This window comes from Carassius auratus, chromosome 13 (assembly GCF_003368295.1).
Source record: "Carassius auratus strain Wakin chromosome 13, ASM336829v1, whole genome shotgun sequence".
Lineage (NCBI taxonomy): Eukaryota > Metazoa > Chordata > Actinopteri > Cypriniformes > Cyprinidae > Carassius > Carassius auratus.
The window spans coordinates 21,866,458-22,010,636 of NC_039255.1; the positions used below are offsets into that span (position 1 = coordinate 21,866,458).

Here is a 144,179-nt window from a genome sequence, read left to right on the forward strand (position 1 = left end):
ATCTTTACACTATTGTTTATTAATCATTTCAGATAATAATAATAATAAGTAGTCATATATAATATAATATTTTCGACAGAATTCTATTGCATTTTAAAAAGCACACCACAGTACTATATTTATTTCTGAAAAAATAATAATAAAATAAAATAATATTTCATGACTCTCACTTTCTTCCAAATGATTATTACTACGAATACTTGAACCTATGTTTTCGAATTTAAAGTAACGTGGTCTACATAATATTAACAAGAAACAAGATCTTCAGACTTAACATTTAAAAAAAAATAACTAACTGTGCGCAGTGAAGTAAGCAGCGAGTCTCCAGCTTTGAGCTCCACACAGAGAGAGAGAGAGAGTCACTTGTTGCAGCAGCTCCACACACCCGACCCGCGCGCAACAATCACAAACACCCGCTGAACTCACCTCTTCTTCTCTTTCTCGGCGGTCATCTCTCTGTCCCCTCGCGGTTCCCGCAGCCTGATCTCTGTGCAAACAGGACGCGCTCTAAACCACCGCAAACGCTCGCGTTTAATAACAGAAAAGGGCGCGCGACTGGTTCTGAATTGCAGTAGTCCACCCGCAGGTCAGAAGTGACTGTACAGTCTCCCACTTTTGTTAAATCCGAGCGCGGTGAGGGAGTTTCTCGCTTGTTTTGTGGTCAGAGAAGTTCACAGACCGCGGCGCCGCACTGTAGCGCGCTGACAGCTGAGCAATCAATTACAGCTCTCTGATTGGCTGAAGCTGCCATTAGGACCCGCCCACCGTCAGGGTGACAGGACATTCTGCATGATGTGCTTTACTCCTGCAGCTCTACCTTTCCCAAAATCTAGCATCCAACTTTAATCAAACTCATTTAATCAGTTAAGTATCTTCATTTAGTTGACAATAACAACAGCAGGACTGAGTAAACGGCTAAATAAAAATATTCAGGGATGAGGGGCACATTTAATAATTTAAGAACCATTGGTAGCCTACTTTAGTTATATATGACGATGTATGGCTTTCCCGAGAAGCAAAATTGTTTTATTGTATTTTTCTGTATGTTGACCCTTAATATAACATCATCGCTATTTTAGAAAACTTTGTCATATTTTTGACAAAACTTGACACAACATCCTACAGCACATGTAGCTTCCAAAACATGTTTCCACTGTGTCAGAGGAACATAATAAAATAATTAGAATATAAAGTAATAATAGGTTCATTATTATTATTATTATTATTTTATTATTGTCTTTGGGATCGCAAACATAAAGACAGTAACATATCTGCAGATTTCAGTTTACAGACTGGCGTCTTGTCAACTCGTCGACCCAGACTGTAATTTAGGGCGAAAATCTGTAAAATATGTTTCTTCAGCCCTGAAAGTGAATCTGGGCAGAGCAAGATTATAGATAGTATATGCATATGAATAAATAACAATACCGTCTTGGAACATTTAGAATTACGAATTTTATTTATTTATTTATTTATTTATTTTTATATTTTAAACGAAGTCTAGGCTACTATGCTCTCGCTCATATCAATAATAAAAAAAGAATTTGCGAAATGTTATTACAGTTTTAAATAACTGTTTGAATATATTGTAAAATAGAATTTTCAGCATAATCGCTTCAGTCTTCAGTGTCACATGATCCTTCAGAAATCATTCTAACATGCTGATTTGGTGTTCAGTAATTAATAGTTCTTCTTATTATTATTACTATTATTGTTGAAACGTTTTTCATGATTAATAATGTGGAAATCATGACACTTTTTTAGTATTTTTTGATGACAGTTTGAAAGAATAGTATTTATTGGAAATGGAAAGATTTTAAAAAAATATATAAATGTTTTTACTGTCACTTTTGATAAATTTAATGCCTCTTTGTTCAATTAAAGTATTCTTTTCTTTTCTATTTTTTTTATTCTTTATTATTTTAAATCTACCATCTATATCTATATGAGAGTTAGAGCTATTGCACTCAGATTATTCAACTTACAGAAGGTTTTGAGCATTCCCAGTATGACAAGTTTAAGCATTTCCTCATGTCCTTGGACATCTACAGCCTCCATCTAGATTAGAAGGTCACATGTGACAAGACAAATCCTTCACTCTCTGTTTTGGTCATGATGACCCTTATTTTGGACCAAAGTTCCCCCTCTAATTTCTCTCATGCTTAACTATTTGCTTTTCCCTTTATTTGCTTTACAGTCCTTTTTTTATTTACTTATTATTATTATTATTTTTTTTTTTAATCAGAGAATCAACCATTACTGTCTTCTCCAGCATTCTGTAAAAACACAAAGAATGCACTTCGATTCTTAAAACACTTTGTCTCAGCTACAATACTGGGAATCTGGAGACTAATTTAGACTTCAAACAGTTTGGTTCATTTCTGACATCTTATTTAATAGGTTACAAACCAAACAATGCACATTCACATCCTTTGAGAATGGTACATTTGGCACACAGTAAAATATGAATAATGACGTGATAGTGACTAATAGCAAAGACGTCAAAAAAAGAAAAAATAAAAAGAAAAGAAAAAAAAAACGTCATGACATACTGTACATATGAGGCTGCACAATAAAATAAATAAATACATACACATTTATGATACTTACAGTGACATAAATCACGTATATAACTATTAATATTCACTGTACCTCTGTATGTACAAATATGTATTCCTTTGTGAGACACAGATTCACATTTAACCAAAGAGGTGCTTTCATCTTATGCTCGAGTGATTTCAAACACAACAACAACAACAATAATAATAATTATAAAAAGATTTACTCATTAAGTCCGATATAGCTTTGCAAATTTGGCATCAGGGCACAGGTGACTGGCAGGTGTAGCTCCATCCAAGCCAACATTTGCCAGTTCAGAATGGCACAAATAAAGCCAGACAAGACAAGCATTGAGAAAAATGGCCAAACAAATGAAAGGTAAACTATGCAAAAAAAAAATCTAACTCAAAATAAATCATGAAGCAACAGATCTGTAAAATGTGCATGAAATGAGTCTATGTCTCAATGTCAGCATGAGACGCTGTTCACAACTCACTTTTCACTTTGGGATCTGATACGTAGAGAAAACATGGGACGGAAAAATCTATATTTTGCAACAGGAATTGATTGGATGGTGAAAAGTGAGTGTTGACAGTAAAATAAATGTGTTTGGATGCAAAGGGGGATATCAGCAGAAAAATAAAGTTGTTTAAAATGCTTTTTTATTACAGAGAAATCTGGCAACAATTTCATGTTGACGTTTAAACCCAGTGTTGGCAAGAGTCTGAAAAACATATAAATGAATAAAAAAACTTGCAATGAAATGTTTAAGATGTTGAATTTATTACAAATGTGTTTATTATTTCTTATGTTCATAATGAAATGAACTGTCAAATAATTTTTTTTTGACAAATAAAACTAGTTTTGCTTCCATCACTGTTACACTGTTTCATATTAGGAGAAATTCTAGGGTACTTGTGCTATATTTAGAATGGAAGATCATTTCCATGTATTTGACTTTTTTGCAACAGAAGCCTAATATTCTTGTTTTGTCTAACTAGAGTATATGAAATACAGGGGCTGTAGCAGCTGAAATAAAGGACCTGTGCTGGATATCACATGACCTGGCAACCTACCGATTACCAACCAAAATGGACAGTCTGCAAAAAACGGTGGAAATCAGAGACATTAAAGGTGAAATGGAGAGGGAAAACAATTGCTAAACTAACACACACACATATGCAAGCACACACACACCGAATATTGCACATAACAGTTTCTCATTGTCTAATAATACGCAAGAATATCATAGGCATAACCATGCAGTAGATGATTAGTCTATTTTCAAAGTTCACAGGCTAATGATCAGGGTAATCAGGACTTGCACTTCCTGTAGAGACAGGATTGGCTACTGTCCTGACCCATTCATAATGAAAGGTCTTGTTGCATTCTAGAGAAACCAACAATTTCCACATCCTAGCAACAAAACAATCCAGTGATATAATGAGAAAAATGACACACACACAATGTAACAATAAAGAGAGGGTACTTTTGTAACCTTAACCTCCAACATAAACGTGAACACACACACACACACCACTTGTTTTGGTGACTTGCATCTATGTCACACTACTGTTTATTTTTTTTATGGAAATGGTGCGATGGTCTCATGAAAGGCAATTCTGAGTCCTCTGGCCATAAGACCATCATGTGATCAGATCCCAATGCTGAGTGCTTAAAACTCCCAATGCACGCGTTCATAAGCATCACATCTGTAAAACTTGTTCTTTGCATTTGTTTTTTGAATTTCAAAAGGGTGTTAGTGTAAATGGATTGACTCCAGGTGTACCATTACCCTGATTCACTGCATGATGGGAGGAGAAATTAAACATGAAATGGACTTCTAACGAACTCTATCTAGCTGCTTTAGTGATGTCACATGAGCTCCCTTAAGTGTTTATATACATTAAATAAAGATGACTCAGTTTCATTTGGTGAAATTGTGTGAGTATCTGTGCACACACGTATGGTTTTTGGGGTTCAGCAGGAAAGATTATAACGCCTAACTCTCTACTTTTAAATTGAAGCATCAACTTCTTGGTAAATGATGCTCGTGGGCATTCACAGCTGTGCACAGCGCAGGAAATGGAGGTTTTAGTATTAGGACAAGGTCTCTTCTCCGAAGTAAGAGAAGTCCTTGAACTCGTCCTGGTTGATCTGCTTGATAATGGCGTCTTCCACAGGGGTGAGCACCGGCTCCTCGCGCGTGAAGTCCTGATCAAAATTGTTGACGTCCCTTTTGGTTTTCTGTGGATGGAGAAGAAAAAATTGTGATGAATGAGCAATTTCAGAACAAGAGCGCACAAAAACATTCTTGTATATATACACGTAGAAACACAGTGCATCTCATAAATGCTCTGACTGACCTGATAAACGCTTTTTCTGCAAATATTTAAGCAGTTATTATGTGTGTCACTTATTTCTGTCGACTGAAACAGCCATGCCAATCATTTGTGAATTAATCATTCTTTTGAGTCAGTTCTTTATATTCAGAAAAATTGGCCAAATGGGCTTCAAAAAATGGTCACACTCTCTCATTGAATCATCTGAAGCAGGCTGTCAGTTAGTAAAATATAGAGTATCAAGTTTCTCTGTGAAAAAAAGCATTGTTTTTTTGTTTGTTTGTTCTTCTATGTGAACACTATGTGAAAGACATGCACTTGACGAACGTCTTTAACAATTAAGTTGCTATTTGCCATTTTTGTTTTAAAACACGTCTCAAGTATGGAGTGAAAACAGTATCAAATTGTGATGGGTGGGGCGGGGCCGAGGGACGCGGGAACGAGGAGTGAGGCCAGGTGTAGTGATTGGAGATGAGCTACACCTGCGACCCACCACCGGTCTCGAGTCCCACGTAGGAGATGGAAGGATATAAAACTAGAGCGATGACAGTGAAAGACGAGAGAGGACCAGGCCTGGGTTTTAGTTTATGTTTTGCTTTTTATTTATGCGCACCAGTCGTCTGTGTGGGGCTAGGGCGCTGTTTTGTTTATTTTGTGATTGTTAAAATGATGTTTGATTGTGCGCCCGTTCCCGCCTCCTTCTTCCCATAGTTATGGAGATTTTATCATTACAGTGGTGCCGAAACCCGGGAGAAGGAGGGACGCACTGCTGAAGATCCCTTGCTGCTGTGGTGAATCCGCGGTGCCATCGAGCAGGCGAGGAGTGTGCCGTCATGGACGCTCGAGGCGGTGGGCTGGAGAGAGTTGCCGGGGACGGGCGAGCCTTCTGCCGGCCGCACGCGATGTGGAGGGGCGACTGCCATCCGTGAGGGAGGGGGCCGGAGCCTGCTGCCTCCGTGAAGGAATCCGGAGGAGCAGGGAACGGGGGGACTCCTGCCGGCTGCCCAAAACCGGAGGAGCCGTCGCCATCCACCGGGCGGCGGAGGGGTGTCGGGCCGTCCAGTGCCACCGCCAGGCACCGCGGAGGTGATCGCCCAGCTGGTGGAGGGCCGAGCAGCAGTGCGTCTGGGAACAGGAATTTTTTTTCTTCCCCTCTCTCGTCTCTGTCGCTCCTCCTTCCATCTCCTTTTCTCTCACCTCGTCTTTCCTACCCCCAGGTTCCCGCAGGTCCCTGTGAGCGGTCACCCCCGGAGGGAGGGGGGATGCAAAGGCAAATTAATTAATTGTTTCTTTGCTCACAGAATGAACCTTAAATATTGTATATTTACCCATTATTTGCACAACAAATTGCGAGTCCTTTGCATTAGTGTTCTACCATAAGAATGTCTATAAATACGCGTTTTTGTATTTGTGTATTCTTTTGAGACTTTGAGATTCTTTTGAGACTCTTGTGGATTGTGTGTGTGAATGTGGCTCTCTAATGTGCATTTGTGAATTGTGTGCAAGAGTGTGGATTTCTCGCATGCATTTATGGATCGCCCTGTGGAACTCTTCAGTGCTTTTGTGGATTGTGAATCAGAATGAATCAGAATCAGAACGAGCTTTATTGCCAGGTATGTTTACACATACAAGGAATTTGTTTTCATGACAGAAGCTCTGGAATGCAACAGAATGACGGCGACAGAAAAAAAAAACACATAATAAAAGACAAAAAAAATACAAATAAGTAAGGAATGACAATATACAAATTGACAATTGTATGTGCAGGTATATTGCAATAGGCAGTTTTGTATGTACTGGTATATTATGTGCAGAAGTGCATGAAGTATACACTATGTATGTGTGTTAGATAAATACGTGTATGTGTATATAAATATAAAAAGTGTTGTGTGTTCCACAGTTATTATCAAGCGTTCATCAGATGGATTCCCTGAGGGAAGAAACTGTTCCTGTGTCTGGTCATTCTGTTGTTCAGAGCTCTGTAGCTCAGTTTAAAGAGAGAGTGTACTGGATGTGAGGGGTCCAGAGTGATTTTGCCAGCCCTTTTTCTCACTCTAGATAAGTACAGCTCTTGAATAGAAGGGAGGGTTGTACTGATGATTCGCTCAGCAGTCCGGACTACCCTCTGTAGTCTTCTGAGGTCAGATTTAGAAGCTGAGCTGAACCAGACAGTTACTGAAGTGCAGAGGATGGATTCGATGATGGTGGAGTAGAACTGTTTCAGCAGCTCCTGTGGCAGGTTAAACTTCCTCAGCTGGCGAAGGAAGTACAACCTCTGCTGGGCCTTTTTCACAATGGAGTCAATGTGAATGTCCCACTTCAGGTCCTGAGAGATGGTGGTTCCCAGGAACATGAATGACTCCACTGCAGTCACAGCGCTGTTCATGATGGTGAGTGGGGGGAGAGCAGAGGGGTTTCTCCTGAAGTCCACGATCATCTCCACTGTTTTGAGGGTGTTAAGCTCCAGGTTGTTGAGAGTGCACCAGACAGACCTCCTGTCTGTAAGCAGACTCATCACCATCCTGATTGAGGCTGATGAGTGTGGTGTCATCTGCAAACTTCAGGAGCTTGACAGAAGGGTCCTTAGACGTGTAATATTTGGTGTATAGAGATAAGAGCAGTGGGGAGAGAACGCAGCCCTGGGGAGCTCCGGTGCTGATTGTACGGGTGCTGGATGTGTATTTTCCCAGCCTCACTAGCTGCTGCCTGTCTGTTAGGAAGCTGTTCATCCACTGACAGACAGAGGTGGGCACGGAGAGCTGAGTTTGGGCAGGAGAAGGTTTGGAATGATAGTGTTAAAGGCCGAGCTGAAGTACATAAAACAGGATCCTCACGAGTGCGCAAGTGTGAATCTCTTGCGTTTATTTGTGGGAGGATTTGATACCGTTTTCACTTCATACTTAATTACCATTGATCATCTGATTTCTCAAATCTTAGTTTGTTGTTGTTAGCTTGGTTTGTTTTACATATTATTGGTGACTGGTGTTCTAGTGATTTCAAAACAACATGCACACATCTGTTTTGTTTGCCTCATGTTGGTGCATTTTTTTTAACTCTCCCAAACTCTTCTTTCCCTCTCACCCTCTGGGTCTCATCAGTTTGTGAGCAGGCGTGAGATTGGGGTGGACAGGCGGGCCCCTTCTCACACTCTCTGAGAGACATTCCACACACACTTGCAGCAGCAAGCATGCCTCTCTGTATCAAAGTACAGCGTCCGATGTGTGCGAAGAGTCCAAGAGCATCTCAGATATCCCTCTGTTCACACTACCAGAAACAGAACTGTGACAGGAACACTTCAAAGAACCACGAGGGCTGAAGTACTTTAATGTTCTAGATAATTGCATTTGGAGAGGCCAGTGATTATGTATTTGCAGAGACAGCCAATATACAGAGCTGAACTATGTGCTAACCAGACGCGACTTAATAAAGTGTCAAACAGTATATCCTATTTCTTCAAAAAACTAGTTAGCCAGTGCAACAAAAAATGGGAAACAAGACATTTGATTGGTTTGTACAATTGCATGAATGCGACTGGAGTTGATGGTCAAATATCAAAAGGAATATAAAACTATTGATTTAAAGATGTTGATTATATATAGAATATTTTAAGCTTATCACAAAATATGCATATTATGCATACAAATATTTTAGTAGTCCAATATGTTCTTTTGCCATGATTCTGCAGAATCATGGGTAATGTAGTTTTTCACCCGGAATTCCCCTGTTGAACATGGTGGTTAAAAAAAGGGGGGAAAAAAGAAAAGAAAGAAAGACAAAGGTTGAAATAATGCACACTGGTGGCTTCAACACAAGCATCTACCATCAATTAACAACCTCACAGCTCAAAGTAGGTCTGTCTTTAAAGATTAATAGATTATCATTTAAAATCAATTTCCTATGGAGAAAATGAATGTGATTTTTACTTTGGGAATCTGACTGCTGCACTCTGTTAAACTTCAAATACATTGAAACTGTGTGTTATTATTTTGTGTTGCAGAATTTTGAGAAATGTATTATGTCATGCTTGGTTAGTGTTATTCATAAACAATGGCTTTATTGCCTTTAGCTGCCTTTTTTCTCGCAGTAATTTCAATAAGAATCCAAGCAGTTGTGAATTTCACAAGAAGTTGGTCAACAATGACCAACAAAACGCCACTTGAATTTGAAGTGAACTTTTAATAAAACCACTATTTTTAGTGACATTCATAGATACTGAATCACTCAACATATATCTTGCAATGCATTATGGGATTGACCTCTGTAGAAATTATAAATGCACATAATGCTGCCTTAGAAGGCAGCACTAGATGTGTAACAGAGTGAATATCCATAGTATCTCACACATCATGATACTCACAATACGTGGTTTGAAAGGCGGCTTGATCTTCTTCTGTTCCAGAAGTACCCAATCAATATCTCTGAAGAACGGATGCACTTTAATAGCTTCTTCTTCTCTTTGGGACACTACGCAACCCAACCGCTTACTGGGGCTCTTTGTCATGAACTAAAAAAATGAAGTGAAGAAAACATTAGAGAAGCATAATGTTGACAGCGTGTATTGTTGAGTTGGGATGATCAGTGAAGATGTACAGTATGCATGATATAAGACTGCATCCTGTGGAAGAATGACCTGAGGTCATGTGACCACAGTGCCATTGAGTCAGATCGCAGAGTGACACGACGCCGTCCAAGACAAACAGACTGCTTTTCCCACAAAGCTTCGCAAACGGGCAAAGGACAGCCAAAGTAAATCTTGTACACGTAAAGGAAAAAACGCAACACACAAAACAAACTTCAAGCCTTAGTGCTCAATTCTGATTTTCTGGTCAGATCCCCCATTTTTTTTACATAGCCATTATCAGATTTGAATGTGAACTGGTCACGTTCCTGAACTGACCCGCTTACTCAAATAAATAATAACAAAAACGGCACGTATCACACTGTCATACGGAAGGCCACTGAAGTCAGCATCTATGTGTAGATTTATAAAAGGGGTGTCAAGTCCAACGTCCTACAGAGTTTAGCTCCAAACACACTTTATCTGGAAGTTTCTATTGAGTCTGAAGACCTTGATTCGCTGGTTTCAGACTGTTTAATTAACTACTGGACACATTTCAGAGCTCTATACTTTTATATCAACAATTTGTGTCCACTTTAGATACTTCAAAAGTACTATAGGAGAAGCTCTGGAGACAAAGCAGATCTAGAAATGAACCATGACCTAAAACATATGCTTCCAAGAAATAATAGTTCATTAGCTCTTTGTCATATGCACTTAACCAATTTGAACAGTTAAAAGAGGAGGAACCCTGTAAATGCTGAAATGAGACCTCTGAGATTACGCAACCCAAAACTCCAGCAGGGAACACAAACAATCTGTTCTTTTCCCACAAGGAGTGTCGCTTTTCCGAGCTGTCGCCTTCTCTTGCTGTTACTGTTATTTAACTGTTCTTTCACGGACAAACAGACGGTAGTAAAACGAAAGGTTAAGAAGTGGCAAGAGGCATAATTCGCAGACCGATGTCTTTAATAATAATCAGTTGGCAAAATGTACTCTTAGGAATTCCCAGAGTGATCCCAGAGTAAATCCGGACACGTACCGCTTTAAGAATACTGACGGCCTCTTTGCTGAGCCACACGGGATATAAGACGTCATCATGGAGAATAGACTCGAAAAGGTCGTCCTCATTATCAGCTTCAAAAGGAGGCTGGCCAGCCATCATCTCATACAACAGCACACCTAGAGCCCACCAGTCCACTGACGGGCCGTACTCCAGCTCCTGCAGGATCTGCAAAAGATCAGTCACAGCTGAAGCTGAATATATACTGAAGATACACCATCAGGTCCAGCTCAGACCCAGAACAGATATGTTGAGCTGGTTTTGGGAGGAAAACCTGCAGATTCATATAGAAATAATGAACATATGGTGTAAAGTGATAAATGGAGATGGAGGGTACTAAACTCTTATTAGCAGTTGAAAGAATGTGTGTAGAAATGTCCACCTTCAGGTTATGGTTCATGTGTCTGTAAGAATAACTTTATCTTGTTAGTAATATTTCCAGATGAGTACTTACTGGACTTATTATTGAGAGATATAAGATAATAACTGATGTTTTATGCATTTTATCCAAGAAGTCTGCAATGAATAAAACTTTCCCTCCTTCCATATGAGCTCCATATTCTCTCTTATATCATGCTATATGAGCCATAAAAAGCACCTGATGTCAAAAAGCATGTTTTCTCTCTCTCTCTCTCTTTTTTTTTTTTTTTTTTACTATTATTTCATATGCAAGTCTTTATAATATGGTTGATTTAAAACAAATGCAGGTGACATCGGATATGAATTGAATTGGAATTTGAATGAAAATTATGAATGAAGGGCATTCCCAATTCCAATTTGCAGAGTTTTTTTCTCCTGTAGTTTTCTGTGAAGTTCTGCAGCCACCGATAGTTATTAATGTAAGAAAAACATGTAAACATACATCTGAATATCAGGGATTTCAAAAAAGACAAAAGGTGGAAAACACTTAAAACTAAACATTAAATCGGGCCACATTCAAGAAACATACAAAACATTAGTCTATGTTCATAACAAGTATTCATAAAACCATTCTTAAAGCATTTAAATGTGTCAATTACATAAAAATTATTTTCTTAATTTACTGAGTATCTTTGCTATTGCTTTACGAATGAGGAACACAATATGAAAACTAGCAAAAGAATATATGGCCATTTAAAAATTATATGGATCATAGCAGTAGAAAAGAGACTGTCAGTGTCTGTCTGTGTGTGTGTGTGTGTGTGTGTTTGTGTGTGTGTGTGTGTGTGTGTGCGTGTGTGTGTGTGTGTGTGTGTGCGTGTGTGTGTGTGTGTGTGCATGTGTGAAATACTGTACCTCCGGGGCAATGTAATCTGGTGTGCCACAGAATGTTGTGGTCGTGATGCCACCCAGGATTCCCTCCTTACACATGCCAAAGTCTGCCAGCTTACAGTGACCCTCTGCGTCCAGCAGAATGTTGTCTAGCTTCAAATCCCTGCCAAGAAATTCAATCAAATGTATTAAACAGCAATATTAACCTTCATGTAGAATGTACTAAGGAGTTCTCATTAAAGTTGTTGTAATGTCACATACACATAAAGTATATAGTTCTTTTTTTCATCTTCACTTTATATCATTTGTTTGGATCCTGTAACTTTAAAATGCAATTGAATTAGAGATAAATCATCTTAAGCATTCTAAAATGACTGACGCATGACCTAGATTCTGGAAGTCTCTATTTAAACATTAAGCAACACTCAACACTGCAACACAGCAGGTGAATCATTTACTGACGCTCAAATATCTGTTATTTGTTTGATCAAGCGGACGCTAATATCCAGAAGCCAGCCTTTGCAACAGAACAATCTATGACCAAACAGACACACTAGAAAGACCAGTGACACCAAACATTCTAAAAGAATATGCAATTCTTTTCAGAAGTTTTAGTCAATTAAGTATCATGACATACATTTTGTGAAAGTAAAAATAAAAAATAAAATAAATAAATAAAATAAAATAAATAAAAAATTCCATCTTTATTTTATTAAAGATCCTAAAATAAAATTTTCTTAAATAGTGAAATAGTAAAAACACATTCTGTATCAGCCTGAAATATTCTTTCAATGTTCTGACAGGACTCATAACACTCCTGCACCTGAAATCATTAAACCTTCATAGTTATGTGACATTTGAAAACAGCTGTTGATAGTTTGAATGTCAACCAATCACATTTCAGTCATGTTTTCCGAATCAAATAGATAGAATCAGTATAAAATAAAAATTGTAGTGGAATTTGATTATTGACAGTTAGGTCAATAAAATAATATTAAATATTTAAATAATTCAAAATATGAAAAATGTACTAATTGAAAAGTAAGTACTTTTAAAATATTTTTTATACGTTTTAAATATGGTTTGATTGTCATAATGGTATTTATTATGTATTTGAATATATCTGTGCCATATCCGTTTAAATATTTATAAATACTTTTTTTAACATTACTTTCTAACTTAAGTAAAATATAAATTGTCTACAGTATTACTTACATACATACAGTATTAAAGTTGCAGGTTTTAGTTGTAATAATGCAAAGAAAAAAAAAAAACAATTCAGTGTAAAAACACATATTTCAGGCCAGACTTGTCAATGCAGCAGTATTTGTTCATCCTTATGGGAAAACATGAGAAACACATTTCTGTACAAGTTGCTCTGCATGTACCCCTGCAGTGAATTTCACCAGCACAAGAAGAAGGAGAAGAGAGAGAGAGTGAACGAAAAAAGAAAAGGAAAGTGCGAGATGATAAGGTGCAACTGATGAAAGACAACACAGAGTTGGATGAAGCCAGTTGGATTGGGGTTTGATGGTTGATTGCAGCAAGAATGTCAACATCACTTCGCAGGATGTCATTCAGTCAATGGTGTTTTCAGAAAACCATCTTCACTGGAAAGGGAGGGGAGCATCGGATCCTTACGCAACTGTTCCTTTCAGAAAGGCACCCTGGTGCTCGGCACATTCCCGTTGGCGCGAGGGGCTTCATTCCTCTCTGTCTTTCCCCACCAAGAGGTCTTTACATGAACAAGTGCGGAAAAGCGTTAGTAATGAATGTTGGACAGATGAGAGACCCGCTTCCCAAATGTATGATCGACTTCTTGATTGAGGAGTCAAAATGATGAAAAAATATATCAAATAAATTAGTTTTAAATTTCCACTTGAGTCATCAACTATTATCAAAATGTGAAAAAGTCAGTTGAAGAAAGAGTAGGTGTGTTTGACCTTTAGTGTAGGTTCAAAGAAAGACAGAGGTGAAAAGTTCACGAGACGGGAACGGCTGCTCTGTATTCTCCTCTATACCCACATACGCTTCTACATCACAAGATGTATCCATCTCTCCATCTGTCTCTTATTTCTGTCTAAGGCCTAAGGTACTCCACACACCTTCCAACCTGTCCCGGTCACGTCGCCCTTCCTCTCTTTCCCAAGAAAGAGAGCTTAATTCATCCTGCGAGCTACACTTGTTGATTTAGATTATGTGACTTTGCTACATTGGCCACTCTTATCTTTACTCTTTGAAGTGCAGAAATGGTGACTGCTGCTCTAACATTTGCTTTCATTTTAAGAAGTGGCAAGAGGGATCATTAGCAGACCTATGTCTTTAATAAAAAAATCCCACTTATCTTTCATTAATTAATTAATAAAGATGAAATGCTAGATGTAAAAATGCTAAATGCTCAAATATGTAAACCTAAAAGCAATAAGACATTTGCAAAGGTGCTTTTAAAAAAAATCAATGAAAGGCAGTTTAAATAAAGATAACAGAAAAAAACATATAAACAACAGGAAAAGTTTTGGAGTTCAGAATGAGCTGTAAAACACAAAAGGGCTATAAAGGATAAGATTAACTATTGTATTAAATTTCACTAGAGCTCCTTTCATTTGAAGGAAAGTATTGACATGTTAAGAACACAAGGCAGAGCCAGAGAAAGACAGAGAGAAACAGAGGGAGAGAGAGAGTGAGAGAGAGAGAGAGAGAGAGAGAGAGAGTGAAATGGCAATAGACTCAATTTAGAATATTTCCTGTGTTTTCAAGTGAATCTGGAGGAGTGATTTTTCCATTACGTAAACAGCAACCCCCTATTGCTAAAAAAATGCGCTAGATAGCTGAAAAATATGATTTTTTTTTCTCTCCAAAGGACAAGAAACTATTCCATTACATCAAACCAAGGAATGACATGACTTACACTTCATTATAATGTTAGAAAATTAGAATGAACAGAAATTATTTTTGCTAATATTAATTAATAATTGTACACTTAATGTTAATATCTATTAAATACCATATATTTTATATTACCATTGTGTGCAAATATTTAGAATGATAAATCACTGTATGTGTGTGTGCTCTTGTTTTTGTGACATATCAGGACACAGCTCTGTATAATGACATGGGTATGACACAGATATTACAAGGAGAGGGTGACTTATGAGAACACAACCCATATCCCCATTTTTCAAAACGCTTATAAATCATACAGAATGAGATTTTTTGAGAAAGTAAAAATGTACAAAGTTTCCAGTGAGGGTTAGGGTTAGGTGTAGGGTTGGTGTAGGGCGATAGAATATATAGTTTGTACAGTATAAAAACCATTACGCCTATGTGTGTATGTGTTATATATATATATATATATATATATATATATATATATATATATATATATATATATATAGCAGCACAACTGTTTTTAACATTGGTAATAATAAGACATGTCTCTTTAAAATGACTATACTAGAGTATTGATGCTAAAAACTTTGACAAAAGTAATTTTAAACTGTTATAATTGTATTTATTTTAAAATAAAGATAGATTAAAATCGAATAAATAAAATAAAAAAACAGTCTATAACTATTTCTAATATTTTTATTTTATACAGTATTATCTAATGTAATAATATACTGTATATCTATGTTAAAACATTAGTTTTTAAATACTTTAACATTGGCTAGATTTACACAAATGCATGCACACAAATGTTACACAAGCATGCAGTGAGAAATCTCATCACTTTCATTACTGTGTGTATGTATTTTAACCAATGATCTATTAGGCATTATGTAATGCAAGTCGATGGACTATTGCCGCATTTCCACCGAAATTACCCGGAACATTTGTACCATCAACTTTTTTCAACCCCAGACCAAATTTTACCTGTTAGATTTACCCAAAACTAATTATATTTTATGTTTAACCACTAAAGAGACATCAGAGCCATCAGCACACATCAGAAGGTGGATGACGGATGAGGACTGAGCTCCCGCTGATCGCGCGGAGCTGACCGAGAAACATATTTTTAAATAGGTGTTGTCTTTACAGATAAACTACAGATTTGAGTTTTAACAACTACATTCTCACCTGAAATACTTTTAAAATTACATTTCATGACATAATAACAGTAATATTTTGAAATTGATCCGAATAAATGGTGGTTGAAATCACAATGCTGCGTAAACTCAACCAATCAGCATGTTTAGCCCCCAGTTCCCGCCCCCGAAAGTTCCGGAACTTTGAAAAAGTACCACCTCGCCAGCAGGGACTTTCTGAGGGGCATTTTTTATCCGGAACTTTATTTAGTTCCTGGTTCCTGCGGTGGAAATACACAGAGTACTGACCCAAAGTCCCTAGTTCCTGGATAAAGTTCCTGCGGTAAACGCGCTCGTTTATAACTAAATTACACAATTAAACTAGTTGCCCAGGTCACCTGCAGAGCGGCACCACAGAAACAAGACTGCTGTTTCTCTGTTGATATAAATGAACGGATGGAACATGCTTTTTAAGTGAAAGGTTACAAAGAACACACCCATCTGAAAAAAAGATCTTGCAAGAACAAGGTGTGGAATTACAACAACAATGACCAGCACACACTGTTCCTTCACAAACCCTTTTGAGTCCCAGTGCTTCTGTGTCCTCCATACCCCTAACACTCAAAATGCAGTGATATTTTGCATCTCGCTAAAAGGTGCACCAGGTAGCCTATGTTACACCATTACAAAATCTCTCAAGAGCCTCAGGTCAACAAAAGATGAGTTATCAAGCATAGGAGCTCCTCTATGCTACCTGCTCTAACTATCTATTTTTAGAGCGCTGAATCTGAACAAACAACCAAAGCTGCAATCTACAGGAGGAAGGTCAAGCTCAAACATGTTCTCTTTAACCAGATCAAACTTCTGTGGTTTTAGTCAAAACTGCCACCATGCCCTTCCCTGATAGGGAGAAGAAAACTGCCCCTGCACATTTTGTTCTAGAATGTTCTGCATTTAGTTTTTTTTTGGTAAGTGTGGAGGGTCACAGTGAGGTGAAATTTGTTCTCATGGGGAAAAAAATGCTGTTCTGCCATGTGCTTGCATGCAGAAGCGTTGACACGCAGACTGCCTTCCGACATGCTGGTCTCCTGCAATGTAGGGCTTTCCCAAAATCCAAGGATGCCAATCAGAATGACACCAAAGTCAAAACGGGGAACAATCTGGGATCTTTATTTAAAACCGTTAAATGCCAGGCTCAAAGCTATGATGAAGATGCGACTTCAATTTTTTTCTTTCTCTTTGGAGTTTTACAAGCTCTTGGTGCATGAAGAAGATCTGTAAAGTTGCAAAGACTTAAGTCTCAAATCCAAAGAAATAGTCTTTATTAAAGCTAAGACATTGCCACGCCCCCCTAAAACACCTCGTTTAAACATGCCCCCACATGTCTACGTCACTATGTGGAAATATTTGTGTATTGCCGCCCAAATGTTCACGCAAAGAAAGCAGTTTCAGTAACCAGTTAGTGTTGAAGCAGTCATGTCAGGGAGATGCTCTGTGTATCTAGGAGAAAACAAAAGCACTTTATTTGGCCTTCTGAAAGTAGATGTATTTAGGAATCTTAAAGATTTCTTACAACAGAACAGAAACACATTTTATGTCGACGACCGTTTCATTAACCTAGGAGAGGAGGTCATTCTGACTTTGCTAGGACAATCTGGCGCTTCTGCATCAGCTACTGTAAGTACTAGAGTTGGGGTACTCGAACTTGGACTCGGACTCGAGTCCAATTTTGAATGAACTCGGACTTGTCACGCACTCGGGTGAATTTGTACTCGGACTTGACACGGACTTGAACATTTTGGACTCGGAAAATATTCCGAGTGCAGTCGAGTCCGCGTCAAGTCAAGTCTACCAAACATTCAAATATATAAAGTCACTAATAATAACTTCAGTCAGTTAAAAACCTCATAATCATGATAAGTTTACAATTAAGTTTTGCAACAACGCACCCAAATACAATAACAGCAATAATGTGCATATGAGGATTTAAGTCTTGAAGATACAAAGTAAATAAATTAGGTGTCATCAGCGCAGAAACCATGATCCACTTACTATACATAATCCATTGCGAAGTATTTGTTATTACATGAACTTATGTTTCGCCAGATTGCCCTTCATTCAAGCCCTCGGTTTACCCGCGCTCATATTAGGACAGACTCAGTTCAGAATTAATCACCAAAAGAATCAGTTCGGTTCAGACGCGCTGTGAGTCAGTCAGCTTTACGCTGAATCACACATGCGCAGTATCATCAGCTCCTCGGTTCTCGAATCGGACGCATCCGAAAGAAACTGTTTTCGGTTCAGTTTACTGATGATCCGAAAACCGATGCAACCGGTTCTTGACTCGAAAACGAGAATCGCTCTAACCGGCACGTGTGTGAATGTGTCATCATTAACTATAAATACAGTACTGATATTTCATAAATCATCCCTTATTCCTATTAAACATAAGAGTCTTTAGAGTCTTAATTATTGTCCAACTTCCCTGAAAACCCCTTTGGCCTATACATAATCTCCAACATACATATTAGAAACATGCATAAAAAAATAAAATAATTTTTTTTATATATATATATATATATATATATATATATATATATATATATATATATATATATATATATAGTTATTTTATCACACTTTTCCACTGATAATAACTGTGGAACACACAACACTTTATATTTATATACACATACACTTATTTATCTAACCCACATACTTAGTATACACTTAAATTTTGCACATAATATACATGTACATACATAACTGCATTTTGTAATATACCTGCCTAGAATTGTCAATTTGTATATTGTCATTCACTATCTACTTATTTGTATTTTTTTATATTTTTTATTCTTTTATTACGTGTTTTATGTTTTTATGTGTTTTATGTTCTGTTGTACTGCGGAGCTTCTATCACGAAAACAAATTCCTCGTATGTGTAAACATACCTGGCAATAAAGCTCATTCTGATTCTGATTCTGATGTTTAACAAAATACTTGAAAAATGACATGCATGCACAGTATCATCAGTTCATCGGTTCTCAAATCGGACGTGTCCGAAAGAAACGTTTTTCGGTTCAGTGTACTGGTGATACGAAAACCGATGCAACCGAGTACCAAAGACCGCAGCAGCAACCAACAGATGCTGCACAGCTCAGCATTGCAGGATTTGCAAGACCAGAACTGACCAAACAAGCAATGCAACTTTATGATGCAAGTTCTCCAAGACAACAAGAAATTCATAATGCCATCATTAAGGATCTCCTCATTGGCTGCACTTTACCTCTGTCAAATGTGGGTGAGAGGCAGTGAATAATTGAAATGTCAGCTTTAACTGGAGGACAATATAGTGTGATACAATAATAAAACAGGTTCATTTGTATTTTCATGCACTTGTAATACAATAAAACCTTTGAAACCTTTTTTGATAGGAAACTAGTTCTGTTGACATAAAATAAAAATGTTCAATGGCAATGACTAGATGTAACAGTGGTATTTTTTATTACATTTTTATATTGCCATTGGTTTAATGGGTTGAAAGGTTAAAATATTAATAGAATGTAAAAATGTACAATACCAATTTATAATCTTTTTTAATTTAATTACTTTCTGGTCTCGGGCGGACTCGACTCGGACTCAGCCTTTAAGGACTCGGACTTGAGTCCAGTTCGGCCCCTTTTGGACTCGGACTCGGACTTGGACTTGATGTTTGAGAACTTGGTCTTGACTCGTACTCGACAAAGCTGGACTTGGACCCAACTCTAGTAAGTACATTTTGTTATTAGGATCATGTGACACTGAAGACTTGTAATGATACTGAGAATTTATCACAGGAATAAACTGCATTTTAAAATATATTCAAATAGGATACATTAATCTGAGAAGAAGAAATATTCAAAACATTTAAAAATAAAAATCTTACCAACACCTACATTTTCAACAGTCCTGTACATAAATAAATCATGAGTAACATGCAAAATTTCAAACCATTACTTTGGCCAATTTAAATAAGAAATATACTTAAATCACTTTAATAATTGTCCAAAAAAAGTGACCATTTGCCCAAACATTCCTTATAAAATAAGATGTATTAAAAGTTTCCAAAAGCGACAACTAACTCCAGTCTGCCCTATACACAATATCGAACAATTTCCCTTATAACATTTATTCATACAGACAGACAGATGAGTGAAATGTTTTATGTCCCTAGTGGGAAATTGGTCTCCAGGACACCATATTATTTTGTAAAACCCATCTCTTGTATGGAATACCTGCACAATTTATGCTTCCTTTGTTTTTTCCTGTGCTGGGCCAGAGCAGAGCCAGATTAGTTGGGCCTTCTGATCAATCAATCTCCCAGCACGCTTTGCATGAAGTGACCTTCAGTGATGGCAGAGCACTAGTTCAGTGTGTCATAGTCGGGTCCTCGCTATCATGTAATCGACAGAACTGGCGCCAGAGCTAAATTTGAGGTGTGTAACTGGAAGTCCATGTATGTGTGTGTGCTGTTATTCTTATAACACACAATAAGCCATTCATTTTGACCAAATCACATCCTGTCCACTTTCTTACTAAAGAAACGTCATGTCAGCAGTCGCAACCATAAACAAGGGGTCAGACGACTGTGAGGTGGGTAAGAGACATGAATGGATGTCATGGCAGTCGTCCAACACACTGTGTTCTTAAATAGATCCTGCACATGCAGTTTATTTTTTAAGGACACACTCAAAATGAGATAATAAAATAAAAAATAAAAAACTTTTGGCAGTTTTGACAAGTTCTATGTTACAATACACATTTTGGTTTCTAGTGCCTTACAAAATACCAATAACTTGATGAAGGAGTCTCTATAGTAGCTAAAAGCAGAGATTATCTTTTCTTTTTTAGGGGGAAAAATAATAAACTCCATGTAATTAGAACCAGTGTCTCTGCTTGATCTCTTCGCCTTAAGTGTCCGACTTTCATAAGAACCCCCATTTCCCTTCAGTCTCTGAAAATCTGGGTTCAGGAAGGCCGGTTTGGGGAGGAAGTGGTTTTAATTCAATACAACATTAAACTCCAAATGAGATTCTTCCTGTCTGAGACCAGAAAGAGCTCAGGACCAGGCCGCGAATGGGTGGGTGAGGAAACTCACAGGTCGCTGGGTTCAATGAGGCCCAGAAGGACAACAGGAAGAAGAGGTCAAGATGACTTTGCGGCATTATTCTGTTGAACCCAATGAAAAGTGACAAGCTGAACTTGTTTAATGACAAATAAATCTGTATTTCATGTGTCATTTACATGACAGATTTATCTTGTTACATTGTGGTCATCATTCCATCCAAAAATATCATAGGCTAGTTTACAGGGAACTTTTCTTTTGGAGTGCTGACATAAAACATGTGATTTTACAGCAGAATGACAAATGAGTCTGTATTTCTGATTCATTTGTCATTTTACAGATTCAGCTTGTAATTTTCTTGTCACAATGTCCAAAAACATAGCGGGTTTGCATGTTGTTTATATGGAGATTAATATTTTTAGTGATGGAGTCATACATATGATTTTGCTGCGAAATGGCAAATGAATCTGTTTTACAGGTTCATTCGTCATTACAGTTTCAGCTTGCAATTTTTTTTGTCATTCTATCCAAAAACATTATGGGTTTGCATGTTGTTTACGTGCAGATATATTTTGTAGTTCTAAAGTCATGTATGCAGTTTTATCGCAAAATGACAAATGAATCTGTATAACAGATTTATTTGTCATTTTACAGATTCAGCTTGTAATTTTCTTGTCATACTGTCCAAAAAACATAACAGGTTTTTTTTTTTGAAGTTCTGGCCTCATACAAACAATTTCATACTGGAATGACAAATTAATCTGTATTCCAAATTCCAAAAGCATCATAGGATTGCATGTTATTTCTGTGCAGCTTTATGTTGTAGTGTTGAGATGAAATCTGTATTACAATATGTATGACAGATTCAGTTCTCATGTGCAAGTTATGTTTTGGTGTTGATGTCATTCATGCAGTTTCAATGTAAAATGTCATGTGTATGACACCAGCACTACAGAATAATGCTGCATAAACAACATGCAAACTTGTGATATTTTTGGACAGTCAAGATGGATTCCACATAAAAAAACAAAAAAAACATTGACAGATAAAAATGATCCCAAGGAAAGCCTGGCCGTCCAGCCCCAGAAGCACTGCCCGTTGTGTGTGGTTAATGACACACAATTGAGAAGGTAAACAAACTGTCTGGGAACGAATAAATCATTGCACATAGCTCATCAAAGTAAACAACCTGAGGTAAACATGCAGACAAGGGCTTCTGTCTCCAGGCAAAATAGCTCCTAAAGATTCAACGTACCATGCCAGAGCCAATTCATGTGATACAGACTCCATTTGATTAGCTCCAGACCTAATCTGTTCAGGATTGCGTGACAGTCCTCTGAGAAAATAAATGGTCTGGATTCCGGATTAAACTTGAGCAAACACTTGGAACGGATTGCTAATCTTCCATCCAAAAATGATCAGGCTAAAATTTCACTAAATTTGGAATGTATCTTTTGTGTGTTACAATGGTATTTTGGCTTAGTTGCATTCTTTTGGCTACTTAACAATGATGCTATGTCTATCAGAGAGACAAACAGAAGAAGTTTGTGGATTGGAACCAAACACCGCCTGAATCTTGTTTGACCTTTGTCCTTTTCCACTGGTCAGTTGCCTAGCACTGAATTTACCTGTAAATGACCCCATGTTGGTGCAGGAACATGAGGGCTGAAGTCACCTCGGCAGCGTAAAACCGGGAACGAGCTTCATCGAATTTGCGTGAACGTTGGATCTGGAACATCAGGTCTCCGCCGTTCACGTAGTCCATGACGAAAAACAAACGGTCCTAAAAAGAAAAAACAGAGGAAACAGGTTCATTGCTGAACTCAATAACTTAACAACTCTGCTAGCAGTTTAATTCGAACAATGTCTTATTGTCTTCTTTAAGCAAACATCACCGCACCCTAAAATCAAGGACTTAATTTTTTGTCTACATAGGAATTGGAATTGGAAGGAATTTAATGGGGAGTATATTTTTTGAAGGACTATCCCTTTATAAGTCATTTGTTCCATTTACATATTAATACAGTGATCCATTTGCAACTTTCAAGAACCTTTAACAGGACCATAAAAAGTCATAAAAATCATTAGTTTTTTTCAGTTAAGTTAAACTTATCTAAAATCGGTTTCTTATTTTTCATCCCTAAAGGGTTCAGACATAGGGGAATGCACTTTAAAACGAAAATAATTTTTGAGAAGATTATGAAATCCAACTATTAACTGCAACTGGGGTTAAAAGACAAGGCCGTAGAATAGATTATAAATGTTGGAAAGTTCAGAGTCGATGAGTGAAGACAGGCCGAGAAGCATCCAGCAGCCGTTTTCTGAAATCATGAACCCGTTGCCCTGTACGGCTGAATAGAATATATCTCATTATCTTCAGTGGGTCATGCACATCATTTCAAAGAATCAAGATGTTTATCAAACCCACACAAACTGCTACTCCAGCTATGTGACTCATGTACAGCAGACGTAAATATCAGTTCAGTAAATATGCTGAATGTAAAAGCACATACACAAACATGTTCATTTTGGCTGTAAGGAGAACTCGATTTGCAGCTTTCTGCAAAAACGCACTTAAAAGTAGAAAAGGATACTTCAAAGAATTGCCATCTGAACAATTACAAAAGAAGCCTGTGAAAACAAGAGAACCCCCCCCCCACCCCCCGAATAAACAATGGAGGATATTTCAGATGCAATGTGAGGGAGTTCGTTGAGTTCATAGTGCGTTTTTTATTTGCATATTTTGCATGTTGCAGGTCAGAAAATTCAGACATGAAAAAAAGGCTTTGGGTTGTTGAAAATATTTCCTTTAATATTCCGTCAGTTCCATTCAATATCATTGCTACCTGTTTCTTCCCTCAGAATTTAGACAAGAATGATCAGGAGTGATGTGCAGGTGACATTTTCAGCCATTACAGGCCTCATACACCTCCCTCACTTTAGTGATATGAATAATATCATATGATAAAAGGTGTTTCTGTGGTTCATTGGTAGAGCATTATATTAGCAGCACAAAAGGTTGTAGGTTCAATTCCCAGGGAACACACATACTGGTAAACAAATGGATAGACTGAATGCACTGCAAATCGCTTTTGATAAAAGCGTCTGGTAAATGTAATAATATGCTGATGCTTTTTAATTGAAATCATGATTTCATTGTAATCTTATGTCTCGTGTAATTGTTGGGCCTGTCTGCCCTGCTTGTCTTTTTGCTATGAAAGCGAGTTTAAACAGGATGCTGAAATAGTTTGTTTAAAATGTGCCCAGAGTCACAGCAAAGGCCCACCCAATCAAATGCCAATAAACATTTCCTGCCTCTAATTAGAAATGTACATATACTGGCGTCCCCGCGCTGTGCAAGAGAAAAGGCCCGATCGACAGATAACTACCAAGACCCAACAAGCAGGTCTAACAGAGTGTATCAGCTGGCCTTCATCTGCGCTACATATGAATGAGTGTTAAAGTACGACTTAAGGCTGGAATACACTGCACTTTACTCAGATTTTTGCCCTGATTTACAGTCTGGACAAGTTGACGCTAGTTGCCGAGTCAGTCTCGAGATTTGAGTTGACAGATTTCATAGAAAATCACATAGTGTACGTATAATGGACACAGACTTTAATTTTTAGCTTCAGATTTTGATTCCATCCAGTCTGAGGATATCAGAAAGGTGTAATATTTTGAAAAGATTTTAGAAACACAGATTGTTTTAATTTTTCACGCGTCTCATAGCAACAACGCACGTGTTTCTGCTTGAAGTTCTTGTGCTTGGAAAAACTTGAAAGTATTTCAGCCAGGGATAGTTCCCCTAAAAATTAAAATTACCCCACGATTTATTCTCCCTCAAGCCATCCTTTAGAAAGCTTTCACTATGCCTATGTCCTACATCATCTGCTGAAAAGGCACTCTTTTGTGAACCATATATCATTATAAAAAGGAGAACTTGAAGTTTAAGTCTAGCTAATTGGTTGGAGGATTTGGGGGGGGGGGGGATAAAGCATCAACAATGGTTTCTGTTTGGCTCGGAGGAAAGAAATGCATTAGTTTCTTCTGATAAATCAATGTTATCAAAATGTGTTGATGTAATCACGTAAACTACGGAGCCTCTGAATATCTAAATGAGATATAAGTATCTCTGAAATGAAGAGAATCTTTTTAAAGCATTCAGTTATTAGCGGTTCCAAATTTATTAAACATTTAAGAAGTGGCTGTCTCAGTCTTTGAGAGTTAACTAAATCCATCGCTTCATTTTAGAAGGCCAATTTAGAAACCCCAGGAGAGTGCAAAGTACTTTTTATGTTGGATAGATGAGCTTTTCTGAGCATCAAAATCTCAAGAGCCATTCACTGCCATTATAAAGCTTGGAAGAGCCAGGACATGTTTTAAATATAATTCCGATTGTATTCGTCTGAAAGAAGAAAGTCATATACACCTAGCATGGCTTGATGTTGTGTAAATCACAAGGTAATTTTCATTTTTGGGTGAATTATCCCTTTAACAAAACACACACACACACACACACACACAATGTTTAAGAAACAAAAAACAGCGAGATCTCTTCTGTTAACTGCTGTTGGCTGACGTTGTGCCCCACTTTTCTTCATGGTAATTGTTCCCCACATTGAGATTACCACACTACACACTAGCTTAACAAATGACCAGCTTTGTTAGGCTGATAGCAAGAGGAAATAATTATAATTTCAGTACAGAGTGTATTTTGTGTGTGGCCCTGGACATTAATCAAGAATGTTTATCCTAGTCCTAGCTCATAAGAACCATGCACAGTGGGTCCAGACGTCTACGACTACTAATGGAATGGTTTCTGTTTTGCTTGCTTTTCTAATTTGATAAAACATTTTTCAACATAAAACTCAACCTAAAATGTCAATTATTTCATTCTAATTATTGTTTTAAATTGATCGAAATCTTAAATCCAGAACATCCTCGCTTGATTCCAGTTTAATTCATTCACTACAGACAGAGATACAGTTGTATCATATACGCTACACTACCAAATAATTATTGTTTACAGTAAAAACAATTCTATTGTGAAATATTAACACTATCTGAAACAATGGTGTACATAAAAAAAATAAAAAAAAAATTCAGCATCATTACTCTAGTCCCCAGGCTCATTCTAATATGCTGATTTTCTCTCTCTTTGATGCTTATTATGTTTGTGGAAATGGTGATTGATTTTTCAGGATTCTTTTTATGAATTGAAAAATAAAAAGAACAGCATTAATTTGAAATATCTATTATTTGTAACATACTGAATAAAAGTTTTAATTTCCTTAAAAAAATACAAATAAAATAGAAAATCAATCAATCAATCAAATGTCTGAATGTTGTTTGAATGTGTCACTAAAATAAAAAATTTTCTTGAATAAAACTAAAACACGCCAAAATAACTCTGAAACCTAAAATAGTGATTGTATTCAAATCTGGGACAGTACGTGATCTAACGTAGAAGCTGATGATGATTTAAAACGCATTATTTAGAATTACTTTAGCATTTGATCTTGATTTTAGTCAATTAGGCAATAATTTCACAATTATCTCCCAAAAATACACTAGTCTTCAGTCTACTGTAGACCATGCCGAATAGACTCCAGTGAGCTGGTGTGAAGTATTAAAGGCTCTTAACACACACTCCTCTGGCCAAGAAGCTGTCGCTCTTCATTTCATGATGCTTGTCAATGCAACAGGAATGTCTCTCTCAGAACAACACCCTCTTTACACAGCTTATTTGCAGAAGCCATGTTGCTCTCTCTCTCGGTGTCCATCATATTGTTTTTAATTGGCCCATTCGGATGCTTTTTCAGGTTTGAGCATGTCACTATGTTTCACATAAAACACTATGTTTTAGAACACTCAGTTCTGTGAGGAATGTTTATACAGAGAAAAGCTTATTAAGCTCAGTGTAGCGGACGGGGCATTAAAAAAACACCGCTGAGTTAACAGAGGTATTCTGGTGCCTTTACATTCATGAAATGCATGCTACAAAAATATGATAACAACAGGATATTTGGTAACACTTTATAATAACTGCATGCTATTAATCAGTAGTTAAGCATTAGGAAACAGTTAATTCATCATTTATAAAGCATTAATAGACATTTATAAGTAGTTTATAAATACAGATATAAATGCTTTATACTTGATTTAAAAGGATATCTATAATGTATTTTATAATTGTTTTTTCATACTTTATTAATGATCAATTCATCATTTCTAAATTAAGTATAGCATTATTTACACACCAGTTATTAAGGAGTTGTCAGTGGTTCATAAGATCACTTAGAAATTGTAAGTAAATGATTAATAAACTATTTAAATGTGCATTCATACATCTTTTTATTCAGAAATATAGTAATAGTTACTTATAGTGTTAATAAATGGTTTATTAACGTATTTCTACTGTAATTCAGGGTTATTTTCAGGTAGTTATAAAACATATGTAGTTGTTAGTTAACTATTTTTGTGAGCTCATCTAAAGTGAGGACTATTTATGCCTTGTAAAGCTTTTACAAATGAGATTTAAAGGCTGTTAATATTTCTATGTTCTGTATCACTGTGTGGTGTTTGTTTCTGTTTTTTTTTTTTTTTTTTTTTTTTTTAGAAGATAACTGAGCCTTTAAATATCCTCTACTGTCTATTAATGCTCTATAAATTCTGAATTATCCGTTTACTAATGCTTAATTAATGATTAATAGTGTGCAGTTATTATAAAGTGTTACCGGATATTTATACACCAGCTTAACATGAGCTGGGCATGTTTTATGATAGGAACTTATAAAATAAACACTATAATTTATTGAAAGTTCAGCCATCCATCTGCCTTTGCGTTACACTGCAGAACGCAAATAAAGATGTAAACCGATGCACATAAACATTACAAACTTAAACCCAAAGAAGGAGGTCAGATTCAGCCTTTTCTTAACACACATGCTTGAGGAAATGTCTTTTTCCTGTTGTGGTGCCCGGCTTTGTGTCTGACAGGATTAAAGTGAGGCACCTTCCTGTAATAGCCGATAAGAACAATTTACAATAATCCAAAGAGGGGAAAATGTCTATAGATTTCTTTGAGGTATATATAAAAGCAGTATATTTTAAAACCTTTTTCATTTAATCCCAAGATCGTTTAAAACATGCTTTTCTGAAAACATTTATGTTCTTATATTTGTGCAGTAAAAATATTAGCTATACTATTACTATTACTACTATTTTTAATGTATACATTTACATATAATTTACATACAATATACATTTAAATTTATTTGACTGGGATTCTGCTTTGTCTGTCATCAGTTATTCAACTACTCCGAACTAAACTAAACAGAATAGTTGAATCGATTGGTTGAATTATACACGATTTCTAGGAGATGTGCGTGTTACATTCTTTAACTTTCTGCCTGGAAATAAATATGACGTGACACCAAACCCCTTCATGTTAGAAGAAAGCCTTCATGTTTACAACTGTGATAATGAGCGCTAATCAGGACCAACTAAACGCTGGATTTTTAAAAGTATTTTACATTTTTTAAGTTTCCGACAATCTTTAAAATACGTCCAAGGGTTTTACACACAGTCTGTTATTGTGTGGACATTTCGACGCACCTAAACATGATGCGGCACAAACCGAAACATGATTGGTTGCTTTATCTGTCAGTCATATGGCCTATTGGGCGGTCCTTGTCAGTCAAAGCTGCCAAGGTTCCCAGGGAATCTGCAGTCAGTCTGAAGGTCTGGCTATGCGAGACTACATACTATGTACTCTTTATAGTAATTACAATAACTGGGTTATAACTAGGTACTAACACTGAACCTACCTATAAACCTAACCTTAAAGGGATTGTTCACCCAAAATAAAAAATGTGATGTTCATCTTCTTACCCCCACGGCATCTAAGATGTACTGTAGGTGAAATGAAACACTGCAGCTCGTGATGATACATTGATATGTAAAGACACAAAACGAACTGAACAGTATTTACTGTATATAGTTTTTACCTCTGATTTTCACCACAATGTCCGAACTGTCTCTTCTGAGCGCGTCCTGAGCGAGTTCTTCTCAACTGCAGGCACCTGTTGTGTCTTCTTCTTCTTACCGCCACCTATTTCTCAAATGGACCATTGACACTCGATCTACAATCTCAATTAGGAGTGTTAATAGTACATTAGAGAGATAGGTGGTGGTAAGAAAAAGAAAAAGAAGACGTGTATTATAAGACTAATAGAGTGCTACGGTTTGAGTTAAAATCTTGGTTTGTGTTCTACTAAAGAAACAAAGTCACCTACAGTACATCTTGGATGCCCTGTGGGTAAATAGATAAACATTACATTTTCATTTTTGGATGAACTATCCCTGGAACCTACTTAAGGTTATCATTTATTATCAAGTACTTTCTTTGGTAAGTACACTGTGCACTTAAGTGCACGTATTGTAAAATAAAGTGCAACCACTGATCTCTAATAACTGTTCAGAAGACGGGAAATAAAGTGGGAGCATCTGTAATAAAACGTACCCCACATGGTTCTGGGAGGTGAATAAGACCCCCAGTAATGAATCATTGCGTTTTTGTAAGATAAATATCCAGATTTCAATCGTAATAAACACTTTTTTTCTAAAATTTGCTGACTGTTGGTAACTGGAAGACCTATGCGTCGCGCGTGCCTCTGGGAAATGTAGGAGCAAAGGAAACAATGTTTCTTTACTTTAGCAAAGAAAAACCAGTCTCCTCTAGGCGTATTTCGAAATCCTCTAGTGATAACTCAGATTGGATTATTCTGAAAGAAGAAAGTCACACACACCTAGAATCTTTCAAGGGTGGGTGGAAGATGGACGAATTTTTATTCTCAGGTGAATTAACCCTTTAACTCTTAGTTAATAGTGAATATGAAGTTTTGCAGAATTTTCATTTTTGGGTGAACTGTCCCTTTAAGGACTGTAACTCAAAGCATGCATCTGTGATATGTGTGGAGCGTGTGTATTCGGTGTCTTCTTCAGCTGAAGTCCAGACAGGTACGGCTGCCTAGATGTCACGGCTCAATCTGACTGCAATTAATGGAGCGACTACAAAACATAAATGTGAGGGATCCTGGCCAAGACATCTGGGAATGCTTTAACCTCAAAGCCCTTGGTTAAGATGTTAAGTGTGGGAGTATAAACTAACCAGATTGGAACAAGTGTTCAAAAGAACTTTGAGAACATCATCCAAAAAAGCGGGAAAAATAATTTCACTATAAACAATCTTAGAACTTATTTTTCTCCCTCTCTCACTGCCTGAAGTTCTTCAGCTCCATAAGTTTCCATATGTGCTTTGGCTGCTTGTATAATGTTATTTACATTGCTTAGCTGTATAATTAGGTGGATAAGAGCTGTACTGTGATCCTTAGGCTGATTGCGGTCTGAAAATCATGATAAAACTCTGGTTCATTAGCACTGGACATTTTAGGAACAACCTTTCTGCTCATGTCATGCCTTCACTTTATACATAAGGCACCTCCTCTGAAACATTAACATTTATGCTTTTGGCTACCAATTTTATCTAAAAGGACAGCTTGCATTCATGGCATGCATTTATTATTGAGTGTTCCAATTTTTAGATTTTTAGACATTTTCAACATTCATACATTATGTGTTTTGAAAGGGAAAGATACATACTTCTACAAAAAAATGGAGTATAAGTACTGTATATAAGTACAAGAAGCCCTATAGACTAGTTTCAGATTTTGAACAGTATTGCTGTTTTCATATCTCTGGAACACTGTAAAAAGAGTTTTGATAGTTATTAAGAAATTTCACAAGAACTTTAATTTAGTTATTTAAACTGATTTAGTTACACTTTGGGACTTTTTATTAGTGAAAGTAAAAAGGTTATTAAAATGGTGAAAAACACCAACATTTGAACATAAAATCTCGATTTATGGACACATTATATTTAAACTAAATTTATTTAAAAAAAATAAGTCAATATTTCTTTTTTTGTTTGTTTTTCTTTTTTTATTAATAGTTATTAAACAAGGATGCAATAAATTCATAAAGCATTTACAATGCTACAAAATAATTATATTTCAAACAAATGCTATTCTTCTGAACTTAAGTGTCTTAATATATATTTTTTAAGAAATAAGATAAGCACAACACAACTCTTATAAGAAAGATTTCTGAAGGACCATGTGAAACCGAAGACTGGAGTGGATGCTGAAAATACAGCTTTGTGTCACAGGAATAAATTATATTTAAAAATATATTAGAATAGAAAAAAGGTCTTTCAAATTGTAGCAATATTTCACAATATAAGTGTTTCACTATATTTTTGTTTCAGCCTTTATGAGTCTTTGTTCAAAAACATAAAAAAAAGAAATCTTACCGACCCCAAACTTTTAAACAGTAGTGTATAGTTCTTATGTAAAGCACTGTGAATTAAATATGCTGTAGAATTAAACTTGCTTTAAATTACTAGTTACAGTTAGTTTTTAAAATGTTTTGCACTCTTTTACTTTGTTCGATATACATCAAATAATAATATTGAGCACTGGAAGCTTAAGGGTTAAAGAGTATCTATGGGCAAAGTCTATCAGAGGATTACATAAGTGGGGATCAGTGCAGGACCCTGGCCCTGCTGAGGGGCAGAGCAAGTCCAGGCAAAGGCGTCCTCAGCAGTGCCTGATGGCAAATTAGGCATTAAGGGAACACGAAATGGAGCGAGAAACGGAGCATGTCAACAAGAGGTCAGCCTGCCATGCTACGTGTGAGGCAACAAAGAGCTGATGAGAGAAAACAAGAAAAAAAAGGAACACACACCTGAATTCATTCAGTTCAAGATCTGATTAAACACAAAATGCTGCAGACCTCAAGTGTGTAATCTGTGTCCAAAATGAGATGTGCAGATTAATCAAATCTTTACTTAATCTGCCATCATTTGGCCTAGAAATGTATACCTCTGACCAAAGTGCTTTCAGTTTTCTTAGTTAGACTTAGTTTCTTTGTTGAATTTTCCTCATATTTAATTGTGTGTGTGTGTGTGTGTGTGTGTGTGGGTGAGTTGAAAAGAAAACAAACAGCATATGGAATACACATCAGGCCTGATAAGCATCACAGCCACGTTATGTAAGGCTAATGGCAATCACCTTCTTATACAAAAAATAAATAAATAAAAAAAACACACAAGAACAAATCCCTCCATAACCAAACTTTGGTTCAAACTATTACAGATATACGTAAATGCCAATAATTATATTTTCTAAGCATGGTTTACAGACTACATTTCTTGTTTGATTTGCATCAAAAACACAATTTAAGTCTTCAGTGTCACATGATCCTTCAGAATTATTCTAATATGCTGATATGCTGCTCAATAATCATTTCATATTATTAGCAATGTTACAACAGTTGTGCTGCTTCATATTTTGTGGAAACTGATACAGCTATGCATGAGTCTGATCATATATTGTTTTCTGCTTTATGTCAGGACATTAAAAGCATATCCTTAAATAGGTAAATGACCAGAAGAACAACAAAAATCAGTAAACCATAAAACGAATTACTCTACAAACCAGTGTGCTTATATTAATGAATGAAGATAATTTAACAACAAATACCAGTTTGCATGGTGGCACCAGTTCTAATGATAAAGATAAGGAGTTGGTTTTGAGTCAAAATGTTAATTTACACAAATGTTACACAAATTTTCTACAATGTTGTCAAACAAAAACCCTCCCAAATTATGATAAAAAATTTGTCACGAGTAAAAGGCTCATTTTTTACTGATCTGATCATTTTGTACGTTACCTTTGGTTACATTATTGCTGTTTCATTAATTGTTTTGTATAATAATGGTTTCATTAAATTAAATATTCATTGAAAAGCCTAAAATTGGCACAGATTTCATTCTGACAAATCAGGATACAGTATAAAGAGCTTTTAACAGGTTTTTACTGTAGCATTTTTACTGTAGTCTTTCACCATTAAATTAACATTTTTACAGCACAGATTCCAGATTTTCAAATAATTGTATCTTTGCCAAATATTGTCCAATCCTAATAAACACATCAATGGAAAGCTTATTTATTCAGCTTTTATTTAAAAAAAAAAATAATGTGTGTGTGTGTTTATTTTATTATCATTTGTATACTAGTTTTATTTTTGTTTTTCATTTTAAATTAGTGCAAGTTTTAGTGATTTTGTTAGGTGTTTTTTATCCGTACTAAAAAAAATAAAAATGTTATGGTACCAGGTTACGGTATTTTAAGTACCGGGGGTGCTGAGTACCTGGTGATGCGCTATCCGAAAAGTGCGCAAATGCGCTCTCTTCATAAGAGCACTGACAGATGACAACATCAAAAAGAGGAAACACACGAAACTAACAAAACACTTTAAAGACAGACACCAAGATCAAATGAATGAATTCAAGCAGGTAAGTTTCATTGTGTTTCCCACACATTGATTTATTTTATTTGTTATCAATATCAAAACTGACAAACAAATAGATTTTCCAAAATGCTTTGACTTCGTAGAATAGACATGAGCACTGCGTGTGCCAAAGTCGAAACCCAGTGTGGGTGTATTTATATCACTGTATTTCTGAAAGAAACCGGCTGTCTTTCAGAAAATCAGAAAAATTCAGAAAATGATGAATGGCATATTCATTTCATTTTGAGTGTAATGCCTGGTTTGTGAGCACTGGCTCAGAGCTTATTTGATTACAGCTGTTACTGTAGAAACCTCTCTCTTCCGCTCTACAATCACCTCCTGCTGGCAGAGAATGAATTTGCATATATGCCGACACAAATAGAGTGCAAGGCATTATTTTATAAACATGTTTTTGTGTTTTGCTTAGGTACCGAATCTGGTACTGAGGACCGTGGTTTTCACTGGTATTGGTACAGTGACAACACTATGACGGACTGTGTACAGCTCACTCAGGGGAGGAGCTAAGCTAATGAGGCTGTTGTTACCAGTCGTGGGCGGGTCCTGTTCCAATGTGACGTCACACTGGATAACATTCCTGAACGGCTCATTTTGGGACACCATTTCTGAGTCAAGGGGAAAATAACAAATTGAGTGGATGGGTTTTTACCACAATAAGACGGTTGTGTACACAATTTAAAAGTGATTTTGGCATAATAGATCCCCTTTTAATTTTAGTTCCCTTTCAGTCGGTCACTCTCGACTCTCAGTGACCGATGAATATGGGATATCGCTTTGATAGACCAATCTACTTTGAGTGAAAACTAAACGAGCCAATGCACATTGGCATGCAATTATTGCATCCAGCTGCTGCTGATCACTGCATGAGTATAAGAGGGCAGCAGGTGCAATGCTTACCAGCTTTTCGCTTCGAAGCCGAGCGACAGTATCGTTCTGATCGTACCTCAACTGTGTCTACGGTGAACTGCGAGTTCAGCACGCTCTGGGAAGCTTTCTGTGTTGGCGAGACGGCGCTACAGCGGCGGTTGTTCCAGTGTCGAGTGGGTTGCACTCTTCAGGCTGCACTACCCCCTGCTGTGTGGCAAGCGGCCATCTCCCCTGTGCGTCTCAGCACTAAAAGAGCATTTCCTAAAAAAAACAATTTTCTCTAAAAGAGCTCTACGGGTGTGTCTTTATAAAGACGACGGATCATCCTTTTAAGGATGTGTCACGGTTGGTAAACCGTGATCTCGGGGTGTTTGCACTTTGTGGTGAAATCTGTGTGTTTCGCGTCTGCACTGGTTAGTTTGTGGGCGTCTCCGTTAATTGTCATCAGCAACAGCTGCCACTCATTACTCATCCATTATATATTAGCTTGTTTCACGTCTTGTGTTTGTGAGATCGTTGTTACATGTTTGATGTGGTTACCCTGTTTGTCTGGCTTTAGTGTTGTATGCGTTGGATGTCTGTGTTTTCCCCAGAACCTCATCCACTCTCCGCACGTTCACTCAGCCACGGACTCTTACCTTCGGCTCCATTCCCCGCAGTTCCTGTGTAATCCTCTACTGCTGCCTCACGCCGTCATCATCCGGACTACTCACCTCCTCACCACCACCACGAAGTGTCGTCTTCTCAGCATCTTTGTTTGTTTGTGTATTTATACTCATCTCATCACATTAAAACTGTTAACTCGCATCTGCTTCCAGACTTTCCTTAATCCACCGTCACAGGATGCCGTTTCACCCGTGCGTTTCTGGGTGCGGTCGTTGCCTGGCACCGGGTGATGGTCACGATCACTGCCTCACGTGTCTGGGCATCAGCCACGCTGAGATGGCTTTCGTGGATGCGTCATGTTCTCACTGCGAGAAGATAACCATTCTGGCGGACAGACGAGATCGACTTCCAGCAGTAGCACGGGCGGTTTGAGGGTCACAGTGGTGGCAAACCCCACAGGGAACCAACCCTCTGGGGACCACCACTCCTTTTGCACCTCCAATCCAGCGGAGCAACCCAAGGAACGCACTGGGCCCTCTTCAAGGAGCGTACCAGTGGTATCCAGTGGGCCTCCCCCCAACCGGATGTCGATCTCAGCATTGGAAAAGAGCTGTCAGATGAAGATTTGGCTCTCTCCCTGACTCTCGGCACGGACGCACTGGCCTTCATGATGAATCCGTGATAACCATGGAAGGCTGGGTTCCATATTGAGACCTAAGCAGTACTCATATGTGTACAGGGCACTGGAAGGAGCAGCACCCATGGTGCTTTGATAGGGATCCCATATTTGTCAGTCACCGACGTGGCGTCGAGAGTGAAAGACTGAAAGGGATCGTCTCGGTTACGTATGATAACCCTCGTCTCCGGCTCGGCTCCTCAGTGAAATGCTGGTATGCATTGCACCTGCTGCCTTCTTATACTCACGCAGTGATCAGCGGCAGCTGGATGCAATAATTGCATGCCAACGTGCATTGGCTTGTTTAGTTTACACTCAAAGTAGATTGGTCTATCGAAGCGATATCCCATATTCGTCGGTCACCGACGTGGCGTCTCCGTTCCCTCCTTCAGGGAACGAGGGTTACCATACGTAACCGAGACGTTTCAGTTTTAGTTAACTATAATAAACCTATCCAGCACATGGATGTCCCCATGTGTCATCACTCTACTCGCCCTATAGATACAGCAGAAGTGATTAAATAATGGTGACCATTCCTCAATGTCATTTTGAGTTAAAGATCATCAATATTATCGTCTTTAAGTGCTTTCAGAGGCCATCTTCTACCTTCTTTCCTCCTTCACACGCTCGTTCCCCTCCTCTTCCCCACCTCCTCCCACTCATGTTCGCAGTAAAGGACACAATGTTCTTTTGGTTTGTTTGGGGAAACTGCAGAAGTAAATAAATTAGAGGAGTGGAGGATGCCGTCATGATGGCTGACCCCAGGTTTGAGTGGAGGAAAATAAACATGATGTGGGGTTAGGCCTGGCTGCAACTGCTATTCTCAAACAGACGTGTCTATCTAAAACAATTATCACACCAGCAGACCGAGAGAATTAGAATGCTGACCTAATGTGGAGTGTTTATCTGATGTGGGCTTATTATAGACCATAAAAGAAATGTTCCACTCAAACAGGTGCTTGCCCTTCTGTGTCAAGGAACACTTGCAGAAGTACAGACAACCTGACAAGAATGTGTGTGTGTGTGTGAGATCAGCTGCAGGGTTCATCCTGATCCAGTAGCAGTTTGCAGAATGAATAAGAACATTCAGAATTATGACAAATCAGTGCAACACATAATTAATTTACCACCAATAATAATCTGACCGAGACTGATTCTGGATAAAGATTTGTAATAATAATAATAATAATAATAATAATAATAATAATAATAATAATAATAATAATAATAATAATAGTAATAACTGTATACAGAACACATTCACAAAGAACAATTTGTCAGAGCTGGTTATAATTTTATAAATGTATTGTCAGTATAGACCTTTTTATGAATTTTCCGGACCTGAAAATCATTTTAAAATAAGGAAAATAGAACCCAGCTCTTAATTAGTCCAAAATATTTCTATTATATACAGTACAATTACATATATTTAAAAGGTTACATAATAATAATAATAATAATAATAATAATAATAATAATAATAATTATAGCTTTTATTTAATTTTTTATCTTTATTACTTTTATCTGTATGATTTTATTCAGTTATTCAGGTTTTATTTGGTAAATTCATTATTTTATATTTATATTTATTTTATCGTCATTTGACATTTTTCATGAATACTATGAAGTTATTTATTTTTTCTTTTAGGTAAATTAAGAAAAACAAAGTACACGAAGGATAAAATGCTTTTTGTAGACATTCTGATAACAATAAATAAAAAATAAAACGGCAAATATATGGTAGCAAATTTTATCTGTTTATTTTAGTTGTTTTCATTTTAATTAAAACCCTTGTTAGCCGGAAACCTGACTATCCAAAATATTTATATTTATTCAGTGTATTTGATCTTTTTTTTTTTTTTGTCTCAGTTATTTTAGGGAATATAAAAAGTGCATATAGGTTAAAGTGCTTTTTTAAACATCTTATAATAGCAGGAAGAAATGGAGGTTCATTAATACATATTTTATTTAAATTTCGAGGCACAAAACTATGGCAACTAATTTTAAAAGTTTACTTTTGGTTTATTGTATTAATCTATTTTCAATTTAAGAACCTTTTTTCCTCTTTCAATCACTGGTTTTCGTTTTAAATAAAACCTGACTATCCAAATTTAAACATTTAAGCCTAAATGTCTAAAATATGTCCCTATTCTTGAAGAATTGACTTATTTTTGTGGCTATTATCCAAGCAACAATCCTGCCCTCTTCAGAATAAAGAGCTAAACTGCTGTCCTATCTCCAAAAGTGGGCCAAATAAAGATTCGAATACCTGACAGCAAGTAATATTACAGCTCCATCTAGTGGCAGTCTGCAAAACATTATTTCTAAAGAAGCATAATATCTTGGTTCTTGGTGACTGACTGGTTCATAGTCCATATTGCTTGTTATTTTAGAGTTTGTAATGCGTATGAGCTGATATGCTGTCTCTTACCTTGGTCTGAAAGCAGCAATAGAGTTGGGTCAGATAAGGGTGTTTTCTGGCCAGCCCTAGAATGCGTTTTTCAGTCATAGTGCAGTCCACGTCATCGTCCTGCAGGATCACGTCTTTCTTCAACACTTTCACTGCATAAACCTCATCAGTGCCTCTTAACTCTGCCAGCATCACCTGAACACAAAACCTTTATTACAAACCAAACTATAGTCACACTGCTGACAGGAAACTAAACTGGTACTTAAAGCTGAAAACAGAGGACAGAATTTCACAAAGCTCCACCTTGCCGAAGCTGCCTTTCCCGAGCACTTTGATGAAGGAGAAGTCTTCCAGCGTCATCCTTTTAGTCTTCGCCTCTCCGTTCTCTCTGGTCTCCTCTGACAGGCGCTCGGTCAGAGAGGAGGACGAGGCTGGCTTCAGCTCCTCACCGCGATGGTCAAACGAAAGAGCCTTTCTGATGATCTCAAGGTCCTTTATATCTGCAGATCACAAAACAAAAAGCCAGATCCCATTACACACATTCAGACCCTACACTACATCCTCCTTCAGTTCTAAAATACAAACAAACAAAAAAACATGTTTACTGTAATGCATGTACAATAAAAGTGTGTTTTCAGTTTTGAAAGTGTGGTACTCTAGATTTCTTTTGTATGCTTTTAAGTCCTCATAGACTTCCGTTTTAAATGCATTATAAAATTAAAGTAAGGCATACCTAAATCAAATATGCTGTCATCATTTAGTCGCCCTTATGTTGTTATAAACCTGTATGAGTTTCTTTCTGTTGCTGAACACAAAAGCAGATATTTCGAATCATGTTGGTAACCAAATAGCTGCAAATAGTTCCCACTGGCTTCAACTGTATGGACAAAAACTTAATTGGGAACCAAATCTGTTTTCTAACCAACATTATTCATCATCTATTATATTTTGCAGAAGAAAGTCAAACTTGCAGGTTCAGAATGAAATGAGGGTGAGTGATGACAGAATTATATATACATTTTTGGTGACTATCCCTTTAAGAACAAGCCAAAATAATTTGATGCGGTAATCAAATGTCTGCCACACAACACAATGAGTGTGTGTTTACCCTGGTCACATGGTGATGTGGGGGCAGATTTGGACCGATCCTCTTCTGACTGTGGGGACATGGGTAAATGCTGCGGATCTGGACCCTGAGAGATCTGCATTAAAAACAGGAACAAATCATCTTCAGCATTCAATCATCATTATGTTTCAGGAGGCCTAATCAGGTACCTAAATGCTGCTTACTATAATGACATTTATGTCATTAGTAATCAGAGTAATTCTGACCTCTCCGTCTTATACACCCACTTCACTAGTGCAGACTGTAATCGCCCATAATTCTCTCGCTCACCTTTTTTCTCCTCTGGACGCTGCCGGAGAGTTTATCTGGAGTGACTCCGAGGTCAGACAGCACCTTAGCGATGCCCCGGGCGTCCACCCCACAGTTAGGAGCTACATTACTCTCACAACGCTTGTGCACATTCATCTTACAAACTGAGGACAGATAAATGAAGGGAGACGGCATGAGAAGTTACAATTGATACAACGTTGATATTTAAGTTCAATTAAACCAAAACCAGAGCTACTAATGAAATATTACTTTAAAAATAATAATAATAATAATACATGAATGTAAAAATTTTTTATTATATTATATATAATATATAAACTAATAAAACATATCATACACAAATATTTGAAAACACAGCACTATAAAAATGTGCATTGATAATAGAAGATTCTCTACAGAAAAATTCCATAAATTATCAATTAATATTTCCCTGATTTTCCGAGCTTTTGCAGTGAGATCTCTTTAACTACATTACCCAGAATGCCGCTCTCACCTTTGCACTGGAGCCCTTGCCGCAGCAGGCCCCACAGTAATGAACCGCAGTGGTCACAGAAGGTCAGGACTTTGTAGTTGTGAATCCTGAACTTATGAGGCATATTGACGCTGAAGCGCTGAGATCCCACCTGGAGGGGGCGACAGAGGGTCAGGAAGACGGTTATGCAGCGAATTTAAAGATGTGACGCTGCAAAATGCAGTGATTTTATTTATTTATTTAGGCTACTTACTTAAAAAAAAAGGACATCCAAACCAAAATAAATACATTATAATCATAAAACATTATTATGATCTTACAACTGTAGACATTTACATCTATGATAAAGACATAAAGACACATTTTTTAACAGTCAAAGCATGGTAGGCCGATAGGTCTACTCTGTGACAGAGGCAAGATTTATTTTTGAGGTTTTGCTCTTTAGCTCAGAACATTTACTGGATATTTCCTAAAATGAAGTAGAAAAATATTACATTGTTCACATGCTTTAAAATAAACTTGAAATCTTTAACAATCTTTATATCTTAATTTCTTTTCTCCCCATGTCACACTGAATGATGATGGAACATTATTTGACCCATATTTTGGCATTTTATTCTCACAAAAGTTATTTGAAACATTAAAGCATACACTTTCCTTGCATTTAAAATGCTTTCTATGTATATAAAATCACTTTTGTACGTTTAATTTGATGTGGATCTCTTGTCTCTGACCTTCATATTGAAATCACTGATATTTTATTCCAATCATTGGTATATTTGCACATTTGTACACAGTCTGAAACTATAGAGGAGATGTTTGAGATTTATGGGTTCTTATTTTCTGAGGAGAAACATGCAGGAAACCTAAGCAAAAGATTCAGTCTTTCTCTCATTAGTGCTAACTGAGAAATGAAACGCGAGACACCCTCTCACCTCCTCTGTGCTGTCCTCCTGTTTCTTCAGACCTGCACATTTGGTGATGATCAGCTCGTGGCAGCGTTTATGAACTACACAGGTGCACACTGATCAACAGAAACAAGCAGGAGATCAAATCAGCTTTACTTCACTTTCTGATATATTACTTTGGGCTCACAGATAAGAATGCTTGGGCTAAAATATAGATATGATATTTTAGGAAGTTCCTGTCCATGCTAGTAGTTTCCTTCATTTCAATTTGTGAGCTAGTCACTTCTAGTAGTAACAGGTCATCTAAAAATAAAACTTCTGTCACTTTTTACGCAGAATACACACATGCATTTCATCCTGTGGAAAACAGAGAACTCTGAAGAAAATTGGTGGAATAAAGTGCTCAAATCATCGTGTTGCTTTATGGTGTTGTTAGCTTAAATGCTGTTTTCACTGTTGGTGTATGTTTCTAATGTGTTTAGATGCTTTATGCAGAGTAGATAACATTTTTGTTGAGCTAACAAATTGTCTAAACTGTCGAACAAAATATCTGACATGGAGAAATATAGGTATTTGCCTACCTTGGCACTGATACCCTTGCTTTCCTAATACACCCCTGTGAAGAGAAGGAAGAGAGATCAGTTGTTATTATTGTACAGTGACACTAAACACACCAGCATGTATTATAGTATACTATGGATTAGATATAAATGAACGAATGAATGAATGAATGAACATGATAAAAATGGAAAACACAAAAAGCTATTATGTGAGGAAAGTGTCTCTCTGTGATATAAATATAAAGCCATTGTGATTTCTCACCAAATGTAATTCTTGAAAAAGAAAAAAAAAAAGTGTGTGTGTGTATTTATATATGTAGCATGGTGCATACTCCACTGAGGAAAGTTTTTCTTCTCAATTGACAATTTCAAGTTAACTAATGAAAAGACTTGTTTGCCTCATTAGGTTTTTACTTACATCTGGTGTTTGCAAGCAGGGGCGTCATGCATTCATGATTTTTGAGGGTGCACATGGGTGGGGGGAGGGGGTATAAGTTATGGTTGTCATGTGACACAGCAGCTATGATAGCACTGTATAACTGATATAGGCCTATGTTTTATTTATTAATTTTTTCCTTTTTATTCAAAACAATTCCAAACATGTTTGTTATATCAGGAAATATGTCGATTCTCAAATATGTTTAAGTAAACGCGTTTTGCACCTTTATAGATTGTTATTTGATCAATATATTGTGATGGGCAAAGTAGTGTAATCTATTAACTACAAATAAAAACCCGACTTTTTTACTTAAGTGCCATATCATGACATAAAATATTTTTAATACGACTGAATTTGCATTTAATTTAAATTTGAATAACAATATTGATAGTTACTTAGTTTAACACTTTCATTTTACAGAGTAAAGAAAATTTTCATTCAGTCTAGCCAGAGTTCAGGCACTCTCAAAAACTCCCATCAAAATCACTGAAGCACTTTATGAAATGAATATCTTACATTCGTATGCACATTTGCACTTTTTGTTGTTTCTGATGAGAGAATTCGCTAAATAATTCAGCCAACGAGCAAGTGAACAAAACACAGCATTTCAGTGATGACTATTCTGCACGTCTCTGATTGGCCATTGCATCCATAAGCACAACAGAACCAGCGAACGCAGATTTGAATTTAGCAGCTGATGCTGTGCACTGAACGATCTAAACACACCGGTGTGATTGTATAAAATATATAAAAAATATAATTTGGGTATATATATATATATATATATATATATATATTTTTTTTTTTTTTTTTTTTTTTTTATGAATGGGCATGACACCTCTGTTTGCAGGTGACCTTAAAAATGTCAACACTTTAAATAATTTTCCACTTGTTAACATACAGTCAACTACATTCAGTAGTATGATGTAACAATGGCAGATTTGGAGAAATTCAGCTGTACATCACTTGCTCACCAATGGATTCTTTGCAGTGAATGGGTGCCGTCAAAATGAGAGTCCAAACAGTTGGTATAAACATCACATTATTATACAAGTAATCCACACCAAACCAGTCTATCAATTCATAGTACATGTTCAGGAAATGTTCTTTTTTGGGGTGAAACTTTAATAAATGTTTACATGTATGAGGATTTTTATGAGATGTGTGTTGTTATTCACTGCTTGTCTTTCAGTTTTAATCGCACACTGCAGCTCTGCACCTTTTCTTTTAAAACAGCCATATTCCTCTGTTCTCTAGAGAGGCGGGACACAGCATGTCTGTGCATGGCTGTGCTCTTGCACAATGTGGAGGAGCCCAGACACACTCAATACGCTCATATTGTAGCGCCACCACTCTGAGCCTCAGGGCTTTTCCTGTCATAACCATGGAAATGCAGCCCATTGAGGGTGAACCAACCGTGAGGAGGGACAGTGTACACTGGTTATGTCAAACCTCAGACGCAGATTTACCAACACATGCAGCTGTACAAACAGCACGCTACAAGGCTGTAAACATCAGGCGACGGCTGCGGGACTCACCAGATGAAATCACGGCAGTGCGAGCAGTAGGTGGGCTGTCTCAGGTAGGTGGCCATGAACTTGTGTCCGTTGACTTGATGCACCCTCCTCCGGACAGCTCCCTGTCTCTTCCTGGGACGCATGCGTTCTCGAAATACACGCTCTTCATTCTCACAGCTACCTGCTGCAAAAACACACACCAATGCACAAACAGAAGTTATTACATGACTCCATTCACAACCATTATTCAATATATTGGCCATTCACTCCATTCACACATTAATTCATTCAGGTGCAACATTTACACACACACACCAGTTATTTCTGGTCCTTGGTTCTTATTGGCTGAGAGGAGCGTGATATTCTAGTGATAACAGCACTCCAACCGTTTCACCGTTTGTATCCCTCCACCAGCAGTATTTCTGCAGCGAGTGTCATGGCGGACACCTGAATCCACTATAATTTTATAAACAATACTGTTTCCGTGTCACTGAATGAAGTTTTATTAAAGTTGTAGACATTTTTAGGTGACAATGTAGTTGTTAAGATTTAATATAATTAGAACTGAAATACGTGGTTAGTCAATAAAGATAACATATATTTGAAAATCCTTATCTCAGCCACTTCTTTTGGATTTTGCCGCTGGCTCTGATGTATCTATAGTGGTTAAACATGAGATATAATTAATTTAACAGGCAATTAACTTAATCTATTAAGTGCTCCAGAGCAAATGTTTTGACTGAGGGCAAAATCTCATCATGTTATTTTTTATATACCTTTAATGCTGTATATTAGAGAGCTGCCTTTCTACATTGTACTGACTTTATTGCCTAGCAACTTTAATGATTGCTGTTGCTGGATGGAGTCATTCTAGAAGTTTCCATAACATTCTGGAATATCCTGTAATATTCTAGTATTTTCTGGAACATACCAGAACATTCTGGGACTAGTCATAAGGCACACATTTTGGACAACTCACTCTTGTTAACTGTTTATGTTAAACTGCTGTTAGTTCATTATTATGCATGTACCATGTAATTTGTATGCATGAGCAATAACAGCAATAATTATCTTGTATAAGTTTATTATTATTTTTTTTTCATGAGCACTGTTAACAACACACAAAAAAATAATGATATTTTTGCATTCAGTTTTCTGTTGACCTTACAGTACAGTACATATAATGAAACAGTTCACTCAAAAATGACATTATCAGAATTCTCACCACCTTATGTCAGATTAAATAAAAGTGTTTCATTTTTTTGATCACACTAACCCCTTAACTCTGTGTGTGTATATCTGTTTGTGTGTTATGAGGGGCCATGCAGTGATCAGTAAACCGGGGGGCACGAGTGTGACAAAGGCACCATATTGAAGAGCTGTCAGACGCTCTCACTAAGAAAGGAAACAAGGCCACAGGGGAGGAGCTGCACTCTTTCTCTCTCTCCTTTTTCTTCTCTCTGTGGAGGACGAGAGCTGTGATCACTCCTGAGTATTCCCTGATGTCAGTGTATCTGTCTGCTGCAATCACACTTCTCAGCCCTGAGAGAAAGAGAAGGAGAGAGGCTGGGCTCTGACTCACAGAATGACAACGCAAGCTGGGCCAAACTGGCAGGCGGACGGTCATCTCCTGTTATTAATAAAGCCATTGTAAAAGTTTTTTAAAAAGCTCTTGCTATTTTGCCAGCATAAAAAGTAACCGAACCAGACAGACTGCTGTGCACAGCGAAAAACTATTGCCATTAATAGTGGATAGAAGAGAAGATTGAGAACAGGCCTCTGCCTTACAGACTAAACAATTAGCTATCAAAAATGATGGACATCAAGCATAATTACATTAACAAATTACTTTAAAATATCAAACTCTTTTATATATTGCTTCAAATAACAAAAACACAGTAAGCATAAAAGGCTACGTCCACATTAACCTTTCTCTTTTAGTTTTGGCCTTTTGTCCACACTGACAGAGCATTTTTATCCAGCAAAATCAGAGCTTTTTGCAAATGCTCTCCCAAGTGGATACATTTGAAAACGGCTTTTTCATTTTGTAGTATGGACTGTGAAAATTAAAAAACTATGACATATTTAGACATTTGATGCATATTGTACCATACTGCGAACACTCCACTTTTTTTTTTAAATAGGGTAATTTTCCAACTCCCCTAGAGTTAAACTGTTTTACTGTTTTTGAATCCATTCAGCCGCTCTATGGGTCTGGCGGTAGCACTTTTAGCTTAGCTTAGCATAGATCATTGAATCTGATTAGATTGTTGGGATCTAGCTCAAAAACGATATTTTTCCTTTTTAAAACTGGACTCTTCTGCAGTTTCATTGTATATATCATCATATAGCAGCAAAGTTCCTTGATTATTACGCCTGAATGAGAGTATAGTTCCTAGCCATATCGGCCTAGAAAATCACAACTTTTCATTTTCCGTCGGTCTTAGTACACGATGTCACTATAGAAGAGTCAAGTTTGAAATAGGAAACATATAGCAACTCTTTGGTCATTTTCAGTGTTTGAAATAACGCCGTTCTTGGTAACGATGTTATTTTTTCAGTAACAGTATAATCTAATTAATTACTTTTCAACACCGTTAAAATTACTGGACGTTAAATGAGGTGCGTTACTATGCATTGATTGAATAAACTGTATAGTCCGAACGCACCCCTGGCTCACACAGCTAGTGAGTAATGTGTACATTATGTCCAGGAGCGAAGACTTTGTCGACATCCTTTGTAAGCATCTCACAACGACACACGCATCTAACGTTACAAAGCTAGTGGCCAAAAACACTTTTGTTACAAAGATAATACTTGAAGTGCAGGATAAAACCCTTGCCATCTGTGGATGTGCAATAAATATCGAAAGTTATGTACGGACGCCTGTCTGTTCTACTCATTTCAACTGACTTGTTAAAACTGCTAAAAAAAAAATACAAATTCTTTGACATATAGCAACTTTTTTTTTTTAAACAGTAACGCAAATAGTTACTTTCCCTGGTAACTAGTTACTTTTATTATCAAGTAATTCAGTTACTAACTCAGTTACTTTTTTGGAACAAGTAGTGAGTAACTATAACTAATTACTTTTTTAAAGTAACCTTCCCAACAGTGGTCATTTTTGAGCGAGATGGTAATGGTCTAATAAAATGAATTTATCTATGCTAAGCTAAGTTAAAAGTGCTACCACCAGACCTGGGGATTGGCTTAATAAAAAAATTGTAAAACTCAGCTGTTTAACTCTAGGAGACTTGGAAAATGAGCCTATTTTCAAAAATAGTGGAGTGTTGCTTTAAGACTGGTCCTAGACTAAAATGCATGTCTGGGCTGTTTTAATAGAAATAATCTTGCACTGACTGATCTTAAAATATGTCAGATGTTTTATTTCAAGATGCACACCAGTAATGTATTTATCTAAGGTATATTTATAAAAATTACTTAAATGTCCTAATTGAGCTATGGCCTAATCCTGATCAACAAATATTCCGAAAAAAATAAAAACTGATTGCACTCTAAAAGTCAGATCACTCACAGATCATCAGTTCAAGTCATTTCAAGTTAAGTTAGGCTCAGTTATGACATAACATGTTATCTGTGCCTGGTGATTAACCCATCCATTTACAGCAGACTGACCCATTCAGACTGATTTTCCAACCTGTTGTGCATTATCTCACTAACTGAGAGAACATGACAGGCAGGCATTATTGCATAGAGAGACGGAGGCACTGCCTCCTCTTATGCAATTTTTGCGATCATTTGGGCCATCTGGGCTGGTATCCTGACCAGCTCAATATTGGCTCGACCAATGACATGATTTGGGCAGTTCTGTTTACCTGCCCAATGGTAGACAGAAGAACTGCTCAGAAAACCAGCTTGACAACTGTCAATTTCACAGTAGTGGCACAGAAATGAGACACTTTACCTTTAACCCTCTTTATTTTACGGTCATTCCTATTAATTTCCTGAGTAGCCTGAGTTCATATGGATTACAATACATTGTTTCCCATTGGGGGGAAATCAACCCACAAAGATTTTACTTAAAGTTGTAGAGTTCAAATATCAAACAGGGACTAAAGTACTTAAATGTTAAAAAAATTCAAGCTTCACATTTAAAAACATCCTGCAGTGAGTTTGAGTCTACATGATGGGGTTTTAATATATGTGCAGCAGTTCCAGGGCTGGTCCTGTTCTAAAAACCATCAAAGGACAATGGACCAGTGGGATCTGTCTAGTCTCACAGGAGACTGAAGTGAGCTGCTATCATATGTATCACCCACATCCTCCTCTCAACTGAGAGAGAGAGAGAGAGAGAGAGAGAAGAAACAGATGCAGTGGCTCATACTATCTCAGTAGGATATGGCTGGTCATTTATCAGCTCTCACTCATTCACACATTCACCAAACCAAAGTCCATCACAGAGAAACTTCTGCCACTAGATGCCTTAAAATATAAGATCATATAAAATCAACACTTATATTACTTATTTTTATTTTTGGGTGAATTATCACTTTTATGAAATGTCATGGTCTTACTGCACAAAATCAAATCATCACTGCACGTTATTATGTATATATATATATATATATATATATATATATATATATATAAATTGTTTAAACCAACTAAATCCACCACTGAATCATCTTTTAGTTTCCGGTGACCTACCCAAGGCCATGTAGACAGGAAAAAAACACAACAACATTTAACAGTTTATGAAAATAATAAAATGCTTGTGTAAAACGTCACTGCCATTTGAACTTTTCATACATTGTGTCACCTTTCAGAAGTCTGTCATGTGGTCTGTAAGAAATCTGTTATGTGGATGTTTAGGAATAAGTGTATGTCTTTATGGATGTGTACAGTTATGGGTGTGCGCCATGAAGGTCAAAGTTTAAGAAGTATTTGTAAAAACACATTTAAAAACACTTTGCAAGAGCAGTTGGACTTTCTTCGTATACAGCAATTCATGACTTAGCTATCATCCACTGACCCTGCATAACAACCATTGCCTAGCAACAGGCAACAGCTGCCTAGCAACAATGTAGGTTCACATAAAGGTGTGGCTACCTTTGACTGTCAGTGGAATACAAGTTAATTACATTATCAATCATATGAATGTGGATCTTCAGCCCTTGTTCTTCTTCTAGATTCTAGCCCAGAATATGTCCCCAGTCTTTGTAAAGACAAATGTTTCCACTTAAAACCAAAATATACATCATAAATCGCTAATCACACGTGACCATATCAACAGTAAACACATAAAGAAAGCAGGGATCGGCCTTAGTAGACAGCTTCCCATTTCACAGCACTTTAACACAGGACACTCATTTATCAGAGCAACTCACTGGAGTCTTTGACCTAAAGCAATGTGTTTTAATTACAATTATTTATTCAAGTGTGAACATGTTCAGTGATCAGTCTTTAAACAACTGCATTCAAGTGTCAAACAGCTATAAAATCAGAATTTGGCGTTTAACAATTTCACTAAACAGGTTTCAGGATATTGACTGCAGTTTAATGTCTGGTTTGTACTACAGACATGCAGTATATAGTCAGAACACACTGAGTTCAACAGATTGCTTTGCACAATAAAAAGAAAGTCCCCTTTCATCAGTCGTCAATCAGTCATCAGTCACCTTTCATATAGTTCACCCTCACTCTCATGTTGTTCTAAACCTTCAACAGAACACAAAAGAAGATATTTTGGTAACCAAAATGTTTGGTTCCCATTGACTGCTATTGTTTGGTTGGGGAGAATTCTCAAAACATCTTCTTTTATGTTCCATGGATGAAAGTTAGTCATATAGGTTTGGGACAACATTACCTTTTTTTTTTTTTTTTTTTTTTTTTTTTTTTATGAAATATCCTTTCTCTGAAAACATTTGCTTTCAGTCAAGTAAAGTTTATGTACACAGCCCCCATACTTTAAGATATACTGGTGTATTTTATCACATTTATATTGCCATTTTATGAAAACTATTAAACATCTCCCCAATCATACCTGATTCAATTTATCAGTCCCCTAGCACCCCTTCTATATTCAATGCCTTGTTTCGAGGATGTTTTTTTAAAAAGGTGAAATTTATCATTCAATTGAACTCTGCACATGCATGTCCTTTAATAAGTGAATTCTTCTAGCATTTTTACTTTGACTTCCCAGTTAAAATTTACGCTCTTGGAGGATAGTAACTAACTTTCTGTTTAAAGTAAAAAATAAAGCATAATAAAAAAAAGGTTCAAAGACAAAAGAGGTGGCGAGTGAGAGACTTTATGGCAATAAAATACTCTGTCCAGACTCACCCTGAAGACATTTGTTCTAGCTTTGATGCTTGGTCGCCAACTCGTGGGGCGCCAGTGCGACAGTAAAGTTTTCCAGTTTTAAAGTCTGTGGTTCTGGAAAGATCAGTGGCTAGTTTTATAAAGGACAGTCATGGGATGGTTTTGTAAAGGACAGCACTGTGAAGGAGAATCATACTTTCTGACCTCACCATCCATCTTCCATGGTGTTTTGTTAGTGTCTATGACATACAGTATTACTGATGAAATCTTATTTGGGTGAAATGTCACCATAGGCATATTGGTTTTGGTTGGATTGCTCGATAGGTTGTCCAGAAGAGTGCAGGGATTTCTGCACCACTAGGGGTGCAGAAATCCAAACATGTCTCCCAAACACTCCTATCACCCCTTCTGTGCTCACCAACCATCTTCCATTTTCAGACCAATATGTAGTCCCATCCAAACTCACATTTTTATTTGAGACTGCTGAGAAGTTGACATGTAAAACTGAGCCCCTATGCACCTAATCTGTTGAAAAATTAATACAATAGTTTACCCGAAAATGTAATCTGCTCTAGCAAAGGGGAAAATGATCAGTAAGCATCTTCAATTTCAGACTGTTTCTCACATAAAACCACTTTATGACTTCAAAAGACTATTTATGCTTGAAATAGTTTAGATTTTATTTTGCTTTTTTAGAGTTTTACAGTAAAACAAAATCACTATTCATATTTAATGTGTAAGAGCACCTCAGTCATAACATCTAATTTTGTGTTTCACTGAAGAAAGAAAGCAATCTTGGGTCAGAACAACATGACAATGACCCAAGCAGCAAATATTGCCAAATTTTTCATTCTTTGTCAAGCTATTCCTTTAGAATTCACGTTTTTGATGCATGTGTCAGAGGGTAAAGGACAGAGGGAACATGTGGATATGATTAATGGTCATCTGAAAGACCCTGTGAGATAAAGACATCAAACCAGGGGACACTAAAGAGGTGACATAAGAACGAGAAAGAAAACAAAGCCAGTACACACACACACACACACAAGGGAGGCACTGAGTGTGTGTTTAGTGAGCTGTCAGAGACGCGTCGGTTTGGATAAACACAGGTGGAATAAGTGTGCATACTCAGCAAACCCTGGTACACCAAACCTGCTTTTGGAAAGTATCCATGTACGGCCCCACAGCAAGACAAAAACGAACAAATAAATATACTCAAACATGCATGCAGAAACGAAACTAAACTTATCAGGTTGGAGACCAATGCTTCACACACAGATATCATCCACATTCAGTTAGATAGACTACCGTTCAGTTTGGGGTCAGTATGATTTTTGGTTTTTCAGCAAATAAATACTTTCATACTTTTCAAGGACTCATCAAATTGATCAAAAGTGAGTTATTCATAATGTTACAAAATAATTATATTTGAAATAAATGCTGTTGATCTGAACTTTCTCTTTTCTCAAATAATCTGGACAAAAATACATAATGGTTTTGATGACATTTTTTGTGGCACAACCGTTTTCAACATTAATCGGAAATGTTTCTTGAGCAGCAAATCAACATATCAAACCGATTTCTGAAAGATCACGTGACACTGAAGACTGGAGAAATGATGCTGAAAGTACAACTTTGCCATCACAGTAATAAATTAAGTTACATACATAAATTCAAATAAATACAGCCTTGGGGATCATAAAAGACCTTTTAAAAACATTAAATCAAACTGACCCCAAACCTTTGAAGAATAGCAGAGCCCCCGCACATAGACTCCAGGGCTCAACATTATCGCCAGACAAATAACATGATCAAAACATCAATAAACAAAAATAACTCTGGGAACACCAAAATGCAAGTATTATTTAGATTTTATTACATTTAGATTAAGTGGCAAACAGTGGATATAGCTACTGTATATAATTCATCTATTGACAATATATATACGGTTGCACTGCAAAGGCTAGGATCACACTGCCTCTCCAGGAGAGATCAAAACGTACAGCACTAAGAAACTCAGCATCCTGAGGTAAAAATTCAAAAGTTTCTATATTTAAAATACAGTTAGGTACCGTCACACAACGTTTTCACCATTACGACTGTTTAATATATACTATATGTCAGGGATCTAGGAAGGAGGACCCAATTGCAGTGAGAAGGGTTTTATTGACAAGACAGACTGATACAAGAGGTAGTGAAGTGTACAACTGATACCACAACAGGGACACAAACAGGTACAGCTAGGGAAAGCTTCAGGAAACAACTGGCAGAATACTTTGGCAACAGAGGGGGCAGCAAGACCAGGCTGATGGAGAAGACCATACAAGGCACCATAGAGCAGAGCTCAGACAGTTGATGACCGCCATAACTCAACAGGTCAGGAACTCTAACACAAGACTAGACAGCACAAAGCTCTACAAAAACAAATTAAACTCAAGACAAGAAAAAAAAAATAAACCAATGAACTAAAAGGTGAAGTAACAAATAAGAAAGAAGTGATTAACTTACACAACTTCGAGAATAAGTCAAACAAAACCAAGATTCAGGACTAGAAAAAAACTAAATAAATATTACAAGTAAAAGCTAAAAGCTGGAATAAACAAATAATAAAATAAGAAGCAAGACAACATGGAATTTTAAAGACTAGACAAAAAAAATACATGAGGGACAGGTGAGCACAATTAGCACAATCAAAACTGATGAGAATATTGCTTCAGAATAAATAATATTTGCAAAAAACAACAACACATACACACAGATATACATACATTATATATATATATATATATAAACTATCAAAACTGGTCTACCACCATCATTAACTAGTTGGTCGATTAGTTGGTCCATCCTTTGTTAAATGCTACAGATGTTAAGTCTCTCAATGTAAAACCCTAAACAGAGAGCAGCTGGAGTACTAGGAGAGAAACAAAATAAGACAGGCTTTATTTCTCTCTAAGTACATTATTATTCTTTTCGCTATTTTTTAATTCCCCATTGTGAATGATTTCAGTCGCCTGTCACTTCTGTCAAAGGAGACATCTGATTTTTGTGTATAAAAGATCTCTTTTCAAAATCAAAACCATTGAATGCTGATTCCCCCTCTCTGACTGTTCAGCGGTGGAGCAGATTTCTCATAAAGAGATAACACACACACACGTCAGCGTACATCTGGAATACATAATGACTCAGCACTTTCAAAACGAAACATGAGCTGGCACAGAGAAAAGGACATGTCTGTTTTTCTTAAATTCAGTACAGAAACACACAGAGTAACAGAAGCAGAAATGTTCCCTGAGTTTCTGCTATGCTTGCTTTATGGCGATTGAACATAGAAAATTTTAACAGCCATAAAATATTATTTACTGGCCATGAAATCTGTATTATATATTATTTATAAAATAAAAAATAATTATTTATAAGACCCGCATATTCTCACCGGAGCTAACGCTACGCCTAAATCCTACGTCATCTGCTGGAACGCCATTCTCTTGTGAACGTTTGTAGGACAGTTAGTGGAAGGTAGAGATTGTGGTTTATAAAGTTTTAAATATTACATAAAAATACACAGATGGAGCCGTGTGGAGCACTTTTTATGATGGATGGATGCACTTCTAGACATAAATCTCGACAACCATTCACTGCCATTATGGAAGAGCCAAGACATTTTTTTTTTAATATAACTCTGAATTTATTCGTCTGAAAGAAGAAAGTCATATACACGTAGGATAGCTTGAGGATTGTTAATCATGGGGCAATTAAAATTTTTGGGTGAACTATCCCTTTAATACAGCACCGCTGTACAAGTATAAAGTAAGCAATACCATTTAAATAACTATAAAGGGGGAAAAGTATTTTTCCCCCCGTTTTATTTTGATAAACATAACACAATTTAATATTGATATTACAAGAGGTTCAAAGTTTTTACTGTTATAAAATCATATTTCAAGAAACATAAAAAGCATGTCATCTTTGTCATCAGTGAACGGTGACCACATGTGAATATTTTTGAGTGTCTGAACAAACACATTAACAGCTGTGTCTCTAAGTTAAACTGCATCTGCCACAAAATCGTCAGGGAAACAATTGTGGTTTTGCTTGTAATGCGTTTTTGAGTTTTAGTGATTTAATGTGAGGAATATTACACATACCACATGAAGAAAAACCTTTAAGTATCCTACATAAACATCTGACCATTATTTTCCGATTAGTAAAAAAATTCTAAGAGGGCTTCAGGAACACGACAAATGTTTGTATCATTTTGAAATGATGTGATATTGTCGTTTCTAATAAATTTACCAGCCAGCTGGTGAGTAACATCAACAGCCAGTTTTTACCAGCACTTGATGAGTGTTAATTTTGGACTGTGTGCACTTAATGCAAATGACTGTCTGCAGTATTCATTATTACGCAGTTGCACGCAGCACTGCCGGGCAGTAATGAGCACGGGCAGATTCAGAGCTGTGATGGCTTTATTTTTCATTGTGGTATGACCTGATTGAAAGATCATCATGATGGACTGTGAACTGCAGTCTTTGTCTGACTCCTGTGTGACTCACTAGCTCTTGTGTCTCCAGCACGTCTCCAGTCGGGTGTCTCAGTACCTGGTGTGTGTGTGTGTTTGTAGATCACTGATATTAAACAGGACTGATGCAAGGCAGCCAGCCAGCCTCCTTTTACGCACACACAGATACAGAGCTACTTCTGTGGAACTCTGTAACTCCTGCCTTCACACTGACATTTGGATGTTTTCTTTAGTTTCTGTTTCCTGAAACAATTATTCTCACATTTTTCCGTTTGATGTTTCCTCCCCAGAGGAAACCCATTGCTTGAAGGTTATTCTTTCATACAGTGGAGAGTTTGGAGACGCCTACTCATTTTTTATTAATATAATTTTTTGTAACACTATACAATAAGATTCCATTTCCATTTGTTAGCATTAGTTACCACATTTTCTCTTGACATGAACTAACAATAAAAATTACACATACAGATTTATTAATCTTAGTTAATAAAGTTAACATTTGCAAATACATCAATAAAATCAAAAGTTGTATCAGTAATATTGTTTAATGGAATTTGAGATAATATGAATTAACAATGAATAGCCATACTTTAATTAATGTTAGCAAAGACTGATACTGTAATAAATGTACTGCTCATTGGTAATTATAATTGTTAATTGTATTAATGTATTATTTGCATTAACATTATCATATGGTTTTAAAATACATATTCATATATATACTGTACATATTTATTTTAAGGCAGATGACCTTCAATAAAAGCTGTTTTTAGACTAATGAGAAAGATTTGAGTACTGAAACTTACATGTTTATATAGTAAAATGCCCTCTTATACAGTATGTCAAATTTTTTTTGATTTCTCAGTTCATGACCTCTTTAATGGTTATGTATGACTGACAAAAATGCATTGCATTAAGTTTATTAGTTTGTGTTAAAACAGTGTAATCCAAATGGATGGGAATTTTAAATGCAATTCGAATATATAAATATTATATTTACGCCTACATATTTTACATTTAAGTCTTGGACTCTATTTGCTCCATATGTGGCACAGATTTGAGCCAGTCTGGATCTCCCCATTAATGTCCTTCATGATTCTCTTCAAATCCAGTCCCTCGGCCAAAGAGCACCACTCCGCATGTGTGTGTCCAGTCCAGAGCTCTGTGATCTTTGCCAGCTTCTACAACATTAGGGATTAGTCTGAACACTAGGTTTTGATCACTGTTTTACCTCCTGTCCTTATTGATTCATCAGCTGCCGAGTCTCAGTGGTCGTGCTCAGGTGACTCCAGGCCAGCGGCTCAAAGAACAACTGTTAGTCGAGTGCTAACACTGTGGATCTTAACTAGTGTTGCTGCAGGTCCCAGATTTTGCACTGCCACAAAATACAGACCAACAGCTTTTATCATACAAACAAAAGCAAAAGTGCCCTTAAAAATGCTAATATAACTGCATACTGTAAATTAACTGCACAGACAGCACACAGAATGATTAATTAAACAAAGGATTCTGACTCGACATCACTATATATATATATATATTTGGGGTGATTTTTTTCTTACACAGTTGATTATTTTTAAATGATTTGTTAATCATTTTTAAAGATGAGTGCACAATCTGGTACGTTAAAATTTGACTCATTTTGCTAGCTTTATACCAAGTGACAAATACAGTTGCAGCAAAACACTACAGCGTTTAATTATACACTGAATATACAGGTTCATCTAAAAAAAATTGAATATCATGGAAAAGTTCGTTATTTTTATATTTTAATTCAAAAAAGCAAACTTTCTTATATTCTAGATTTATATAAGAAGGGCAAGCCACAGAAGGTCATTACTGAAAGGGCTGGCTGTTCACAGAGTGCTGTATCAAAATATGCTCATAGGAAATTGACTGAAAGGAAAAAGTGTGTTAGGAAAAGGTGCACAAGCAGCAGGGATGACCACAGCCTTGGGAAGATTGCCAGGAAAAGCTGATTCAAGAACTTGGTTATGATTTGCAGCTTAGGAAAATGAAAAATTCAGTATCTCAAAAAATGTGAATATTTTCTCAAAGATCAATCAAAAAAAGATTTACAAAACAGAAATGTTCAAGATCTCCAAAGCAGGTTTAATTATACACTCAATACTTGGTTGGTATTTAATTACTGCTTCAATGTGGCGTGACATGGAGGCAATACATCTGTATTGTTTATCAAGTGTTACTTATCTTTCTCTTCACAATACCCCATAGATGAGGTTCAGGTCAGGTGAGTTGGTCTGGCCAGTCAAGCACAGTAATATCTTGTGCATCCAATCACTTGGACTTAGTAGTTTTGGCACAGTGGGCAGGTGCTAAAGTCCTGCTGCAAAATTAAATCAGCATCTCCATAAAGTTTGTCAGCAGATGGAAGCATAAAGTGCTCCAAAATCTCCTGGTAGATGACTGCATTGACTTTGGACTTGATAAAACACAATGAACCAACACCAGCAGACGTCATGGCACCCCAAATCATTAGTGACTTCAGAAACTTCACACTGAACTTTGGATTCTGTGCCTCCCCAGTCTTCCTCCAGACTCCAGACCTTGATTTCCAAATGAAATGCTAAATTAAAGAGGACTTTGGACCACTAAGCAACAGTCCAATTTTTTCCTACTTAACCCAGGTGAGAAGCTTTTGATGTTATTTCTGTTTCAGAAGTGGCTTGGTAGCTCTTTTCTTGAAGATGTCTGAGCGTGATGACTCTTGATGCGCTGACTCCAGCATCAGTCCACTCCTTGTGAAGTTCTCCCAAGTTCTTGAATCAATTTTTCCTAAAAATCTTCCCAAGGCTGTGGTCATCCCTGCTGCTTGTGCACCTTTTCCTACCACACTTTTTCCTTCCAGTCAACTTCCTATGAGCATATTTTGATACAGCACTCTGTGAACAGCCAGCCCTTTCAGTAATGACCTTTTGTGGCTTGCCCTTCTTGTGGAGGGTGTTGATGATTGTCTTCTGGGCGACTGCCATGTCAGTAGTCTTACCCATAATTGTGGTTGCATGTTCTAAACAAGCCCAAGAGGTACTCATATTCTCAAAATTAATCAAACTAATCATGCTCAAAATGGAATATTCTATTTTTGGAGATATTGAATTTTTTATTTTTCAGTTATTACCATCAGAATAAATAAATAAAAAACTCTTGAAATATTCTAGTTTGTGTGCAACGAATCTATAATATAAAAAAAAGTTTGCTTTTAAAAATTAATTAACAAAAAATAAAGACTTTTTCTATGATATTCGAATTTTCTGAGATGCACCTGTATGACGTCATCAACAAAACATGGAAAGCATTTCCGTTGCCTTTATCAAAGCTTATACACTACCATTCAAAAGTTTGCAGATGTTTTAACGCTTTTGAAAGTAGTCCCTTATTCTCACCAAGACAGCATTTATTTGATCAAAATACAGTATTGTGAATTGTTATTACAATTTAAAACAACAGTTTAAAAAAAAAAGTTTTATAATGTAATTTATTCATGTAATGTCAAAGCTGTACTTTCAGCATCATTACTCCAGTGTCCAGGATTCTCTGATGTCTATAAAGTTCAAAATAACAGCCTTTATTTTAATCAGAAATATTTTGTAACATTAGAAATATATTTACACTCACTTTTGATCAATTTAATCCACCCTGGTAGAATACAAACAATGTAACGGTAGCATATGTGTACTTATATTGCTTTCCAAGCTTTGCATGGTTATAGGGTGAGCTGCATTTTATTAGATCAGACGTGTAACCCATGTTGGTGCCACGACCTAAAAACTAAAAACCACAGCACTAACATTTCGACATTCATATATACTTACATCTAGACACTGACAAGCCACATTTGTGCCAAGAGAGAGGTTTTACATGTTCATACTTGCTTTGTTTGACAAAAACACCCACAAACACTGCACACAGATGTTCAAGAAACATTTCCAGTTGTCCTAGAGCATGTTAAGTTTTCTAGTAAAGCGAAGTTATTTTTCCAGCTGGCACCTGGCTTAAAAAAGTCTTAATTTAATAATTTAATAAAATGTAAAAAGCCCCTTAGAGCGTGACACAAAGTTCTCCAATCACAACCGTAGGTGCATAACTCACAAATATATTTTCAATGAAAAAGCAGCCTGTGTTTTGGACAAGGAAACAGAAAGCACAGTGCTGGTAAATCAGTACTGTTTTAAAACACTCCAAAAAATAAAAATAAAAATAAAAAAAGGTTTAATAATTTTCATTATATAAGTTTAATTAAATATATTTTTACATTTTAAGAAGAAAAAGTGGTGCATCCTTCTTTGCTCTTTACCACTATTATGCTGCACTCTAAAGTTTCTTTATTGGCGTCGATGGTTCCATAAAGAATCTTTGTCTTTATTCTACATCCATGGAACCGTGGCACAAAAGGTTCTTCAAATTATTAAAATGCTCTTTGCACCAGTACACAAAAATCATACGTCTGATTCCTTCTCAACAAGCTGTATAGTGTAATTCAAGGCATTGTTAATGTCCTTCGCATAAATAATGCATGACAACTAACATCTGAGAGCCTAAAACTTTGTGTCTGAGGGTTAGAATAAACATGACACTAAACGCAGATAACACTGTGCAGGATGTTCACTCAAAGCACTATCAGTGGTTTTGAGCAGTGGTCATGGAGGCATACGGCCATATCACATTTGCAGCTACTCAAATAAGATACAATCGCTACAGCAAAACATAAGCTTTAAACTTTGCTGACTGCAACACAAAAGAAGATATTCAGAATGTTGATAACAAACAGTTTTGATTACCATCAGGCTTGCCAAGTTAGCAGTTTTCACTTAAACCTTTGCCATGGTTGAATTTTTTACCCTCTGGTTAAAGGTTTGATGTATTGCATAAATTGCAACTGAAATACTCAACATTCTACCAGTAAAAATACAGTTCTAGACATTACTTTTTGTGAAGAAGGGGTGCTAGTGCAGGGTGCGTAAATGAAGACAGAATTATTATTTTTAGTTCTAATTTTTTTTTAAAGGTCCCTTGACATGGATTATTTTCTTTGTTTAAATGCTTTTTTTATGTTTCCCGAGGTGTACTTAGTATGATTTTAACATTTAAAATTTAGAAATAAAAATCATTTTTATATCCTGTTTTTATCCCTCTGCTTTGAATGCTCTGCTTAAGGGGGCGTGTTTGCTGTGAGAATCAAGAGTAAATGACAACTGTTGTGATTGGCTGACATCTTTGCATTCGAAATGTGCATTACATGTGGAACCCCTCTCAAATACTTTTACCACGTTTTTTTTTTACTATTGCAGCTGTCGAGATTAACAAATAGTGGAAGTGTTGATTATAGCATTATTTTTTAGATCTCGTACCATCACATGAAAGGCTGCAGTGATGAGCATTGAGAAGACAGAGTCTGTTTATCGTGTGAGTGCAGTGATCATCATTGCAATGCGTTTTCTCTCGAAAAAATGCTTTCACCACAACTAACAACAAACACAATATCAACATGAATACAGTAAGAGCTTCGTTGTGCAGCATAACATCATCATTCATTATAACGGCAGTTTGGGCTAGTGTGCAGATATACTCACGATGTGTGATTGACAGCTCCAAACAATATAAAGGGAGCGTTCTTTGATCGTTCTCTGTGGTTAAATCACAATTTAAATAAGACATTTGTTTCATGCTACTAAGAGAAACAACGTGAAGTTAATCGTTTAGTCACTGGCTTGATTCACTGATGCATAAACAGTATTAAACGATTTAGAAAGAAAGTCTGTGTGAACTTGAATAATTAGCTACACATCAGAAATCACTGATCACAGATCAGGCATTAATGAACACTGTTACTCACTGTTTGTGCCGGTGCTGTTGAATCCATATCGCATCGCGATCACGATCGCATCTCGAATCTATAGCGCAAACGTCTGTTTGTAACACCTGTGCTGACATTGCAACCATAACCTTTCCCCTTATGACGACATAAGGAGAAGATTCCAGATCGCCCGTCTGAAATGCTCGTTTTCACTCAATATCCTGTTAATCTTGAGTACCTATAGAGTAGTACTGCATCCTTCATAACTCCAAAAAGTCTTTAGTTTTATTATATTTTTAAGAGAAAGAAAGTCTGTACTGTTTTTTCCCGGAAAAACACGAGCGGCTGGAGGCGTGTCGTGTGGGCGGAGCTAAAGAATCACGAGCGCGAGTAGGCTTTTGCGTTGAGTCCCAATAGCTAAGTTAACAACACAGAGATATTTGAAGCAGTTTTACTCACCGCCTGCGGTTCCAACACACGATCGTGACCCTTTTTCGTTGGGACTGCATTATCCTTAAGAAATAAACGATATGCAAATCCGCATTTTTAGCGTTTTTTAGCACTTCCGTTTCTGACACGCAGACTCAAACGAAGCTTGACGACATCAGCAACCTGACTGACAGATGTAAATCTTCTAAGTAGCTGTGCGTGCAAACTGCCATCGTCAATCTTGCAGAGACGGCGAGCTTGAGCGGGGAGCTCTTTGGCATGATTGAGCAGGAGTAAGTATTCTGATTAATTTTTTTGTATAGTATTTTAAAATGTAACGCCAGTACGCCATATTAAGTTAATTGCCTGTGAGCTTCTCCTCCTGTCTGTACGGTAATGCGACAGAGAGTCGAGTGGTTATGACGCAATCGTTAGCCTATTTTTTACAAAAACTGTTTCACGAGTTCACCCTTACATCTAATCTGAAGGCAAATAGTAGGCATATTTTGGCGTGCTGTCCTGGGGGAGGGGTCCGGGCCCGGAGCATAGCCCGAACCCAAATAACTCCCCCTATCCCTAATTTGGGATAAATAGATTAGAAGTGAGGAGTTGGGGTGGAGGAGGGTTGCCGAAAAACTGTCGTGGGACAGGAGGTAGGAAGACTGGATATATAGACGCTTGCGTGCTATTTAAGATGATTAGCTAAACGAGATGCACCTGTGCCAAATTGGATGATTATCTGATCGTGCTTCTCCCGAACTTTGTTAATAAAACCACATTTCACGAGTTCACCCTTACATCTAATCTGAAGGCAAATAGTAGGCATATTTTGGCGTGCTGTCCTGGGGGAGGGGTCCGGGCCCGGAGCATAGCCCGAACCCAAATAACTCCCCAAAAGAAGCTTAAAGCCATAGGACAGCAGCCAGAGAGCTAAAATTTTTGTTGCCCCCCAAAATATGCGTGTTGGGAAGAAAATGCAGAGCGACCGGGAGAGCCCGTGCAGTGTTCGACGAGAGCTGCGGCTCGCAACGTCTTACCAGCGAGCCCTTCGTGCCGCTTATGGGAGGAGCACGATGCCGGATATCAAGAAATGAGGGACTCTTGCTGCCTCCGAAGGGAGCTGCGGCTCTGCTGCACCGGAAGGGAGAGTCCCTCTTGCGGCTGAGTACGAGGCGCGGTTTGTTGCATCTGATGGAGGGCTCTCACTGCGACTGAAGGGAGCCAGCGACTGTATCCCATCGGGAGGGAGATCCCTGGCCGCCATAGAGTATGCAACATAACTCGGACGGGGGGTTCACACTGCGACCGAAGGGAGCCGTGGGTCTGCTGCACCAGAAGGGAGAGCCCCGTCAGATGCTGAACAGGCAATGAGATTCGAGCCGCGGTTTGGCGCGTCGGATGAAGGGCTCCTAATGCAACCGAAGGGAGCCAGCGGCTGTACCCCATCGGGAGGGAGATCCCTAGCCATCGTTGAGCATGCAACATAACTCAGATGGGGGGTTCACACTGCGACCGAAGGGAGCTGTGGGTCTGCTGCACCGGAAGAGGAGCCCTAGTCCGATGCTGAGAAGGCAAAGAGACGCGACTGTTGGAGGGACTCCCGCTGCATCCGAAGGGAGCTGCGGCTCTGCTGCACCGGAAGGGGGAGTCCCCCATTGCGGGTTTATGGAGGCACGGTTTTTTGCCTCTGAGGGTTCTCCCAGCCTCCGTAGGGGGTTCGCAACTCTGCAGCAGGAGTGCTGCCCCGGAGGGGAGAGCCCTGATTGACGCTAACTGGAATACGACTGTTGGAGGGACTTTTGCTGCGTCCGAAGGGAGCTGCTGCTCTGCTGCACCGGAAAGGCGAGTCCCCCTTGCGATGCGAGGCATGGCTTGATGCGTCTGGTGGAGGGCTCTCACTGCGACCGAAGGGAGCCAGCAGCTCTTTTCCCCCGGGAGGGAGAACGCTGTCCGCCCTTGAGCATGCAACATAACTCAGATGGGGGGTTCAACCTGCGACCGAAGGGAGCCGTGGGTCTGCTGCACCGGAAGGGAGAGCCCCATCAGATGCAGAATAGGCAAGAAGATTCGAGGCACGGTTTGATGCATCGGATGGAGGGCTCCTGCTGCGACCGAAGGGAGCCAGCGGCTGTGTTCCCCCGGGAGGGAGATCCCGGTCCGCCATTGAGCATGCAACATAACTCAGATGGGGGGGTTCACCCTGCGACCGAAGGGAGCCGTGGGTCTGCTGCACCGGTAGGGGAGCCCCGTCCGATACGGAGTAGGCAAGAAAACGCGACTGATGGAGGGACTCTCGCTGCGTCCGAAGGGAGCTGCGGCTCTGCTGCACCGGAAGGGAGAGTCCCCCTTGCGACTGTATACGAGGCTTAATTTGATGCATCGGATGGAGGGCTGTCACAACGACCGAAGGGGGCCTGTGGTTCTGCTGCACCGGGAGGGATAACCCCGTCTGCCGCTGAGCGCGCAGCGCAACTCAATGACAGATGAAAGGCTCACACTGCGACCGAAGGGAGCCACTGCCCAGCTGCACCGGAAGGGAGAGCCCTGTCCGATGCTGAAATAGGCAAGGAGATTGTAACGATGGCTGGAGGGCCCTTACTTTGGCCGAAGAAACGATAACTGAGAGGCTTCTATTATTTAAGTACACAACATGATTTAAGGAGGAATATTTTTTTTTTTTTTTTTTTTTTTTTAAATGTCTGATGAGCAACAACCGAGGGCATCTATCGGATTATGTGAGAGGCCCCTTTTGAGCTGCTTAAGTTTAGGGCTGAAACGATTCCTCGAGTAACGCGATTACAAAAAATGATGTAGGCAAATTCCTCTGCTTCGAAGCCTCTTTTAATTTATTCTAAATCTCGCGTCAGGTTCTTTCGCAATGATTTTTTTGTTGGCGGAAGGAGACAAGCGCTGCGTCCGAAAATCACGTACTGCAAGGAGTCAGCAGTGTTTTGATTTGAGGACGTAAAGAGAACGTTGTGGCATGTGTCCATTGCAAGATAGAGCTAGCATACCACAACTAGGGCCCTACAATTTCCGCGATGCAGAAAACGTGGAGGGGATCGCGGAATCCAGTCACAAAAACGGAATTTACAGTTGAACGCGGAATGGCAAAGAACTTGCCAATTATTATTATTATTATTATTTATTTTATTATTAATTTTTTTTTTTTTTTTTTTTTTTTTTTTTTGAATGAATGAATCAAAATAGGTAATTGCACTTACATCCAATTCACGAATTAATATCTCTAAATATTAAGCCGGAACAGTATTTAAATGTAAATCCTGCATGTTCTGTGTGTCTCTGTTAATGAATGGAGCAGGAGCGCGACTTCCTTTATCACACACGCACTGAAGCGCGCGTTACGCTCACGGTAATTTCTGCGTCTGCGGTCTCACTAAATAAGGACTTGAACAACATCTCCAGACATTTTATCCTACCCATCAGATTTACTGTGCATGCGCACATCAGTATAATTAAGCAAAAACACATTTTATTTTATTACTCGATTGATTACTAATATTTTTAAACCAGAGTCGTTGATGAAAGGAGGGTCCATCGTGAATTTAGATTGGGCGTTCCGGAGTTAGACAAAAGCGAGCCTGATGAGGTTGAATTGGAGAATGGACATAAAATATATATTTTTATTTATTTATTTATTTATTTATTTTTTTATTTTTATTTATTTTTTTTTTTTTTGAGGCTCTTGCGGCAGCGAGAATTGCGGCAGTAGGGAAGGATGGAAAGGGCTCCTGCGGGAGCAGACACTGCTATGGCAGTGGTGAAATATAGGTAGAGGCTCCTGCGGGAGCAGACACTGCTGCGGCAGTGGTGAAATATAGGTAGAGGCTCCTGCGGGAGCAGACACTGCTGCGGCAGTGGTGAAATATAGGTAGAGGCTCCTGCGGGAGCAGACACTGCTGCGGCAGTGGTGAAATATAGGTAGAGGCTCCTGCGGGAGAAGACACTGCTGCGGCAGTGGTGAAATATAGGTAGAGGCTCCTGCGGAAGCGGAGACTGCTGCGGCAGTGGTGAAATATAGGTAGAGGCTCCTGCGGGAGCAGACACTGCTGCGGCAGTGGTGAAATATAGGTAGAGGCTCCTGCGGGAGCAGACACTGCTGCGGCAGTGGTGAAATATAGGTAGAGGCTCCTGCGGAAGCGGAGACTGCTGCGGCAGTGAGGAAAAAACAGAAAAGGCTCCTGCAGGAGCGGACAATACTGCGGCGGTGGGGAGATATAGAGAAGGCTCCTGCGGGAGCGGACAATGCTGCGGCAGTGGGGAGATACAGAGAAAGCTCCTGCGGAAGGATGGCTGAAGTGAGGATTGACCATTACAGATAGATGGGGCATGTTAGGAGAGTTAGCTATGGTAGATTAGGAGTTTTAGTGAAAGGGGATGAGCTGGCGTTAGAGGGGTTGGCTGAAGAGGGTTCGAGATAGATATATAAATAAATAAAATAATCGGCCTGACCAATAATAGGTCTTGGTACCCTCTGCCTTCTGGCAAATCTGGAGCTGGAGGCCACTGAACAGAAAAATGGTTAGTAGCATGAGGGAGCGGAAGAGTTGAGGGCGCGTTTACGAATGGAGGCGGCCTCACGTTTGCTTCAGCTGCTGTAGCTGTGGGTCGTGGGAAGGGGCTGGGGTGTGTGATGTCTTGAAGAACCTGTGTAGCCTGCACTGCTAGCAGAAGTAACAGGATGGAAATACTGAGATGTGCAGGCCCGTGTTGCAAGTAAAAGTAGCTTCATGCTTGCTTTGGCTGCTGTAGTTGTTGGCTGATTTGACAATTGCTCAAACCTTGTCTGAATTAATACAGTCCTGTTGGAAAAGCATCTTTTCCTCTTGTTTTGGCCTTCGGGCCCTTTTAAACAGCCTCCGGAGCAGATAAATTTGGGATGCTGTTTTCCTGTTGTAGTATGGACTGTGAAAATAGAGGCTTTGAACGATGTAGCATGTTTAGTTTTATAAACCATTGTACCAATAGACATGTCTATAGCAGTAACGTTAATTGCAGTAATTCAAATTCAAGCCGTTTCTAAAGACATTTACTTTGCATGCTTTTCATATAACAGTCCTAAAAAGACGATAGAAAATTTACTCACACTTGTTGTTCTGCAGCCAAACACGAGGCAGTAGCGTGAAAAATTCTGAATAATCATGCCAGTAAATGGTGAAATATGTCCCTAAATAATTGATCCTGCCGGAATAATTGCATGAAACTTATGTCTGTATCATCTCAGTGAGGTTTAAACATGCACAGTAAAGCAAATGTAATGTCTTTAGACATTTCGGTGTGGATGACAACTCTGCAAAAAACCTTTGCTTCGTGGTTAAAAAGTGGCATCGTCATCGGACAGAGTTAAGTCATAACGCCGTTTAACAAATTTTTGCGTCTTCATAAGCGCATTCTATATATAACGTCTATTTAAATTGTTCAGATGAGCAAATCACGAGGTTTTCTTGCATGATTAGCATTTTAATTGTTTGGTCAGACGGTTCATATATTGATCTATATATTCACGTTCATAAATCGGGGATTAAACGTGGAATTTATCTTTTGTATGCTAAACATGTAAACAATATGTGCACAGTACCTATAACTGCGCTTTACATTTTGCAAGATTGACATGCTAAATGGCTAACTGACCCGGTTTACTCTCATCAATTTTGTTAAGATATGTACCAGTTCATTGCGTTTTAGAACGACATGTATCCGTTTAATCTACTCGACATGTATACCGGTTTAGTCCTTTCGTTCACGAATGAGAGCTCTCGATCTCTGAGACTCATATGAAACTCGCTCATTGTGGATGACAACTCTGAAAAATTCTTCATGAATGAGTGTAAACTGAGAACGATTCGTTCGCCTAGAAGATTCATTCGAAAAAACGATTCTTTCACGAACGACATGCCACTACAAAAACGCACGGTCTTCGCCGCTAGTGGAGGCAGCATCGAACTGCGCCACGGCTGAAAAAGCGAGAGAGGTTTACTGCGCTGAGAACTGGAGCACGGCTGCGATCCAGCATTATAAGAGAGCCCGGTCCTGGCGAGAAAATCGCGTTGTCGAGTGAGGCGAGCTCAAGGATTTGCACGAGCTTTTGGCCACAACGTGTGGCTTGGTGAGAAGAGCAGCTGACGCGATGACGCTTGTTGGTGTTCGGCGGATAGATATCTTCGTCGGAAGGAAGATTGGGCCTGTGATAAGATGACGGACAGAGCGAACCGAATGCTGACAAACGGTCTATGCCGAAAAACTGTCGTGGGACAGGAGGTAGGAAGACTGGATATATAGACGCTTGCGTGCTATTTAAGATGATTAGCTAAACGAGATGCACCTGTGCCAAATTGGATGATTATCTGATCGTGCTTCTCCCGAACTTTGTTAATAAAACCACATTTCTACGGGGCCATAATGTAACATAGAAGGTAATGGAGCCCTTTATACATTGTTGTGTATCTTTAGAAATAAATAATGGACAAACGGAGTCTTTAAACGCCTCAGATGTAAAGTTATTCGCTGTCAAAGTGACGCCAAAATGAATGGGAGTCAATGAGAATGCTAACGCAAGTGAAGTTCTGCTACAAGATGGCAGCACGCAGCCGACTTCAACTTCCGGTCGACTTCCTTGCCGCCTGGTTGATGCTCTGTAAAAATAAACTCCATCCACTGGTCCCTTAATGCAGTTTTTTTTGGGGGGGGGTAATCTGTGCAGGGTTGTCTTGCCCTGGCAACCAAAAACACACTTCTTTAGTGACATTTCGCGACGCTCTCGCTCTGATCAGTGAATGTCTGTTGTGCTCTGAGTGCTCTGCTATACGGGAGCGCGCGCTCTTCCGGGAGAAGTGCCCCCAGGACCCATATAAGGAAATTCCGCTCCATCTAATGTCACACAGAGCCATACTCGGAAAAAAAACTTTCCCAAACTTGTGACAAACCGGAAGAAGTATTTTTGGAACAAAAATACTCCTTCAAACCTACAACTTAATTTATGAAACTTTGTCCATGTTTAGCATGGGAATCCAACTCTTTAACAGTGTAAAAAAGTACTGATCAGCAGAACTAGCATGCACAGATCAGATTTACACTTGCAAACTGCACAGGAAAATAAAGATGGCATCTGTGAGACAAATTTCAAAGGCCTATTAACCATGACATTCAGATGAAATTGGTAAATGTGCTGAATGTTCTGTGTCTCTTGTTCAGTATTTGTTGTGGCTCAACATCAATATCTATAATATCAGACCAGACACTAAGAAAAATGAACTACATTTCTGCAACTGCTGATAGACTCATCTTCCTTGCCACTCTTTGATGAGTCATCCAACGTTCATGCAAAGGAAATGTTAAGTATTCACTTCCTGATGCAAACGGTGATTAAATGCAATGAAACATGAGTCACGTAGACTGTTTCCTAGTACTTAAAGTGAAATGAATAAGTGGCCAATTACATTCGTCTGAAACATAGTGAGAATGTGACACAAACACAATGCTAACTTTTTGACTTGTGTGTTCTTGAAAAGTTGAAGCTAATGCAGAGTTGCATTTGCATTTAGCTCTAATAATTTAAATGCATTAACTGTATCTAAACACATAAAATGCAAAGCATACTTTTGGCTTAACAACAAGTTCCACCAAAATGTAAAAAAGTTTGTTCACCCTTCTTAAAAGACCAGCTATGAGTGAGTTTCTGTTTGTTGCAGACTGGTTTAGCTGGATAGCATGGGCCTGTTAGCCTTTTGGGTATAACGTAACAAATATGAATTAGTCAAATGAAGAAAAAAGTAGTCTAGTGCATTCAATTTTTTTTTTTTTATCTCAATTAACATATCAATTAGATACAGTTAATTATATTATAGTGTGAGAGATTAGTAACCTTTTCGTTGTTCAAGCTCCTGTGACCTCGTAAAATGCCTGATCAAAATGAAATACCCTTTCGGTCAACCAAAGATCAAACCCTGCCGTCATCGGTTGTTTTTTTTTTTTTCATTTAAATAGTTATTTTTAATAAGAACTTTCTTGTTGTGATTAAAACGTTAAAGGTGTTAAAAACATTTCTTTGAACGTTTATCAAGAAGGGATAATGTATATCCAGCCGGTTGTTATTGCAAAATAACCCCTGACAAAGGGTGATCAGCACCCTGACGCGATGTGGCTACTTGCCACATAAGAAAATAATTATACACAAAATATTGATTGGAGTTAAAATAGTGGAATGCAAAGCTTCCATGAAGACATATCATCGATCATATGTTCTGCCTCCAGGAGCAGGAATTGAGTCGAGAGGATGTAGGAGCTCCTCAACTGGGCCATCTCTGATGTGCATCCAGGAAAGGGAGGGGTCTGATGGGAGTTGGTCCGTAGGGAGTATCAATGAAAGAGGCACATCTGGGAGGTTATCTGGGTGGAACTAGGCCACGCAGGATCTAGGTCCAATGATCGTGCACCACCACAGTGAGTTTTTTTTTTTTTACAGCCACACTGGAGGCAACATCAAGATCAGTAAGTTGCATCTCTTCATATGGCTTCCAGAAAGAGCAGATGCACTTTCTGGAAGTGGTGTATGGTAGCAGTGGTGTATGAGAAGGAAGGAAGACTTATATGTGGGCAGTCATGGCCTAATGGAGAATCGGACTTGTAACCTGAAAGTTATGGGTTTGAGTCTCAGGTTTGGCAGGAATTGTAGGTGGGGGAGTGAATAACCAGTGCTCTCCTCCACCCTCAATACCACGACTGAGATGAGACCCTTGAGCGATGCATTGAACCCCCAACTGCTCCCTGGGCGCCGCAGCAATATGACTGCCCACTGCTCCAGGTGTGTGCACTTGGATGAGTTAAATATAAAGCACAAATTCCAAGTATAAGACAACATACTTGGCCACGCTTCCCTTATACTATTTATATTAAACTTTACTGTCTATTTACTGTATCAGGCAGCATAGGATCTGTAATTCTGAGAAATCTAATATTGGGTATAATGGTTACACAGGAACATGATTCTTGCAGTCATTAAATGACATGTAATGCAATCACAGAAAGATGTCTTACCTTCACTGGATGATCCAGACAAGTTGATAATGACATAAACCTTTCCCTCTGGCTCCAAGTCTATCTGCAAGGACCATCATACAAAAATGAGTTTTAGCAAACAGAGCAAAAGAACATCTTTAATAATCATGACCGGCTTCTGTACTTAATGCACTTAATGCTATCTTTTATTGGTCAAGTTAATACTTACATTCTACAGTAAACACATTATATGCAAAAGTGATTCTTTTAAAAAGTAATGTGCATTAAATTCTCTAACTATCATTTTGCCAGAAGCTTAAAGCTTACAAATAAGGAAAAACAGGACATTTATTACAAAGAATACAACAATATTAGCAGTACTAGAATGACACATTTCAAAATAAAGAGCAATAGATATACACATCATAAAAATTAAACATTAGTTTTGGCTAACATGTCAGTGTTTAAATGCATGATAGATAATCTGATTAATGTTACAATATTTCACATGCCCTTTGAGCAATGTGGATTTTGCCAAATGCCAGAAACAAATAAAATAATATAAAAATCATTATAAATAATAAAGATAATTTTGTTAATTTGTTTCTAAAGTTTTTGTCTAAAAATCTTTTCTTTAAACTAAAGATTCAGTTAGCTTTTCTCAAGTTAACCTCAAAACCGTTCAAATCTTTCCAGTGGAACATAAGAATATATTATCAAAGAATATGTAAAAATGTCAAAGCTCCTTTTTTTTTTACACACAACAACAACAAAAAGGCACAAGCTGTCACATGGTGTCAAATTCAGATTTAATTCATTTATGATTATGTTTACATATGTGTGTGTGTGTGTGTGTGTGTTTGTGTGTGTGTCTATGTATGTGTACATGTATAATGTTTCAAAGCTTTTGCCCCCTAAAAATATAAATAAATAATTAATGTGCATACTATATTGTGATTTCCCGCTTCATTAGGTTTGCACACTACCTGTGAAAGCCTTACTTATCAGTAATGACACTAATAGAAATAAACAAGCATACATGGTCCCGATTAGCTGAATAAATGCTGAGTATGTGGCACCAGCAGAGGAAACAGCACAGTCTCGATGTGAACATGAACCATGTGAGGCTTGTGCTGAGGCTGAAATGACTGATATTAGGCCCAGTTCTCCTCTCAGCAGCTAATGACAGCATAACGGCTGTTCCATCAAAACCAGATTAAAGCAGGAAATGGAGGGAGGATGTGGGGATGAGTGGAGAGATTTGTACATGAGTAAAAAGAGAGAGAGAGCTGTAAGGATGTGTGTGGGAGTTTGGGTTACAGGCGCGCCGTATCATGTTAGTGCAGTCAACACAGGTTTTACACAGGATGTACCAGTGCAAAAAAAAAAAAAAAACACACACACACACCTGCTTGCAAACGCACTCACACACACACGCAAAATTCACGCTCCCAAACCAAAAGTACCAGTGTCAAGGTTCAGTTGATTGCAATAGCTGAGATTTTCACATATTCAATAGACACCACGCACATTTTCAGGGAAAACCAATTTTATGAAACAAAACTGTTCGTTTGTGAGCAGAATACATGAACATTATTATTCAAAAGTAACTTTTTAAAATGTATTTGAAAGAAGTATCTTATTCTCATCAGTGCTGCCTTTATTTGATAAAAATACATTAAAAACAGTAATCTTGTGAAATTTTTTTTTACAATTTAAACATTCAGCAGAGACCGCGAACAGCCAGTGGCCCATTGGTTTTTCTCCTGTATTGACAGCGTAAACATCCAGTCACAATGCACTATAGACAGAGCGATGAAACAAGTACTTTGCTTTTCCTATAAAAATATCGTTTCACTCCAACCTCTTAATCGTCTGCTTTTCCCATGTTTTCACAGCAGATTTATCAAGAACAGGCTTGCTCTGCTGTGAGTGATGTGGGCACAAGAGCCAGGCAGGAGGAGAAGAAGAGAGTAGTTCAATCATTAAATTGCTTGACAGGGACTCGCATCTAATCTATCCTAATGTGTGTGCACCATGAGTGTAGAATACGTAAACACTTTTTCATAAAACAAATTTTTGTCCAAGTCAAGTGTGTTCATAGACGTTTCCATGGGCCAATGTGAATAAAGTTAGATTTAAATTAAAAAAGTCTCAATATTGCTATATCTGACATTTTATTCTGATCCAAAACAACTAGATGTGATATGATTGTGATACATGCATATAGTATTACCAGTCAAAAGTTATTCAACAGTAATATTTGTTATGTTTTTTAAAGAAGTCGCTTCTCACCAAGCCTGCAAATATATATCTGTGTATATGTTTTTTTTTTTTTTTGCTAAACTACCAAGCCCTATTTGTAAGTCATTTGTGCCTGTTAACTAAATGAATGAATCAATTTTTGAAAATATTTTTCACCATTTTAATAACCTTTTTGTCTTCACTAGTATTTTGATCAATTCTGTGTTGTGACAAATGAAATAAAAGAATGAACATTTCGATTCCCATGTTTCTCATTTATTATGAGATCATAAAAACTGCATGCATAAAACTCAAATCATCAAAATTGCTTAAAGTAATTTCAAATGGAGTTTATAAATGTCACACCACAGGTCATTTCAGCTTCCCAAAAGTATTTCATATCAACCACCCAAAGATGTTTGCAGAACTGATGAATATTCAAATGAAACTTAACTTTTTTAAGCATAATGTGTCTTTGTAAGTCCTGGGGCTGCTGTGGGGTTTCTTCACCCCCTGCTTGATGGAGGATGAAAGAATTAAGATTTTATATAATCCACGCTTGAGACTTTCCAGAACATTCATGCACTGATTTACTGGTCTGGGTTCAAGACACTCAGACTTTTAATACAAAACATCTGAACAGACTGGGAATCTGAGAACACAGATGTGTTTTTTCTGGACTAGAAGAAGGTGAAATGAAGTGTTTCCCGCTGAGGGACTGTGGGAGAGACGAGTCGCCTTGCCATGTCCAATGCTTGCGATAGTGACATGTTTGTTATCCCAAATGACCTTGTGACCTTCTCCCTTCCTCCCACTTCCTGTGATGTCATGCTGAAGCTGACCTCTGAATGCTTGGCTCTTGCAGGTGCGAAGACAAACCAAATACAGCAGCTAGCTGTAGCAAAAAACTCAGAGTGAGTGAATTTTTAAGTTTGGAAATAATGTGTAGATGTTTTTTGCACATTTGTGTCTATGTGCATACATGTACGCAAGGGTAGGGAAGTAAATAGTTAAATTTAGATCAGTCTGCAGGTCAAAGAGTTACAGGCTTGCTCCCAAATAAGAGGCAAGCATGGACAATATGAACTCAAACATTTCATAGCCGAGTTTTCCAAAACCAAATGGTTAAACTATGATTTGTGCGATCAGTTTTTAATTTGGTAGTTTATATATGCATTATGTAGCGCTATAGTAACATTTGCCGACAACAGCCTCGGAATTTTAGTAGAAACATCAGATACAAACAGTTTCACATTTGAGCAATAACATTTTCCTCTGGGGTAAAAATTTGAAGCATCACATGGAACAATTAGAGGATAAAGGTTTCAGGAAACACAGAAAGAGCATTGTCCGGGCAATTAAACTTTCTTCTGTGAAAGTCAGTATCTGGAAAACCTATAGTGTCTCTTTATCACTGAATACATGTGATCTCCCTTGTGAAAAAGTACAGTTTAGGATACTTTTAAAAAGAGTGATTAATATAGAGAAAAAACACTTTGAAATAAATATACCTAAATGCAAACTGAATGTTATCGGACACTTAATTGCATGTTTACTGAATTTAAATCAAAATACATCACAGTTTACAATCATTTTAAATGCAGTTATACTAAAATAAGTGTATTTTATTTTCTTAAGTAGGATCTAAGTACTTCTTAAAATGAAATTTCCATTGTTCTCGAAATATGATTTAAATGTCCTGCTGAATGTACTGACAATCATTTATGTAGAATACATTTAAATATAATTTCTTTCATTTCTTTTCATTGACATGTATATTAGATACATAACTCATTTGGAAAGCTGAAGTTGCAATTTGGTACATAAGCTATGCAATATTGATTAAAACACTACAAATAAAAGTACTTTATAAGTGTTTTATAATGTTAGTCAACACTTCACATTAAGTGTACTTTAAAACATAAGAAGATTATTAGATCATAAGGAAATTTACTTAAATCTTTTGAACTTTATACAAAGTACATTTAGTGTACTTAAGAAACAGTCATGAAAGTCAACTCTCTTTAAAGGAACACTCCGACTTTTTGGGACTTTAGCTTATTCACAGTATCCCCCAGAGTTAGATAAGTCCATACATATCTTTTTCATTTCTGTGCGTTCTGTAAGTGTTATTTGACGCACCCACCGCTAGCCTAGCTTAGCACAAAGACTGGATGTAAATGGATACTGTTAGCATAGTAATCCCAATAAGTGGCAAAATAATGCAAACATTTTCCTATTAACATGTTGTGATCTGTATAGTCACAGCGTGTACAAATAACAAGGCTATATGAAACAGAGCCCATTTTTAATCATATAAATACTGGGAACTATATTCTCGCTAGGCGTAGGAGCACAGCTAGCGGTGGGTGCGTCAAATACGTTACACGAGACGCCTTGTTGATGGTTCCGTAAACAAAACAGGTGACTAGCTAGAAGAGACTCGTGATCATGGCTGACTCAGAGGAATTTTACTGTGTATCAAACCAAGATCCAGAACCAAATAGTTTTGAGCCAGAATACACAAACGAGGAGTTACAAACTTTGGAAGCTGTAAGACAAGATGTCGAAGGGAGAATCAGAACGAACACAGACTGGTGCTGTAAATGTGGAACATGCCAACCTATGCCGACAGAACTGAGTGCCTTTGTTGTAATGAATGGGACGTCAAGGCTTGATGACAATCAAAATATTTGCGTCACTACCACGGGAGATTTCTCTGCCCTAATACACCCGGCAGTTGTCGCTTTTTTTCCCCATTGTGACAAGATCAACTGGAAGAAACGCCCCACGCCGAGTGAACCTAATGGTCAGCTGTCCACCAAGTAAGTGATTTTGTTATAATGATCACGAGCAGTGTGTTCATGACAACACAATAATAACAATAAAGGGGATACACGGAGCCCCTATTCACATATAGTGTCACTACTAAGGTTATATTACATTAGCATGGCACTGTTACAGTATGGCTAATGTTAGTCATCTCAAAACATAACAGAACACTTACCACAGCAACAGGTGATCCAATTTGTCCTGTCTTTATTATCGATGGGATGGCTGTAACCTTTAGCACACGTTTCATGGTCCGTGTGGCAACTTGCATTTTTTCAAAATAGTCGTCCACAGTAAAATGTTCAGAGCAAACGAAATACTTCGTGATGGTGTTACAGGTGTGTTTGGATCTATTTCCAGAGCAAGTAGCCATCGATTCATCAGGTCAGCGTTTTGGGTTGGAATTCTATGAAACATCATAGTATTACCTGGTCTCTCCTGTTTATTATCGTAGCTCTTTACAATACAGCAAACACCCATGATTGTACATTACAAATGTACTATCTAGTAATTGCTGACTCTATTACTCCAACTCTGAGCGAACACTCTGCTCCTCAACACTGCACGTCTCGGGTGCTGCGCTAATCACTCCGCCCAAGTAGCCACTCCGCCCAAGTAACGTTAACTGTGCTCCTATGCCTAGTGAGAATATAGTTCCCAGTATTTATACGATTAAAAATGGGCTCTGTCTCATATAGCCTTGTTATTTGTACTTGTAATTAGGAAATTGTTTGCATTATTTTGTCACTTATTGGGATTACTATGCTAACAGTATCCATTTACATCCAGTCTTTGTGCTAAGCTAGGCTAGCGGTGGGTGCGTCAAATAACACTTACTGAACGCACAGAAATGAAAAAGGTATGTATGGACTTATCTAACTCTGGGGGATACTGTGAATAAGCTAAAGTCCCAAAAAGTCGGAGTGTTCCTTTAAGTAAATTTACTGGCCCTTTACTTAATTAAATTATATTGCCAGCAGGTAAAATTTTGTACATTTTTTAATGCTTTAAGATTACAGTACTTTGTTTGTGTGTTTTTACATGTGAGCTGATAATGGACAAACTAAAAAAGAAAAGTAAAGAGGATATTTATTTCATCTCTATCAATCATTGATAAAGAGACAGCTGGAGGAATGGTCACTTTGGCTTCAACCCAAGTCACGCAACCTCTGACCGTGTGCCTAACCTGATGTCTTCTCTCCAGCTCTACAAGCCCTCCTATTAAAAAAATTAAAATAAAATACCGCAGGACTATCTATTTTGCTGACTACTGACAGACAGGAAGCAGGTTCAGGATGTTTATTTTTGTAAACGAACAAACTCTGAATGTATCACTGTTGTGTAGACGTGACGCGAGGAAAGAACTGGTAAGAAAAGGAAAGATGACAAGAGTGAAAGAAAGAGCAGGTGAGCGAGGACAGCTGGCCGGGAGAACAGAGAGCTATGTTGTGTTTTATCTCACAGATGACAGTGTGTTTAGCCGCTCGCCGGAGTGTGTGTTCATGTGAGGGGTGACACACACCAGATCCCTCAAGCTAATTGAGACTAGACCTGGATAAGAGAAATAATGTCTCTGAGATAACTAAATATTTTCATTTCTAAGTCTCTAAATATGAAATGTATTTACGCGGCAACTAAATGTCCATTGTTTGTTTCAGGGACGATCATAACGACGGCTGAAATATTTGTGTTTCTACTGGGTAATAAACATGTTTAATGCTGTTAACTCATGAATAATCATAATTATGAGATGAACGTACATTAACGCTACTACAATATCTTTCCAAGTTGGTCTGCTCAGGGAATAAATGTAAATATGTACCAATGATTACAAAGCTCTAAAAAGCTTCCATATGTTTATATTTAGCAGGTTAATGAAAAATACTTGTGTGTAGCAGCACAAATTATTTTTTAAATACTTGTGTGTAGCAGCACGGAGATGATAAAACACCCAAAACATAAAGCATTGATTAAACACCTAATTCACCTCATTTGCTCTTCATTTTGTTGCATTAGCGCTACAAACGTTCCCGGTCTTTGGCAATAAGTGAATATGTCATTGACCAACAGATTCATTTTATTCCAACCAAAATCACTGGAAAGCACATCACAACAGTGAGATCTTCCCAAGAGGATGTGAAGGCAGCATAAGTGCTGTGTTGTTGGGTTGTACCACTTTAAAAAATCCTCATATTTGCTAATGAACATTGAGAATTTTTCACTGGCTCATCCACAAATCTGTGCACTACAGCTAACAGATGGACACTGAAATTTGCCCACAAAGATTGTTCAGTTGCAGTTGTGCCAGTCCTGCCAACTGAGATAAACTGCATGATGTGTTGTTGACTGTATGCGTGCTGCCTGCAGATTAGATCATTTGCATCATGGCATTTTTTTTAAAGGAATAGTTCACCCAGAAATGAAACTTTGATGAAAATGTACTAACCCTCATGCCATCCAAGATTTAGAAGAGTATGTTCCGGAACAAACTGTAACGCCACGCCAGCAGAGGGAGCCCTCGCCCGAGTACTGACTGTGTTCCACTCCCTCTGCTTCACCTGTGACTTCCTGTTTGATAGACATTTAAGCATGGCTGGAGCCACAAGCACCTTGCGAAGTATTGCCAGCCTGTCTGCCTTACCGAGCGTTCTTCCCATTGCCATAGTTTGCCTTATTGTGTATGATTTTTGCCTGGTTTCCCTGTTTCTGCCTTTTGGATTTGCCCACTGTCTTGTTGTTTGGATTGGACTGCCTATCTGTGTATGTACCTCTGCCTTCTACGTTTACGATTATCTGCCTACTGTTTGGATTTGTCTGATGTGGATGTTATTAAAGGTCCCCTTCTTTGTGATTCCATGTTTTAAACTTTAGTTAGTGTGTAATGTTGTTGTTAGAGTATAAATAATATCTGTAAAATTCTAAAGCTCAAAGTTCAATGCCAAGCGAGATATTTGATTTAACAGAATTCGCCTACAAAAAACGACCCGTTTGGACTACAGCCCTCTAGTTCCTGCAGTAATAACGTCACTAAAACAGTTTTTTTTTGACTAACCACCGCCCACATGAATTCACAAACAGGGGGCGTGGCCGTGTTGCGCTCCGACGGAGAAGAAGGAAGAGCGGTTTGTGTTTGTCGCCATGTTGTTGAAACGCTGTTTTTTTCATCTCTGAGTCCAATCACCTTTGTTTGGGCTTCCCAGGAACGCTGTACTTTGAGATTAATGGTTACAATTTATGTTTAACTCGGTTCCCGAAAATTATAATGCACATGTAAAACTATGTGCAGCTTATTTTGCTGAGGACAACTTTCTCAATCTCAATCAGTTTAATGCTGGATTTGCACAAAGATTGTTCTTGAAAGATGGAGCCTCCGCGTCATTACACAAACTGAGAGAAATTTAGCATTAAATTACCACAATGGATCTTCTGTAGTGAATGGGTGCCGTCAGAATGAGAGTCCAAATAACTGTTTAAAACATCACAATAATCCACAATAAATCCACACCACCAGTCCATCAGTTAATGTCTTGAAGTGAAAAGCTGCATGTTTATAAGAAACAAATACATAATTAAGATAAGCTAAAATACGAGCCCTCTATCCATAATAATGCATCCATTGAAACTGTCATCTTGTCTGAATCAGGAGAGGAATATGCACAGATCAAGCACAGTTTACAAGCGAAATAGTCCAAAACAATTCTAAACAAATATGCCAGTGGATTTTGATGTGAGAGGACAGCAGTCCTCTTTTGCATCGGAGGAAGCATCATTATGGATTATGGACTCATATTTTGGCCAGAAATTACAGTTCAAAGTTAAAATGCCTTAAAGACAGATTTGTTTATAACAAACATTTAACTTTTCACTTCACAAGATGGTAACTGATGGACTGAGTTGAGCAGATTACCTGTGGATTATTGAGATGTTTTATCAGCTGTTTGGACTCTAATAACTATTCCTTTAAACATTTTTAATACCTCATTACAATATTGCATACACAAACAAACATATTATTGAACATGATTTAAAAAATATAATAACATTTAAAATAAAATTATAACATATAATGCTAGTATATGTAGTTGTGTTTAATTTACTCATTAAAATGTTTTTCTACAAAAAAGTACAATATTTTAAAAATGTAAAAAATAAAAACAATGATAAAAGAAAAAAAAATCATATTTTGGGGTTAAATTAGGCCTAGTTGTTTTCGTGAGATGCACCCTTAAACATCATTTACTTATCCACAACAGACAACAGATTTCCTACACAAGGATGTTTATTGTTGTACAAGGATTCTGTGCCAGTGGGTGCTTGTGTTTACAAGCGCTGGAATGTGCATTAGCTGATATTTAAAGTGGTGACAGCACTATTTAAAATCAGAGACTTAAAAGCATTACTGGCGTGCATTCTGTCTCTCCAGCTCTCTTGTGACTCTTCATTACTGTTCAAACAGCACACTTTGACTGCTGAAAGAGCGTCAAGCATCAATGGCAAATCTTGCACTGCATGCCTTCAAGACACTATAACATTAGCGTGAATTAACTAAACGAGCTTACAGATCAGGGTCCCACTTTATATTAAGTGACCTTAACAACTTTATACTTACATTTTAAGTAATCATTTGGCACAATGCACTTATTGTGTACATACATGTTTTTACATTGTTCTTTTATTTTTAAAATACCTGCATGAAATTACATCATTTATAATAACACTTTTATTAATTAATAACACTGTTATTATCCCTTACACCTTAACCCATCCTTAAACCTATTCATACCACCAAAACCTTACCCGTATCCCACCTCAATAGCAGGAAAAGTGTTTTGCAATACAATATGAACACAATAACATTGTACTTATTTTTTGATGCAAGTACATATTAGTTAAGGCCACTTAATAGAAGTCAAATCATGAGTGTAGACTTGAGTCATGCTTTTGAGACCACTATATGACCTACCACCTCTCATTCATTTGTTTCAATTAGACGCTGCCCATAGAAATGTACTACGAGTTCACCTACATTCACAAAAGCACTTCTCTTAAGGATTCCGTTTTTTCTTCTTTTTAGTCAGTGGGGACTTTTCTAAGTTTTATTTACGGAAGGTGAACTTGAGAAAACTTGTTCTTCCCTCTTATTACATCCCAGAATCGACAATTGAGCACCAACTTGGAGGAGGAAGAGGTGTTTGTCACTTGGCAGGTAGTATTCATTGTATAACTAAAGGAATAGTTCTCCCAAACATGAAAATTTGATGCTTATCTGCTTACCCCCAGGGCATTCAAGATGTAGTGACTCCTACACAAACAAAGATTTTTAACACGAACCATTGCAGTCTGTCAGTCTTATAATGGAAATGAATGGGAATCATAGTTAAAACATACAATAAAACGTAAAAAACAAATGAAGGTCTTAATTTGGTTCTGTTTGTTTTTTTGTGTGTATGTTTTAGCTGTAATTCCCACCACTTATATTATAAGACTGACAAACTGCAACAGTTTGTGTAAAAAAATCTTTGTTTGTGTTCTACTGAAGAAACAAAGTCATTAACATCTTGGATGCCCTGGGGGTAGACATGTGCCGGTATTCGGTAATGCGATATATCGCGGTAATGAATATGCACGATATTGTTAGCGTGGGCACTTCTAAATACCTTGAAATAATTATATATTACAAATTATTCAGAATTTGGAATGCATTTTAAGAATACGTTTCCCATCAACTGTTTAAAATGCACAACACTGCTGTATGCTAATTGAAAGAGCATGTGCACTCTGATGTAAACAAGCACGCATGAGAAGCACATGAGGAACACGTGAGACAAAAGCACATTCACTCTCTGACAGCAGATGGCGCTAAACTACAGAAAATGCAGCCGTTACCCTGGAAACCCCATAAATAAAGCAGCTGCTACTTTCTAAACCATATTTAAATAATTTTACATAGCTATTCAGATTTGTGTATTCGCTATGGTGTTCATCACAGAGCCAAAATACTTAAATATTTATTTACATATTTCAATATTTATTTATTTTTATTTCTACTACAACATGCCCTAGATATTGTTTGAAAGTGTTTTGATTCTTTATTGTTCATACACACTTTACATTAGGGCTTCATTAGTTAACAAACTCCCAATGAACAATTCTGAACATTCATTAATCTTAGGTATTCCAATATTTAATTTAAAAGTTGCAACTGTTATTTAATGAGCTACCACGAACTAAGACTTGTATTTTTTTTTTTTTTGAAGATTAATAACTTCTGTAGCAAATGTAGCTATTGCTCATTGTATATAAAACATTAGCCATTTTTAAATCTAGACTCAAAACTCATCTGTTTAGCTGTGCATTTATTGAAAGACCACTATGCGATGTCCGAACTGATTACAGTATATTTTATGTATTGCACTGTATTTTATGTAAATTCATTTTTTATTTTTAAACTGTCTTAAATTCCTTTTAAGTCATTTTTTTTAATCATTTTAAAAGTTCTAAAATTTCTTGTTTTATTTTTGTGATCATTTTTCTTCATGTTTTATTTTTACTTTATTTTATGTAAAGCACTTTGAATTACCATTGTGTACAAAATGTGCTATATAAATAAACTTGCCTTGCCTTGAATGTTAATGCATTAACTAAGGTTAACTAATGAGGTCTTATTGTAAAGGGATACCTATGGGTCTTTATAGTTCTTTTGCACTTTAATGTGTAAAACTTGTAACTTTATTTATTTTTCTGTATTGCTTTATTGTATTTAAATGTTCAGTTATTTTTGTTATAATTTTAATACCGTGATAATATCATATACCGTGATAAATGCATGATCAATTAATCGTAACAGGAAAATTTGATACCGGCATATCCCTACCTGGGGGTAAACAGATAAACCTTAAATTTTCATTTTTGGGTGAACTATCCCTTTATCTGCATTTCTGTCATAACATCTCTCTAAAGATTGTAGCATGGTAGTGATACAGTATGTCAATGTTAATGGATTTGGTACATGCCTGAATTGCTGCTGCTGCTGCTGCTGCAAAGTGAGTATAGGAACGGGCTGCTGTCAATACATATGCAAATATGGTACTGTAAGTTTTACGACATAGTGCTGATGCACAACTAGCATATATAATAACATGTAGCAGATATATACTGGTGGAGCTGGGGAATGGTTTCAGAGGAACTCTGAAAGCAAACTGTGAAATGCTTTAGTGAATGCCAAACAGCCATTTAAAAGTAAAGCAGCAAGCTCATTGGCTGCGTATGCAACATGAACCAATCAGCTTGTGCGAAGTAGTTTAATGCTGTAAATATCATCAGTTTTAACAACTTATCAGCCTGTGTCATCTAGTTTCATGACAGAACTTGGTATTTATTTTGTTATTGAGAGGAAAGCACTCAGCACATATTTACATATTCATATAAACACTGCTCTCAGCAGTATCGGCATGTTTGCTAACAGTGAACCACTGCTCAGGTATATCACACTTCTTTTTACCCTAAAGAAAAGAATGGAAAAGAACTTTGCCATGACAGGGATGATTTTTTTTTGTCTGTATTCTCTAGTTTTGTAAAACCTTCCAACACTGGTCCGGCTGCATTTGCACTCCAACATGCTCACAGAAGCAAGCGTGTCTTTTATTGGATCTCACCAGGGAAAGATGAATTACAGGCTTGCGTTACAGCACCACACTGGTAAAAATGAGTTACTGCAGGCTCTTAGATTAGATCATATGAGATCAAATGACTGCTCCACAATAAATTCATTTGCTGACAATTAATCATAATTTAATGATTTTCACCAATTCTTCTTCTTCTTCTTTTTTTTTTTAAGTTTCCTTTCTAAAAATCCTACTGCATGTTTATAATTTTTTATTGTTGGCATTGTTGATGATGTTGAATAATAGTTTCAGCCCTACTATTGGAGCAAATGAGAATGCAAAAATCACATTTTCTATAGTCTGCCATTCATCAAGGTTCACTGGATTATGATTTAATTTTTGTAATTTTTTTACATTTTTTTATCTGATTATGTAACCCGTTTAATGTATGCTAGGGTAAACCTACAGTTTGCATGATGTAATTTGCATCATCAGCATATGTGTGCTCTGTACAGTCTGCCTTGAAATGGAAGAAACAGAACAACAACAACAGCATCAAACTAATGGAGACACTGCGACAAACAGATGCCAGCAATGACTAGTGCATGTGTGAGGAGGTTAAGAGATACACACAACACAAAATCCACAAGATTAAACGTTTACAAAGACTTTTTGATCACTCATAACTTCTGGAGAGAAATGGTGCAGACTGGCCAAAAAAAAAAACCTTTCTAGTAGGGGTGCTCCGATCTTGATCGGCCGATCGTTATGCACATCTCTAATCAGCGGTAAATTGTGCATAACGAGATGTGCATAACGATTGGACGATCGGGATCGGAGGAGCCCTACTTTCTACTGTGAGTGGGTCGAGCACCTGTGTTTGTCAAATAGAGGATAATTTAAAAGTTGTCATTCGTCTATACACAAATGCCACGCGTTCACATTCAAACTTAAGTATCCTTTAGGCTTCAGGTTTATGGTTAGCAAGTTATCAAAATAGATGGTATCCTTAATAGCGGCTATGTTTTTACAGTAATGTTTGTTACCTACAGTGCCGACATGCCTTCAGCCACACATTCACACATTCCTCATTCTGTGGGAATCAAAATCGGTAAGTGAGCATGTGTGTCTTGATATCAGTGAAGGCATCAGGTCCCCCAGTCTCACCCCACCGCCTCTTCTCTGTCCCCCTCAATCTCTCTGGGAAGTAAACGTGGCAGAGTGAAAACAGGAAGCCCAGGCTACCGTGTGACTCAAACGCACCGCTGGTATTTTTAGCTCCAGCCCGGCAGTACCCCGGCCCCTGTTTCCTCCGGGGCCACCGGGAGGATACTATGGTCCGCTCCTCTGTTGGGCCCCTCGGGGAAACAAGGTCAAGCTAAGAAAGGGTCCTGTCAATCCAGACAGCTTATGTATTGGTCCTGTCTGTCAATTGTGGCCTTAGTGCAGTGGCATTTTAAAGATATAAATATCAGAGCACTGCTGTGCGATCTACACATGACACCAACATGAGATAAAGGCTCAGATACAACACGGCCCTACTACACCACAACCAAAATCAATACTGAGCTTTATGTATCATATGTATTATGTAGAATCAAATATGAGCTATTTTACAATGGCATCCAATTAGATTTTAGAATGGGAAATATCCATTTTATAATAGTAGTCTTACATTTGTACATTTTCATTTGTTATAAATAATCACGGTGGTGTTTCTGGTCCTTCATAATCAATCTGTCCATCAAGCTCACGATTAAATTTCATATTTTAAATAGCCAATAAAATCTGATGACAACGGTCTCATAAAATTGTGCTTCTTGGGTTCAAATAGTGTTGGATCTTTTGGTGTCCGTTAAGTTCAATATAAAAAGACAAAATTATCAATAATGCCTTTCATTTGTGAGGCAGATTTACTAGATCAATAAAAACGTGATATTGGTTATTTAATAAAACTGTGATATAAACAAACTGACCAATGTTCAGTAAAAAAAATAAAAATAAAAAATAAAAAAACTAGATAGTATACGATTTTTTTTTTTTTATTCTAGTAGCCAAAGCATATAATATACTGTCCACCCCACCTTGGTATAATATCAATAGCACTAAAATTGTAGCAATGAATTTCAGCAGTTAGCTACAAAGAAAGTTTGAAGTTCAGGTTCATTCCTTCTCATATTTAATCAAATCATCAAGAGTCGCGTTTGCCTTGTTAAAGAAAAAAAAGCAGTCTCACATTATTAGCTGCTATTTCCTACAGCAAGAACATCCTAAAAAAAGACACTAAGGGTATGGACAACAGTGTCAACAGTTTTGAGAAGCAGCCACAATACTATTGTTTTCTGCAGACCTGTGTCAGAATTATAAAGGTACAGTAAGTGGAATATATATATGTCTCCCAGCGCTGCTTAACCCTACAGACGCTGGCCATATGTCACCAGTGGTACAGTGTCCCTTTCCCACACAGCAACAAACCACTGAGAATGTGGAGAGTACAGATTCTCAGCTGCTCCACGACAAAGCTAACACTCAAGTGCAATTTCATACACACATGATTCAATAAAACCACTCAGCAAACCATTTAATAAAATATGAGGCTATCTATTTATTTTGAGAGCTTCACATCCAGGAGCTGAGAGCCCATTCTTTGTGGTAAACCTTTCAGGAAACCAATCCTTCAGTGAGTGACACTTTCTTTCTGTTTGTGGTGATATTTACACCTGCTCCTGTGTTGCTCCAAAGGTTTACATAAAGTTCACACACTATTCTGTTCTCAACAGCGGTATCAATGAACAAACAAATTAATAAACAAACAAAAAGATGTATGGGTGAGCAGACAGGAGAATGAATTAATAAATTAACAAGCAAAAAGAATGATAAAAAAAAAAATAATAATAATAATAATAAACAAAAGGTGAAAACTACTGAAAAAAAAGATGAACTAATGAACTTATGAATGGAAAAAATTAACTAATAAATGACCAAACTGGTGAATGAACAAAAATGAGTAAAAGACAAAATAAACATAATAACAAATAAATTAACAAACAAATAAATGAATGAGCAAACATAAATACACAATAAACAAACAAACATACACACAAATAAACGGACAAATTAATGAGCGAAAAAACTAATGTATCAACAAACTAATGAATGAAAAAAATAATGCAAGAACAAACAAAATAAATGAAAAAAAGACAAATAAACCAATCAATGAACAACAAATAAATACCAAAAAGAAAAATGAATTTACAAACTAATGAATAAAACAAATGATTAAATTAATTTAAAATCTAAATTTATGAATGAGTGAACGAACTAATGTAAAAACATTTTTTAAGCAAATTTAATGAATAAATGAATTAATGACTTAGTAAACAAACAAACAAGCAAACAAAATGATTGAACGAGTGCACAAACAGTAATTGTTAAACAGTAATTATCGGTGGAGTTTGCAAAGCAAACAAACACATGTAAAGGGAGACATGAGAGAATAACTGTATTGACACAAATGATAAAGAGAAATCAGAGAGAAAGAAAGATAAATAATGAGATCTAAGAAGAGGGTTAATGGTTAACAAAAACTGCAAATCATAATGAAACCTTGATAATGACAGGCCATGATTAAACAATGGAAGAGAAGGTCAGAGAGAGAGAGAGAGAGAGAGAGAGAGAGAGAGAGAGAGAGCTGATGGCTGGATTGCACTCCAATTTATTGTGAGCCACTGCCTCTCAATTACTGACATTACAACAGGTTTGAGTAATTGTACAGAAGAAAGCCTCTCTGTTTCGGCTAATCAACAATTAACCGTCATTTGTTAACCACTGGATAATACATGGGACTATAACCATTAGGTGAAGTGTGTCAGTCACAGACGGACACAATGAAAACTGTTAACATTGTGATTGTGGCACTATCAAAACATACTAAATACAAGCAAGTACAGAAATCACACACTTCTCCTTTAACACTGTGTTTAACACCTTACCTCCATACTTCACACTGGAGAATGATCCACAGAATTAGCTTTGCATCATTTAGGTGTTGAGTACGAAGGGTTAACTTTTGAGCTGAATGAGCTTCTGTTCAGGCGTAGGGTTAAGTGATGGTACTTTACTTTCTGACCACAAGCACGCAGCAGCTAAATACATTTGTTACTTTTCTTAAATCTGTTCTTTACACGCAGGTTCTCTAAGGTTCTTTCCTGGACAGGATATTTCATAATTACACATATCACATGCAGTGATTTGTAACTGAGGACATGCTCATAGGCATTGCTGGCTGTGGTGACTCCTGTAAACCGGTTTGCTATCTAATTCATCAGGGATGACAAATAAGAAACACCATTGACGATTTAAAAGTAGGGCTGTTGATAGGAACAGCCATTAGGTTACAGTGCCTTAATGCATGCTTAGACACATAGGCCTTTTCTCAAATGGCACAGAGGGACTTGTTGCTTCGCTGTCTTATCAGGCAATGACTTTGCAGGCAACGTTTGCCCACAAAATCATCTCACAAAACTGATTTTGGACAGGCTTCTGAGGCAGAGTAATGTTTTAATGATCTATAACAAAACAGAATGATTTTTGGAGATAATTAAACGAAAATCTTATTACTAAAAAAATGATTTCTCGGCTAGAAATAACATCAAAAGTGCAAAAAAAAGTTGGTCAGAAACATACATTTACACACAAACTGACCACAAAACACAACTTTTAAATGTCATCTTTATGTTGTTTTTTTATGTTTATATGGAATGGAACGCACAGGATTGTGGGATATCAAAAGTAGAGAAGGATACATCTATGCTGCCTTCAAAATTCAATCAGATGAAGGCATCTCAAGAGACAGGAATGAAGCTGACATTCAGACATGCGTTGATGCCTGTCTACCTTGGAATGCATCCTCCGAAGGCAGCATTTTTAGCTTTCGGACGCAGCTTGTGTGCACATGCCCATTAAGTCCACAAGACTGTAGGCTGTCCCATTCATCATTTTAGCTTTCAGAAGGGTGCTCGCAAGTGCATTGAAAATGGCATGACATGACGAAAGTGTGGCCTGCGAGGGTTTAGTGTGCAATTTAGGACCGGGTCCTATAATGTTGCACAAGCAAAATTTGAGAAGCATATAATAACAATTTACAGACAGTTACATATTTATTATGTAAGATTTATGATAGCCAGTGCCCGAACTCATTCTCTCAAATGGTTTACAGCTTATTTAAACCGAATGCCCTGGATTTGTGTGTGGTTAAAGCTAGTTAAGGCAAATCCATGTAATCTCTCTCAAGGAAAAATGAATTGCATTCCAAGTTTGACAGTACTTCCCCGTTCTCTACTTTGAGCTTTGAGAAAAAAAAAAGTCTTCCAGACTCAGCCCATCCACTTTCTAAAGTGTCAGTCTAAGACATGGTTTAAAATCAAGCTGCTCTTCCAAAACCAAGTGCACACTTAAAGACTCCTCGTCACTTGGTTTCTGTCGTGTTGGTGTGTGCGTTACACAACTAAAAGCAGACTAGCCATGCTAGTAGAAACACTGTCAGAGAGTAAGAGTACAGAGTCTCAGCAGACAAATGCATACCTTCAAGAACTGTAAACGAAACTGAAAAAATGTAAAAATCATTTGGTTCTGGAACCAGTTCTGAACACTAGTCGGATCTCAGTTCACAACCCTTACGACAGACAGACAGACAGCCTTTAACTTATTCTGAAGTTGACACAGCCCGCAGACCTCGGCCTTCACACCTCCAACTGGTCCCACCATGCAGCTCTCAGTTAAAGCAAATGGAGATGAAAAGCTCCGGCAATGAGCAGCCTGGGATGAACAACATACCACTGGCATGCCCTTTAGAACAAAATAAGCCTTCAGTGTGCAAGTGCAGGCACAACCGTAGAGGAGTTGGCTTTGAAATATGTGTGAGTGTGTTTGTGTGCATGTAAAAGGTTCGTGGGAAAATAGGTGAATGAGTAATTTTCGTAGTCTGGCCAAACCTATCCAACCTTTCTCACACTTTCACACAAATTGCTTTCAAATTATGCAAACTCTGCATGTGAGTCAGTTATAGCCTACCTCTGCACACATCTGTCACACAGATTGATGCTCTTTTTCTCTTCGCAGACTATCAGGCACTTGCTTGTCTTGACAGATACTCGCTATGACACACAAAGACACGCAGTGCCGCTGCTAGCCATTTTGGTGCCCTAAGCATAATTCCTTTATGATGCCCCTCCACCCCGACCCCGAGAAAGAAAAAAAAAAACTTTGTTTTTGCCAGTTTAACTTTTTATTAGCAAACATAACTCAATACCAATAACACACAATAGCAGCATCACAGTATAAAACTTAAGAACACTAAAAAGAGAAAAAGAAAATCTTTACAGCTTTGCTGACTTTGTAAACAGTCAACAGAATAGCAAAATAAAAAAATATATCAAAATAATCCAGACTTTTTTTTTTTTTTTTAATTCAATGTCACTTTGAATAAATTAAATTAAATAATCATCAATAAGTACTAGGGCTGTCACTTTTGTGAAAAAATCATTTTCGATTTTTAAGACATAAGTGTTCCTTGAATCGATTGTAAAATCATTTTCCATGTCTAACAAAAAGACGTTTCCTTTTTCAACGTCAATAAACGGACGAACGCAAAGAGAGAGCTGGGAACACTCAAGTCAGCAATATTTCTTATTTATTGGCATTAAGTTTCATGGCAAAATGTTCAGGGTCCAGAGAAGAGCGTTTTTTATTCACTATATGTCCCGCTGTTGAGAAGACGCGCTCCGACCGCACTGATGTCCCAGGACACTCAGGTACAGCTGTGCAAGGTGGGGGTATTACTGCCAATTTTCCACCACAAAAGCCGGTTGCTATCAGCTTGCAATGGTCCTTTTCATAACTCAGAATCTCTTGTAACTAGATGCGGGAATTAGGAGAATTCGCGTCTACCGTGCTGCGAGACCTCCAGACGCGCGGAAACACGTCTTTATATTGTAAGTTATAATAACATAGTTTGCTGATGCTAACATTAACGTCAGCAAGTTCGAGGCGCATTACGATTAGCAGCAGCACGCACATGCAGCACATTTCCCGTAGACTAGACCGGACTATATAGAGAAATTATTAAATATCTTTCTTGTTCCCCCTTTTTTGTTACATATACATCGATAAAATGTGCCTAATATTTCTATAGGCTAATGAAATAATACCAGCATAAAAAAATCATTAGGCTATTTTTGGTGCCCCCTCAGCACTTGGTGCCCTACGCACAGTGCGTGATGCGCGTGTTGGGAGCGGCGGCGCTGAAGACAGCTCTGCCAGGAATCCTGCTTGCCTGAGGACGCAAGGCTTGGGTAGGGTTGCACCAAACGTTTGTATGTTCTTACTTAACATGGGCCGCTCATAGCAGGGGCTTAGCAGCTACTAGTTTTTGAAAATATCTCTAGTTAATTTGGTTTCATCATTTGTTTTTAAAGCACAACTCCTAGACTGGGAACCCTTAGTAAAGTAATCTGTAATCATATAATACAACATTTGCTTTTATTAATCTAATAAGCAATTGTAAAAAGCTGAGCATTTCAGTTTTACCTTAACACAGGTTTGTGTTTAAAACTTATTTTGCATCATGTAAATTATACTGGTAATACATCAAATTACCATAATAAATACATTTAAATTTACATGTAGTAAGTCATTTAGCAGATGCTTTTATCCAAAGTAACTTTGGATAAATTTTGGGAAATTTGTTATAAAAGCCAACAATATTTGTAGTACACACACACACACACACACACACACACAAAAAACAGGACTTAAAGTAGTTAATCTTGAAATATAATAAATGGTGTATTTAAATAGTCATTTTTGCAAATTATAATAACTAAAATTAATTAAAGGTGATAAATGAATACTAATGCAACAAAATGTGACTTTTTATGTAATTAATAATTTATTTTTAAATAAATACATTTAAGTAAATAATTATTTTTGGAAGTCAAAGATGACATTGCGGACACGGAAGTTTTTTTTTTTTTTTGCTGAAGAAAGAGATGCTAAGAAATAATTGAATCATGTGATATTTACTCTTATTCAATGCAAATGAGCACAAATGACAAAATCTGGGACTTGTGAATAAAATTATACAACATAAGCTCAGTAATATATATAGCAAGTGTTTTTTTTTTGGGGGGGGGGGTATAGTATTTTTGAATTACCCTCAATGTTACAAATGTGAGATTTTTAGTACGGTGTAAGCTGTAAATTAGTGATCATGTAAGCCTCAAGCAGTGTTAGTTTTATTTTAGGACTAGTGTAACCAGTATTGCAAGCAGTATTTACTTTGTGAGCACTACCTAAGAAGACCTCAACATTTAATCTGTCAATAAACTATATAAACTGAGGATATTTATGGAGGTAAATTAATAGTGTCTACACAGTCAAATCCTCTAACGTACTTATTTTTGGAGGAACCTAGAAAGCAACACAGCTCAATGCAGCTTTAATAAGAATTAGAGTGCGGTTACCTTCGAAATGGACCCTATGAAGACATTCATTTCCTTGTTTTTGATTTCTTTTCATACTGTCTCTATGCATGCATCTGCTTATATTTATACATTACAACTCATATTTCTGACAACATCTCTGTATTTATGTGAACCCTTGTGCAAACTGATCAGATCAGCATGCCCAGATTACCAACACAGAAGAATGTATAAAGCTCTCTGTCTTTAATAATGGGGGCCAATCCTGTCCCGATCCAATCTGAGATGCAACATAAAGGCAGACGACTGTACTTCTCAACACCACAATGGAGCTTATGACGGCACATCAATAATTCACATCTCTGTCTGTGACGGACTACAAAGAGCAGAGCAGTTTCCAGGGTTGCTCGGGGTCTATGGTCAAGCCATGTCACACACTGCACACCTGCCATATTGATGCAGGAAACTGATATAACAACAGAACCATTCACTCTCATTCAAATGATATACAATGCTATTCTATTACTAGATTACTTAGTGCACTGTTCATTGATATTCAATTACTCTATTATACTACTATTGATTGTTTTGACTGAACACGAGACATTCAGACAGGGCAGTCAGGATATGGTCTATGTGCCTTATGTGACTTAGTGTTTGTCAGTGATGATCAAATACAGATTTAGGACTGATTTGATAGCGTTAGAAATGGTGTAAAATGAAAATTATGTAAAAGTTACAATGTAGAAACCTTAGGTTACCTAACAAAAATATCAGATGCACAAATAGTGTCCTAACCTCCATAGATTAAAAAAATGCCCATGCAAAATGACCAATTGCCATGTCTGCATTAATGATGTCTGCATGGCTCTTTGCAGCTGCAGAAATATTTATGATAGGCAGCTAACCTCTTTCTCCGTCTCTATGCAACCGGGGTTATCTGAGCATTCATCTGAAATGATGCAGGTGGCATCAGAGAAAGAGGAAAGCACAACACACACCTGCTGCTGGCGCATGACACGAATGATGCGGAGAGGACATACACGTGTTCTACTTTTGGAGAAACCATATTTGGAACACTGACGTTGACTATGACACCATGACAACTATAGGCTTCTAAAAAGAAATTCTGCAGGTATTTTTCAGGCGAAATGTATTCAGTAGCCCATGTCTTGCGTAATGCAAACTGCATTTCGCGCCTTAATACAATGTTCATATTGTTTAAAAAATAAAAAAATAAAAAAATAAAAAAACAGTGCATCAATGCTCGAGAAAATATGTAAAGTATATATATATATATATATATATATATATGTGTGTGTGTGTGTGTGTGTTTGCTATTTAATTATGATAAATACTAAACTTGATATATTTTCTCGAGTATCGATGCATCAGTTTTTTTTTTAAACAGAACATTGGATTAAGACGTCAAATGACAGTTTGCATTACGCAAGACATAGGCTACTGATTTTTTTCTTCTGAAAAACACCTGTAAAATTCCTTGAGTAATCAAGTAGAACACGTGTATGTTCTCTTCACATCATTCGTGTTATGCGATGTATATACATATATATATATATATATATATATATGTGTGTGTGTGTGTGTGTGTGTGTGTGTGTGTGTATATATATATATATATATATATATGTGTGTGTGTGTGTGTGTGTGTGTGTGTGTGTGTATATATATATATATATATATATATATATATATATATATATATATATATATATATATATATATATATATATACTCACACACACACACACACAAACACTGACATGTATGCATGCTTTTATGTAAAAACAATAAATACTTTTTTCGACTATACCCCGGCTGGAAAATCCAGCTGTTGACTGTGTTTTGGAACCTGGAAGCTAGTTTCTAGCTGGTCATTTGCTGGTGCAAGCTAGTGGACTGTTTTAGACCAGTAACAGACCAACTACAAGTTGGTCCTACTGCTGATTTAAATGACAGTTAATGTTCAGTTCATTAACTGTGTTCCAAATCAAAGCTGCCTGCCGTTAAATGGATTTTCCAGCATGGTTTCCATAATTCGCACCCTGAAGTATCTACAAAAAGACATTACCCAGTCCTCGAAGTGTTTGCTGCCGTTTTGCAGCAGTTCCTCGAACTGAATGGTGCAGTTGGCTACAAAGTCGTCGTAGCCGATCGGCGCGTCGTGAAACACCGACAGCTCGATCCTGCGGCCGTCGTGCACCTCGGTCACAAACTCATCGTGCCAGGCGGGACTGTTGGTCTTCTGCTTGGTCGAGGTCTGCCCCACGCGAAAATCATCTACGTTGAGGGCGATGTACGTGTCCAGCAGGAAGGTTTGCGTCTTGGGGCCGACGGCGTGTCTCAGAGACCAGGCTGTGGGCTTCAGGTCCAAAGCCTCGCAGACCTTGATCTTCAGCAGCCCGTTAAAAACCACCATGGCCACTTTTGAGCGCTTTAGTAACAATTTTCCACTTAAGCGCCTAGTTAATTATCCAACTTCTGTATGCTACGTCACGGTGCGCCGGTTTGTATTCGGGATTGTTCCTCCTTAGGAAATAATAGTAAATGCCCTTCGTCGTCTGCGTGGATCTGCATGCGAAGTGTAGAAGGTCCAGACAGAAAGGGAATCTGTTGCTATGACCTACGGACAACCTGCATGTGATCTTGAAGCTGTCCAAACACCGCTGCAGGCAGTCACCAATGCAAGCTGGAGAGAAACCGGACAGCTACAGTACATCAGCAGCGATACTAGAAGCATTCCACACCTCAAAATATCCCAGAGATGTACGCTGGATCTCCCCCGGGTGAGCAGCCCGTTCCCTCGTCCGGCTGGAGCACTGGATGAGGCTCCTCCGCGCATTGGGAGGAAAGTTATCCCCGCGAAAGCGTCTTTCGGTTCGCCGCAGACAGGAGAACCAGTTTTTACAAGGGTTCCGTACTCACTTGATTCCTCCAGGATCCTTGTTTGTCCGTCGGTACTCAGTTTCCTGCAGACCTGCCTCTTTTTCTCCCGACTGTGTGTGTCTGAAGGCTGCTCCAGGAAATGCGTCAGTTCGTGCGCGGAGAGGGCTGAGTGAGTGCGGCACTGTCTGGAGCTGCTGCTGCTGCTGCTGCTGCTGTTCTCTGGCCAAGCATCATCCAAGGGATGTAAAGATAGCTAAAGCGCGTGTGTGCGCGTGCGTGTGTGTGTGAAAACAAGTGTGATTGATGTGTCATGCAATGCAGACGACCATACATGACTGTATGTAGACCACCGGTGACTCAATTCTTAGTCATTTTAAGTTATTTCTGTCATTAATGATTATTAGAAATGACAAGGTCGGCCCCCATAATGCAGTCGCCATTTCAATATGTATAACTATATCATTGGTCTTTATGGATGTGATCCTTATCTTGCACAAGGTTGTTTACAATGCTTCATCGTGAGAACCTCAGTGGAAAATAAATTAACCTGTTTTTTTGTGTGTGGGATCTTTTTTTCTTCCCCACATTGATTTACTGATGAAGACAATTGAGTTGAAACTCTGATATTTCACAACATGTAGCATACAAATGACAGGAGTTATTTTAGCTGGTTTTAACATAATGCTAAACATTTTTACAGTAGCCTATGTCATTTGAAAGAAAAAAACGACTTCAGCTAGATGAAGACATGCTTTTGTATATCATGTACATCAATGTAATAAATGCGATCATTTGTAACACTTGGTCTGAGGAAAAAGTTTGGACCAACTGAGGACAAGGTTGTACTTGAAAATGTGAAATAGTGAGCTCAACATCATTAGTCAACCAAAGGCGCCATCTGGTGAATGGAATTACTATTACAGCGTCAAACTTAGATGGTATTTTATGATAAAATATTCATAGACTATTATTTAGGAATTGTACTGAATGCTGTGACGTCATTCCTTTAATTTATGTCAGTGTGACGCACTATAAAAGCACATACACATCTCTTAAGCTTGTATTACAAATGCGTCCCTGTTCTTTCTCTTTTCTTGAGTTGATTCATAGTATAGGACATTTTATTTAGGAAACGCATTTTATTTTTTAACATTTTATTTTTGTTCAGGGTGAATAATGTGACTGAGGAACTCTGTCTCTATCATTTGAACAACTTGAATGATTAAATTGTTAAAATTAAATTAAGATTTAACGATTAAGATTAAAATCCCCTTAAGTGAGTTCTCAGATCCAGTAGATGGCAGTGTCCTTATAAAAGTATTAGGTTGACAGTTAATATATCTGCATTATATTGCTTTGCCTTCTAAACCTTTAGCATCTTTTGAGTAATGCAAGTAAATTATATATGAGCATGCATGCATATCTCAGTCTCAAATCTACGAAATTACTCAAGTGTGTAATGCAAAACAATATATATGTAGCTAAAGTAATGCTTGTATCCATTTATTTTGATGTATCCACACTGAGCAAGTATGTTTGCATAGTTCATGACACTATACGGTGAGAAAGAAGGATGAGGCACTGGAGAAAGGCTCTCTCAAATATGAATTATTGAATAGCATATCACTCTATGAATAAAAGCTCCTGAGACCCATCTGAACACTCATTTAGTTGAACAAGAAATGTTTTTATGAATTTATTTTTTATTAATGTAAGCACATATATAAGTCTTAGAATCAGTGAAGTGCAAAATTATGTTGAATAATACTGGGATAATAGCCTACTATTAAAATCACATAAACAGTAGCATAAAACAGATTTTACAAATCAAAGGATGACAAAAAAAGTCAATAAATGGGAATGGCATAAACGTTAGAAAACTCTCCATTTAATCCAATTCATTTTAAGCTGTGTGTCCTTTTGTTTCAGATACAATAATGAGATGAGTGGTGTCTGCTGGAGGATGAATGGTGATGTTGTTTCAACATCAGGACTTTCCCCTGAGGCTGATTCTCTGCCTGCGATGACATTAGTCAAAGATGTTCTAGCTCACACTATACAGCCTCACATGAGTCTAGCATGTGTGACTCCAGATGATGACATCACCAGCAGGAGGGAAATGAATGCCCCTTTGAGACACTGATAGTGCAGGCTTTATGAGTGTGTAGGCTCTGTGTTGCAAGAATAGAAGCGCCCATTTAGGGCTTTTTGAGGGTCTTAAGGCATACTTCATTCCAACCCTGAAATGCCAGTGTCTATGTTCATATATTTAGAATAAGTGTGTTAGAAATCACTGTTGGCAACTGCCAATACTGGAAATCAGACCTCTGCGGACAATGGTTCTTTGTTTGGACATAAATAGACACACGGAGGGTCGTTCTGAACAAACTTAAACCCCATGACCAGAATCATATGTAACATGGCACATAAAATGTTGTTCACAAGTAAAAAACAATAACAAAAAAAAAACAACTCATAACATTCCCATATGTGATTCAGAATAATGTATACTGTCTAATAAATCCAGGCGTACATTTGTGAACATTTGTGAACCGCTGGATATTTAGTATCTCTTTAAACACAACGTTTGCACTTTGACTACTCAGGAAAAAAGCCTTCTGTCTGCGGTCCAGCTCACCACTAAACCATCTCGATTGGGTTCAGGTTCAACTTTTTGAGACACACACACACACACACACACCTGACTGATGTTGCATAATAAAAATACTTCTCACTGTTCAAAAGCATCATACCATTACATATATATTCATTACAGTAATTATTATCTTTGATGCTGTCAACATTTTAAAATGAAATTACATGTATGGATCAAATCTCCTATTGATAAGCAATACACACACACACACACACACACACACTGAGCAGTGAAAGGCACGAGATGGCTACTCTGTCTGATTGACTAGAATCATTACTCATTCATCCTTCGGCACTCATGCATTATCTCGAGTCTCCACGTTTCCAGGGTGGCAACGCTCTCCAAATCTGCAATCTCATTGGTTGGCCACCACGTTCGTCACTGCCCCATCCGTCGGAAGTGCGTTCTTGCCCCGAGTCTCCTACAGTCTGAACCCGCCTGTGAGCTCGCGCTGTCGGCCTCTTCCTCACGCCTGTGCTCGGTTTATCCAGCAGAAGTACGGGCTTGGTGGATCGGAGATCTGCTTTTGGATTATGCTGCCATTCCAACCGACCAGAACGGCGTGGGATTCAGCTGCTCTCCTGTTTTATGAAAGCCAGCCTCTGGAATGAGCTCTTCTGCTCCCTCGCTCGTGTTTTATTCACCAGGACTGAGCTTATGTGGGACAGGAGCGAGTCTACCAGCCTTAACAGCCTTCAGACAAAAGACGGCTGAGAAGTAATAATCACTAATAAAAGGGGTAAGTACGCCAGCTTGCGTTATCCGCTGGATTGCTATGCGCCATGCTTTGATTAATTAAACACATTTTATTTCTAGCCGCTTTTATGTGCGATTTAATGTAACGGAGCGCGAGTGATGTCACCGCTGGTTTCGTATGTGTCCCCTCGATGAATGTTACAATGTAACATTCCAACATCCTCTCTCTCTCTCTCTCTCTCTCTCTCTCTCTCTCTCTATCCCTCTTTCCCTCTCATCTCCTCTCCACGTTGCTCACTAACTCGATACGTCACTTAAAATACTCTTAAAAGAGATTGAATTCCCCAAAAACATAACACACTTCTGATTCTGAGTGTTGCGCATCCTTTTGCGTTCCGTAATATGAGCGTTGTTACGGAATGCATTACAGTATTTTGTGGATACGCACTGAAGGCAGAATATACAATACTATATGTAACGTTAGTACATGCTCGACCGACGTCTTCGTACGAAAATACAAACATTTGTTAGTTAGTGAATCTGCTTCACAGCAGGCAGAAGGTCCGCTTATCATTGTCAGCTGCATGTCGTTGGTAGCTAACTGATATCACTTGGGTCCTAGTTAGGGTACGTTGGTTAAAACGTGTCCACCATCAAGATGTCGTGTGGAAAATTATGCGAAGGAAAGTGTGTGTTTTAGATTTCCCCCACATCTTTTTGCATTTTAAATGGTCGTTGTGACAGGTTAATATTTGTTTTTTAAGAGTACAAATAATCCATGTAGTCACCTCAGCAATCGGGTTGTCGTGAGTTTTTAAATGACCGAGTTTTGAAGATGTACTTAGGCTATTATTATTATGTAAATTATTTCAGTTAGTAAAGTTACGTTGCAGGATTTGCTGTTGCAGTAAGTCGATCCATATCTTTGTCTCTGAAAGTAATGCTACACAAATAACTATTCGTTATTTTTTTCCTTCGGTTTCTTTCGAAAGAAAACACTTCCGCCCCTTAATGTTGTCCGAAAGCCAGGCCACTCATCTGGACCCCAGGAGAATAGGCGTGTCGAACTGAGAGAAATTGCAGAGGTTATTTTCTGGGTTTAATATGAGGCTGCTTAACAGCAGTGTTCTAACTTTGTCCAGTTTTTCTCTCAAGGGTGAAGCACTTCGGTGTAGTTTAGCTTCTTCTTCAGGAAGTCCTTATAGCTAATATACAGAAGATTACGATATTATAATCTGTGCTGTGATAATGAGAATTTATTGTTATTATTGCTTAAACTAGTAGTTTACATTTGGATCGTAGTCCTTCAAATATCTTAAATTTCAAAGGATACCTACGTTTTCAGTATATGTGAATTTGAAGTTTAATTATTTTGCACCCTGCACATTTTTTTCTCTCAGTTTGACACAAGCATCACATTTATTAAAATACAGTTGGATTGCATTTTGTAATGCAATATATTTGTCACTGGTCATGTGATCATACTGTATACTTCCTTTGTGTCGTGTCATGTCTGTAGTTTAACACACTTTGTTTCCTTTTCTCGGTCTTGCTCGCATGCACCGTTTCCTAGCTCTTCCCACACACCACAATAACTTGATTCAAGTAATCCATGTATGCTGTAATATTTTCAAGATAACATTAGCTTAAATAATCAATACAAGCTTATTTTCGGGCTCTTCTTTAGAATGCTCTGATCAGACTAATGAGTAAGGAGGACAGGGCAGAGGTTGATGAGCTGCTGAGCTCACAACATTCATTCACACTGGCACTTCTTCCACGCACTCGTGACCCACACCGACAAATCAAAGTGCCTTTATCCCAGAGAGCCACACAAGACGAGTTTCATATCCCAAAACTGCTGGTCTGATAATGACATGTGCTTGAGCTTTGGCCTTGTTAATTTTGGGGAACTGCTTTTTTGTATTTTCTCATGCGAGAGAGCAAGCTTGATCAGATCTGTTTTTAAAGAGAAGGCAGACCGTCCCTATTTGACTCTCTAATCTTCTGAAGAGAACTTCTACATGACATGCATAGTCACGGAAGTGAGAGTTATCGAACTGTTCTCAATATGCCTAATCTCTTAGCATGAAGCAGGGCAGGAGCTTGCATTTACATGTGGTGTGTGTGTCGGGTTTTCAACAAAAAAATTAAAAATACAATTAGCTGAAAATTTATTTTCATCCGCTGTTGTCTTCTCACATTGAAATCCACATACATTTTTGTTTAGAACTGTGCTTGATTGGTGCATATTTCTCTGCAAATTTAGACAAGATCACTTTTTCACTGGAGAAAGCAATATTATGAATCAAGGACTCTTTGACCAGAATTTATGGTTTAAAGTAAAAAAAAAAAAATGTCTTGATGGATTTATTTCTTACAGACATACAGCTTTTCATTTCGTGAGACTTCAGTTGTTGGACTGAAGTCGTGTGGATTATGTTTGGGTAATAAAGTTTGGGTCATTAAATTTGAATGATGGGTAATCAAACTCAGCATGCTATTGAAGGTGTTATGTTCTCAGATGATAAATTAAAACAATTATAGTAAAGTTCTTCAGCAATGAGCTGCTCTTGATATTTCAGCTGAACAAATCTGACACATAGCCATTAAAAACAAAGATTGTTATAGCTTGAAATCATTTTGAAACAGATGCAGACATAGTCAAAATGGAAAAGTGCTAATTAAAAATCACTGTTTTGGTCTGTGGTTTCGGCCGTCTAAAACTTAATTTAATTCTAAAAAATCATGTTTCTGCTGTTTCGGTTGAAAGGTTTTGGTTTGCGTAAATCTCTGTGCAGTACTATAATTGATTTGCATTTCCTTTTATTGCATGGACATTTGGCTGATATCGCCTTTGTTTCCTGGAAGAAAGAAAATAACCAAGAGAAAGCCAATTAATCATCACAAGTGTAAAGAGTAAATGATGACACATTTAATTTTTTTGAGTGAACTAACTTTCAACTAGTGTCTGTGAAGAAAGTCATTCTCAGAAATGTTCTCCAGAAAGAAAATTTTGTAGAGAATACCATCTCTGCATTTATTATTGGAAGCCAAAGCTGTTTGTTTTTTGTGAAAGTGATTTGCATAGTCAAGGAAAAATTATGCCAACTCCCATGGAAAAACAAGGCTGATGCATCTGATAATGTGGTACATTAGAAATGTATTTGGAAGCTGAAAGGGCAGAGTTAGGGGAAAAAAAAGAGCGTGTGAAATAAAAGAATCCAGGTCTCATCATCATATTATTAAAGAATTATGTGAACGTTACTTTGCAGGTGCCAAGTTATTTATTTGGCTGGTGATCAGCAACAGTAAATGTAAAATTGTTGATTTAATGTGCGTATGTTTGCCAAAGATCAACTTATCAGCACTTAAACATTTAGTGAAACCTTAAGAATTGTTGCTGGAGTGAAACTGGATAATTGATTATTCACAGGGAGCTTTGTTTTGACAGGCAATCTAACCGGTCATAACGATGAATCCGCCATTTTGTCAGATAAACAAACCGGACAGTAGGTTCGATTTTTTTTTTTTTTTTTTTGGTCCATCTTTATTTCGGGAAAGGATGTATTTGAAGTTACTTAATTTAGTAAAAGGAAGCAGCACTACCCATTAAATATGGAATCAACACCTGATGCTAAACTATTCTACAAATGTGCACTTTTAATAAACTTTCAACTAAGAATCTATGAACAGAGCACTGTGAAGGAATCATATTTGGGCTTTAAAGAGTTTCCTAGCAGATTTTAAATCATGAAATCAATTTATTGTTGATTTTGAGAAATTTGGCTTATGCAGTACACCTTACCTAAATCACAATACCCACCATTGACCATTTAAAACCTCCTATCAATTGACCTCTATTTAGCCAATTTCACACTGCCATTCCGGCAAATACACGGGTAAAGTGTTCCGGCAATTGTTCCCGGGTAGCTAGATTTTGCACTTTCACACTGCCAGTGATTACCTGGGATATGTGCATGCTTTCACACACAACCCGTAAAGATCCCGTAACGACACGTGACATCAGGGCGTGACATGTAATGTACGAGTCGAAAACGTTAGTCACGTTATACTTTCACTGAAGCAAGCAAACTATCTCGGCGTCAGTGCGGAAAGTGAGGAACTAACTGATCTCTGCTTCATTACAGTTTGCACATATTTTTGATCTTCCTTCAAAACAGCTGGTAAAAGAGTCGCGCGATAACTCGCGTCATCACTTCGACACGGCATTAGATCTGCCTTTTGTTCACACAGCACTCGTCCCGGGTTGAACCCGGCAATGTTACTAGGTCCCCGACCCGGTTTCAATGCCGGAATCAATCCCGGGACGTGTTTGCTTTCACACAGAAGGTGACCCGGCAATATGCCGGGTCCGACGTGTAGTGTGAAAGGGGCTTTTGTGAGCACCCTTCTTAATCAGTAGATGACAAATGGGATGCCCTACATTGCCTTGGACTTCATATGTGCATGAGCAAGCAAAGTTCACAAGACTGGAAATCCACATCCAGTGCACCATTTAAAACTAAACAATCATGACTCTCTGAGAGCAGAATGAAAAGACTAGATTTTCTCTGCTGATATTTGTGAAATGTGATGTGATGTGAAGTGACATTCAGCCAAGTATGGTGACCCATACTCAGAATTTGTGCTCTGCATTTAACCCATCCGAAATGCACACACACAGAGCAGTGAACACACACACACACACACACACACACTGTGAGCACACACCCGGAGCAGTGGGCAGCCATTTATGCTGCGGCGCCCGGGGAGCAGTTGGGGTTCAATGCCTTGCTCAAGGGCACCTAAGTCGAGGTATTGAAGGTGGAGAGAGAGCTGTTCATGCACTCCCCCCACCCACAATTCCATCCGGCCCGAGACTAGAACTCACAACCCTTCGATTGGGAGTCCAACCCTCTAACCATTAGGCCACGACTTCCCCAAGTGGTTTGTGGTATTAATTATGTGCCCTAGAAAAGACATGGACAGTCTACACAGAAATATATGTTTTATTGTGTCGTTTTATTCCACGGAGCTTCGAGTGTTTCCTATGATTTGGATATGAGAATAATGTCCAATAGAATCCAGCCTGTCCAGATCTTTTTAGAGTTTTTTAAGCTTATGAGATTGCCTGTTCAAATATTAAGTTCTTCCTGTATTATGTATTATCTTGGCGTTGGACTAGTTAACCATATATTGTGCTTTGTGAAGATGATATGTTTGGTCTTCTCTTATAATGGGTGAGATCTGAGCGTGATCTGCCGGTGGCCTCAATGTGTATGTGTGTGTCTACTGCCATGACAGTGAAAGTTCTTTGTCAGGTCCAGACTGGCTCAGTAATACAGTACATACCAGTAGATCAGCTGGGAGCAGATCCCTCAGTTCATTTATAGCCTTGGCCTTGTGTTGATGCATGTCTGCCTGGCAACTGTACCACTCCTGCATTCACTCAACATATACATGGTCTTTGTGTATAAAATTATGCATACATTATTTGTGCTCACAATCTGACCATGTTTCACTACTGTTTTATCCATGTCTAACATCTTATATCCCACAGTTTGAAAAAAAAAACATGTTGATATAACATCTAAGATCTCCTGATTTTTGAACTGCAACAAAATTTTAATCACCAATTCTTTGTTTCTCTGATAGGTCATTGTCTCCATTCTATGGAGAAAGTGGGCAAGATGTGGGGTAACCTCAGGAATCGATGCCAAGCCCTCTTCCACAACGATGGCTCAGAGTCCCATCTGTGTAACCAAGATTTAGATTGCATCCACTGTGTGCTAGACTTGGGTAGGGGAGCACATGCAGAACCCTATGAAACTAGGTCTTCCACACCCTCACGAACATTGTCACTCCTCCCACTGGTTACTGGAGGCCGCAGAGGCCATAACTGTGTGGCAGACATTCCTCAGATAGTAGAAATCTCCATTGACAAAGAGAGCGAGGAAGCACTGATGGGTCCACTTATCCGTAGGGACTCCTACTCACGTCATGCTCCATGGGGAGGTAAAAAGAAGCATTCATGCTCAACTAAAACACAAAGTTCACTTGAGGCTGACAGGCGAACAGGACGCTCAAGAGGGAGTACAGCCAGGAGGGAGCGTCGCTATGGAGTTAGCACTATCCAAGAGATGAATGATTCTGTAGGAGCTGGCAGCAATGGGCGCAGCCTTAGCACCCATTCTCTAAGACAGCGACTTCGGGACACCGTAGGCTTGTGCCTTCCTCTCCCCACACATCGCCACTCTCAATCAGCCAGTGGCCAAGTTTCCTCCAAACGTAAGATCCACCTGACTGAACTGATGCTCGAAACATGCCCTTTCCCACCCGGTTCAGATCTGGCCAACAAGTGGCACCTAATTAAGCAACATACAGCGCCAGTCAGCCCTCATTCCTCAACTGCTCTTTTGGACGCATTTGATTTAGCGCATCCATCCCCTGAGGACGAGGAGGAGAGGCTGCGTGAACGGCGTAGACTTAGCATAGAGGAAGGAGTGGATCCCCCTCCAAATGCGCAGATCCATACGCTGGAGGCAATTTCACAGAACCCTTCCCTCTATAAACTGGCACCGAAGATGGCTCCTGGTGTTGGGGAAGGCCTTGTGGAGGGCAGAAGTCTGGGAACAGTCTCCTCCATTTCTGGGGGGGTATCGGGTATTGTCACACAGGTTTCAGCAAGTACTGCAGTGTCATCTCACACTGTTGACTGTGACTCTGAGGAGGACTCAACTACTCTTTGCTTACAGACACGGAAGACCAAGCAGAGGCATGCTTCTGGGGACACACACTCCTCCAGACAACCTGGGCCTTGGAAGGTCCACACACAGATTGATTATATCCATTGTTTAGTGCCTGACTTACAGGCCATAACTGCACTTCCTTCTTATTGGGGGGTGATGGACCGGTACCAAGCAGAAGCACTGCTGGATGGACGACCAGAGGGCACCTTTCTGTTACGTGATTCTGCACAGGAGGACTACTTGTTTTCTGTTAGCTTTCGACGCTACAATCGTTCACTGCATGCACGCATTGAACAATGGAATCACAACTTTAGCTTTGATGCGCATGACCCCTGTGTCTTCCACTCTTCCACAGTAACAGGCCTGCTGGAGCACTATAAAGACCCCAGTGCCTGTATGTTCTTTGAGCCCCTGCTTACTGTTCCCTTACACCGGACTTTCCCTTTCAGCCTTCAGCACCTGGCGAGAGCCGCCATCTGCAGACACACCACCTATGATGGCATTGGTGCCCTGCCACTGCCTCCAACCATGCAGGACTTTCTGAAGGAGTATCACTACAAACAGAAAGTCCGTGTGCGCTGGCTAGAGAGAGAGCCACCACTCAAGGTCAAATGAGGTCTGGCTCTGCAAACGAGGGAGGCAGGAGGGTGGGCAAGAGCTTAGCCGTCAGAGTATGTGGTTCATATTATCCAACATACAGCTGTCTTTAGACACACGGCAACAGAGGATGTTATGAACCTCCAGTTAGTTTTTTTACCGCTAATACTACACATGGAATCCATACATGTTTCAGTGCAGTACATTCTGTCAAGCTATCTTAGTTGCTGAATTGTCAAGCATGGTGGGAATGAGATGGACTTCTTCTGCTCTTTTATCTTATGTCCTTAAATCCTTTGGCTCTCTTCTAGCCTGCTGCATGCCCCCTGCATTCTATCTTCTAGTGTTTTACACTATTTTGAGGAGTGAAACTGAGTGTTGTCACATTAACTAGCCTCTTTTTTTCCGGCAAATTGATGACATCTACAGTAGCTTAATCCAGTGATAAAATATATTCAAGTAATCTTGGTTGTCTTCATACTTGAGTATCTGCTACTCTCTCAAATTTGATTTTAAATATCTAGTCATGTTAACTGTATGCCTATTTGCTAAGTCATGACTAATTTATCAACAATACCTTCAAGATACTTCTACAAGTATCAAGTTCTCTGAGGCAGCGCTTGTTAAGCCTCGTGTACATGGACAGGATCACAGATATAAATGCACCTCTCAGCACTAAGCATGCTTTATTTTTAAAATTGAGGCAGACAGAAGGGAAAGGCATGAAATAATTGCAGGGAAGGGGGAGCACAGTGCTCAGTGTGCCATATGATAGAGAGGACAGATTATTTAAAACTAGGCCCTCATGTTGTGTCATGTCCCAGCATAATCTTTGTTTTAAACAATCTATTTTACTATTTTCTATTTTTATCAGCGACAGTCTAAAATGACATATGGCACTTTAATTGTTGTTTGTGTACCGCACGATGACTTAAAGACTCAAGTACATGCATATAAACTGCTGATATTATCGGTGTGTTTTTTAATGGACCTTATTCATAGAATGGCCACCTACCCCATATTCTCAGCATGAGTCACCCGAAGTTTATATTAGTGTCAAGTGTCTCTTACCTCTCCTTTGTATATGTTATGTATTCGAGGCTATATTTGAGCTAACATGGTAATATATGCAACACCTGAAAGTGTACCAAGAAAGTCCTCTGTAAAACTTGTGTAGATGCCTCTAAGATTGTCTTCACTTTAGATATTGTTGGAACACAGATAGATGCCATCACCGCGTATATATTTAATGTTTATTGGATTAATGTCCAGTCATGTTATAAAGTGTGATTGGTTCCACTTGATAATGTTGCACTTTTATTAATTATGAAGCATGCAGTTATGCTTCGCTCAACATAATTGTGCACTAGTGATTGAAATTCCCTGAACATTGTAAAATATATAGTATAGTGTTATAAAACTCTATACATTTGATGTGCTTGGTCTTACCCAAAAATTCAATTTAAGCCAACAAAATTATACTAATCATACTACAGTTGGTACAATTTGTGTATTTGATGATCAGCGACCAAAGGTGTGCATCTGTGAAATATTCCACCATGCCTCTTGATTATTTATATCGAGGAGTTCAATGAGTTAATTATAGTGTCCAGTTTTCTGACTGAGTAGCACCCATTTTGAAGCCATTTATTTCAATTGCAATTAAATCCACAATTAAATTCTTTCAGAATAAGCCTCAGTTGTCACTGAAAGGAAGTCATTTTGTTCATTTTAACTTTTTCCGCTTGAATGACCTGAATAAATACTCAAAACAGCCATCTTAAAATTTCTTCCGCCCTGCACACTGTATGCTCTGTATACAGGCTCATTTTATGTCAACTGTGTAGCGGTACACGTCAGATGATGTCATCTGCTTTCAAGACTTCAACTTTGAGAATAATCTACCTTTCATTGAATTTACATAAAAATATTGGCGCTTGGTCACAGCTTGCAGTTTCACAGCCTCTCCCCGAGCCATACTTGCTGAAGAAAAAACTTTTTTCAGATGGTCATGCTAGGAGACCAGATTGCCTAATTGAAGCTTAGCCTAAACCAGCTAAAATCATCTTACATGGTGTTACCATGTTTTTTTAGTATATGGTAACATGGCAATTTCAAGGAATTTGGACATGTACAATCACAGTGCCATGTTATTGTGGTGTGTTTTTTTTTTTTTAAGAACATGTTCTATGGTTCTTCTATGGTATTCTACGACGTTCTGTGAAGTATCATAGTATGTGGCAAAGTACCATGGTGTGGCCATAATCTGGTACCACCACAGTACAGTTTTGTAAAGAAATTATGCTTGTCTGAGAAAATATTTCGCTGTTGCAAAATCTCAACGATGCTGAAGGCGTTCAGCAGAAATTCATGATGCTCTTTCCCGTTTCAGAAATGAGTTCAAATGATGTAAGCCATTGCATTTATGACAAAGCTTCATTTTCAAGGGTGTTGGTTCGAGGCCTGCTAAATGCTATTGGAGTTAAATGCTAATGAGTGGATACTCATCCAGTCATTTGGGACTTTGTATGCCACTGCACAGTGAGCAAGTCTCTCCTGGCAGAGTTACACCCTGCCCTGACTTACAGGCACTAATCACAGGCTAAATTTAATATGCTAGCCTCTAAATTTACCACCTGCTAAAAGGACCACTCTGTGTTTCTTGATGGGTGCTGTGAAAATAGAGAAGAGCTCTAATTTTTCCTCTTCCTCTCTGGTCTGACCACATCCTCAGCATCACCCTCTTTCTTGGGTATGTAGAGCTGAAAGCAGTGAGCGTGTTGTTTGTTTAGTCTGGATACTAGCTAAAGTTAGCATTAGCAAGAGGCTAACACACACAGTGCTCCATTGAGGAACATTGAGTCCTGCAAGGAACGGGGCTGGGTTTGAAACCGCAGTCGTTATTTAGGTAATAGTTTAGAGAAAGTGTTATGAGGGAAGTGTAGCACACCAAACTAATCCAACGCAGTGTTCTCAAGTAACTCAGGCCTGGCTTATTGCATTCAAAATAGTGCAGATAAAATAGTAACAGTGGGACTGCAGAAGTCAACAACGATTACAGTGAGGAGTCTTGTTTTGAGACTTCTGTGAGCTGGGTCTAGTATGGCCTGAGGATGCTTGGTCCTTGTTTTCATGGTTAACTTGTCAACTTGATCATTTTGAAAACGCTTCTCTATATGGAGGAGTTTGATGTTCTTTCTGCCCTTTTTCCCCATGGGAAATTTCTTATGTCAGCCACTGTAGCACATACTGACTGTATGAACATGTCAAGTAGACAAACTAGCCCGTGAAAAAACTGCTTCATACATGCATACTCAAATGTACCCATAAATGTTAAATGTTGGGATGTACTAGTGAATTATTATAGAGTGAGACTTTATGCTACCGACTGTGGCAGGGCAGCAATTAATCTTGAATTTAGTAATCCTTCTGTTTAGATAATAACTCTTTTAGCTCTACTTTAGTGTCAATGTGTAAAGTTCTTGGGCCTCATTATGAAACATGCATAAAACCATCCTAAATGTGAAAGCATGATCATTGCAGAACATTGAAAAGGAGATGATAAAGTTTTTCCAGGTTTCTGTCCATATCCATGTGGATTGTCCTATATTTTTTTGTCATTTATATATTAATTTATTCAGTTTTACACTTAAAAGTCTCCAGACGACTTTGTCTGCAAATATGATTTTTACTTGGTTTACATATAAAAACACTGCCGTGACAATTTTAGCCTTCGCAAATCCCAATTTGTTCCTACACCGGATCAAATCCATGGACTTTAGGATTAAATCTGATTTTAAAATGGGTTTTATAAATGAGGCCCTTGATCTTTTCAACCTTGGTGCCAAAATATATTGCGAAAGGAGTTGAATAATAGTTTTATGCAAGCAGAGTAGCATTTAACGAATTATTTTTGCATAAATTGAATCTCTAATACACATTGTGTGTGATGTAACCATGGTTGCAATATTATGTCACTTTAATGCTATATGTGCACGCTTGTAGTAGTATGTACAGTATGTGGGCGCTGTGACAGGGCTTGATGATGATTGGGGCTAATGGTTGTCATTCTGCCTCCTCGACCGCCTTATACCTTCTGACCAATCACAACAGCCTTCTCCAATAACCAGCCACAGACTAACTGAGCTCTAATAATACAGTATCACCAAAAATATTGTTCGCGGTTTCCTTCGATCTTCTACTCATTTTATTAACTAACTTCTGAGAGGTGCTTTTTAGAAAACAAAGATGTTCACATTTTAGTTTTTGTGTTTGGTTTGACTTCTGAATATTTTCTTGGACTCTATTTTGTTTTCTTCGCGTAGCCTGTTCATTGTTACAGCCAATGCACTTGTAGATGTCACTCTTGGTGCTTTGTGAATGCTTCATTGTCTTAATATTATTAAAGAAATGTTGAGTGTATTCCATAAAGTAAATAAATCTGATCACAAACTGGTTTCTTTCCTCTGGTTGTTATTTTGATTTCATACTTTATATATGTAACTTCATGACTTTCTATGCCAGGTTTACCTTAAAGTCATTAACCCCTTATTTATGTTCCTGACATTGTCTGCACAGTTCATAATTCTTTTTTCTTTTTTTTTTTTAACCAGTATCTACCCCTAAAATGATTCTCCATATTGATGACGTCACCAGACCCTCTTGTATTCACTATCCACTCGATTCTGCTGGATAAAATCCCATTTTTGTTTTGTACATATTTTGGAAGTCAAAGCAACCAAATGGTGGTTTCATGTTGATTTCATTAACGAGAAGCATCTAATCATATTCCATCATTACAGAAAATTACATGAGCTGGACTGAGTTTGGCCTGGAGGTCAACGGTATTATTTGGCCTTTTGAAATGAAATATAAATAGCATCCAGGTTATCAGTTACACATTACCCACCCAAAGCTTCTGAATAATTAAACGTAGCCTTTGGACAAGGGGGTTGAGCAGAAGCAGATAGGCAATTTATATTGAAAATGACATGATTCAGTGTTCAAACGCTGCTGGACCATCAATGAAAACTGATCTTCGAAAACAACCCTTTCTCAATTTCTGCTCTATCCGAGTTCTATCCGGTGGACTAGGTTTATTCACATTTTTTCACTTTGGTGAATGAAAACCCATCCTATAAGTCTTTCAGCGTATCTCCGGAGCTCTCGCTCAAAACATGTGCATGAGCTTTTCTCATGCCTCATATCTGCACATCATCCATACGCAGAGGAGAATGAGGGAGGGAGAAAAAGCTGCTGTCTCTCTTGTGCTGGACGGCCTCCAAGTCTGTGGTGGCAAAGTGAATGGTGACCTCTCTCTTACCTCTCCCTGCCTAAATACACATGCACAGACTCCCATCCATATTTCATACCAGAAATACATCCCCAGACAGTATTTCACACCAAGTGTGGAAGGCAGCCGTCAAGTCCAGGAGGAGAGGGCAGGGCTTAAATCAGCTTCATGCACGCCAACCTGGCCACCAGAGCCAAGAAAAACAGCCATCACTATCGTATTGTCATCTGGAGGAATGAGCCTCACTGTTGTGTTCGCCTACAGCAGATTAACTGCAAGCTCGTGAAAATATGACCACTCTGCCATGTACTGGCAAGATTAAACTGCTTGAAATGGGAGGTGTGCCTAAGTCCTTTTGGCACCGTTTTAGTCCTGACTTAACATGTCATGCACAACTGCCACAGTCCCTCTATCAACTCCGTATGGAAAAACATGACCACATATATGGAGTATATTATTCATTAACACACTTTCGTCATACATATGAATAAAAGTGATTCACCAGCTGTGACACATTTCAACAGTACAGTCAGGGTGTGAATTATATGGGAAATAATTAAAAGTATGTACTTTGTAAGAATACATTTCAATAATACTAAGAAATGAGTTTAAAACAGTAGTGCACTAAACAGATAATGGTTGGCATAGGTTGCATTCATTTGCATGAAATTGAAATTACACCCATTTTCCAAATGCATCTTAATCTTAATGCTTCATCCATGTAATTTTGCATGTAATTTTATAAACTCCTATCTGGTATTAAATGCAGGACTTCTTCAATAATTTAGTTGGCTTAAACCTCTGCAAGCTTGCATTCGTATCTGTCTCCATCCAATCAGTAAACACACACACACATGCACACAGATATATATATATATATATATATATATATATATATAATTATTATTATTGTTTTTCTTTCAATCAGATATGTCTCAATATGGCAGAAATGATCTGCCACTGCCATAACATCAAGAATATTATTAAACGAAACATAAATACTGCATAATTTTTTTCAAAATCAAGTTTTTTATAATTAAATATCTTGCATCGGATTACAAAAGTAAAATGGTTCACACTTTAGTTTGGGGACCAATTCTCACTATTAACTATATGACTTTTACCTCGATAAACTCCTAATTTGCTGCTTAATAATAGTAAGGTACTGTAGTTGTCAGTTTAGGTGTGGGGTAGGATTAATGGATCTAAAATATGGTGATGCAGAGTAGGGCATATGCATGCTAATAAGCAACTAGTTAATAGTGAGAATTGGTCCCACAGTGTTACTGTAAAATGGCTTGCGAGCAGCATTTCACATTGTTCTGAACCTTTAGTTGACTTTCTTGCCTTTGGCAGAACCTTCCGCATCTGTTGCTTTTCATTACTTTTCAATACCTGCTTCTTTTCCAATCCAGTAATCTTTTTCCAATTTTTTGGCCTTTTGTCATTTTGCACTCTTACCTGGCAAGTGAATGACATGATCTACCATCTTTTGTTCCATTATAACATTCTGCCATTACTCTGGATATGTCTTACCAAGGGTCTGTGTTTCATTTACCTCAAGCTGAAATCACGCTAAAGTTTCCTTAAGCTGAATATAATTTGTAAAAAACTGATCTTATTAAGATGATCTTATCAAGATCTTATCCTTTCCTAAGCATTATATATATATATATATATATATATATATATATATATATATATATATATATATATATATATATAATATAATTTTTTTCTCCCTCTATCCCCTTTTCACCACTACAGTTGTGTCCACCTTCTCACTAGTGCATCATCTTTGTTTGGCTGACCTTACTGTAAACCCAAGGACTGAGGGCTCTGGTGTGTCTCTCTCTCTTGCTTGCCGGCAAAGCCCGAACCAGCTTTGGAAAGTTTTCTTTAGTCTTAACCCTGGCATAGTTATTCCATTCGTACATGTTTATGAAGTCCTGTCAAAATCCTTCCTCTTCTGCCTCTCCCTCTCTCCTTCACTTCCCCTCTTTCTCCCTCTGGGGCTCCACTTGCAGAGATTTAATTTCAGCTCATCTGTCTAAAGAGAAAGATTCTGGAATTGTATAGGGACTGAAACTGTGCTGTTTTGAAACTGTTTTGAGACTTTAAGTTCTAAAGGTTAAAGAGTTATTAAGGGTAAAATACATGTTATAGACCCCATGCAAGAACCCATACACGATCAAAATATTTTTATTTTTGTTTTGTTTCCATGCATGAAAGCTATGTGGTCATTAAAGGGATAGTACACCCAAAAATTTAAATTATGTCATTAATAACTCACCCTCATGTCGTTCCAAACCAGTAAGACGTCCATTTAACTCCTAAACACAGTTTAAGATATTTTAGATTTAGTCTGAGAGCTCTCGGTCCCTCACTGAAACTGTGTGTACGGTCTACTGTCCATGTCCAGAAAGGTAAGAAAAACATCATCAAAGTAGTCCATGTGACATCAGAGGGTCCGTTGGAATTTTTTGAAGCATCGAAAATACATTTTGATCCAAAAAGTCTCCAATGCGCATTAATCCACAAATGACTTAAGCTGTTAACTTTTTTAATGTGGCTGACACTCCCTCTGAGTTCAAACAAACCAATATCCCGGAGTAATTCATGTACTCAAACAGTACACTGTTCTTCAGTTCTCTCTTCACAGCAGTTCAGTCTGTGTACTGTTTGAGTGCATGAATTACTCCGGGATATTGGTTTGTTTGAACTCAGAGAGAGTTTCAGCCACATGTTAACAGATTAAGTAATTTGTGGATTAATGCGTATTGGAGACGCGAACCGTTTCAAATGATTCAGTTCGATTTGGTGAACTTCAAAAAGATCCGGTTACATCGAATGATTCGTTTGCAAACCGGATATCACAAACTGCTTTGATTTGAACTCTCTCTCACAACAGACACGGAAGAGAAGACAATGCTGAATAAAGTCGCAGTTTTTGCTCTTTTTGGACCAAAATGTATTTTCGATGCTTCAACAAATTATAACTGACCCTCTGATGTCACATGGACTACTTTGATGATGTTTTTCTTACCTTTCTGGACATGGACAGTATACCATTCACGCAGCTTCAATGGAGGGACAGAAAGCTCTCGGACTAAATCTAAAATATCTTAAACTGTGTTCCGAAGATAAACAGAGGTCTCACGGGTTTGGAACAGCATGAGGGTAAGTTATTAATTACATAATTTTGGTTTTTCGATGAACTAACCCTTTAATACACTTTTGACTCATCTTGTACTTGGGGGCGTGTCCAGGCTTTTTACCAATCAGATGCTCTCTACAATGTCCCTCCCCGTAATGCACCTTGCCTCTGACTAGCAAAAACAAGTAGCAAATCCTTGTTAATAACTTTGACATTAAATAAAGCCTACTGGGTATCTCAACAGGCATAAGTCCTTCAAGATACAGGACAGAAACTGTGTTGAAATAAACTCTTGTGTTCAAAATTCATTTGGCTTTTTGAAAGCTAGCTAATTAGGCAGATACAACATCCTTGAAAATTATGAACCAAAAAAGCTATGCAAGGTAAAAGAAAATATGATCCAGACCACGAGAAGCTGTAGAATGCATGTGACATATATTTTGTGAAAAAGTTTTATGATTACTAGGCTCTCTGCTTAACGTGTTCATGCAATACAGTTTAGTTGGCAAAAATATGTATGGAGATGGATTACTGTAAACCTTAAAATGGAAACCCATGGTTTCGGGTATAAAGCTCTCATTGCCACAGTTTAGACCACTGTTAACTGTGTTTTGGAGATGACTTGGCCTTGACTTGGCAGGATAAGTTTTCTCCATCATTAGATTTTAGACCCAGATACTGAGAATCTACTGTGCCAGCCAAGTAATAGTGTTTAGAAAGTGAATTTGATCAAATGTTACAGCTCTGGCCACAGCTGAAATGATCTGATTCCAAAAACCTTCACTGGATCATTTTAATACTTTCATTAAGATGTGAAATCACACTGTAAATCACAAGGTTTTATGTTTGTTTAGCATCTCATTCCCCATTGGCTGCATGTCACAATATCTGAAATCATGTGGAACAGGTCCACGAGCCGCTGTGGATTGGATGCAAGATTAAACCTCAAGAACTTCTGGACTGTCTAATTTTTAAAAGGCAATTTTGAGCAATGAGGTTAAGAGCACTTTCACACTATGCATATTGTAACAAAGTTTGTTTGATGCCAGAGCTTGGTTTGTTTGGTTGGTGTCAATGCATTGTTTCAAATTCTGATATAAACCAGCAAAACTAGACACTAGAGTCCGTTTGAAAGGACCGTTTAGGGTTTCATTCATGTAAATTCTGGTATGATTCACAATTAATATGAAAACAATTAAAGCCCCATAAATGTATAAACATTTTTTTTTTTTTTTTTTTTTTTTGCGGGGGAATCAAGCCACATGACATTTTATGACCTGATCTAGCTGACAAACTAATTTCGTTGCTCTAAAACGTTTAAGAGGGACTTGACCTTTTGTGCATTATGCAAGCCATGTCGGATACAATTTATAAATTGATTATGAATGCCACCACAATGTGGTAACAAGTGGTAAACTAATAGTATACTCAGGACTTTCTTTTAGTTTTTCAATAAAACTGCTACATGCACAAATGTATTGTTCAATTACAATAGAAAAAAAAAATCTGAAACACCTGATGCACATTGCTTAATTTTCAGCATCATTACTCCAGTCCTCAGTATCACAAGATCATTCAGAAATCAATCTAATATATGATTATTTACAAGAGTTGTACATTAAACACTTGCTCTGACTAATGTGATTCAAACACACTTAATAAAAAAAAATCTTTAAACAACAATAATGTGTGTATAATAAAATGTAAGTGTACAGCAGTTCCTATTAATGATTTATAAAATGTCTGTATTCTCACAAACGTTCCTAAATAAACTTCTCTTTAAAACCTGCAGGTCATCATAAATTGGAGTGTGATGTGTGCAAGTGCATCTCCAGAACGCTGACAAATATCCAACCGTCCAGGTATTTTATAAATTAGGCCCATGTTGTGTTAATTACGACTTCACAACTCATAAATCATCTTCCCAGGAAGACTGGAATGTGCCACTTGACACATTCATCGCATCCACTGCAAACTGTTGCCTTGATAGTTGTTGACCTGAAAGAGAAATCTGTCTCCAGTAATGTACCGCTATAGCACCCCTTGTGGCACTGCTGTGCATGCAAGTTACACATGTGCTGCATTACGAATTGTGGTCTGACACATTTCTAAACACAACTATGCACAAAATCAAAATGAGCTAGAAGCATTTTTGTTCACTAGCTTTCCCTGGGCATGTTTCGACCTCAGTCCATCTCTCTATGCTGTCTTGTTTGGCCTGTCGGTGTGATTGTAGCTTTAAAGAAGGAGGGAGCCTTCTGTGGTTTTCTCCCCCTTTGCTCTTTCCCAGAAAGATGAATCAGAGAGTGGTGACCGCTGAGTGGCCCAGGTTTCTTTCATCCTGCTCTTAAATCTCCCAGAGCGTTTAAGGGGGTCCAGGACTGCACCATCTCAGCCCCCCAGAGGGGATAAAGCTGTTTAGAGAGTCCTAGCCACTACAGATTAAATTAAACTGCACTGCGGATAATACCAGCAAATGTATTCCTGAGCTTGATGAAAAAAAAAATACTGTAATTACTTTCATTAGTTTTGGAGTTGTGTTCTAATGTCTTCTACACCATATTGCACTGTGTTGCTTTTATGCAGGTGAGGTTTGTTTTCAGCTTCTGACTTTGTTTTTCATGCTGAGATATTTTCCTGGTGATTGTGATTAATACTTTTCACTCCATATTACATCCTGATCTGCCTGAAGGCACGGACTTCAGACAAGAACAATAGTCTTAAACACAGATCTGGCTTTGCCTTACCCATCAACCACTGCTCTAAGCCTAATTGAACACATCGGTTGGACAAGCACCATAACCGTGAGCACTTCCTTTAAAGTCCAGCCGCAGGAAATGACCAAACCCTGCATGCAGCTAAAAATAAGGCCCGTTGTTAGAGGAGAATAGGACCAGGAAGGCGGCAAAGTACAGCAAATATTATTACTATTCAACCACTTCTCGACCACAGCGCTGTTTTGGGGGTGGAATGGGGGGGAGCAGCTAAAAAGAAAAGAGAGGGGGCTGATGGGATAGTGAAGGGTGAAAAAATGCCTCACATAGAGTGCTGGAAATCTGACAAAGCAAACTATGAGAAATAAGAAGAAGGAAGAGGGCGGAAACGAGCAAAGGGAAGAAAAAAAGCGCCCTCGCTCACACAGACACAGCTGAAGACACTGTAAAACCTCAAAAACCTGGAGAGCAGCAGCGCAAATGAGAGCCCAGAAAAGTGTGTGCTCGCCCCTGCCGTTCTGTTGTTTTGGCTTTTCTCTGTGGCTCGGTCACACTCGCTATTGTCAGAGAAGAAAAAAAAAACTGCCGAGCTGTAATGTTGGCACGGGACCCACACCACAACCCCATCCCCCTCACCTCCCTTCCTCTCTGGCAAGCGGGAGGCAGCCTGGCACGGTGCTGAGCCTAGCCAAGAATGGAGCTCTCCGTCGCCTCACGCAATCTGGTGTGCTGAAATTCCCTGCAGTAAAAGCCTGATTGGGAAGACACCCATTAAAAACGTGTAAAGTGAGCAGACCAGGCACGGCAGCGTGCGAGAGAGAGGAGGCACGGGATGAGGGGCGCAATGAGAAAAAACCAAAACCAATTTAAATCGAAGTCGACTGCTTACCCTGCCGCTGTTCTTTTGCCTTTCCATTTCACATTATTTCCTCCCTGCTTTTTCTCAAACCCTTTTTCAATTTAAATTGTGGCAAAGCTCCCTCTCGCTCTATGTGTTTCCCAAACCGAGAGCTATTTCCTGATTCACTCCCTCTTTTATATAATTATTCCACAGACTTGTTTTCTCTTTTATTTTTTCTAAGCGTTCTCACTTCAGAATGATGTCAGGGCCTCCATAAATTCGTTGTGGGTTGGCATGAGTCTGCAAAGAGCAAAGTTCAGCTAAAATTTGGGAGAATGTGGCAGAAAGTTAGAGGGAGAAGCTGCCAAGTCAGTTTTGGTTCATTGAGAATTGCATGCATGGTTGTTCTCTGCCCAAGCGCCCACAGTCATGTCCTTAAACAGCTACCTAGTAACTGTTGCTACTCAGATTTATAATACATCAGAGCATGACATCATTTGCTAAGTATTCTGTTATTCCAAGACACTCCTGTAGCAGACATTGACAATTGAGTTATTAAGACATTGAGTTATTAAATGACCAATTCATTAAACATTGGCTGGCTGAACTGATATGATCATTTTAGTTGCAGAAATTTTTATTGAAGCCAAATTTTGCCACAGAAAACAATAAAGTTAATTGCAACTTTATTTCTAAGAATTGAGATGTTAGATCTCATAGTGTGACTTTATTTCTCAAAATTGCAGCTTTATTTAACAAAATATGTGACTATGTTTCACAAAGTGCCCTTATCTCACAATTGCGACTTTATTATCCCGAAAAAGTAGTATACTTCAAGTTTATTTTATTAAGTGTACATACTATAAAGTAAAGTTCAAGTATATTTTAAGCATACTTTATGTAGCAAGTATACATATACTTGTAAGTGTACTGTTTCAATTCTCCTTGGGCCAAATTGGCCCACTTTCTAGTATATAAAAGTATACTTTAAAGTATCCTTTAAGTATAACAGTAGCAAACTTTGATTACACAACTAGTTTACCTCTATGTTTGTAGTTTGTACTGCAATTATACTGAAAGTGATATGATGGACAAACAGCCAAGTGTACACTTAAGTCTTAAAATATTCATACAAAAATTCAAATGTACATCATTTTATTTTGGGGGCCTGTTCAGTGTTTAATTATATTTTAGATGTAGGATTGTATGTGTAATGTGTCTTTATCACCTTTGCGTCTTCCTTTAGTTGTGAGTGTGCGGTTGTGGTGGTTGGCATGATGGGAGATTTGCACAAAAACGAAGATGTTGTTCTAAATAATCCCACAGCCAGTGAGTAACCACAATGACACATTCTCTGTCCCTTTATACAAACAAAGATCACACACACGCACACACACACACTTACTCACCGCAGAGGCCTGTGCTGTGGCTCCAAATTTAACATGGCTTACTGTCACGCCATACCCTGGTCCTCTGGGCTGATTAATATACCGAGGGCTTTTGAGGGTGGAAAAAAATATGGCCTACGATCTTTAAGTGAACTGGGAATGGTTTTCATTGAAAAATAAACACAATGGCACACACGTTCAGAGAGCTATGCGTCTGTGCATGAACAAATGGGAATCAAATGCAAATATAAACAAGTGCATTGTGTGATTTTCTTGGCTTGTCTTCATCATGCTCCGTCTGCTCACAAGCCATTTCCAACAGTGTTTGATATTGTGTATGTTTATGCATGCGAATATTTTTGTGTGTGGTCATGTTTGTGCGTGCCTCAGGCTACGATCTGAATCATAGCATGAAAAAATAAAATGTCCAAACAAGCAGTCCCCGACAGAGCGATGAAACAAACGACGACCCACAGAGCAAAGACAAATACCACGACAAGCGGCCTTGCACAGGACCTGCACAACTACTAGTTTCTATCACTGACTAAATAGTGAAAAGTTTACTTATTGCCATTCCTGTGATTGACATTCTAGGTGTCTGCAGAACCAGCATAGTTTGCAGTTTTATGAATATATATGACATAAAACTAATTGGATATCTACACTGGGAGAAAATGTGAGCAAACTGAAGCTACATTTTCAAGTGCAGTTGAAGTTATATGATCCATGATAAGTCATGTCAAGTCAAGTCATCTTTATTTATATAGCGCTTTATACAAAATACATTGCCTCAAAGCAACTGAACAACATTCATTAGGAAAACAGTGTGTCAATAATGCAAAATGACAGTTCATCACTGAACTTATGTCATCTCTGTTCAGTTTAAATAGTGTCTGTGCATTAATTTGCAATCAAGTCAACGGTATCGCTGTAGATGAAGTGACCCCAACTAAGCAAGCCAGAGGCAACAGCGGCAAGGAACCGAAACTCCATCGGTGACAGAATGGAGAAAAAAACCTTGGGAGAAACCAGGCTCAGTTGGGGGGCCAGTTCTCCTCTGACCAGACGAAACCAGTAGTTCAATTCCAGGCAGCAGCAAAGTCAGATTGTGCAGAAGAATCATCTGTTTCCTGTGGTCTTGTCCTGGTGCTCCTCTGAGACAAGGTCTTTACAGAGGATCTGTATCTGGGGCTCTAGTTGTCCTGGTCTCCGCTTTCTTTCAGGGCAGTGAGGTCCTTTCTAGGTGCTGATCCACCATCTGGTCTGGATACGTACTGGATCCGGGCGACTGCAGTGACCCTCTGATCTGGACACAGACTGGATCTGGTGGCCACAGTGACCTTGGAACAAGAGAGAAACAGACTAATATTAGCGTAGATGCCATTCTTCTAATGATGTAGAAGGTAACATCGGGTGTTATGGGAAGTGTTCCCGGTTCAGGTTTAAATAATTAATGCACCGTTTTGTGCTATGGACATACATAAAATGCTTGTTTAAAAGAAGTGGGCTGTTACTTTTTTAAGTGTTCAAATGTAGAAATTTTGGTTGCTGGACTATAAAATAACCCCATAAAAAGTCCTGTAGAGGTTTTTGGAAGGGCTATTTTGATCCAGGCCATCTAACAACCTGGTGTTGTGGTGGTGGCTTTTTAAATGAGTAAAAAAATATATTTTCTTTCCCCTTTTCTGTTTTGGAAAGTGCCTGAAAACGAGCCGGAGCTAGCGTGATGTGTGTGTGTGCGTGTGTGTGTGTGTGAATTGTTGGCACGTTTGTCTGGCTGGGTAGATTTGCCGCTGTGTTGTCTGGATGTCTGGGACTGGGAGCGACGGTGGTGTCCTGTTTCGTCCCATCTGAGATCCCGTGGAAGCACCTGTGTCTCTTCTCTCTCTCCAGACAGCCACAAGGATATACTGAGAGGTCATGCTGCTGGGACAAGTGAAAATTCCTCTATCCCACTCACTTACAGCATTTCGTGCCCCAGACACAAGAGTTTGCACATCACTAACAAACCTCAGCAGACCATACATCTGCTTTCCCTCTCGCGCCCGGAGAAGTGTATACTACGTGGGAGGGGAACGCAGACAGCTGGATAATTGCCTGTCTAGATGTACTGGGAGCAGCTTTTATAGGCTAATAAAGTTCTCCTTTATAGATACAAACCTGTTTATTATCGCACAAGTCTCCATTGAGAAAACTTTCTCTTTCACCTTGCACACGAGTCTCATGTGCAAACGAATGGGAGAGTCACCAAAGAGATACAGGTTGGCAAGACACAAATCTCTCCAGTCCGGTTCAAAGATATCTGTCTGATGCTAGAGCACTGACGTCTTTCATGAAGACCATGTGTGCGAGGCTGCACGAAAATAACATTTCCACAGACCACAAAAACAACTGTAATCAGTTACGAACATTCAGTCTCCAATTCACTAACAAGTCTTTTTTTTTTTTTTTTGCTGGCCAATATCAGTATTCAAAAACCATTACTTTATTCTCACAGGCATGTTTGTCTCCCTTGAGTAGTTTATTCCCCAACTCAAAGGGTCCAGTAATGGTTACAGAGATTAAATGAGTGATATTTAGCTGGTCATGTGATCCCAACATGGCAGACACCAGAGGGGCAACTAGGGGGGAAAGTTTGGCTGGTAGCTACAACACCGTAAAAAATAATAAGAAAATAAATATTACATTTTTAAAATGTAAAAGAAAAGTTAAAAAAAAATAGCTGTGTATTCTGACAGAAGATTTTATTCAAGCAACATAAATATTGCGATTTCATTATATTATAGTAGACGTTTTTGTAGGAGGCCATTGTTGATAGAATAAAACAACATTTTAGACACCTTTTAAAACATAGTTGTCATAAGTAATGTTCATTCTTATATGGCTAATGTGTTTTTTAGAAAATAACCACCTTTATATCGCTTTTTTATTGTGGCTGTTTCCTTAGTAAATGGAAAAAAGGTGAATCTGTGTGTCCATCACCCTGTTGTTTGTGTACATGCACACATACGCAGACATGCAAGCCGCCAAGATAGGGCAGAGAGTGTTGGGTTACATTCCTTCCATCAGGGCTGAAGGATAGCCAGGCTGGTCACTCTTAATTCAGCCCCAGGAAATTGGGAGGAGAGACGGTCCTCTCTCAGTATCACTATTTGTGTATGTGTGCATGGTGTTTAAACTTGGCCTCACAGGCATAACCTCCTCCCAGTTCTGTCCTGGGCTGGCCGCAGCATTCTGGGGGTCTGCAGAGTTTGGCTAGTCCCTGTGGTTCTCCAGCTCTGGGAGCAGGCCCTCGGGCTGACCCTGCCTGCACATACACACCCATCTGCTTCCTTTTCATTTCAGCTCTGTCATCACAAGGCTTAAAAGCTTAACAACAGTCATAGACATTAGGCATTAGGACAGAAGAAGTCTTACTAATTCTACTCAATTTGAACAGTGGAATGTGTCTATATAGGCCTATTAAAAAAAAAACAGGACAGGTGTGTCTATATTCAGTCATCATCCCCTCAGTGATCTCTGAGGTTACTCTGAGGTCTTATGTTAAGGTTTTATGTTAAGGTGAGTGAATAGCATGTGAATTCAACTCTCTCTCTTTTCTTCTTGAATAAATCATGTTTGGGCTGTGGAAAGGAACAGGCAGATCCTGGCAGTCCGGGTCTGGTTGACTGTAGACTCTCTCGAGAACACTAAGTCACCCACCTTGGCAAAGACGAGGCTCATACTCGCCATGTCTCTGACTCTGAGGCCCGACTGACTTTTATCCCGTCTGCCAGAGCTCTTCAGTCTGGTCTTGCAGAACCAATTTGATTATTCGTGCTTGACAAACAAGTAGTCGGATTAAATGTTTAATTAAAAAGAAGTACAACTGTATTTTGGAACTCATTCTCATGGAAATTCAAAAGTATTTTACATTCGGCCAAACTGGTGATTCATTTGGGTGAAAATGTATGTTTTGATTCATGCAGAAACATACCACTTTTTCGGGGAAAGTAGAGAGAAAGGTAAGTCAGAATCAGTCCAAACAGCTGATAAAAACATCACAGTAATGCACACGACTCCAGTCCATCCGTTAAAAGCTGCATGTTTATGAGTAACATTCTGACGGCACCCATTCACTGCAGTGTGATAATGCTAAATTTCTCCAAATCTGTTCTGGTGAGCAAACAAACTCATCTACATCTTGAATGGCTTGAGGGTGAGTGCATTTTCAGCACGTTTTTTTTTTTTTTTGGTGGGGTGAACTATTACTTTAATCAGAATATGCTGCTATGTGGACTAAACTTTTATTTTAAGCACTTTTATTTATGAATCAAACATGTGAGATTATGACATGAAATGAAGTAATCAAAATAAGCTCTGGTCTCAGATCCCAAATATTATTCAATATTTATTGTTTAAAATTGAATACTTGTGCTGATTTTGTGCTCACATGAGATCCAGAGACCGTTTCCTCTTGTGTCCATTTCTTTTGTTTACTGTCCCCCTGGTGGTGAAAATACTCCATTACAATTGTCTTCTCAGAATTCCAAGTCCAGTATTCCACATTCCAGTTTGTCACTGCACCACTGAGACCCAGATTTATTATTAGGAACGTTTTTACTCAGATACAACTACTTGTTGTTATTATGTCAACAGTACTAAATAAATGTCAGTTTTATTTTACAGTTGATGCTGACACTAACAGGTACATGTTACCGTGGGCTTCAGCATCACAATGAGCCGCTGGATGAGAGGTGGGATTGCTCTATGATGTCACACTAGACCGCGGTGCAAAAGCAGAGCTCGGTCAGGACGCAGGTCAGAGCTGAATCCTGCCTACAGTCAGACCAGAGAGAGTTTGAAATGGACACAGACAAACCTCAGCGACAGTTCTCTGAAAATTACTCTGAGGTCACGGTTAGCTCAAGTGCAGGTAAGAATATCGCATTTAAAATACTGATACAAAACAAATTGCAAATTAGGAGCATCACAATAATTTCATCATACTGCAATAACAATTCACAAGAGCATATATATATATATATATATATATATATATATATATATATATATATATATATATATATATATATATATATATATATATATATATATAATTGTCAAAAATGGTAATGCTGAAAATTAAAATCTTATATTAGAAAATAAGAAATTATAACTTAATAAATAAATAAAAAATGACAAAAAGCTAATAAAATACAACTCAAAGACAAAAAAAATACTAAAACTATAAACTATAATAGTATCAACTATATTTTAATAGTATATAAGTGATACAAGAATAACACTGCGCAGTATGACATGCAAAAATCCAATCACTTTACACTAATGTTATGAACAGGCCCTGGATAACAAGAGTCTCACAATTTGACAAATTGGTGACTTTGTTTGCCTAAGCTGAGAGTAATCTTCTGGGCCCTGGCATGCCTCTCTCTCACGATAGTGAGTTAAGTTGGCAAAGCCTGCTTTCTTTTGAGTTCCTGGACGTTTGTTTGGAAGCACTGAGGCTCTTAAATCCTCCGTCTTCAGTGAACATCATTTGAGAGATGTGTGCCTACAAATCCAGCATCCGCCACAGTGGTTGATGAAACTCTTTCTGTCAACAGGAAATTGCTTTTAACAAGAGAGAGAGACCTGAGTCCAGACTCTTTCTGTTTGTGACAAAGAGGTCTTCTCATAATGAATTCACCTCTTTGAATTTCACCTTATTGGATGTAAATGTACATATTCGTTCAAGAAAAGATTCTGGGACATCTGAGAGTGGCCGAGGATGGGTGAGACTATACCCTTCATCATCCCGCAGGAGACACCGAACTACCTTCAGCAATGAGCAGCTGGAACAGCTGGAGCTAGCTTTCAGACAGAACCACTATCCTGATATCTGCTACAGAGAGGAGCTCGCTAACAAACTCAACGAGGCTCGCATACAGGTCACTCACCTGATTAACCTGATTAACATGCTAATGAACCTGTTGAACTGATACAGTAACATACAGCTGAATTAAATGTTCCCTCGCAGGTTTAAGTTACACTAAGCAGTCCATGGGTGTTCAGATTGTTCACACTGATAGTGAATTACAGTGACGTTGCAAAATATGTGGATGGAAACCCAGCGGTGACTAGCACTGAACGATAGCATCGCTTCATAATGCTTTCTACATTTGTCCACATTTTTGTGGACAGATTCATGAAAATCTTCTTAAAATAAGTTAAGACATTTCTTGAGATAAATTCTTTAGAAAAGTGTAAGATGATGCTAAATGGAATTTCTGAAAAAAATTCTAAAAGTTGAAATTTTATTAAAAAAAAAAAAATTGTAAATTTTTATTAGTATTATAGTTATTTTCTTGGCTTTGGTATTACATAATTAACAATAGAATTAAAAAGGAGATCCTTAGTTGAGTTGAGTTGATTTTTTTTTTTTTTTTTAGCTTTTTTACTAATAATTAAAAAGAATTAGTAAGCAACACTTTGAATTAAATATGAAATTTGAAGTAGAAAGATTCAAATAATATTTTCTAGTAATGCATTCCAAAATCCTTTATTTAAAATTTCAAGCGATAATTCTTTACAGAGCAGTAGTAATATATATGTTGCCAGTGTTATGTTTATAATTTTAAATAATTGAAACAGCCTAATAAATTCATGAAACATCTTTCATATTTTTTCTTTCTTTCTATTGATTTAAGACAAGTTGGATGTTATATCCTAACTTTCAGCAGGTTATTTATAATTATTATTTATTTCATTAACAAAATTTTTTTAGCAAATTAAATTATTTTGTTTAATTAAGTTTTGACTTTAAACAGTCTTAAGAAAAGAAAAAAAGAACATTCTTAAGAAATGTTTGAGAATTAAAAAACCTGAATACTCTAACGTCTTAAGAAAATATGAAGAAAATAGCAGTTATGAAGAATTTTATTGGTAAACATTTTTTTTTAAATCTGAAAACTTTGAATATTCTCACATTCAGTATGTTAATTGGCTGTGCCACACAAATTACTTATATATTACAAGTCTCCCTTGTCTGATGACAGTATCTTACTGCCTTCTGCTGGCTGCAGGTATGGTTTCAGAACCGGCGAGCCAAGCAGCGGAAGCAGGATCGTATCCGTCACAAAGTGCTGCCGGTGGGAATGGTGGCAGGACGAGGGTCTCTCTTCAGCAGCACGTGTGTGGGCCCTCATTCACTGCCACACGTCCCCCGATTCTCCTCAGGGCTGCCCCTGGAGGATACCCCCCAGCTGTCCTCCGGCTCTGCTCCGTCTCATGCCACCAGACAGCCTGAAGACTGGTACAATCAGCTCCACAGCAACGGACCAGCCTCCACATCAGTGCTCTCACTGCAAACCACTAGTCACTGGAACTAGAGGAAGAGCTGTAAACACTGCTGTTTTACATTTACACAGTCCAAAGGATAAAGCTTTTCAATGACAAAAGAAAGATTGGCGTTTTCTGTCTTTATTTGCAGTCACACAGAACATATTCTCTGAATTATTGCTATATTTACTTAGACAAAAAAAAAAAATTACATTTATGCTGATTTCCTTTGTAAGCACTGCACTGACCATTAAACTTGGTTCAGTTCACACTGAACATACTGTAGATTTTAAATAAGGACTATTATGAACTAATATACAATTGTGCAGTACACCCTTTGAACATTTGAATTACATTTGCTTTCAGTCATCAACAACAATTTACAGATTAGGTAGAAATAAATTAAAATGCTTACATCAAATGCTGTTCTTCTTCCCATTTTATGCTAATGAACATGGGTCAGTGACAAACTTTGAAGAATGTTGTTGAAAACAAACAATACTCTCCATTCTCACTGGCTACTTATAATTTTAAGAAATCTTATACCATTTTCAAGAAAGTTTTGTATTTTTCTCTGCATTTTAGTTGCACCACATGATTTGGTGGACTAGGTTTTCTTTAAAGAATAACATAGATTATGCCAAACCTTTTTCTTCTGTATTAAAATAAATAAACAAAAATTATTATGATATCAAGATAGTTATCACAAAATGTTTTTTTTTTTTTTTGCTTCATACCCTAAATAAATAACTGAAAAATAAAATAAAATAAAAGCATTATGATGAGATGAAAGAACTGTAAAAACAATATGGTGAAATATAATTAGTTTAAAATAACGTTTTTTTTTTTCAATATATTTTAAAATTATGCCCTAAAAATATCTTTTTTTATATATAAAAAAAAAAAAAAAAAAACATCATGAAATAGAAATTTATTAGAGTCACTATATGCAAAAAACATTAATAGTATTTCCTAATAAATTAGCATCATGTCACTGGTCCATATGACATTTTGTGTACATTCAGGCTCTAAAAGCAAGCTAAGAATCAGTGCACCAATTCCTATCCCTGTTTTAGAAATGCATAACACCATCCAACAGATTTCTAGAATTCTGCCATTTGTATATAACATCACCCAAATCAACATTAGAGCCACAGAGGGATTCATTAAAGATGTACAGGTTTATATATAAATCAAGATAAACCCAAATCTAGATTGATTGTGTGTGCTTACCAAAGTATTCTGTCATCTCAACATGTTGAATGAGTATTTTAATACCGACAGTGACAGTGAGAATCCCTTTAAGGCAGAAGGAGCATATGTTTGCCATCATTCATGAGCAGAGCAGCAATTATTATATTCCACTTTTAGCTTCATTTAACAATCAGCTTTGCAGGAGAGTGCCACTGCAAAGGATTTATTCAATAACAACATAATTTATGCTTGTTTACAGTGGATACATTTGGCAGTTTATACATCAAGGTCAATTGTGACAAGACATATGCAGATGTGAGTGCAACAAAGGAATGCATCCGTACAAAACATCTCTCGTGACTTTATGACCCTCGCCACTTCATGTCTGACATTTATAGAGGTTATACTGAAGCATGAATGAAATCACACACACATCAGAGGTAATCTGCATTCACAGTAAGGCAGCGGCTCTTCCTCTCGGCTTTTACTCCAGAGATCTCGCAAACTCTGCATAGTCGATGTAGCCATCGTTGTTTTTGTCATCGTCTCTGAGGACATCATCAATGAGGGTGATGAGATCCTCTTCTCTCATTGGCTGGCTACTATCTCCTCCTTCCTGGAAACCAGGTGACAATTTTAATTTTAATTAAATGGAATAAATAGATAGAAGGAGAGGCTTGGACGAGAGTACTTCGTGTTAGATTACAAAATCCAGTGGAAGTTCTACTTAAATTAGATATTAAATATCCCATATAAAATTTTAAAAATAACCTATTTATTATCAAGTCATAAAAATATGATTAATAATGAATGGGGAGGTATGTCCAAAATTCAAGCACACACACCTCTTTATGAACATGAGTGATGGCCGTGGCGATTTCGAGTCCATCCAGCAGATTGTTGCCATCGTAGTCGTGCATCTTGAAGTAGTGAAGCTGCAGCTCTTGAGGCGTCATGTCCGTCTCTGGCTGTTCAATCACCCCTTCTAAATGCTCCATGATGTGGCTACAGCAGAACAAAAGAAAGGTTCAATCACACACCTTCAGATGATCGCATCAGTCAATAACTGTGACCTTCGGTTAGAAGTTACGAAGAAAGGGAAGTAGCGACAGATCTTTTCTTTTGCATTGTGACAAACATCCAAATGCATCGTATTAAAGAAAGAAATGATGTTCGGGCAGGGTTCTGTCCATCAGATTTATGACTGGATGTTGAGATGTGGGTGAGTCAGATGAACCTGCAGAGGCGGCTGTTTTAAGACTAAATGATTGCAGAAATGTGTCTGTTGTTTTCAGTGGAAGATCCAGTTATTACATTTTGATTAAAAACAATCAGGTAAAAAACAAACAAACAAATATATATATATATATATATATATATATATATATATATATATATATATATATATATAACATATTATATACTTAGGGAGGTGCAAAAATCTAGCACAATTAATATTTCTGTTTTGCCAGAATATTTACAGCAGGAAATACCCAATTTTAGAATATTTAAAACATTATATCTTAACACTTCTTTTCAAAAGTTGTGAAATATGTTGACAATATAAAATATATTTTTAAAATGTCATTCATCACTGCGATCAATAGTGAATTTTCAGCATCATTACTCTAGTCTTCAGTGTCACATGATCTTTCAGAAATCATTTTTACATGATGCTCGGTTTTTAGATAATATTATTATTGGTGTTATATTGTTAGCAATTACTAAAAAGATTTTTTTTTTATTATTCTATAAAAGTTTATCTGCTTAATATTTTTGTGGAAACCATGATTAGACTTTAGAAGAACAGCATTTATTTGAAACATTTAGTAGAATAAATGTCTTTATTGACACTTTTTTATTAATTCAAAGGTTCTTGCTAAATAAATATTTTTTGGTTCAAACTTAGCCCAAAACTTTGAATGGTAGCATGCTGTGATTTTTAGAATGATTATGCTAATTTCTGAAGGATCATGTGACACTGAAGACTGGAGGAATAATGCTGAAAATTCAACTTTGATCACAGGAGTAAATTACATTTCAAAATATATTACAATAGAAATTAGCTAATTTTTAATCAAATTATAATATTTCACAATATTATGTTTTTTTTACTGCATTTCTGATCAAATCCTAAAATGTTAGTCATTCTAAATTTTTGACCAGTAAAACACTATTTATATACACATTGACCAATGATTACAAAAACTGGAATCAAAAACTAAACAAAAAGTAGTTATTAATTGCTATTAAATTGGCGAAGAAAAATGATTTAAAGGTGTAGTATTTAAAAAGTTCTGTGGATGGGTTGAGCATGACCTTTGTTTTCCTGACATGTTATTTGCTGGAGGACAGCCGGAGATCAGGACAGTCTGCACTGGTTCAGAGGTCTTTTGGCATTTCAAAGCTAATGAATCAAAAGCTCAACAAACACTACAGACATACAGTATCTGTCACACAAACAGCTTCACAGATTTGAATAGGTGCGTAGGCTCCAAACAAGTTTTAAAGTCATGAAAACTACTCACTCTTTATCCTGAACCATATTCCTGTCCAGCCGGATGATTGGAGGAGGCTCTTGATTTGAAGCAGCTGGTTCTCCATGCTGTCCTCCATGAGCCCATACAGACAGCACACAGCAGGAGCACAGCAGGAACCAGCTCCACAGTCTGAGCTTCAGTCTCATCACACTGAGATCACCAGAAGAAGAAGAATGAGACATGTGGCTGACATATGGAAGAACTTGAAAAATGACAGAAGTCAAATCACGTCGTTACTATCAGAAATGAAATATAACCGACTCTAAGCATGTGAAAGACTAAAAAAAAAAAGAGATATCGTTAGATGTGAATACTGAAATATTAGAGGAAGAGCAGCCACATTCATACAGACGTCACCCGTTACATTGTCAACAGAAAGCTTTTCTGCTTCCCTCTTAATGCGGCTTAGACCAGTATTACAACATACACGTCTATATTACTCACCTGCTGTAAACCACAGACGACGCTTGAATATTCGTTTTATTTCTTCAGACACAGTGAACTTCTACTGCTGGTGTTTACTGAGCACCGTTCTTTCTGACCGCCGCAGCTTGCCGTAGTTACCTTTCATCCCATGAATGGACACGACAGCTAAACTCTGATTGGACGCGAAAGCATTTTATTTATTTATTACAGCGTTTTAAATTGCATTATGTTTTATGTGATGTCAGCACACGAAAAATACAATGTGTTACATTTTGGGATGGAAGAAAAATGCTCTAGCTTACATTAAAATCTTTACTGCAATAATAAAAACGTAAAAATATGTTTTGCGCTTATTAGATATTTTGTTAAATGTTACATTTTTACATTTCATTATGTTTTATGTGTCGTCAGCACATTAAAATACATTGTGTTACATATAGAAGAAAAATGCACTACATTAAGCTTTACAGCATAAAATAAAACGTAAAAATATGTTTTGTGCTAAATACAAGTATACATATTTATAGTAGTGTATATATATATAGAGAGAGAGAGAAGTTGTAAAAAAAAAAATTGTTTATATCTATATATTTGAGTGATTCTGTCGCGTCGCGTATGAAGTGGACACGATTTTGGATATTATTTGGATACACACACGCATATTTTATTTTATTTTATTTTATTTTATTTTATTTTATGTGTTTTTTATGCATCCTATCGACATTGTCAACCTTCAAAGAGATATGAAGAATAACCTGAAACCAAGCAGTATGTTCTCCAGGTCAGGACGAGGCGCGCGCTGATCGGATTTGAGTGCTGCTGCGTCATAATGCGCTCTGTTCAGTAATGATTCACAGCTACAGCTCTCTGATGATGGTTACTGTGTGTGTCCCTCCCTAATCAGTCACCACGGTCTTCTGCATGGCAAACTTCTGCAAAGAAAATGAGAGGGCCAAAGCTATTTTCCAACGGCTGGTTCGTTCTTGGTGTCGTAGAAATGTGACTTTTAGGATAGACGTAGCAACTGTAGCACTTGGTAGGTGGATAATGGAGATTTTACAGTCGGTCAATGAAAGTTTATTTTGATAGCTGGAAACTATAGTTTAATGAAGTACTTAAAAAAACGGTTGACTTTTAATATGTTTTTGGAGTTCAAAGTTTGTCCATATTAGACACACGAAAAGCTTTCAAACACTATATCGCCCACTGGATGGCGTCAATGTCTCGGTATTTGGAGGACAGGTATCTCATTTGCCTGCCATTTGTGTTCTGTTTCAGGTGTTTGCATCAAAATAGTCAGTATTTTCATCTAAACAGACTCAAAGACTTGGTCTCAGTCCAGACTATGATGGAAACAGCTAGTTTAGGTGATATAACTGGTTAAATAGCCTAGATTTAGTCATCTCAGTGGAGGGATTTCAGGGAAATGGGACATAGGACATGTCCTGTTAAACCTGTTAAACTACACTTATGGTCTTAACAGACACTTAACAGACAGTTGTGACCCAGTAAATGGTGTTTGCTGGGTTTATAAGACTGAGACATAGTTTTGTGAGTCTCTCTTTATTTTAAAGGAATAGTTAACCCAAAAATGAAAAGTAAATAAATATATAAAATAAAAATAGGTGAAAATTTATTTATTCTCAGCTCATCCAAGATGTATATGCGTTTTTTTTTTTTTTCATGGGAGCAGGTTTGGAGAAATGTATAAATCAGTTGCTCGTCAATGAATGTGTGCCGTCAGAATGAGAGTCCAATCTTATCCGATTTGATCCAGAGTCAAATTTTATCAGCTGTTTTATCCAAAGTAATCGACTCCAGTCCATCAATTCACATCTTATAAAGTAAAAAGCTCGTTGTTTGTAAGACACAAATCCATCATTATGATGTAAATTTACATTTTTGTTTTTGGTCAAAATACCTGCCCATAATCCATAATAAAACTTCCTTCAGTGGAAAAAGTCCACCCCCCGCTGTCCTCTCACACCAAAATCCAACAATATACAGTTTTTTTTTTTTTTTTACTTGTAAACGGTGTTTGATCTCTGCATATTTATCTTCTGATTCAGACAACTTGAGATGACTTGTCTTGTACACTGGAGACAGCAGTTTTATGGATAGAGGACTCATGGAAGCAGCTTTTTGCCTCACAAGAAAATCATTGTAATGTTTTTATTAGCTGTTGGGACTCTCAATCTGACGGCACCCATTCACTGCAGAAGATCTATTGGTGAACAAGTGATATAAAAATGTTTCCGAATATGTTCATCATGGTCAGACTGGAAAGATCACCTAGCCTAAGTCAGCTGGACTGATTTAAGATGTTTTAAGAGCATTGTAATTTATATATTTTTGTAAGGACTATTATATATTTTTTGTAACAAGGAATCAATCTCAGACTTGATTTGTTAACAGGGTTCATTCATCTGAGAATATATCAGGGAATGGAATTTCCAGGGTTGACCAAGATTAGGTTGATTAGGAAGTCATGGAATTTTTCCTCAGCTCTAAAATAGCCTATTTGTAAAATATGCAAAAACGTTAATTTTGCATACCCGCAGAGAACATGAGAAAATGTGGTTATTTGCATAAAACAAGACCTATTCCACTGGCTACGTCACAAGCCAACGCTCACGTTTTGATTCAGCAAATCAGTTATTTCAATCGAATGCAGACAACGTGATTATGATAATGCATTCATACTTAAATTAAAAATTTTTGTTCTAACCATTAAAATACTGCATGAAAGATGTTCTGCTATAGGAACTAGGCTATATCAGACCAGGTTCCCAAATATTTTGACCATTTGATTATATTTTTATTTTATTTAATATTCAAAATCTCATCAGCATCTCTTTACACTAAGCAGTACATAATGTACTGCTTAGTGTAAAGAGATGCTGATGAGATTTAGAATATAAAATAAAATAAAAATATAATCAAATGGTCAAAATATGCGCTGAAGAGTTTTACAAAGTTGGGTGCAACTGTAAAGGAAAACGTCACTAAATGTAGCATTAAAGAGGAATAATAGTTATTGAATTATTAAGAAGAATAATCAATAGTCTTCAGTCACTGCACTGGGCAAAGCCCATGGCAAAGCCCCGTAATGTTTGTTCGCACATGCTCAGTGAGTTTCTCGCTGTCAGTCGGCAGTCACTCCTCTGGTGTCGGCGGAGCGCGGTCACAGAGACTCGGGCGGGATGTCCTCGCGGCTCTCCTTCTCTCAGTACCGCTTAGAGGCGGAGGTCGAGCGCTGCCGCGCGGAGTGTCAGTGGGACAAAATACCGTCTTTACTGGAGCAGCTCGCTGCCGCGCGCCTGCATGACGATGGTAAGTGCGCGTGCCACAAGAGAACAGAATAGAGCATAGCCAGCATTGATGAGTGTGAGAGAGTGTGTGTCTTGTTCCGCATGAACTTTGCACCTTTCTGTTAAACTCTCATGTTTACTAATGTGTGCTGATATCAGCAACAGAAACTGGCATGCACGTTTGAGTCTACTTTTTTTTAGCAAGTTCACTCTGAGAGAGAGAGAGAGAGTGTGTGTGTGTGTGTGTGTGATAGAGAGAGACTGTGTACCTATAAAGCCAGTTACTCACGTGAATCAGAGATGAAAATGTGTGCACACACCCTTGTAGTTAATACAGGTATAAAGCAATAGTGTCATCATTTAGTCACCTGCTCTTACATTAGGGTATACTTAAACACTTGCACTTGAAAAAAAACAACAAATTGACACATTAGCCATTTCATTTTCTGTGTTTTTTTTTTTTTTTTTTTTTTTTTTATATTATGGAATTCGTTTCATTTTGGGATAGCAGAGTGTCCACCATTTGATGCACATCATGCATGAACTTATGGACACCCTTCTTTACTGTCAGTAAGATTTTTGGTTCTGAAAAAAAGGGTAGCACTGTATTTTACAGTCCTGTTCCTCATGTACATACTATGTAATTATTAATTACAATAACCTACCAACCTAACCAAAGAACCTACCCCTAAATCTAACCCTACCCCATGTAGTTACCTTGTGTTACCAGAATTTTCTTAGATAAATACACTGTAAGTACATTTTAAGTACATGTTAGTACACTTACTGTAAAATAAAGTGCAACCAAAAAAAGTTATATTTATATTCAGTAAGGATGCATGGAATTGTTTAAAAGTGACAGTAAAGACCTTTGTAATGTTACAAAAGATACATGTTTCAAATAAATGCTGTAAATGCTTTCTATTGATGAAAGAAACCAGAGTTTGTTTCCCTAGAAGTAAATATTAAGCTTTTTTATGTTGATAATAATAATAAATTATCATTGAGCACCAAATAAGAATTTTATCATGTGGCACTAGGACAAAATTCAGCTTTGCATCACATGAATAAATCACATTTTAAGCAATTACTTTAAAATGTAATGAGATTGCAAAATATTACTGTTTTACTGCATTTGTGATCAAATATAATATGTGTAAAAAATGTAAATAAATGTTCTTTTTTTCCAGATGAACCATCCCTTTAAGATTTGGAATTAAAACCCAGTCTTTTCACTTTCTCAATTTCCCAAAGATAAACATGCTGGCTAAACGCGTCCTGTGTTCATTGTTAAATAAACAGCAGTAATAGGTTAACACAAGGCACTCCCAGGATGTGTGTCCACAACTGTCCAGATCAGATCTCTGACCCAGCACGTCTTGTTTCGCCATTGCAAATGCTCAGACACTAATTTCCCAGTGGGGAAACAAACTCAAGTCAGTAAAAGGTGGCCACAGAACATATTATTCAGTGTATTACTACCAAGGGTTTTTGAACGATGTACCGAGTTACTTCATATTCAGTAAGGGAAATGTCATACATTAACTTGACATATAATAAAAGTCTGGCTTCAGAGGGGAGTGAAAAGTTGAACCAAACAGGAAATAACTCATCCACAGTGTTTACTCAAAATATGCATGAAGGCAAAGTGAATATTTTCAAAGCTCCTTCTTGTCGGACTGTATATTTGAGCTGAAACGAACACATTTAACTCTCTAAACATGGACCCAATGCTGTTGTAGATTAATATGCAATCTAGACATGTTATCAGCCATTCTGTCATGATAAAATCCACTGCTGGATGAAAAATGACATGATGCCATGAAGACATTAAAAAAAATAAAATAATAATAATAATATATATATATTAGAACTATTTTAGATGTGATGCTGGTGAACATTTTATCCTTAAAAGAACCCAAAGATACACTGTCCACCATAATCAGCCAACGTCAAGCATGTTCTAGTCTTTCTCCTTCAACCTTTGCCCAGCTTCCGTCTCTGTTTGTCTGTAGATGATTATAGGACACTGCTGCTGGCAGAAGCTCTGTTGGAGGAATGTCTGCTTGAGAACATGACCCTGCTGAAGAATTCTACACCTCTGTCTGAAGATTCGCAGCCCAAACTATCCCGAGCCAAAGCTCACCTCAACAGCATCCTAAGCAGAGGACACCTGGAGGTCTGGCACAGTCTCTCTCTTGTCAGTTAAGCATCTCTGAGAACAAGAAGAAGCACTTTTGGGGGATTTAGTTTAGCTTTGTGAACAACTTAAATTCCATCAGTTTTAGTAACTTAAGTTAGATGTATCAAACAATGGTGCAACAGTGTTTCTGAGCCATTTTTTTCTTTGTTCTTTAAAAAAAGATTTATTTCTTTGTGCATTTATTAATACTATATTGGTTTATATTTTACCAATTAAAGACAAAAAGATAACATTTAGTTTTTTTGTCCACTTTTTTAATTGCAATTACAATTTTTTGTGCAGCCCGGTGATTTTTGTTTTCTTCCTCTATAGCCGCACTACCTGAATGAAGCCCTGCTCCTGCTGGCTAAAGTGCACTATGTTCAGGGACGCTACAGGGACGCCCAGGGCATGTGTGCCAGAGCTGGTGTGGATGATTTCACCCGCCACGAGCGGCCGGTCTACCAGCTGCGCATGCTGGCTGAGGCCTTTGTCATTAAAGGTATAAACAGTTGAGAGATCACTAATAGCTCATGAATCCTTCCTCATTATTGAATAATTAAATTATCACAAGGCAATTAACATACTGTATACAGTAATGCAAAAAGTAATGTGTTGTAGCTTCCTGCAGCCGTTCAGCATCGACACAGTCTCTTTAAAATTTTGACAATATTAATCTTGTGAAACCGTAAAAGTTCTCTCAAGTTTAGTGTGTCTTAATCGAAAAAAAAAAAAAAAATCTCTAAATGATTGACTTTCAAGCTATTTTGCGCGTAAGTTAAAAGACTATGTTCCTTATACAGCATGGCCATTATAATTGCTAGAGCAACTAAATTGTGCATTTATGAAGTTATCTTGTAATTTTCATTGCTTCATTCCACTGAGTATTTGCCTCAGGCATGCTTTTGTTGGACTCGTACCCAAGCTAAAGTGTACAGTGAAAAAAAAAAAGGCTCTGCATTGCAATCACAGAGAAGTCTGTTGATAGGAGTGTGTGTTTTCTTTTTTCATACCATCAGACAGAATGTAAAAACAGAAGTAAAAAAGAGGCAGTTTTACGTCTTTGTCTACAGGGAAGCTTCTAAATATATATTTTTAGTTGTCTTTTATAAAAGGGGTTTTCCAGTGCATCACATCCTGTATTTGTAGAATGTCCATCAATAGTTTTTTTTTGTTTTGTTTGTTTTTTATCTCCCATGATTTTCTCACACAGAACATTTTCTCACACTATTAACAAGTACCAAAAAGTATGTGGTCCCAGGGGTATGTGTATGTGTATAAAAATGACCACCTGACAACATCAGCACTCCAACAGTAAAGAACACATATTGAAGTATTTATAAATTTGACTGTCTGTCCATATGTCTTTCTGTCTGTCTGTCTATCTTGTATAATGTTGCCTTTTCCAGATCTACTTTCTCTACTCATCAAAAACAGTTTCTCTTGTATAGAGAGTTTCTTCTCACTTGTTAAGTGTTCATTTTGGTTGCTGTATACAACTCTTCTCTTCAGAACTGTATAGATGGGGAACTCTTTTTAACAGTAGTGATGTTGTTAAGTTGCCCTAATTTGTGTAGTTCCTCATTGTTAGTTCTCCTCTGTGTACTTCCTCATATAAAGCTGGAACTAGTGATTTCTGGGAAAAGTCAGTGTAGGTCCAAGTCTTGGTAAATCTGAGATATCAAAGCCCTAGTCAGTGGTTGTTTGCTAAATTCAGAAAATGGTGACACTTTCTTTTACAGTTTTTTCTCAGTCACTTTGGTGCATTTCTTAAATCAGAAATGAAATTCGCAAAACTACTTGTACAACCTCCACATCATCTAGTCATTTATACACATCAGAAAACCAGTTTCTCATTTTTTTGAACAAGTTGCGATAGCTTTTGTACATTCATGCAATTGATTATGCACATTTATCTACATTTACTTACTAATGAAGAGAATGTAGATGATAAACCAATGATAAACCATTTCTCTGAAATAGCTCAAAGGTTCATCTCATGAATCTTTAGTTAGAAAGCATATACTGTATAGACAGAGGACAACACAAGAGTTACAAATTCTGACAATGGACTTATTTTCATCTTTCTGCCCATATTTCTTTTTCAATTTCTATATCACAATGACATTGTAAAGGTTATTTTTATTTATTTTTATTTTTTTTTGGTCAGACCACTAGTAAAAGTGTAACTGGGAATTTTATCCAGACTCTTTCAATCAATATCCCACATACAGTAATGTGTAAATCTGTACTTTTGAAATTATTATATGGCATACAAAAGCATATGGTGTACTGTTCAATACAGTAACTGTCATCCAAAATGTTGCCATAGTTTGCATCAGAACATCCCTCCAGAGTGCAGTGTTATACTGACAACATGACTAAGTCTTATCCGTAAACTATGACACAAGGACTTGTCATTCTGATGGCACTGGCATGTTCATTGACACAGATATTTACTTTTGAGAGATGAACTAAGGATTTTGAGCAAGAGACTGGGTTTTGCAGGTAATCCATGGTATTTTGCTATTTGTACGAGTTGTTTTGAGAAATAAACTAACTGTTGTGCAAATCTCAAAAATGATTTGAGAAATGTACCAAAGCAACTGAGAAAAACTGTAAGGTGTCCTTTTTACACATTACATGTACTTACTATTATAATAGCAATTAATTATGTATAATTACATGCAAGTGACCCTAAGCCAAACCCTAATCCTCACCCTAACCATATGCCAAGTGCATGTAGTCAATTAATAAAAAAGCTTGAACAGGGCTCGGCATTACGCTTTGACATGAGCTTGTACATCGGACAAATATATCAATCATTCACTTATTCGAGTACAAAAGTTACTTGTCCGTTACTAGTCTCATCATTGCTCTATCAGGCATTACTTTTGCTTTTTGATATTTGCCTTAAATTGATTGCTGTCACTCTTTTTAACTTTATGAAGGACAATATTTTCCTAAACTGATTAAATGTACATGTCCCCATTTACGTTGAATTCTTACATGTGATCAGTACATTAAGTTACAATAATAAGCCACTATATGGTTGTTACTACTCAAATAAAATCAGCATCAACAAACTCCATCTGTCAAAATGCATAAATAATGTTTTTAGATTAATGTTTGACTTTTTTTTGACATACAAATATGAAATGTTGGAAAAATGCAATGATACTTTTAAATATGAAATTAAACCACTAATAGTGGTGGCAAGTCACTTTCTTAAAGGGGGGGGGGGGTGAAATGCTCGTTTTCACTCAATATCCTGTTAATCTTGAGTAACTATAGAGTAGTAATGCATCCTTCATAACTCCAAAAAGTATTTAGTTTTATTATATTCATAAGAGAAAGATAGTCTTTACCGATTTTTCCCGGAAAAACACGAGCGCCTGGAGGCGTGACGTGTGGGCGGAGCTAAAGAATCATGAGCGCCAGTAGGCTTTTGCGTTGAGAGTGTGTGAAAGCTGTGACAGCTGTGAAGGCTGAAACTGAACGAGAGCAGCAGCAGCAACGACTCGCTCCGAGCGGGGCTCGAACCCGGGTCTCCGATGGGAGGCGGACGCACTAACAAGGAGGCAGAGATATTTTAAGCAGTTTTACTCACCGCCTGCGGTTCCAACACACAATCGTGACCCTTTTTCGTTGGGACTGCATTATCCTTAAGAAGTAAACGATGTGCAAATCCGTCGTCAAACTGGGCTTTGTTTGTAAAACAAGCATTTTAGAAATGCAAGGAACAAACACAAACACTTGCACAACTCCGTTGATGCTCTGTAAAAATAAACTCCATCCACTGGTCCCTTAATGCTGTTTCTCTTTTGGTAATCTGTGCAGGGTTGTCTTGCCCTGGCAACCAAAAACACACTCCTTTTGTGACATTTCGCGACGCTCTCGCTCTGATCAGTGAATGTCTGTTGTGCTCTCAGTGCTCTGCTATACAGGAGCGTGCGCTCTTCCGGGAGAAGTGCCCTCAGGACCCATATAAGGAAATTCCGCTCCATCTAACATCACACAGAGCCGTACTCGGAAAAAAACTTGTGACAAACCGGCAGAGGTATTTTTGGAACAGAAATACTCCTTTAAACGTACAACTTAATTTTTGAAACTTTGGCCATGTTTAGCATGGGAATCCAACTCTTTAACAGTGTAAAAAACTCAGTATGCATGAAATAGCATTTCACCCCCCCTTTAATGAGTGATCCATTGATTCAACCGATTCGTTCAAACCGCTGATTCATTCAATAAATGAAGCAAGTAACCGTTTTTATAAATGGCTCACTGAATCATTGACTTGTTAAAAAATTTATAATTTAGTAACGAAAGACGTGTGTTTCTCGCAGATGTGTGACTGTTCTGCTGTGGCTTTGCTCAGAACTATTTTTGTATCAAAAATGGAGCAAAAACTGTCTAATATGTAAGTCAGTTAATATTAGTAGTTTTTTAACTAAAGCGGTACAAAATCAATATCACATTAGCAATCCAGCTGAAAGTCGGGAAAACAGACCAAGACTCAATGTTCTAGACTGAATAAATGATAAAGTCATTTGAAAAGACCTATTTATTTGAGAAACAGTTACTTGCTCTCATGCTGTTTCTCAAATTGGCACATATCGATTAGGAATCGACCGCACCAAACACAGAGATCCGTTCTCGTCCCACGTGTCTAATTAAGGCTAATCAGCAGTACTGTAAATGGAGATGTACTGCATTGCTATATTCATTTAGCATGCCTGGGCTCCATGCTTAACTATATTTCATTCTCTCACAAATTACTATAACATGATCTTAACCCAGTTGTTCTTCATAAATGTTCAGGTTTGTCTTTGGACCATCAGTCTATGTCAGGTGCTTCCCGTGTTAGACTGTCCGAGAGAGAGGAAGAGTGCTTGTCTTGTTACCTCATGGCCTGTGATGCTGGCCTGCTGTACCTGCAAGAGCTTGACAAGGTCGGTGTGTGTTTTACGTCTTGTCAGGGGTTGGTTCACTCAGAACATATTTATCTGTGTAGACATGTCTCTCACTGTTGTCTTGGCATGTCTTGCTGCATTTTTAGCATGCATTACTGATTCAAATTTAAAGAGACAGTAAACTTCTATAAGTACTGACTCTAAATGCAAGAATGCATTCTCTGTGTGTGTGTGTGTGTGTGTGTGTGCATGTGCGTATAAAATTGGTATGTTTTGTGTTCTTCTATCTTAATTTCCTCCCACCATTACATTGCATACGTGTTTTCTTCACTAGACTGTTTGCACGCCAAGTTCCAAAACAGCTAAAAGCGGTTCATCAGTCCCTCATTCTGACTTGGACCCAGGCTTCTTCCTGCAGGCAGCTCTTCAGAGCGCATACCTGTCACTGTTGAGGAAAGGGTGAGCCACAATTCTTTACCCACAATTCCCTGCCCTCTACATTGAGCACTCATGCAGCCATGCACACACAGAATTCACAGCACAGCTCGACTGGATCCATTTATGGACTCCATGTGAATATTTGACTGGCACTGTGTAAACCCACCGCTGGTATTCTTGTGTCAACATGACCAGTGTGACGTGTGGATGTGCCAGTCATGTCCAGCAGGTGTCAGTGTTGTAACAAAAGTGATTTTACGTCAGGTCTTGCTCTATCTTTTTTTGAGATGTGAGTACTAACAGACTACAACTTTAAAATATTAGGACTGTCAATAGATTCAGTTAACAGTAAATATATTTAAAAACATTTTTTTTTTTTCCAGTTCCAGAAAGAATGCAAAATAACATGTACATTGTGTCAGTTTGTATGTATGATACGGAATGTGTGTGCACATATAGCCTATAATATATGTGACCCTGGACCACAAAACCAGTCTTAAGTGTCAGTTTTTCGAAATTGAGATTTATACATCACTGAATAAATACAAAGCTGAATAAATAAGCTTTCCATTGATGTATGGTTTATTAGGATCGGACAATATTTGGCCGAGATCTGGAATATAAGGGTACAAAAATAAGAAAATACTGAGAAAATAGCCTAAATTGCCTTTAAAGTTGTCCAAATGAAGTTCTTTGCAAAGCATATTACTAATCAAAAATTAAGTTTGGATATATTTCTGGTAGGGAATTTCCAAAATATCTTCATAGAACATGATCTTTACTTAATATCCTTTTGATTTTTGGCATAAAAGAAAAATCAATCATTTTGACCCATACAATGTTGTTGTTGGTTTTTTTTTTTTGTTTTTTTTTTTGGCTATTGCTAAATATACCCCAATAATAATATACCCCAGCCACTCAAGACTGGTTTTTTGGTCCTGGGTCACATATATGTGTAGTGTAGTCTATAAAGACACCGAAAAGCGGTAGATTTCCGCACAGTGCTCTGAGACAGAAATCTGTGACTGTAAATGCTGTAAATACAATTCTATATTTCTCAGACTGCATCGAAACACAGGTGAAATGCAAACACCAAAATCAATCAAAACAAATTCACAATAATGCAATATCATAACATCACCCATATTTTTGGACTTTAGTCTTTTTGTAGCAAAAATGTTTTTGCAGCGAATCACTGTAATAATTGCCACTTTAATAATATAGCCATTATTACGGTCTAAATGATATCTAGTATAATGTGAATGTATTACAATTCCAAGATCATAAAAAGTCATACTGTAACACCAGGGTTGCCAGGTCTGCGTAACAAAACCAGCACAACTGATACACAATACCAGCCCAATCGCGTTCCAGTGGAAAATCAAAATCACTCCAAAATAGTGTTCCAGGAGGTTAAAACCTGCACCATTAGTCTGCAGTGAGCAGGACACTGGCACACCATTTAAAACTAAAGTTTATCATAATCCTTCATCCTCGTCCACCCCCTTCTGTTTCTTCTTATTAATTGACACACGCTCACTTGTACAGTAGTTGTATAATAATCATCAGTTTTACCTGTTAAGTCAATCAACATCTTATTTTTCACTCATTTTACTTCCCACAATCACTTCTGCTCATGTGTGTTAGTCACCTGGCTCAGGGGACACAACAGCTGCGGCGGGTCATGAGGGCTGTGGAGACTCGGGGGTCCCAGAGTTTTCGTAAGGTGAGATCTGGATAAACAAGATTTCTGATGCTCACCATCACACAGCAGTGTCAGAGTCAGTGGTTGTTATCTATTGTGTCGTGTTGTTCAGACAGTAGCACGCAGGCTTGCAGAAGTGTTACTGGGATCAGTGTGTGAGGAAGCGTACTGGGGTCCATTGTCTCCTCCACCACCCGGCTGGCTGAAGAGAGAAGGAGCCACATATCCCAAAGACGCCATCTACCCCTCATCCAGACCACCACAGCGCTACAACACTGAGGGGTCTGACTCTCTCTTTCCTTTTCCATTCTCTTAATAGTCAATTTAAGTTTTCATGTAGGAAACAATATGTACATAATAAGAAAAAAAAGCACAACAACTTAACAAGTCAAGTTTGATGACAAACTTTGACGTTGGCTTGATAAATTACAATAACTTTTAAAAGCTTGAAGTTTGAATGTTTCACTCTGATTAGACATTACATAAGTCAGTCCAATACAAACTAATTTAGACTCTTAGACTTCAGACCCCATTAGACCAGCTTGACCTGTTGAAAAAACAGCATATGCTGGTTAGGTATGATTTGAAGCTGGGATGCTAGTTTGAGCTGGTTTATGCTGGTCCTTTGCTGGTTTAAGATGGTCCTTAGCTGGTTATGTACTGGTCAGAGGCACATGACCAGCGGAGGGCCAGCATAAACCAGCAAATGAAAAGCTTTAACCAGCATCCCAGCTTCAAAACATACATAACCAGCATACTAGCTCAGCCAGACTGGGAGACCAGCTTAAACCAGCTAAGACCAGCCAACCAGTTTAGGCTGGTTTTGGTTGTTGCTTGGCATTGTTTACATGCTTCTGGGAGTTACTAAAATGTTCTTACATTTTCTTAACATGCTTTAATATGTGGAGTATTGTTATCTTTTTTTTTTAGGTTGTTTATATCATTTTGTAACATCGTTAGCAAGCTTCTAGCATGTTGTCAACACATTTAGTACATTGCTAGCATGGTAAACATGTTGATAGCATGTTTATTGTAAAATATATCACATTTCTAGCATTTTTGACATGTTGCTAACATGTCTCTAGTATATCTTAGCACATTACTAGCATGATTTAGTATGTTGCTACAATGTTTGAACATGTTGCTAAGCACTTTAGCACTTTGCCAGAATGATTTAGCATGTTTCTAACATGTTTTAGCACATCGCTAGCATGATTTAACCTGTTTGTCGGCATGTTTCTAAGTCACCTTTATTTATATAGTGCTTTAAACAGTTTCTAACATGTTCTAGCAAGTTGCTACCATAATTTAGCACATTGCATATTTCAATTTTTTTTTAAACATTTTGATATTTGAAAAAGTTTCTGGCATGTTTAAACACTGCTAGCATGTTTTAGCATGTTACTAACATGTTGTAGCGCATTACTAGCATTATTTAACACGTTGATTGACAGATGATGAAACAAATACAGGAAAACTCTAATTCTGATCAGTCGTAAAAAATACAGCACACTGTGAGAAATTCCTAAAAAGCTGAGCCTAGTTTGGACGAGTTACTTTTAGTACTTGTTAGTAACTGTTAGTAATTTTAGGAAAATCTTAAATCAGTTTGCTTTGTTAAACGAATAAGTGTTAATTTGACCAGTTTAATGTGCAGTAAATATCACTGCTCTTTAAATTTTATTGTGTACATCAGTCATAGGACTGTATTCACGAGAATCAGAGAGCACGAACAAGAAGATGAGCAGAGGACAGTGCTGGGGTTTGTTTGCCCGGTTTAATATTCAGGTCACGGCAGGATGCTGTAACTGTACCTGTGAGTCTGCAGACGCCAAGCAGAGAAAGGAAAAATACAACAGAGATGAAAAGAGATGGAGAGACTTTTGACAGTGCATCTGTAGAACAGATATAAGAACAGATGAAAGAAATATTCCAGTTTCACATTCCTGGTGCAGCTTAGTAGCACACTATGATGGGACTCCAGATGGTATGGAGGGAAGCTCAGTTAAAGGCTGAAACACACAAACATTACGTTGTTGACATGTTTTTTCCTTTTCCTGCTGCCATTCTGCAGAGCTTTCTGTCCACAGGACGTGGTTGAAGAGGCGGTGCTGTTGCTCCTCATCACAGAATCGATGGTGAGACAGCCCTCCTCACATTCATACTTTCTTCCTTAACATGCTGTGTTGTGACGTACACTGCTGTTCAAACTTTTGAGGTCAGCAAGATTATTGTTAAGAAATTGATACTTTTATTCAGCAAGGGTAGATTAAATTGATCAAAAGGGATAGTAAATATAATTATTATGTTACAAGAGTTTTCTATTTCAAATAAATGATGTTCTTTTATATGTATAAGGGTTTTCTCAAAAATATTAAGCAGCACAACTGTTTCAAAAGATAATAACTCTGAAGACTAGAGCAAAGGCTGCTGATATTTTACATTTGCATTTATTTACATTTATTCATTTAGCAGACACTTTTATACAAAGCGACGTACAAATGAGGACAGTGGAAGCAATCAAAAACAACAAAAGAGCAATGATATATAAGTGCTATAACAAGTCTCAGTTAGGTTAACACAGTACACGAAGCATGGGCTTTTAAATAATATAATAAAAAAAAGAAAACAGAGAGAATAAAAAAGAATAGAGCAAGCTAGTGTTAGAGGTCTTATATATATATATATAGACACATATACACACACATAATTGCACAATAAATGAAAAGAAAACAGAA

General features: G+C 37.8%; 6 protein-coding genes across 7 annotated transcripts in view; 3 read left to right on the forward strand and 3 right to left on the reverse strand.

Moving 5' to 3' along the window:
• LOC113113130 (endothelial PAS domain-containing protein 1-like) overlaps window positions 1-691 on the reverse strand; it is a 25,308-nt gene extending 24,617 nt beyond the window's left edge. The window contains 1 exon segment of the mRNA XM_026279311.1: window positions 427-691. Coding sequence (XP_026135096.1) covers window positions 427-452 — 26 coding nt within the window. The 5' untranslated portion in view covers window positions 453-691.
• Window positions 692-1,974: 1,283 nt separating this feature from the next.
• On the reverse strand, window positions 1,975-92,851 carry LOC113113025 (protein kinase C epsilon type-like). Its single transcript, XM_026279129.1, has 15 exons — window positions 92,504-92,851; window positions 69,291-69,354; window positions 43,210-43,372; window positions 41,254-41,288; window positions 40,700-40,788; window positions 39,786-39,915; window positions 39,293-39,435; window positions 39,005-39,098; window positions 38,200-38,396; window positions 37,918-38,091; window positions 22,531-22,685; window positions 11,798-11,936; window positions 10,502-10,690; window positions 9,259-9,405; window positions 1,975-4,806 (listed from the first exon to the last, which is right to left on the reverse strand). Exons 1-15 carry the CDS (start codon window positions 92,849-92,851, stop codon window positions 4,660-4,662), a joined length of 2,214 nt encoding a protein of 737 aa, XP_026134914.1. The 3' UTR covers window positions 1,975-4,659.
• A 3,031-nt stretch (window positions 92,852-95,882) lies between these two features.
• LOC113113026 (suppressor of cytokine signaling 5-like) lies at window positions 95,883-108,475 on the forward strand. The gene is made up of 2 exons (XM_026279130.1): window positions 95,883-96,713; window positions 102,329-108,475. Exon 2 carries the CDS (start codon window positions 102,346-102,348, stop codon window positions 104,035-104,037), a length of 1,692 nt encoding a protein of 563 aa, XP_026134915.1. The 5' UTR covers window positions 95,883-96,713; window positions 102,329-102,345; the 3' UTR covers window positions 104,038-108,475.
• A 13,782-nt stretch (window positions 108,476-122,257) lies between these two features.
• On the forward strand, window positions 122,258-124,814 carry LOC113113027 (homeobox protein prophet of Pit-1-like). Its single transcript, XM_026279131.1, has 3 exons — window positions 122,258-122,325; window positions 123,123-123,342; window positions 124,477-124,814. Exons 1-3 carry the CDS (start codon window positions 122,258-122,260, stop codon window positions 124,780-124,782), a joined length of 594 nt encoding a protein of 197 aa, XP_026134916.1. The 3' UTR covers window positions 124,783-124,814.
• Window positions 124,815-126,104: 1,290 nt separating this feature from the next.
• Window positions 126,105-129,068, reverse strand: LOC113113029 (multiple coagulation factor deficiency 2, ER cargo receptor complex subunit). Its single transcript, XM_026279134.1, has 4 exons — window positions 128,911-129,068; window positions 128,455-128,616; window positions 126,772-126,931; window positions 126,105-126,542 (listed from the first exon to the last, which is right to left on the reverse strand). Exons 2-4 carry the CDS (start codon window positions 128,610-128,612, stop codon window positions 126,411-126,413), a joined length of 450 nt encoding a protein of 149 aa, XP_026134919.1. The 5' UTR covers window positions 128,613-128,616; window positions 128,911-129,068; the 3' UTR covers window positions 126,105-126,410.
• Window positions 129,069-132,009: 2,941 nt separating this feature from the next.
• The window catches only part of LOC113113028 (tetratricopeptide repeat protein 7A), a 30,217-nt gene continuing 18,047 nt past the window's right edge, over window positions 132,010-144,179 (forward strand). Inside the window, exons 1-8 of one of the 2 annotated variants that reach the window (XM_026279132.1) lie at window positions 132,010-132,225; window positions 134,219-134,382; window positions 134,719-134,887; window positions 139,207-139,337; window positions 139,633-139,757; window positions 141,384-141,462; window positions 141,554-141,723; window positions 143,516-143,579. In XM_026279132.1, coding sequence (XP_026134917.1) covers window positions 132,096-132,225; window positions 134,219-134,382; window positions 134,719-134,887; window positions 139,207-139,337; window positions 139,633-139,757; window positions 141,384-141,462; window positions 141,554-141,723; window positions 143,516-143,579 — 1,032 coding nt within the window. In that variant the 5' untranslated portion in view covers window positions 132,010-132,095. Of the gene's footprint in view, window positions 132,226-134,218; window positions 134,383-134,718; window positions 134,888-139,206; window positions 139,338-139,632; window positions 139,758-141,383; window positions 141,463-141,553; window positions 141,724-142,107; window positions 143,429-143,515; window positions 143,580-144,179 lie in introns of those variants that run through there. The other variant, XM_026279133.1, reaches the window with a different exon arrangement.

Bases quoted from the DNA above. Each gene is read 5' to 3' on its own strand.
- LOC113113025 (XM_026279129.1), bottom strand. From the start codon at position 92,851: ATGGTGGTTTTTAACGGGCTGCTGAAGATCAAGGTCTGCGAGGCTTTG. The intron at 69,355-92,503 runs GTAATGTCTTTT...TGGTCCTTGCAG, and splicing joins GCAAACACTTCGAGGACTGG to ATAGACTTGGAGCCAGAGGG. The intron at 11,937-22,530 runs GTAAATTCAGTG...ATTTCTTGGCAG, and splicing joins CAACATGGGGTCATTTACAG to GGATTTGAAGCTAGACAACA.
- LOC113113026 (XM_026279130.1), top strand. From the start codon at position 102,346: ATGGAGAAAGTGGGCAAGATGTGGGGTAACCTCAGGAATCGATGCCAA.
- LOC113113027 (XM_026279131.1), top strand. From the start codon at position 122,258: ATGGACACAGACAAACCTCAGCGACAGTTCTCTGAAAATTACTCTGAG. The intron at 122,326-123,122 runs AGGTAAGAATAT...TTTCACCTTATT, and splicing joins GTCACGGTTAGCTCAAGTGC to GGATGTAAATGTACATATTC. The intron at 123,343-124,476 runs GTCACTCACCTG...TGCTGGCTGCAG, and splicing joins TCAACGAGGCTCGCATACAG to GTATGGTTTCAGAACCGGCG.
- LOC113113029 (XM_026279134.1), bottom strand. From the start codon at position 128,612: ATGAGACTGAAGCTCAGACTGTGGAGCTGGTTCCTGCTGTGCTCCTGC. The intron at 126,932-128,454 runs GTGAGTAGTTTT...GTTCTGCTGTAG, and splicing joins AATATGGTTCAGGATAAAGA to CCACATCATGGAGCATTTAG. The intron at 126,543-126,771 runs GTGTGTGTGCTT...CCTGGTTTCCAG, and splicing joins TCACTCATGTTCATAAAGAG to GAAGGAGGAGATAGTAGCCA.